Below are 125850 nucleotides of genomic sequence, written 5' to 3' on the forward strand. Positions count from 1 at the left end.
AGAATAAGGTCTGGGATGATCCCAGGCACAAGAGCTTCCATCCCTAAGGAGTTGGGAGGTGTTTCACCACCCCAGTGTGGATGTGATAGGTCCTCCTTGTGGAAGCTCTCCAAATCCTCTACTATTGGGATTTTATGGAGGCTTTTTTATGCAGGCATGATTAATTATTAAGTCCATTTCCTGCTCCTCTTTCGCCTCTAGAGGACAGAAGGTGGGGCTGAAAATTTCAAGTGCTATTCTAATCATGGCTTGATCTTTCTGGTGACCACCCCTAACCAGGACCAATCCAGGAGCCTTCTCAGAGTGGCCTCAATAGAATTAATGACACTCGTAATGAACTTATCACTTGGGAAGTTACAAGGGTTTTAGGAGCCCTGTGCCAGGAACTAAGAGCAGAGACCAACAAACATGTTTTCCATTATCTCACAATCAAGGAGCTTGGTAAACTGATTCTAAAATTCATTTTGGAAGATCAAAAGACAAGAAGAGCCAAGACAGTTTTGAAGAAGAAGAAGAAGAAGAAGAAGAAGAAGAAGAAGAAGAAGAAGAAGAAGGGGAAGGGGAAGGGGAAGGGGAAGGGGAAGGGGAAGGGGAAGGGGAAGGGGAAGGAGAAGGAGAGGAGAAGAAGGAGAAGAAGGGGAGAGGGAGGAGCTCAGCATGAAAGTCACTATGACATATTAAATAACTAATTAAAAGCATCTATATGAGCACAGGGATAGAAAAGCATCTTGTTCTCAGTTAACCCCACCTTAAGCATCCCACTTGCACCCACCACCTCTTATCTTTCCAGCTCACTCCCTCTAGCACCTCCAAAGAGAAAAATCATTAAATCTGCTGGGCCCTAGAATTTGTCAATTTTTACCAACTTTTCACTGCCCCTCACCCATTCTTGTGTCCTTTCTTCTCTCTCTGACCCTCAAGACCCTTTATTTTTCTCACTCTCCTTTTTTAATTGTTTTTGCTCCCTTAGCAGAACCTCATCTCTTTTTAAATCAAACTCTCCACTTGCTATAGCCTACATTTGGGCCAGCCAACACAGGGACCGACAGAGGCACAGCCATGCAAACTGGTGGGCAAGTGAGCACACATCATGAAGTGAGCACTTCATGCTCTCAATCTGCCAGGTTATATTTTCTTTTCTCTTTAAACCTCCAACACGTTCTCCTCTACCCTCACTTGGCAAATAGCCACAAGTCCTGGTGTTCTGAGAATATTAAAGAATAAAAAGTCAGGGGGTTTTTTTTCAAGTTATCTATGTAGAAACAATAATTCAACTGAAAGTTGACATTTCAACAAGAGCTGCACAAATTAGAAGGCAGTAGTGTAATAATGTCCAAATATGAAGAGAAAAAACACTTTTAACCTGCCCTACACCTGACTAAAACTTATTCAAGAATGAAGTTAAAGACTCCAGAAAATCAAACCTGAGATCGTTCACTCCTTAGAAGCATCCACTCCAGGCAAAGGAATGCACTCCAGGCAAAAAGGAAAATGATCCATAAAGAGAGATCTGAGATGTAGGAAGGAATGGTGAGTAAACAAATTGGTAAACATTTAACTCCCTATTATTAGGAAAAAAATAATCATAATAACATCTAACATGGGAATTAAAATTAAAATAGAAATAAAATACTGGAAAACAATATCAGGTAGGAAGGTGGGGTGATTGGAGTTAAAGTGTTCTAAGATTCTTGAATTGTATAGAGGAGGGTAGAAATAGTAACTTTAGACTTTAAGTATGCACGTTACTATCTTAATAGTAATTATTAAAAGAAAAAGTCCTGGCTGGCATAGCTCAGTGGATTGAGCGCGGGCTGGGAACTAAAGTGTCCCAGGTTCGACTCCCAGCCAGGGTACATTCCTGGGTTGCAGGCCATAACCCCCAGCAACCGCACATTGATGTCTCTCTCTCTCTCTCTGTCTCTCTCTCTCTCTCTGTCTCTCTCTCTCTCTCTCTCTCTCCCCCCACACCCCTCCCTAAAAATGGATGAATAAAATCTTTAAAAAAAAAAGAAAAAGTAAAATTTTCAAAGAGTAAAGAAAAATATTACAAAGTTTACTGATCTAAAGAGGACAAGAGAGAAAAAAGTGGCAACTTAGAAAAATTAGTTCACATTTAAAATAACAAATTAAGATGGTAAAAATAAATCAAGTACATTAGTGATCATAATTGATGTTATTGGACTAAATTAGCCCATTAAAAGAGCAAGTTGTCAGGTTGTTGCCAGCTCTCTGCTATTTACAAAAGATATATTTCATATAAGGACACAGAAGTACTGAGAGTTAAATAATGTAAACCATTTGTTCCAAGTAAACATCAGTCAGAAGAAAGCTGGAATAGCAATATTAAGATCAGATTATATAGGCTTTAAAACAAAGCATTATCAAGAATAAAGAGATAATGATAAGTCATTTACCTAGCCAAGAAGTTATACAAGCCTAAACTTATATGCACCTAAAAATAGGGTCCTAGAATATATAAAGCAAAAAGTGTAGAAGAGCCCTGACCAGTGGCTCAGTTGGTTGGGCATTTTTCCAAAAAAGCAAAGGGTCAACAGTTCAACTCCCAGTCAGGACACGTGCCTGGGTTGCAGGTTCAGTCTCTGGTCGGGGGCATGTGGGAAGCAACTGATCGATGCTTCTTTCTCACATCAAGTTTCTCTTCCTCTCTTTCTCCCTCCTTTTCCTTCTCTCTAAAAATAAAATCTTTAATAAAAAAAAGTATGGAAGAAAAACAAGGAGAAATAAAGGTCTTTTTCTTTTTTAAAATTTTTATTGAACTTATTGAGGCAACATTGGTTAATAAAATCACACAGGTTTCAAATGCATAATATATGTCATCTCTATATTTATTGTACTGTGTGCTCATCACCTAAAGTCGTCTCCTTCCACCACCATTTATCCCCCCTTCACCCTCTTCTACCTGCTTTCCTTCTGGTAATCACCATACTACTGTCTTTGTCTATGACTCTATTTGTATTTGCTTAATCCCTTCCCCTTATTTACCCAGCCTGCACAACCAACCTCCTCTCTGACAGCTGTCAGTCTGTTCTCTGTATCTATGAGTCTGTTTCTATTTTTTTTGTTGGTTTATTTTGTTCATTGAATTCCACATATAATTGAAATTGTATTCAAACACATTTTGTTCACTAATCAGTACACCATGCAGAAAAAAACTTAAGTATATGAAACATACGAACAACCCAATTAACAAGCTTCATCTAATAGACATATATAGAACCCATTAAACACACATTTATCTCAAACACATGTGGAACATTTACAAAATTAACCACATCTTAGGCCCTAAAGCAATTTCCAATAAGTTTCAAAGCATCTGTATCATATGGATAATGTTCTCTAGCCATGATATAATTAAGTAGAAATATGTTAAAAAAATGAAATATGTAAACTAAAAAGTTTTGGAGGCCTAAAAACACAATTCTCAACAACCTATTGTCTAAAATGAATTATAGAAAATAAAGTACTTAGAATTAAACAATAATGGGAATACTACATTCCAAAGTTTGTGGAATGTATCTATTATGATGACACACAAGAACTAACTCTTTGGCTATAACTGTTTATCATAGGAAAGAAAAAAAGTTGAAAATTAAGATGCTTAGTACCCATTTTTAAAGTTATAAGAAATAAAATAAACCCAAAATAGGAGAAAGGAAATAATTAAGCAAGGGGACAAAGCAATGATACTTTTAATAAACATGTAATAGAGAGGATAGTTCATCAAGAAAAGAAGGTAAAATAACTCATTTGTGAATGAGGAAGTTGGAAAAACTGTACATAAATTCAAGATTAGAATAATCATGAAAATTATATAGAATGTTATGCTAATAAATTTGAAGGCTTAGATGAAATAGATATTCCCTAGAAAAATGTAACATCATAATAGACTCAAGAAGTAGAAATAAAAAGAGTAAAGAAATTGAATCATCAGTTTAAAGACATCTAGTTATGGAAAAACACTATGTCCAGATAGTTTTAGATACAAGTTGTACAAATAGTCAAAAAATACTTAATTCTATATTACATAAACTCTAATCAAAAATAGAAACAATGAAAATAATCCATAATTCTTCTTAAGAGATTATCATCATCTTGAAATGAAAGTCAGATATGGAGCCCTGGTTGGTGTAGCTCAGTGTACTGAGCATGGGCCTGCGAACCGAAGGGTCGCTGGTTCGATTCCCAGTCAGGGCACATGTCTGGGTTGTGGACCAGGTCCCCAGTAGGGGGCACATGAGAGGCAATCACACATTGATGTTTCTCTTTCTCTCTTTCTCCTTCCCCTTCCCTCTCTCTAAAAATAAATAAATAAAATCTTTCAAAAAATCAGACATGGACAAAAAAAAGAAAAGAAAATTACAGGAGAGTCTCCCTTATGAACATCAATATAAAAACCTAAAACACAAAGTTCAGCTTGCCCTAATAATGCATCAACAACAGATACATCACGATCAAATTGTGAATGAAAGAATAGTTTAACTCTTTAAAAACAAAACGAGCTATAATTCACTACACTGACAGTTTAAGGAGAAAACCCCATAAGATCACCACAATATGCCTTATTGAATGACTTTTTGGAATATTATATCCACTCATGAATTCTTAAATAAATAAGTAAAATCAGTTAAATAAAAAGAAATTTAATGGAACTGACAACCTAATAATGGGAATCTCCCACAAAATCCATAGCAAACATCATATTTTAAAGACAGAATGTTGGGAAACATTTTTTCAAAAATCAGGACCAACACAAGTAAACTACCATCACTATTTTTGCTCAAGCTTGTAAAGAAAAAGAAATTAAAAGTACAAGAATGGGACAAACTGCACACTGTATGCAGAGGCCCTCAGGAGCGGAAGGAAAGAAACTGTCCCTTATTAGCAACTATATGACAGTGGTACTGGTTTTCTCCTGCTATGTATTAAATTTTTCCAAAACTCAATAGCTTAAAACAGCAAGCCTTTATTACTTCAAACATTTTCTGAGGGTCAGGGATCCAGAAACAGCTTGGAGTGTGAATCTCTCAAGCCGTAGTGACTAAGATGTCTGCTGAGGAGGATCCATTTCCATGACGGCTCCCTCGAACAGCTGTCAGCAGATGGCTCCGTTCCTGTCCACATGGACCTCTCCACAGCACTGCCCATGTGTTCTCATGACATGGCAGCTGGTGCCTCCAGAATGAGTCATCACAGAGAGAAAGAGACACAGAGATACACAGAGGGCGAAAGAGAAGCTTCAGAGTCTTGTATAACCAAATCTCATAGTGACACACTCACTTCCACGTTTTTTGGATAAGTAGTAAGTCTCTAAGTCCAGCACACACTCAAGGGAGAGAGATTAGGTTCTGTTTCTTGAAGGAATAAGTACCAAAGAATTTGTGGACATTTTTAAAACCAGTACAATTATTAGGCAGAGAATCCAAAAGAATATACATGTATGTATAATTTATTATAAGTCCTAGAAAAGTTTAGCAAGATTTCCAGAAAGAGAATCAATATACAAAAATCAATTGCATTTTTATGCAATAGTAAGAGAGTTAGAAAATGTGATCTTGCTCTGACTTACTGCACTTAGCATAATGCCCTCAAGGTCCACCCATGTTGTCAAAAATGGCTGGATTTCCTTCTTATGGCTTAATAATAGTCCATTCTCTATGCCACATTTTTTATCCACTTCTATATTAACAGACACTTACGTTGTTCCCTTATCTTGGCTATTATACAAACTGCCAAGTTTCAGATGATTAAATCCTGGGGGACTAATGTGCAGAATGGTGCCTATAGTTACTAATACTATATGACGTAGTTGAAAATCACTAAGACAAGGATCTTAAAGGTTCCCACCACAAAGAAGAAACGGTAAACATGTGACATAACAGAGGTGTTAGCCATGATTGTGGTCATTTCCCAATTCAGAAGTGTACAAATCCACAGAGTGCACACCTTAAACTTATACAGTATTACATGTAAATTACATTTCAATAAATCTGAAAGAAGTAAAACCAAAGAAAATCTGATTTAATAAGATATATTATTAATTGCTAGGAAGACTCAATTTTTTAAATGTAAATAATCTCCAAATTAATCTATAAGTTCTCCCTATACTTGATACTAATTCTAAAATTTTCAAAGAAAAGTCACAAAAATATAATGAAGACATATTTGAAGACAAATAGAGAAACCTATCTTACCAAATGTAAAGACTTATTTTAAAAGCAATATAAATCTCAAAGGTGTGTTTGATACAAATATAGATAAATTGACTAATGGTTTAAAATGAAGAGCCCAGAAATGGACCCCCACACATACAAAAATTTAATATTTGACAGAAATAGACTTGCAGATCAATATGGAAAAAAAAAACTAGTTAATAATTTCTGGGGTAACTAGTTGTCCATATTTTTAAGCAGACTAGATTTATACCTTGTACAAAAATAAAAAATGAATTTCAGCTGAATAAAGAAAAAACATGAAACCCCAAACTTCTTAAATATTAGAATAAAAACTAGAAGAATGCCTTTATGACCTGGAAGTAGAAAAGCATCTTTTAAACAAAACATGCAAAAGCACAATGCAGATAATAAAAGATTGACACATTTGCTGCATTAAATTTTTTAATTCATCTGTGATGAAAGTCAGTATAAAAAAAGATAAATCAGCAGCTGCAACCTAGGAAAAGCTATTTTCTACACATAACACCACCAAAGGATTAGTACCCAGAATATACACAATGCTTCAACCAAAAAAGAGAAGCAACCTAGTTGAAAAATGAACAAAAGATATTAATAGGCAGTTCACAGAGGGAAAAAATTGAATACACAATAAACATATAGAAGTATCCTCTGAGTCACTGATAATCAGAGAAATTCAAAATAAAATAAAAATGAGTTACCATTTCACGTTCATCAAATTTGTAAAAATGTGAACCTAACATTCTAAATGTTGGAGAGGATGCAGAAAACAAAGTCTTATACACTGGGGCTCAGAATATAGGTTGACACACCTATTTTTGGAAAACCATTTGGCAAAACCTAGTATAACAGACACTATTTCTACCCTTCTCTGTGGTGGTGTAATCATGGAGGTTTAGGGAGACAAAGCCATGCAGAGGATCCCCACATTTCTGGATCTTAGGGAAAGCATGGAGGAAGGACAGTGATTTCAGTGTGAGACAGGCTGAGTTTCAGAGCACCGTAAACATCCAGGAGAAGATGCCAGTGGTTGGATAGACATGTGTCTATAACTAAGGGAAGATGTCTGTACCATGGATATGGATGTGCAAGTCTTTCTAGTGCACAGACTGAAGGGAGAGCACAGTGGAGGCCCATGAGCCATGAATGTCCCAGGATGTTTGCTTCTTATGTGCAGCACTTTTAGCTAGGCAGGTGCTGAACTAAGTCACTCTTCAAGCAGTAGCCCCCTCCTACCTGTCTCTCTCATGCCTGCTTTAAATGATCTGACTTCATCTATTTGGGATTGACTTGGAAGCTCTGATGTGGGTGATACAGGGAGCCTTGGGCCAGCTTGGACCACCAGGGGGCCCCAAGTGCTCAGATTTGAAAATTTAATTTTATAATGTCTCCATGACCCGTGAAAATAGATTATAATGTATATTCATTATTTTTCTATGTTTATTCAAAACCTCAGGCATTGGACTCAATAATATATAACATTTTCTTTTAAGTGAATATTCTGAGCTTTTGCAAATAATCTCTTATGAGATCTGTATTTCATAGGACCAATACAGATTAAATCAGTAATTGACAAAGAAGAGAAAACTAAATCTTGTTCTTACTTGATGTCACTCTTGCTGAAGCTTTGGCCTGTGCTTGGTACATAATCAAGAAAGGGGCAGAAAAGAGAACTTGATTTGCAGTCAGGGTTAAAATTGTAGTGAATGGGACTACACTCTCAGGGTATATATCCAAGAAGTTCACACAAAAATTAATAAAAACACGAAGATTCTGGACATAATTATTAAATTTTAAAGGCCACTGTGAACTTTTTGGCAAAGTCTAGAATTGTAGGAACAGCGCATGAAGAACAAAAGGTAATAAGATGATACTTTAGGACTAACAAAAATAGTAACACCAAAATTGATCTTTTTCATGTGGGCAGTAGGCATAGAGGGTATTCTATTCAAAACCATTGCACATTTATCATTTTCCTGGTTTCAAAACCTTGGAAATGAACTTCCCCTTTGGATTACCTATGTCAGCTTTCCCCTTTTAGGATCTACTGAAAACAAAAGTAAAACCCCAACCACCTGCTTTCAAAACAAGAGAAGATTCAGGATTTTATTCAAAAGGAAACTTCTTTAATAGGAACACGTCAGTCTTGGGTAAGGTCCTAGTTTCTTGACTGTCTGTTCAGGCCTCCCCAGTTCCCCAGTTGCTGCTCCTGGTGCATCTCTAGTGTGGGTTTTCCTACATGTGGGATCAGCAAAAAAAAAAAGGGGGGCAATCAGACTACCATTCATCTGGTGAGTGACAGATGCAGCTGGAAAATTCCAATCTGTTTCTAGAGTAAGTCAATTATGTGGATTTCATGAAGTTCTGAAAACAAAAGTTTTGTTATAACTCATTTGATGGCAAAATCTGAGCTCAGCTGATGTAGAACTATTAATAGTCCTCATTTGGTTCACTTAGAGTGAATAGTCATGTTTCTCTAAAAAATAGTTATGTAATGGCTTACAGATTGCTGCTTCAGTATTAGAAACTATGCAGCATATATACCACAATAGCTTCCTACAATGCAATGGTTTTGGATGAGAGGCATTATGAGGCATTATCCAGGTGCAAACAACAGAAAAATAAATCATGATGTTGCCCCAAGCCTCAAATAATTGATATAAACACAGACCATACTGCATATATGGAAAACTTGTTGGACAGGCACTTAAGGTCCCTGGGACTACAAAAGAAGGAACAATTACTTCTTGAGTGAGGTGAAGGGGAAAGTCACAGAAAAGGTGGTATTGAAACAGGAGTTGTTTGCTGGGTTGAGACCCTCCAGCTCATGCGGACGCCTTATTTTAGGAGACACCAGTTGGGTGGGATGTATTATAAAGGGTGGTAGAGATAGACTTGGAAAGGGAGCCCCAGGCTCTTGAGGGCTCAAGTGTGGCCTCACTTGTAATGAATACAATGTGGCAAATTCTGATGTGATGACTTCTGAGACTCAGTCATAAAACACCATTGTGCGCTATCTCTCTCTCTCTCTCTCTCTCTCTCATTCACCCTTAGAGAAGCCAGCTTCCATGTTGCAAGGATATTTATGGAGCCCTATGGAGATGCCCATGTGGTGAGAAACTGAGGGTCCCCCCAATGGCCACATGATTGAGTTATTCGGGGAGTTGATGATCTTCCAGTCCCTGTCAAGATCACTGCATCTCCAGCCGACACCTTGACTACAACCCCATGAGAGAACCAGAGCCAAAACTACCCAGCCAAGGCATTCCCAAATTCCTGGCCCATAGGTGCTATGAGATAATAAATACTTGCTGTTTTAAGCCACTAAGTTTGGGGATAATTAGTTCATAGTAATAGATAATATTTAGCAAAGCACTTTGCATATTCTAACTCATAATCATCCTTTAATAGAGTATGCCATTTTATCCTCACTTTACAGATTGGAAAACTAAGGCACAGAGAAGCTAATTAAATTGTCTATGGTCACATAGCTAATTTTCAGGAGAATGAGGATTCCAGGAAATCAATATCAAGTGTCTTGCTCTCTGCCATTACACTGTTCTATCTCGAATCAGTTAGAACACATCTTTGGGAGCATAATGAGGTACAGTTCCAGGAAGCCCCTGAGGAAATGCCTTTTTTTATTCTGGCTGCCTACAAAGGTCACCTATGGAACTTTTACCAATGCCCGTGCCCCACCCAAGTTCAACTGAGGCACAACCAACGAAGTGCAACCCAAGAATTGGCAGTTTTTAAAACGCTCCAAGTGATTCCAACACACAGCCAGGCTCATGAACCGCTGACAGAACACTGTCACTCCAAGTGTGGGCCCAGGATCTTGTGAGAAGCCAAATTTGTTTTTCAACAAGATTTCCCAGGTGCCTTGTAGAACATTAAAGTTTGAGGAGCACTGCTCTAATCCTTTTCCCAGGCCACACCTGGTGACAGGCAGCAGCTGAACATCAAACAGGTTGGCACATATGGTTTGCTACAGGAACTGAAATTGGGTGCACCGAGAAAAACTAAGCTTAGCGTTTCATAAAGTGGTTCTTCAAAATACCAAAAAGACAAGAGGAATGAAAACTTGAAGAGACAGGTGGGAAAAGCAGGAGAGAATAAATAGCTTCTCTCGATGTCAAAGAGAAATAAAGAACTCTAGGGGGTGATCAGTAAAAATTAGGGTGTCAGAGAAGGACCTGCCTTGAAAGACAAAAATCAAACGAGACAGCAAAATTGCCTCTCATTGGTTTGAGGCCAGGGGTAACACTATCCTCACAGTATGGCTTTGGAGGTTTTGTGAAAGGAATATGAAAAGTACTTTATTCTAGCCTTATCCACTTACAGTAAATAACATACAGCAAAAGTTAACAATTTAAAAAGAAAGGAACACAATGTCTTACTTTTTCCCTATTCAGTTATCAGCAGTATAATTACAGCTAATCCTCAGTTATGGGTGATCAGTTTATGATGTCCCCACAGACTCTAAATTTTATCAGTGCTGGCTGTTATTTAAAAAGCAATCACATAAAGCATTTCCTTCATCTTCCACAAAGTTTCCAGGGAGGTGGGCAGATGAGAAAATGAAGGGCTAGGAAGACTATTGGTAGCATCCTCCTGCCTCAAAACAGGACACAAAGAGGCACTCCCCTGTGGATGTTTAGATAATAGAAGTTTCTGCTATATACCCAAAGGAGGCAGAACTCAAGGGCAAATCAAAAATTACCTGCTGCATGGGTGGCAGTCTAACAGGGGCTGTCAAATGATGGCGTTCATTGAATCACCTGGAGGGCATGTTTCAACACAGATTGCTAGGGCCCCTCCTCAGAATTTCCAGTTTAGTAGGTTGGGCCAGGGCCAGAGAATTCACCTTTCTGCCCTGTCCCCAGGCAATGTTGATGCTGTGGGCCACAGGGGCTCAGGGCCACACTTTGAGAACCCCTGCAGTATAATCACATTGTAACACTGTGGCTTGGTATAAAGGAGCTGGAACTCTGAACCAGTGTCACGGTTTAAATCCCTATTCTGCTTTTTCCAAAATGAGTCACCTCAGGCAAGTTACTTAACTTCCCTCTGCATCTATTTCTTTATTTGAAAACTGAAGATAATAACAGGAAAATCTCCTTGTGTTGTCATAATGATTAAAAATGTTAATTCATATAAAGAGCACAGAATAGTACTTAGCAAATTGGAAAAGTTAATAGTGTCAATGCACATTCCAGACATTATTTTTGTACTAGCTTTACTCAGCATAATGCTTGCTTTACTATCAGATCTAAAAAATAATAACTTGTTTCGTTTACTCATTTATTCATTTATTTTACTGCAAAAACAATTATCAGCCTTGTTCTCAAATAGTACATGTGAAACAGTATCCATCAAGTGAAAGAATAATATGATTTTCTGTGACTTAGAACAAATTCCAGAAAATATTAGTGGATTTTGTCATGAGTCTATAGCTACAACAGATTCAGAAGGACATGCAGTTCTTTAAAAAAAAAAAAAAAACTACAATTATTGAAGAAAAGTTTAGCAGCCCACACTATGGCATAAGAGGAAGAATTATCTGATGGAAAAAGGAAGTGGGACAGTCAAGATGGATCATTCAGGAGCCAGAAGTAAATGGAACCCAGGCAGAAGGTGGAGACTGTCAACCACAAGGTACACAGGCCCCAAGATGGCTGCCACCGCCTTGAGCCCTGGAAAAGGATACCAGCAAAAGCTTCCTGTTAAGAACACTGGACCAAGAATGAGCTAGGGAGGAATCAGCTAATAGAATTTGGAAAGAAACCATTAGAAAGATGAACCAGAAAAAGCAAACCCAGAGCTCAAGGAGGAGGGAGAGGAGGCAGGTAAACATGGGGGATCACAAATTACCTAAAGGTTCATGTCCAGACACAAGACTTTAAGTCCATCTGCAAGTTTTAAAAATGCAGTACTTTCTCCTTAACCTAACACGAAAATATCACATATTGAACTCTTGGTCCTCTATAATCCAGCCCAGAGCTCTTACAACTTGATCTACTACTTCCTCTCAACCATTTTTTTTTTGTTCCAGTCAAACCCACTGCTAACAATTTTCCCAAAACATAATCTGACACTGCAGCAGCCAAGCCTGTGCTAACACTATTCCCTGGACTTGAAACAAGCTCCTCTTAATTTAATCCTTCCCACCCTCTACACCAAATCAAAATCCAACTTCCCTGCTTTCCGAGGTAAAATTATTTTCTCCTTTCTCCATGCTCCTGTTGATTCTTTTAAGCCATTCTACAAATAAAACATCTTGCCTCACAGTTTAGTGAGTGGATGCCTGTCGGCCTCCTTTCCTTTATCCTGGGACTCAGGGTACCCAACCAGCACTCTGAACATAGGACATGATCATAGTAGTTACTGCAGGGTTCTTCCCTGCTCTCACCACTCTCCTGCAGGTCTAGCCTTCCTACTATAAGCACCTGTGAATTTGCCCCACAGGCTATTTCTGGTGTTGGATTATGCTAGCCCCTGCAGGGGAAAAACTATGACTATAGCACAAATGCCCCCTGGGAGCAGTCCTGAACCAATTATGCCCATGAATTGGTAGACTAATACCCTTAGCATCCATGGCACTTAGGTAAAACAACTCTGTAGACCTCTGAAAACCTCTCTCCCAGAGGTCCCCAGCAGGTTTGAGCACAGGTGTCTTGAACAATAACCTGCACATTAATATGTTTGATATTGGCTTCCTACCCATCTCATTCTCACTTCCCTACTCCCCTGTTGGTGTTCCCTGGGACCATCTTTAAACAAATACCTGCTCTTAGAGCCTATGTATGGGGGAATCCAATCTAAAACAATGCTCAATAAATATCAGTATTTGATCAGATGACTTAAATACATGGGATAGAAGAGATCAAAAGGAAAAGGAAGATACTCCAGGAAAGGTAGCTATATGTTAAGATGTTAGGATACATTTTCAGAGGTAAAAATGAGCAAGTGAGTTTAGAGCTGTTGCTTGCATGGAGGTGACAGGCTGGAGAGAGGGGGTATTCAAGACTGAATAGACCAGATGAGACCAGATTTTTATGATGATGATCTTCCACCAAAAAACCCTCAAAGGTTTTCTCAAAAGAATTCTTTAAAATAGCGACAAAGAAATTCATTTATTAAAGTTATCCTAGTATTATGGGATTAAGACATAGGTACTCCCAAGAAATATATTAAAAATACCCCAAAATGAAACCTCAGTTTAAGGATGACAGCACAGTGAATGGGACTTTACCTCTTGTCTTAGAAGTTCAGTGGAAGGCCCAAAGCTGAGAAGGGTATCAGTCAGGATGGGCAAGGTATAGCTGCAGTAACAAACAACCTCAAAATCTCAATGCTTGAAAACAAAGGTTTGGTTTTTTGTCTACACTACACATGTAAGGCAGATTTGTGGGAAACTCTGTCTGTTCCATGTTGTCACTCAGGGATCCAAGCCGACAGAGGCACCATCTTCTTACAACTCCAACATCTCAAAAACAAGTTTTTGTGGCTTGTCATTCAGGAAAAAAGAAGGCTGGGAGCCAAGCACAGGCAATTAAATGCTTCCATGCAGAACTGAAAAGCATGTTTACTACTCATGTTTCATTGGCCAGAACTAGTCAGATCATTGCATCTAACTTTTAATAATCCATGTGCCTCACAGTGGAGATGAACCATATATTAGAGAACATTGCTTATATTACCACTATCATTGTGACTGAATAATGACCCCCCCCAAGATGCCTGTGTCCTAAATCCCAGAACCTATGAATATGTTACTTTATACAGCAGAAGGGAATTTGCAGATGTGACTAAGAATCTTGAGGTAGAGAGATTATTCTAGATTATCTGACTGGGCCCAATATCATGACAAGGGTTTTTATAACCTAAAGCAGGAGAGTCAGAGTCAGAGAAGGAGATGGGGTGATGGAAGCAGAGAGAGAGATCTGAAGATGATACACTGCTGACTTTGAAGATGGAGGAAGAGACCTCAAGCCAAGGGATATAGGTGCCACAAGAAGCTAGGGAAAGGAAGGAAACAAATTCTCCCCTGGGGCTTCTAGAATGAATTCCCCACATATTGATTTTAGCCCACTGAGACTGATTTTGGACATCTGACCTCAGCATTTTAAGATAATAAATTGTGTTGTTTTAAGCCACCAAGTTTGTGATAATCTGTTACAGCAGTCATAGAAAATTAATAGGACAACCATCCCTTGGAACTTTCTAAGAGGTGGCCAAACTGCTGCCTTAACTATCAACCTCTATCACCTACCTTGAGCCTAAATTCTAAAAAAAAGAAAAATGAATGACAGAAGGAAGGAAGAGAGATGGAAGAGAGAGAAAGGAAGAAACAAAGGGATGTAGGAAGAAAGGGGAGGAGGAAAGGAGGGAAGGAAGGAAGGAAATCTGAAAAATAGCATTATCAGGAATTCACTGGAGTGGAAAACACTTTGGCTGTGCTCCCTCCATCCTGCCCCAGACCAAGGAAGGATGGACCCCAAGTATAACTCCTCAGAGAGAATGTAGTGTCAGTGAGATTAGGGGGACTGGAATCTCACTCCCTCACAGAGCCAAACCTAGAAGGCCGATTTGGTGTGGCCTCTAGGTTAAGACATGTGAGAGAGTCCTTAGAAGAACTTGATATGTGTCACCAAGAGTTTGGGGTATACACAAATGGTGTATGCGTGCTGCCAAGAGAAATCCTAATTGGGTTGGTGGGGTGAGTAGGCACTGGAGCTGTTTGCAATGCACAAGGCAAAGAGAAAGAGATAAGCACTAGGCAGCTTTCAGGTCTTCCTCCACTGGGGTGATAATGTATGAATAGATTAAGAAGATATTTCATGCAGCAACATTTTTACTGCTATGTCCCCTAGAGCAAGGGACATAAAGGCAAGAATAAAGAAATGAGATCTCAACAAAATAAAAAGCTTCTGCATGGCTAAAGAAAACAGTATTAAAATAAAAAGAGAACCAACTGTATGGGAAAACATATTTGCCAATGATACCTCAGACAAGGATTTGATTTCCAAAATACATGAAGAACTCACACAACTCCACTCTAAGAAGACAAGCAACCCAATTAAAAAATGGGTAAGGGACTTGAACAGATACTTCTCCAAGGTTACAGATACAGAGGATCCAGAGACACATGAAAAGATGCTCAATATCGCTAGCTATCAGAGAGATGCAAATTAAAACCACAATGAGATACCACTTTACACCAGTCAGAATGGCCATCATAAACAAAGCGACAAACAACAGGTGTTGGAGAGGTTGTGGAGAAAAGGGGACCCTAGTGCACTGGTGATGGGATTGCAGACTGGTACAACCACTATGGAAAACAGTATGGAATTTTCTCAGAAAATTAAAAATGGATCTGCCTTTTGACCCAGCAATTCCACTGCTGGCACTATATCCTAAGAACCCTGAAACACCAGTCCAAAAGAACCTATGCACCCCAATGTTCATAGCAGTACAATTTACAATAGCCAAGGGTTGGAAGCAACCTAGGTGCCCATCAGTAAATGAATGGATCAAAAAACTATAGTACATTTACACAATGGAATTCTATGCAGCAGAAAGAAAGAAGGAGCTCCTACCCTTTGCAACAGCATGGATGGGGCTGGAAAGCATTATGCTAAACGAAATAAGCCAGGCAGTGAAAGACAAATACCATACAATCTCACCTTTAACAGGAACTTAATCAACAAAACAAAGAAACAAGTAAAATGTAACCAAAGACACTGAAATAGAGAACAGGCTGATAGTGTTAAGAGGGGAGAGGGGAGGGAATTTCAGGGGAATTTCAGGGGAAAAGGGGAAGGGTTTACAGGAACAAGTATAAAGGACACGTGGACAAACACTAGTGGGGGTGGAAATGGGAGGGAGGTGGGGAGGGCTGGGTGGGTGGGATGGGATGGGAGTAAAAGATAAAAAATTGTACTTGAACAATAATTAAAATAAAATTTTTAAAAAAGAAGAAGATAATGTGGAAGATAACCAGACTCAAGACATCTTATGGTACCCCAACAAGAGGACAGCCTTTTTGGAAGAAGGAGAGGTGGTGTGGGTTATATAGGTGGGAGAGGGAGGACAGGAGCTAAGGAGGGGGGCCCAGAAGGTAAAACAAAGAGTGAATCAGCTGCTCCAGGAGTGCAAACTATGAGTTCCCTCAAGAAGGTTTCAAGGAACCCATAAAAGTGTCCCATGAATGAGCCAGCATTTGGACACCAGCCATACAGAGGAAATGGTGGCCAGCAGGTATCAGCCAAGGGAACTGCACTGAGCACCAAGTAAAAAAAAAAAAAAAAACCTGAAAAATAGGATGCAAGAATGAAACCCAAGCTTCAGTCTTCAGTTCTGAGCTGTTGGAAACGAATATATTTGTAATTGAATGCAAGACTGAAAGTATTGATTTAACTCGCACTATATTTTGTAACACACAAATGAGACTGTTCTTACAGCTGAAAGTGAACAAAAGCTGTCATCAGGGAAGAGGAGGCAAAGGAAATGCAACCAAGAATGTTTGAAAAGTCATTGATGGAAGAAAAATAAACCCATTTCCTGTTTTTGCTTCCATTAAGTTAGGCCGATTCAATAAATTGGCTACATAAGCCAAAATAAAATATTGTACAAATTATTACCAGCCTGTTCTTCTCTTTATAATAGAAAATAGAATAGGGAGTATCAATTACTTTTTTGTTCTATGTTCTCAATATCACTTGTCTATTAGAAAGTAACTTTTATCAAGCCCATCATTCTAGTTATCTAGAATATTATGTATAGTCATATAGAACCTGCTATTTACAGATAGCAACAGATTCAACTAAAGATTATTTAAACAAATATGAACTTTTGTTATTTTACAAACTAAAAGCAGGATAGTTGATTGGTTGTGGGGGAGTGGGCTCTAGGATTGGGTAGTTCAATGGTCCACTGACTTCATAAGCTTCAGAGTCTGAGATTATTTTAGCATCTTCTCATGATCACAGAATGACTACTGAAGCTCCACTATCACATTCTCACTTGACAGTGTCCAGAGATAGGAATACAAATATGTATTTTCCTTTGCTCTTCTTTTAAGATCAAAGAAAACACGTCCAGGGAAGGGAAGGGAAGGTGGGAGCAGGATGGGACAGGAAAACTGCTCAGCAAGGAAGAGGTAGTCCTAGCTGGACTTCCCCTTCGGCCTGATTCCATGAGGTGCCCTGGAGTGTGAGTCATACCACAAAGTTGAGGAAAGGAAGCCAACGTTTTGTACACCATTTTCGACCAGTCATTGTTTGTGAATTGCCAAAAGGAACACAGACTCCATGGCCAAGTGACTCTCATCAACTCGGCACAATGATCTAGAGAAGGAGCAGCTCTAGTAAAGGGGTCTGGAAGCACTAACAATAAAGAAGCACTAACAATACCTACCACGGAAACTTCCATTAGAAGTAGACCTGAGAAACTTAGCCAGCCTCCAGAGTGGCACACTGGGTCATTCTGGTGTCTCTCACAGCAGGACAGTTATAGAAAGTGTGATCACCCTGTACACTGTGCATACACCTGTGTTTCCTCTGGAGGAGCCCACACCTACGAGTATGTTCCATTTGTTACAGGATGTAGAACCAAAAATTAAAAAAATTTCCATGTTCATTTCTGCCTGGCTGCAGCCCTCTGCCTACCCCCAGAAGCTACAACAAGCCAGACTATCAGAAGAGCAAGCCTCCAAAGCTGCTGGTTCTGGTTCTCTGTGTGGGTCTGAGTGGTCCCATCCTGGGTGTGGAGAAAGTATCTGAACTTGGAGAGTCTCTTGTTTCTCATCTGGTGTTACTGGCCTGCAATGACCAAATGAATCACCCAGAGCCTGTGGCCTGGTCTCAAGCCTATAGTATATCATTCAACCCACACACTTTCAACAAACCTTCTATTGTCAACAACACTCTGATAGGAAAAGGTTAAACAACTCTGCCACTTCCGAATTTCACTCCAGATTTCCTGCGAGCTGAGGACAGCCGAGTTACAACAATCCCTCCTTTTCACTACAAATGGAAAGACTTTAGAGGAAACCAAGACAATGAACAAGTCTTTCCAAATAATATATTTTTAAAATTTGGGGTGGAATTGCAATATACAGATTAATTTCCTCTTAAAATATAGCTGCAGTTCAAAAGTAGGAAGAAAGGAGGCCTGAACAAATCAATTCTGGCACAAGCTAAAAGGTTTGAAAACAACTTGAATACTCTGGCTGCCATCTACAGCAGGGAATGGAAAGATTTCTAAAGCCCACCAGCAATTAAGATTAGAGAAATTAGTGCACTTAATAAGCAAGCATCTGAAACAAGAATATATATTGTGTCTTGTATTTTAAGCCCCTGCATGTATGTAGTATCCCCTCTTTGTATCATAAATTCTTTTCCAGGAAGCTTGAACTTGGACTTGCTCTTGTAGACCCAGCACCACACGCATGCCTTGCACAAGGAAAGCACTCAATCAATATTTGTTGAATTTATGAGTAAATAAAATCAGCAGAACTTTAGTTAAACTATTTTATGATCTGCTACCACCATCCTTAATAGTACAACTTATCACTTGCCCAACTAAGAAAAATATTGGAACAAATCTTCTTAACACTTTAACACCTTATGTATAAATGACTTGCCAAAAACAAGCTGAACTGGAAGCCTTTAGAAGCAAACTCTGCTCCCTAACACACAGCGGTTAACTGCAAATAATTCTGAGGGTAAAGAGAAATTCATTACGTAAGGATGCCCTCTACTGGGAAACACAAAGGACAAACTCTCTATACTGACCTACTGACTAGATCTCTCACCAAAGAAGAAAAAGTCCCTAGGCTGGAGTCTAAGATCCAAATATGTGAAAAGGCTTGAAAACTCTGGGGAGCATTCTTAAAATGCCTTGTTCTCATTTTAGATAGAATCATAACCAACTAAAGCAGAGGAGTAAGGAAATCTTAGAAGATGAACTGGAGAGAAAGATGTGCAGGGTCCAATACTCCAAGAATATTTTGTGTGTACCCACTTTTATCCCATCCATGCCATCTTCTTAGACCACCTGAGTTTTACAGGTTTGTTACAGGATCAGAAGACATAAGACCAGTGCCTTGGCTGAATTCTATCTACAGAAATTACATTCTGATATTTTTTAATCATATTTAAACTGAAAGGATTGCTCCCTTCATGACCTCACTTGATCTCAGTAATACTAAAAACTGTCTGGGTTTTAAAGTCTAGACAGTCCCTTATTCAGTGTTCCATTTTATTCACAACTTTCTTCTCTATCTCGTTCTTCTAGTTGAATATTTTATTGCCTCATGAAAGAATGTTTCTAGAAGGCTTCCTTTAGCAAAGTTTTTCACATTCTCTCTGCTCTGCAAGGCTCCCTAGAAATTCTCTCTTCCAATTGAAATTTGAGGCCAAGAGCATATCAAGGGTTAAAACCAGCAGCCCAGCAGCCCTAGCAGAAACCAGCACTTAGTGCAGAGCCATTGGGTGCTGGGTGGCCAAGGCTGAGGGCCACTGTCCCGGAGATAGACTCACTAACCAAGCTCAAGGACATCTCAGTTAACAAGGAGAAATCACTGTCATAGGAATGGAAAGTCATGAGTCCATAGAATCACTGCATTCTTTACCTGTCAGCAGATATATCCAGAAACATGATTCATAATCAGAAGTTTGTTTGATTCAGAACAAGGGAAGTTAGAGGGACCAACTGTATGTAGGACCTGCTGGCCCCCCGTAGGCGGTAGTGTGGCCAAGTGACCTAAGGTGCTGGATTAAGGCTCCAGTCTCTCTGGGGCCATGGATTCAAATCCAACTGCTGCTGAAGACCTTTTTCTCCGTATTCAGGGCCTGCTGGGTCCACTTGACCTGAGAGAGGGTCTGACAAACAGAAGCGGAATGCTTGACACAGTTGAACTCACAGTTCACAAGGTTCACAGTTGAGCCATGATTCTCACACTCTGATGTGCATCAGAATCACCTGGGGAGCTGACAAAGCCAGGCCGGCTGGAGTAGAAGAGGACTGGCCCTTGTAAGTTTCACAAGTTCCCCAGGTGATTCGGATACAACCAAAATTTGAGAACCACTGGGCTAGTGTCATTCACATCCATTCCATTTTACCAACAGCTTTGCTGGTAAGATTGAAACGTTGAAAATCTATTCACTGAAGCTCCCTACCTGTAAGACAGTTTTCTGGCGAGCACTGCCAATAGTTGTCTCTGTTCTACTCTTTAAAACTGACTGATGCCCCTTTAGGCATTAGCTGGTCAATAATATATTTCAGTTGTCCAGGCTTGCCTATTGGAAGCACCCCCATTTCTCTCTAATACCTTTGCACACTTCTGCTCTGGTTGTAGACTTTAACTCTCAGAAGGAAGTCTAAATTTCCCTATTTCCAAGTTCCTAAGAGAACCATTCACAACAACGGATAGTACTTAGCTGTTACACCTTTTGCCAAGCTGGAGTAAACCAGAAAGCAAAGCTGGAAGATACCAGCAGTATAGTCACAGCAGGGGAGAAGCAACATAGGAGGTCAGTGGCCAGGCCAGGGGTGGGTGAAGCCTGAGGCTTGCCTGCAAATCTGCCCGCCCTCCAATCAACAGAGAATCAATCCATATACATTCCTGACTCAATGAAAAACACAAATGAATGGAACCAGCAAGAATAAAACAACAGAGGCATTCTTACTCCCTATGAAATATAGAACTTTATGAAGAAATGAAGAGTTGAGGAATTTTATTGTGCTTTACTTACCACATCCTGAATATTTCTTCACTTCTTGGCCTCATCTGACAGAAGGGTGCTCTGTGTCAAAATGTCACAGGGAAAAATGAAACCAGGTTGGGGATTTACCATCTTTGCATAGCCCAATTCTCCCTTTCTCTTATCCTTTCTTCCTGGTTCAATGAGAGGGAAAAAACACTGCCATTCCATACGGGTTCTGTAGCCCTCCTGCCTTCTAGGGTCCTCACTCCATCTATTATCCCTCTCTTTTTTGTTTGCAACTTCAGTCTCTCTCTTCCTACAGCCTTTTCTTTAACAATAAAACATACTCTAGTAAAATATGTTGCCCTGGCCAGTGTGACTCAATTGGCTGAGTGGTGTCCCTTAAACTGAAGGGTCACAGGTTCAATTCCCAGTCAGGGCACATACCTAGATTGCACGTATTACAAGTTCAGTCCCAGCAGGGGTGCAGACAAAAGGCAACCAATCAATGTTTCTTTCTCACAAAGATGTTTCTCTCTCTCTCTCACCCCTTCTCCTCCCTCTCCCTCTCTCTCTCTTTTCCTCCCTCCCTCCTTCCCTTCCCCTCTCTCTTTTAAAAAAAAGTTGTAGTTCACTCTTAAAAAAACAAAAAATTCTCTTCTGTCTCTTTCCAGTATTGCATAGTATATCTCATCTCTTCTCTTCTCTCCTCTCTCTCCTGTCAAATTTTTCGAGTGTTATCTACACTTGCTGTCACAACTTCCTCACCTCTCATTCTTTACACTATTTTAATCAGACTCTGCCCCCACTACACTTGCCCACTAGAATAGCTCTTGCTAAGCTAAGTCACCAAGGGCCTCCATGTTGCCCCATCTGATGGTCAATTCTTAACCTTCATTTGACTTGACCAACAGCATTACTTGACACGGTTGCACCATGCCCTTCTGGAAATACTCTTCTCTCTGTGATATTTGGTCTGCCTCATACTTCTCTGGCTATCTATCACTTCTCAGACTCATCTGCTGGCTTCTCCTCCTCTAACTGAACTTTAAGGGTTCAGAGTCCTCAGGGGTCTTTCCTTGACCCTATTCTCTTGGAATTCTACATTCTCAATATAGATGATCTCATCCCTTCCCACGTCCTTAAAGATCCTCTACATACTGAGTACTCATGCACCACACTTCCAGACCTCTCCATGGACTCCAAATTCATGTGTCCAACTGCCCATTTGACATCTCCACTTAGATATCAAATAAAATCTGTCCAAAACTGAATTATTGATCTCTCCCCAACCAATATGCTCCATCTCTATCAATGACAGGTCCATTGACCCAGTGGGTCACGCTAGGTACCTGGGAGCCACGCTGATCAAGTCTATTCCTTGTAAAGTCTGGCCCCACTTACTGTTCCAGCCTCCCTCACCATATCACACACTATGCACCAGCTACCTGGTCGTCCTTCAGATCCTTAAACATAGTAAGTCATTCCATGTGAGACTTTTACACTGCTGTTCCTTCAGCCTGGAATGCTCCTAAATTTACCCACTTCCAAGGTAATGATTACTAATTCTTCAGTTTCAAATTAAATGTCACTTCCTTAAAGAAACCTTCTCTGAACTTCCAAATGAAGTAAAGCCCATTTCTGCTTTCTCAAAACCCTGTACTGGTTCCTTCATGTTTGTAGTTGTATTTTTATTTGGGTAATTGTATACTTTGTGTATGTCTCCTCACTACATTTTAAGTTCCGGGAGTACAAAGAGGATGTCTGTGGCTAGAATAGAGTAAGTCTTCAATAAATACTTGTTGAAAGAATAAATAAACAAAATTCTTTTTTAATGTTTGTGAGCAAGAAATACTGAACATTTTATGTGTGAGTAATTCTGCATTAAACTCACCCCAAAATGTACAACTAAAGTGATTATTATGACTGGGAGACAATGGGGACATTCCATGTGGTTTCAGATGTCAAAACACACATGTTAAAATCATTACTAATGCCCTGGCCAACATGGTTCAATCTGATGGGCGTCATCCCACAAAGTGAAAGGTCAATAGTTCGATTTCCAGTCGGGGCACATGCCCAGGTCACAGGTGTAGTCCCCGATTGGGCTGCATACAAGAGGCAGCCAATTGAAGTTTCTCTCTCACTTAGATGTTTCCTCCCCTCTCTTTCTCCCTCTCTTCCTCTTCTCTAAAAATAAATAAATAAAATCTTTTTAAAGAATCATTGCTAACTATTGGGCAATGAAACACACATAAGGGAAGGGGGCAAAATATAATAGTTTGGGGGCCCTCCTGTTAGCCTCAGTGGCCCCAACCCCCCCCCTTTTATTTTACTTCTCTGATACCAACACATGCCCATTTTCACCTCTCCCCTTCCTATCCTCTAATGTGTTTATCTCGCTCCTCTAAACCTTCAACTCCAGTCAACAAAATGTATTGTCCTTGACTGTGCTCCTCACCCTTAGGAAACTTAGATTCTTTCATAATAAGCAACACATGCCAAAGACATAGAGCAAGCCATCACTAAAATGTTCATAGTGATCATCTCCAGGGAGGTAGATGAGACTCTAGGAAACTTCAATTTATATATTGTTTTAATGTTTGCAAGGAGCAAGCATTACTCATAAAATCAATATATAGCAATTTATATAGCAATTTTAATGTAGAAAATATAACATATACACAAGAAATCACTAAATTATAAGAAAGGTGGTATTTGATTAGCCACCATAATGGTCTGGCAAACATTTTGAAAGATATGCATAAGAAGGGCATATGTATAGAGCACATGAGAGGCAACCACACATCGATGTTTCTCTCCCTCTCTTTCTCTCTTCCCCCGTCTAAAAAAAAAATATTTTTTAATAAAGATCAAAATACTGATACCCAAAAAAACATGAATTTCAAAAGCATTACGCTAAGTGAAAGAAGTAAAGCAGAAAACACTACATACTATATGATTATATGATTCCATTTACGTGAAGTTCTAGAAAACGCAAAATTATAGAGACAGACAGTAAATCAGTGGTTGCCTTGGGCTGTGGGCTAGAATAGGGAATGATACAAAAAGACACAGGAAAACTTTTACAGAGATGGAAATGTTTTAGTCTTGATTTGATAATGGTTATATATTTGTATACAATTCCTCAAACTCATGGAAGTATACACTTAAAATGAATGGTAATGTGTATACATTATACCCCAATAAAGCTGATTTTTAAAATGATGAAGGAAAAGGTAGAAAAATAATAGGTAGGAAGAACATTCAAAGAAGAGGGAACTACAAAAAGATTTCTGGCTCATTTTCAATGCAGGAGAGGATCACCAGAACCTGAGGGATACTGTGTCCCTAGACAGAGAACATGGGCTCTTGGTGAAAAAGTTGTCTTAGATTAACACCTAAATTGAAACTATCATCTGCCCTGGCCCATTTCCCCACACCTCCAGAACATAATTTTTAAGAAAAATGCAGGCCTACACTTCCCCCATTTAAAGGTAGGTAATAAACAGAAAGGAATCATCAAGAATCCTGTTACAACAGAAACAGGAGAAAAGATATATAGTGAATAAACAGCTGGCAAATGCATTTCAGAAAAAGAATTACTTCAGGAAACAGAAGAACATTTCAGAAAAATAATCTGCCCATGAGCTCAAAGAAAGTGATGAGAACATGAACTCTTGATGAGGAAGCAGAAGAACTCAAGGAAGAAACAAAGGAGTTGAAGAAGCAACATTAAGACAAAAATGTAAGACAATAAATGTGTGAGAAGGATAAAAAGCTTATGGGCAATCACAAAAATGAAGGAGATTTTTGAAAGAGCACGATGAAGAGTACATAAGTATGAGAAAAAATCTCATAAAATGAAATGAAGAACAAATAGAAAAATAGGTAAATATTCAATAGTTCAAAGAACTCTAGGACATATGCAATTGTTGTTCCTGTAGAAGTAGACAGAATAAATGAAGTAGAAAAACTAAAAAGAAAACTGTCCAATTAAGGGAGACCTGACTGTACAGTTTCAAAAGGCACATTATATCCTAGAAAAATGCATCCTTAGGGAAATAACTAAGTATTAAAACTAAAGAAAAATCATATGGGCATCCAGGCATAAAAAGCAAGTCAATCACAAAGCAGAGAACAATATCGACCAGCCCGAGGCTTATCCCCAGTAACATTCAGTAGTGAAAGGTAGTGGAGCATTTCCTACAAGAGTTCTGACAGCAGTGCGAGCCAACACGTTTTCACTCAGCCAAACTCTGACACAGGTCTGAAGGCAAAAGTCATTCACAAACATGAAAATATGCAGGGACTGTTGCACCCCTAAGTACTTCTTGAAAAACTACCTGGTGATAGAATCCAGTTAGTCAAGAGATGAATCTAAATTTTAAAAATGAAGAAACCATTATATTACAGGGCTGGTGATGAATCTTGAATAAATTTACATATAGAACCATTATGTTTATATAATTAATATAATAGTTTATTTCAATATTAATATTGAAACTAAAATGTCTTGTTGCAAAGCAGTGAGATTTTTGGGATTGCTAGTTACTGCCGGCTGAACTAGCACAAGCTAATTGATACACCATCACTTTCCTAAGTGAAAATCTATTCGAGATGGACGGAGGGCCCTTCTGGGAAAGACTATTCTTAGATTAGATCAATCCTAATTGGCTTTACAGATGCTACCAGAGTTTAACATAAAGTGATGCCTATTACTTAAATGTCCTTGTTGTGTCCCATGAACTCACATCTTGTCCTTGGGAGAGAGAGAGCTGCAATGCCAGTAAAATCAAAATATCCACTTCACTAAAACTCGGAACAATATTGTGACCACAGCAATGAGCTTTGAGATCCTCTCCCAGAGTGAAACATGAAGGGGAGAGAGAGATTCTATTTTACTTTGTCCAGGATGCTCTGATGGCTTTGCATCATAAAAGTTCCAAAATATTGGTGGCAGTGCCCTTTGAGAAGTGCTGCATAATAAAACCATGCTTGTGTTGGACACCAGAACCAAGTGGGAAATGGCCATAGTAACCAGTGATTGTGCAGGGTCTTGTGTTAGACCATGGATCTGGACTGAGCAGATATTGGAGCAGTGATGATTTTGGTTGCAAGTAACAGGATTATACACCATATAAATAATAAAAAGAATTTATAGGCTTAGTATATGGAAATATCCAGCAATGCAGTGAGCTTCAGGCAGTTTGATCTAGATGTCCAAGGATGTTACTCGGGATTTGATTTCTTTTCATCTCTCTCTTTTTTATTTCCATGCAGTCAGCTTCATCTTACAGCAGGCTCCCCTGTGTTGGTAAGAGGGCTGCCCTCAATTCCTGCTTGAGTTGGGGAGGATGAAATAGAGTTGGATGAACTTGAGTTGGATGAGATCTGGTGGGTGCAGGGCAGGAGCAGCAGAGGTGGGTAGCTTTGGAACATGGGGGCTGCAGGTCTTCTAGGGATGGCCTTCTCCTCCCAAAGGTGATGAGCACCCCTTGAGAGATGTCAACAAGGAGAACAACATCATCAGACTTGCATTTTATAAAAGTCACTCCTCCTGTGGAGGGTTAATTGGAGTAGAAGGGTGAAGAGTGGGTGGGCAGGGGCTGGGACAATCAGTAAGAAAAACAGGAGACTGTATATAGCCGTGTCCTGGGTGAGGTAAAATGACACCCAGAACTAAGGAGGAGGTGGGGAGGATTAAGTAGGTTTCCTAAGTCTCACTTTTAATATAGCCAGGACCACAAGGCTTTTGAGGGAAACAAATTTGAGGGAAACTTCCAATGTGAAAATAAGAAATTAAATTAAACAAACAGACTAAAAGAACATGGAATGAGTATAAAGGATCCATGAACAAAGCCAAAGGGGTGTAGGATTTAGGGTGGTAGTGGTGGGGTGGGGGAGAGTGGTGGTGGGAAAGTGGAAACAAATGTATTAAATAGTGATTAAAAATAAAATTATAAATGAGAACTAATAACACTAAAAAAAGAATATGGAACAAAGGGGCTGGGGACAAAGAAAAAATTATTTTTCGTGAATTATATTTAAAACCCTCATGAACAAAGAAGATATGGCATCCATGATATAAGAATAAGAGTTTACAAAAAGAAATGTTTGGGGTCAAAATAAAAGACATCTAGAAAGTTGAAATTAACATGGCATAAAGATTTAAAAATCAATAAAATATTCAGAAAATAAAAACAAGGAAATCTTCAGAAAATAAAACAGATTTCTTGAAAAATAGGAGACTAAAGATAATAGAATCAGTTTATTAGTTCAGAGGAGAAGTGAAAATCAAAACATGTAGGGTTCCCTACATGCTATAGGGAACCCTAAAGGTTCCACCAAACATTTAGAGAGACTTCTGGTCAATACAGAGGCATAGGTAAACATGCCTGGTCTCCTCACACAACCACAGAAAAAATTACAACTAGACTACAAAACAAATATCACCCAGAAATGTCAGAAAATTGAGCTGTATGAAAGTCTGACAACCAAGGATTTAAAGAAGCCACATTAATGCAGATAAGTAGCAGTGGCAGAGACACAGAAAAGGTGGTCCCACATCCATGTGTGGTGGATAAAAATTGGGCAGATACCTCAGGAGTGACGGATCCCAGCCCTAGACTGGACCACCCAACCCAGGGTTCCAGCACCAGGAACTTAAGTCCCTATAACTTCTGGCTGTAAAAACCAGTGGAGGTTGAGGCAGTGGAAGAAACTGTGGCACTCGCAGGAGGCTCCTTTTAAAGAGCCAGCAATAAACTTAAGACTTACTCAGACCCACTCCCTGGGGTATTCAGCACCAGGGCAATACCCAGAAGGGTACCAGTGGCATACAGGGAGAAAGTGAAATGACTGAGATCAGGGCAAGTGCCAGGAAACAGCTTTCTCCCAGGCAAAACTCCAGAGGCCAGGCAGCAGCATTGTCCCCTCTCTGAGTCCTCCTCTGCACAGAGCCACAAAGCACTAACACTGTATTGAAGACTCCATCAACCTGATTCACACAGGTTGCCCCACACTGGCAATTACCTAAGGCTCTTCCCCATACAGCTTACCAGTGCTCTACCTAATACATAGAAACCAACATGGGGAGGCAGCCAAAATTAAAGAGACAAAGAAATATGGCCCAGTTGGAAGAGCAGAACAAAATAAGAGCAGAACAAAAGAAGAGCAGAACAAAACTCCAGAAAAAGGACTAAACAAAATGGAGATACACAATCTACCAGATGAAGAGTTCAAAACACTGGTTATCAGGATGTTCAAGAAACTCATTGAGTACTTCAAACGCATAAAAAAGACTCAGACAGAAATGAAGTTTACACTAAGTGAAATAAAGAAAAATCTACAGGGAAATAACAGTGGAGGAGAGAGAATCAAATCAACAATTTGGAACTTAAGGAAGAAAAAAGTATTCAATCAGAACAGCAAGAAGAAAAAAGAATTCAGAAAAATGAGGATAGGCTAAGGAGCCTTTGGGACATCTTCAAATGTATCAATATCCAAATCACAGAGGTGCCAGAAGGAGAAGAAGAGAAAGAAATTGAAAACTTATTTGAAAAAATAATGAAAAAAACTTCCCTAATTTGGGGAAGGAAATAGGCATATAAGTCCAGGAAGCACAAAGAGTCCCAAACAAAATGGACCATAAAGAGGACCACACCAAGACACATCATACTTAAAATCCCAAAGGTTAAAGATAAAGAGAGAATCTTAAAAATAGCAAGAGAGCCCTGACTGGTGTAGCTCAGTGGATTGAGCGCGGACCTGCAAATCAAAGGGTTTCTGGTTCAATTCCCAGTTGGGGCACATGCCTGGGTTGTGGGCCAGATCCCCAGTTGGGAGCATGTGAGAGCAACCACACAGTGATGTTTCTTTCCCTCTCTTTCTCCTTCCTTTCCCCTCTCTCTAAAAATAAATAAATAAAGCCTTTCAAAAAAAAATAGCAAGAGAAAAGCAGAGAGTTACCTACAAAGGAATTCCCATAAGAATATCAGCTGATTTCTCAAAAAGAAACTTTGCAGGCTATAAGAGACTGGCAAGAAGTACTCAAAGTGATAAGAAGCAAGGACCTACAACCTTGCTTCTTATCACTTTGAGAAGTGAAAAGTATGGGTAAAGTAAGATAGACCTATATTACTCTATCTAGCAAAGCTATCATTTAGAATTGAAGGGCAGATAAAGAGCTTCCCAGATAAAACCAAAAGAGTTCATCATCACCAAACCATTATTAAGTAAAACATTAAAGGGAACTATATAAGAAAAAGATCAAAACTATGAACATTAAAATGGCAAATAACTTACAATTATCAACAATTGAATCTAAAAACAAACTAGGCAAACAAGTAGAACAGAAGCAGAATCACACATATGGAGATCATTTAGAGGGCTATCAGTTGGGAGGAGGAAGGGGGAGAATGGGAGAGAAGGTACAGGGATTAAGTACAAACTGGTAGGTACAGAATAGACAGGGGACTGTTAAGAACAGTATAGGAAATGGAGTAGCCAAAGAACTTGTGTGCATGACCCACGGATATGAACTAAAGAGGGGATTGTTGAGGGGAATGGGGGTACCAGAGGGAGGGGACCCAAGGGAGAAGAATTGGGACAACTGTAATAGCATAATAAATAAAGTACACTTTTAAAAAGATTCCACCAAAAAAACTATTAAAAGTGATAAATGAATTAAGTCAACTATCAGGATACAAAATAAATATCCAGAATAGAAAGAAATATTCATGAAACTTTTCAAAACATAGCTACATGAATTTCTAGATGGGAAGAGGCTGCTGAGTGACCAGCACAATAGAAAAAAATGGACTCAGATCAAAGTACATCATGAAAAATTTTCAGAATTTTGAAGGCAAAGAGAAGTTTTCAGAGAAAGAAAAAAATGGCTATATATAAAAGATTAGAATAAGAATGGCATTAGATTTTTGAAAAGTAACAAAGACACCTAAAAAAGTCTATTTTTCCATCTAAAATTCTTTACTCAACAGTTGGTAAGCACCCTCTAAAATGGCTTCAATAATCCCCACCTCCTGGATTCGTGCCCTTATGTAACCTTCTGCCCTTGAATCTAGGCAGGACTAGTGACTAGCTTCCAATAAATTAAACACAACATAAGTGTTGGAATACCACTTCTGAGGTTAGGTTACTAAAGGACTGTGGCTGCTTCCTGCTTTCTCGCTGCTCACCTGGATGGAAGCCAGCATTTTCTGAACTGCACCATGGAGAGGCCCATGTGGCAACAAACTGAGAGGGACCTCCTGCTAACAGCCAGTGAGAAATTGAGGTCCTCGGTCCACAACCCATGAGGACTGAATCCTGCAAACTACCACATGCGTGAGCTTGGAAGCAGATCAAGTTGAATTGACCACAACCCCAACTGACTCCTTGATTGTAGCCTGTCAGACACCCTAAGCCAGAGTACCCAGCCAGATCCCTGACCTGCAGAAGCTTTGAGATGATAAATGTTTGTTATTTTAAGCCTCTAAATTTTAGGGTAATTTGTTATGTACCAACAGATAACTAACACAAAAACCAAACTATCAATCCAATGTAAGGCCAAACTAAGGACAATTTTAAAATATTCAAGTCCTTAAAGAATTTACCTCATGTACTCCACTTTTTCTTAGAAACCAGGAAACAAAGACATGGAATCAGGAAAACTAAGGGGATCCACAGGATGGTAAAAAGGGAGCTACCAGGACATCAGCTGAGTGACATTTCTAGAAAGCAACCAGCTCAGGGCAAAGCACAAAAATAAAGAGCTCCAGGAAGGATATCTTCAAGATAAAAAAAAATGACACTAAGATATTATCTCATCTTTCTTTTAATAAACTAAAAAGGAGATGTACATTTCCCTTGGAGTGCTTGGGGTACATTGGTCATAGGTATATAGAAAAGTAAGGGGGCCGAAAGAGAAAAAATGATTAATGCCAAAAAAGAGTAGTTCAAGAAAGGAAATATAAATAATATACTGTAATATAATATACATACATATGTATTATATGGTTTATTGTATTAATTTGCTAGAGTTGCCATAACAAAGTACCACAAACTGAGTGACTTAAACAACTGAAATTTATTGTCTCATTGTTCTGGAGGCTGGAAGTCTGAGATCAAGGTGTCAGCCAAGGTAATTCCTTTCAAGGACTGTGAGAAAAAAAAAATTGTTACATTCCTCTTCCCTAGCTTCTGGTGGTTTGCTGGAAAATGCTGGCATTCCTTGGCTTGTAGAAGCATCGCTCTGATCTCTGTCTTGATCTTCAGAAGATGTTCTCTCCGTATGTCTGTCCCTAAAGTTCCTCTTTTTGTAAGGACACTGCTCATATTGAATTAGAGCTTACCATAATATTTCAGGCCCATGACATAGGTGATTTGCCAAGAAATTCGAAGTTTGAAAAGTAAATGTGCAAAGAGGGGCTTTGAGAACAAATATCCATTTGTCCAATATCTGAAATCCCACACTAGGACCACATACAATAATGTTCATGCTTCCAGAAGAGCAGGAGGCTATTTCTTAAAACATGCTATAGTACCCATTAATTGCAGATAATAGTATGCCAATTATCGATTTGGGCGCCCTTAGCTCCAAATTCATTGCCTTCATTGCAAAAATGGAGCTGAACCCTGTAAACATTTCTCCTTTGCCAGATGGCATGATGTCAAGCTTTGCCGTAGCCCCAGAGGACCACTGCAAGAGGAAGAGATTTCCTTTCTGTCTGCTGTGTTCCTCTCACCTAGATCCTGCAGCATGTGGTTGCTCCAGGGTCTGGCTTCTGAAGTGAACGATTTCTCTATGCTACAGCAACAAGTAGTGCCCAGGGGCCACCAGCTCCCCTGACACTGCCAACTCCCCCAGCACCCAACAGAGCAGATCTCCAGCAAGTTCTACTGTATAGAACCTCAGCCAACTTACCCACCATCCAGGGAGCCACATCCTTGTCCTCCCAACAGGGTCTGGACCCACCCTGAGAGGGGAAGGGCTCCTTCTTGGTTATATTATCTCAGCCCTCATGGTGATAGCTACTCCTTACATCTGCTCTTCTTGCATTCTTTTAAGAGCCTTCTTACTTCTTATCCACCAACCCCTCATTACTTCAATCCCATCATATTTAATATTTTTCCATATTAAACTTTCCATATTCAAATATTACATGCTTTATGTCTCCTGGTTGCGCCCTGACTGATACAAACAGTTTAGTTTGGTTTTCAGTATTTAACAGTAAAGATCGGGCAGGGAAGTCTTCGTGTGAAAGCACATCTCTGTAAGGAAGCAACCCTACCCTGGTGCACTTCCAAGCCTTCCATCTCGAGCCATTCCCCGCTTCAGAAACATCTTCCAGAGAAGAATAACATCAAAACTGCAAGCTCAATTTATTTTGCTCCAGTCACCTTCTAGATTATTATTGATGACACATGTTTTGTTGCCTTAAAAGTAGTATTAAAATATAAATGAGCAAACATTAAAAAAAAGAAGGCTCCTAAGTTTATGACATTGGCTCACTGAGCAAAATAACTCAGAGTATAAATCACCCTAGCTTTGCTCCAGCTGAAACCCAGATATTCCTCCTTAGATGTCGCAAGGGGTGGTTATCTCCCGCTGTATGGGTAGGCTGCTTGGATTATTAAGTTCTGATCCCCAGAGAGAACAATTTAGCAAAAATTCCCTTTATCCTAAGCTCATAATATAGAAGGAAGAAGAATAAGGATTGGCTTCATTAAGAGAAGAAAGAAACTGGTGGGGTAAGAGGGATTTCCTTGAAAATCTGCATTAATTATTATTACTTAAATTAATGTTATTTGGTACATGGCCTTCAGAAGAACACACAAAAAAATAGTCCTTTTGGCATTTAAGTTTCTTCAGCCATGCTGAAAGGTATTTTAGCTACATTTATTAAAATTAAAATATATATACCCTCATCTCTGGGGGTATATATATTTTATATATAGAAATATAGAAAGAACTCCTGAAAATCAATGCAAAAAAGTATAGACATCATAATGGAAAGATGAGCAAAAGACTTAAGCAAACATTATACATAAAAGGACATTCAAATGGCCGATAAATATATTAAAAAGTGCTCAACATTATTAGTCATCAAATAAAAGTATAGTAAACCACAACAGAAGACATACCCACTAGAATGGCTAAAATAAAAAAGAACAATAATACTAAGTGTGAGAGAAATCAGAACTCTCAACTATTGCTGGAGGGAGTTTAAATTGATACTCCAATGACTTTCTAGATTCTTATTGATTTATATTTGTTTAAAAAGCATACATATATATTTATTATATCTTTAATATGTACTTATTAACATTATTATATATTGATTATTATTTGGAAAACCATTAGGCAGCATCTACTAAAGCTGAACACATACCCACCCTGGGTTCCGCCAGTTCCACTTCTAGGTTTACACCCAGCAGAAATGCATGCATATGTTCACCAAAAGACTTGTACAAAAGTGTTCATTTTGGCACTGTTTCTGGGAGCCCAAAACTGGAAGTTATGGTTATAGTAGCTAATAAAATGGATGAATGTATTGTGGTTTAGTCACACATTAGAATATTATATAGCCATGATAAATGGTTTACTCTCACAAACATAACAGTGAAAGAAAGAAGTCAGACTTGCAAAACAGATATCATATGATTTCATTTACATTAAGCAAAACAAATCTATTTAGAAATCAGATACCAGTTAGCCTTGAGTAGACAGGCAGGGACATGAGAGGGCTTCTGAGGGACTGATGATTTTCTGATTCCTAATCCAGTTGCTGGCTTCATAGGTGTGCTCAGTTTGTTAAATTGCTTGAGCTGCTTAGTTATAGTGTGTAAACATTTTAAATTTACATAATACCAATAAAAAATAAATTCTTAGGCAGATGTACAAATACATAAATATCTCATGGCTCAATTTTTTGTTTCTCAGGAAACATTTACTAATGTGTTCAGTGGGTGGATCAGTTCAGATCTCCTGAGAGGCAGAAGCCAAGAGAAGATTACAATGCAAGGGACTTGTCGGGGGAAACACTGGCAGAGACAAAAGGGGAAAGAGGACAAGAGAAGACAAGCAGACCCTTCAGACTATGACACAGATGTGACATCTAAAAAAGAAAAAAAGGAAGGAAGGATTGAGTAGGAAGATCCTCAGACCGCAGCTTAGTTTTGAGAAAATTTAAACCAAATATTTGGGGAGAGTCTTAGTCCTGGTTACCTGGAGTCACACGCCAGACAAGTATAGTTCCCCTGCTGTACTCAGTCATTGGCAGCATGGTCTGGCTGTGATGGATGCACAGGGGTGGCACTTAGAAGCATCAACCAGCTGTGCTCCCTGCAGCAGGCTCTCCTGAAGGGTGGTAGCCATCACAGGAGGCATGCACAAAGAACATTCTTTACAACATGGTTTGTACCAGCAAAAAAATGTAATCCCCATCAATCAATAGTCCAATGCTGGGGAGGTAATAAAATAAGTAAATATATACACTGTAAAATATAAAAAGGAACCAGAGAGATCTCTATGTACTAATGTTACAGAACAGACAGTTGGGGGGGGGGCGGTGGTGAACAATATACTATTACTGAATGGAGCCCCCTTTCTGCTCCCGGGGTCCACCCCCCACTAGGTTTGCCTTGACCGTCACCAAGGAAAGACCTCTCAATGCCACAGACTGGTGAAAAGGAAAGTAATTATTTATTCAAAGAGTTATATGGCCTTAGAGTGATGACTTAATATCTTCATTAAAATACTACAGTCCTTTAGAATACCTACAAACACACACAGTCCTTCCTTCTCCCCTCTTCCCAGTCCAGGGTACTGTATCTCAGGAAAAGAAGTAGAAGTTCGTGGCTCAGGTAGTCGCTTCGTTCCTGGCACCATCAGCTGTGTTGCCACCACAATTTCCAGTTAATCCAAAACCATGCAACACCTTCTCATGGCCCACCAGCAAGAGTCCTTTCACTCCTTTTCTTCCCAACAAGGTCCCTCCTGCTTCCTAAGCCACATGGCAAAAGGGAGCCCCAAAGCCGAGTGGTCCTGACTCTTGCCAAAGTCGTGTGGGCCCCAATCTTCCTTCTTTTCTCTCTCATGCAGGTGCTGTAACCAGGGGGAGTTGCCTCCCAGTTACATCCTAGATGGAAGTCACTTCCATCTCTCTGGCTCAAAGCATGGCCACAGTTATTTAACATATCCATGAAACCAGTTAAAAGTTACAGGTATGTTAAATTAGCATTCCTGAGGTTATCTGCAAAACTGTGGTTATCTGTAAAACAGGGCCATTGAGAGTTGTTGTTTTGCTAAACAACTCTCAATGGCCCTTCTCCATATGTCCCATCCCCCCGGTCAGACGTGTGGGAGTGAGGACATCCTGTATACATTTTTTCTCTAATATTTCCTGGACACCCTGAGTGCTAGACCCCAATTACAAATCCCTATTTGGGGGGCCCCAGCTGCACCCTGTATCACTAATATGAACAGATGTTTGAGACATATCACAAGAGTAAAAAAAAAATAAGTTGCAGAGCCCTTTTGTTTCTACCGTGACCACAAAAGACCCTGATTTGTATTCCTTACAAAATTCTGATAAACTTTCAATCATCATTTCCCTTTTCTTTGGATGTATTTTTAAGTATGATGCATTTTGAAGTATGGCATTATTCCTTTAGCTGCCTTTTGTAACCCAACAATCGATGGGCTAATTTATTTTTCATCAGTACTTTTCCATTGTTCCTTTCTCAACCACTGTTTGCCTTAGGCATTTGCAAATACATTTCAATAGAAGTGCATATCTTCCATGAAAAGAACAGCCATTGATATCAATGGTCTCTCACAGCTTTCATCTTTGTCCATATCCTGGCTTCCACCTTTGAAATTTCATCCTCTCCCTTTGTCCATTTTTTTCTGGGAATAAGATATTCATATCATTTTAGGGTCTTTGTACCCCAAAGCATTGTATTTTGTTTGAAAAAAATGATGCTATATATTAGTGAGCTCTTCTCCCTGATTTTTTTCGTTGGTTGGTTTGCCAATAAATGGGAAGAATTTGCCCTGGGTAACTCCCTTCTTTCATCTGATTGGTCCCTGCCACACCTTCCCCTCTCCTCCCACCCTGACCAGTTTCACACAGCTCCCAGGTGGCTTGCTGATGTAAGTGGCCAAGAACTGGAGTCATTTTAACTGTCAATGAATCATGGAGGCCCTGGCGTCAGACCTCCCTAGGTTCACATCTTGGCTCTGCCACTTACTAGCTGAATGCCTTCAGCCAAATTAGCTAACCACTCCTCACCTGAAAACAGAAACTGAAATAGTAATTACCTCTGAAGGGTATTGTGAGGATCAAATCAGAAAAAGTCACATAAAGTGCTTAAAGCCCTGCTGTTTGTTCAACTGATCAGCTAGCCACAGAACCAATTAAACAACTAAGTCATCAGAGGTGGGATCTTGATGGGAAAAAAGAAAGCGCTTTGCATTTCTTTAAAGCAACAAGTTTATAGTCATTCTTTTTATTTAGCAATAGGCACTGGGAACAGTTCCAGACACCTGCAAAGTGACCAAATTCTAGTTCTTAGGTTTGTGGAGACCTGGACAAAGTTAAGAGAACCGTGACTCAGCACAGTGACGCTCACTCTGCCAAGTCAGAATGTCACCATTACCGAATCTCAGCAGGAAACAGAATCCAGGGTGCCTCAAGTTCAATGAATTCCAAGTCATTAAAATCAAGAGCAGAGGACTGGGATTTTAACACAACATGTTTATAACATTTGTCACTGAAATGGGCCAGCTGCTTACGGGGACCATAAATAGTTCTGTCATTTCCCAATTTCCAGCTCTCACATTTAAAAAAGATTTTTTTAAGATCAAAACAATAAAAACAGAGGGATCATAAGATGATATATGACAGGATGTTAAGCAACGATAAATGACCTTTTAATACACACACTCACTTAGTCATTGCTCTCAGATGGTCAGGCTTTCAAGTTGGAATTACAAATAATTCCTTCCGTCAGAGAGTCACAAACAACCCACTTATCAAAAATTGTCAAATAAATCTGTCACTCAATAAGGGTTATAAGGCATTCATTCGTAAATGTGGCAGGCTTCCCAAAGTAACAAGCTCCCCAACACCCTTAACTGTCTCTTAGGAGGAGAAAAAGCAAACGATTGAACAGTTGCCGGAGACTTGAAGATTCCAGAGACTGACGTGGCAGCCAAGGGGTCGACAGGAGCCAAGGAGGCCAGCTGCAGGCTGCAGGCTCAGCACTTGGCCAACGCACATAGAGACTGTTTATTCTCAGGGCCCACCTGTCAGACAGGCTGTACAGGTGTTGGATGAACAGTGGCTTTGCCTCTCTGGCCCTTCCATTATTCCTAAAGAGAGAGAACTATAAAACTGGGACCAGAACACCCACCTGGAGTCATGGACTCACTGAACTTTTGACCCTGAAGAATCCTTAACAACCATCTAATCTATCCCCCTTCATTTAACTCAGGAGAAAATGGTACTCTAGAAAAATCCTGGGGATTCCTAAAGGCCGAACCCAGAAGAGACTCTGGACCTCCCAACCCCAGGCATTTCTTAGGCACTGTAGGAGATAGTAGAGCAAGGGAAGAGATACAGCCTGTCTTCAAAGACACTGTCATTGGTTCAGTGTGAAGGACCTAGCATATATTGCATGCTCAAAAAATTATAGTACCTACCCTTCCCCCAGGTAAAATATTAAATTCTAGCTGGTGAATTAATATTTTGACAATGGCAATATTGACTAAATTTGAAATAAAGTAACTCTCATTTTTACCCAGAGAGGTTATTTAGTTGAAATAAATGAACAAATCTTTAGATGCATTTATAGAATTTTTTTAAAATTCCAATGACTGCTGAAAGAGAAAGTTTCTAACTCTGATTTGCCAAAATAAATATTAATGTGACTGGTCCAACCAAATGTGCTTGCCATTTAGAAACTGCCTTCCAGAGAGATCTTGCCAGAAACATATTTTTAGTCCCCCTTCTTACAGGTCCTGCAAGCATGTTTCTTCTTTTCTTCTTGTGAAGTTCTCATAAGATTGTGAGGTATGTTCATTTTCTTTCTCGCTCCCTCATTTAGCAAAAGGACTTATACTGTGTCAAATGAATACAAGGTCTTAAAAATCAATCATTTAGATCTGGATTTCTAGTTGGGGGACATGAGTGAGTTGTTTAAAGTCTCAGTTTCTTCACTGGTAAAATGGGTATAATAAATAGAGCTTACACAGAGGGCTATTGTGAGGCAAATATTCAAGAGTTTATTTCACCAAATATTCAAGAGTTTACTGTGTGCCAGGCACTGTGCTAAGCCTAAAGAATTCAGTAAAGATGAATGATCAAGGCCCTAGAAAAACAGGGAAATAAGCTGTAAACAAACAATCACATAAAGAAATATATAAGGATAACTCATTTCCATGAGAGGCAAAGTGACTGCAAAGGAGGAAGCTGCCAATGAGAATTTTCATTCTTATTGACAGAATTTGTAGGTAAAGCAAAGGGGACAAGAGACCCATGTCTCCTCACATGCCGTGCTTTCCCTGGGAGAGGCAGGAAGCTGGGGGGACCCATAATTGGGATGAATCATATCAGTCGTCACAGGATCTGTTCTTATCCTAACTCCTCTCAGGAAGCTGGTCTAGAGTTTCCCAAAAGTGAAAAGTCTTGAAGAGGCTACACCTGTTCCCAAACCACATGAAGACACTATCTCATGTCCTCACCTGGACCTGAAGGGACTCTGCTGTTCACCAAAAGTCATCAGCTGAGACATCCTACAGACTTTTTCTGCCTCAAGGGGTCCGAGGCAGAAAAACAACACAAATCCAAGGAATAAAGGAGATGAGGGTGACTGGTCACCTGACAGCCTAAAAGGTCATTGCTTTTGGAAAAGTGACCCAAGCAGAGTGGTAAGAAACTCTCTGTAAGAGGTTCAAGGAGCAGCCTCACCAGGGAGGGCATGTAGCAAAAAAGAAAATTCCAGTGGGGCTTTTTGTTTGTTTGTTTTTGTTTTTTATAAATTTCTGACCTATTCTACTTTGTTTTTAAAAACTGTTAAATGAAACTTTTCAAAACAAAATATGCCCAAATGAAAGAGAACAGTTGTCTGACTGCTGGGGGAGAGGGAGGGAACTTATTTTGAGCAGAATATCTTTCAATGTCTCTTTCTGTTTCTAATTTTTCTACTTCAGGCCTTCTCCCTTAGAAGGCCCCATCCGAGAGAATTCCCTGGCAGCCGGCCCTCAGGAGCTGACTTTGGAGGTCACCCAGTCTTCTGCAGCTGCTCTCCAAGGCCCTCAGGCATGGAGTAGGAAAGGTCAGCAAAGAGGGGAGGCTGGTGGCATTGCATTATGTTGGCATTGTTCCGGGTCCAGGGAACATCCAGCAGGAACAAATTCCATGAGCCCTGATCCCAGAATGAGCGATTTTTCCCAATGATTCCTGTCAACTCCCCTTTAAACTGACAGAATGCATGTTTCAGATGACTGGAGGCCAGCCAGTGCTGGGGCAGGGTGTGTGTGTTTATGTGCATGTTGGGTGTGTGTGTGTGCATATGTGTGTGTGTGTGTGTGTGTAAGTGAGTGAGAGAGAGAGAGAGAGATTAAGAGAGAGAGGAACCTGAGAAAAACCAGGTCCAAGGCTGATGCTTTATAAATGTGAGGCTGATTACTTGACAAGGGGCAAGTTGGGGGAGACATAGAAGGAATCAAAGAAAGCAAATTCCACAGAAAGCTGAGTCTCCTTTCTGCCACACGAGAACCAGAGGTTCCAGGGAAGTAGAGTGTGGCTGTCTTAACACTGACAGAAAGACCTCATAACACTTCTCATCTGTCACGTTTGTTTTCTCACCACACTCTGAGGCAGGTGGAACTGCTCCTATTTAATAAATAAGGAAATGATGTCCCTTGAGGCAGCAAGAGCTTGCTCCTTCAAGCCAGGCCCAAGTCTTCTGACACTGTGCCAGCGCAGTCCTCTAGACACCCTCATCCTAGGACCCAAGGGCCTAGGGTAACCGATGCCCATCTCAAACCTTCACGTGACTCTGATTTCAGCCCTGACATGTGAAGAGTTTGGAAGACATCATCCTATTCTTATAACAAACTAAAACTGGACAAACTGAAAATCAATACTTTTCTTAAACTCATTAGAAAACTGAGGTCACAGAGCAAACCACCACTTCAAAATCCGAAGAAACAGATGCATCAAGAGAAATGCAACAACTGACATCTGCTTACCTGACGCAGAAGACACTACAAGGGGAAACTGGTGGGAATATTTAAATGGCAATTGTCATGAATTGCTGGAGGCTGAATGTAAACTAGGATAAAAGTAAGAAGCTCCTGCAGCTGCAGTCATGGGGCCCCCACAACTTCATGAGGTTTCTCTCCAGGAACCCCACCAGGTCACCATATTGAGAATCTGAGAAGGGTCTTCTCATGGCTTTGATAAGGGTAGGGGAAAAGTAATGACAGGGAGATGTACTCAGAGCCTTCTCCATAACAAGAGGAAAAGATTGCTAGAACCCTATTCCAGCTGAGAGAAGAGCCTTCCTCCTACTCCATCCCCTCCAGCTCCTATCTTACCTGCAGGGGAAAAACACATAGTCAACAGGGGACAGGCACAAGGACATAGGTTGGGAATGGTGCAGTCGCAGAAGAGAGTAGGCAACAGGATAGGTGGGGAGCTGTACCACTGCAGAACAACCTCAAGGCACAGGCCCACTAAAAAGATGGATACTTTATCACAAGACTCTAGAAAACTCCCCTCACCATAGCCTACTACTATAAGGCTCCAGTATAAAAACAATGGATTAGAGCTGAAAGAGTTACAAGACACAGACTTTCTGAATGAACACAGAGATGCTCCAAGGTTAGGAGAAAAGACACTAGAAGAAGTTGAAGTATCTGATACATATAGCTGCAACAAACACTAAACACAGTCCAAAACCTAGCCTGATTAACACAAAACCTCATGTTGTAGACCTATTTATTTCAGTTCCTATGTCCAGCTTTGAACAAAAAAAAAATTACAATGCATGCAAAAGACAAGAAACAAAACACAATCTAAAGAAACAAAGCAACCATGAGAACCAGACTCAGGTAAAACAGATGTTGGAATTATCAGAGAGGGAATTTTAAGTAACTATGATTAACATGTTAAGGGCTATAACAGAAAATGCAGACAGCATAAAAAATGAGTAATATAAGCAAAGAGATGAAAATTCTCAAGAAAAAGTCAAAAGGAAAAGCTAAACATCAAAATCACAGTAACAGAAATGAAGACTGTATTTGAGAGTATCATCAGTTGACTCAACAGGGCCAAGGAATGAATCAGTAAACTTGAAGGCAGGTCATCAGAAACTTCTCAAGCTGAAATGCAAAGAGAAAAAAAAGTGAAAAACATTTCACAAAACATCCAATGACTATGGGCAATGTTAAAAGGTATAACATACACAAAATTGAAATATTAGAAAGGGGAAAAAAGAGAATGGAGCAGAAGAAATATTCAAAGTAGTGGCCAAGTACTTTCCCAAATTAATGATAGACACCAAATCACAGATCTTGGAAGTTCAGAGAACACCACATAGAATAAATACAAAATAAAAAATACATTCTATTCTATTCTAACTGCAGAAAAATCAAAGACAAAGAGAAAAATCTTGAAGGAAGACAAAAGAGGAAAAAGAAAAACCTAACCTTTAGAGGACTATGGGTAAGAATTACAGTGGACATCTCACCAGAAATTATATAATCAAAAAAGGAATAAAATCTTTAAATAGGTGGTGGGGGAAAGGATTAGCAACCATAATTTTATATTCAGTGAAATTGTCCTTCCAAAGTAAGGAGAAAGAAAGACTTTTTTAGGGGGGAAAAAAAACCCTGAAGAAATTTACTGTCAGCAGACCTTCCCTGCAAGAAATGTTAGAAGTAATTTTTCCAGCGAAGGAAAAATTATATGTCATATACTTAGATCTACATCAAGAAAGAAAGACTGTGTAAAAAGAAATAAATGAAGTAAAATACTTTATTTTTCTCATTCTTAATTGATCTAAAATACAACTATTTGTTTAAAGCAGTAACAGTAACAGCAGATTTGGTGACTATAGCATATGGGTAAATAAAATGAATACTAGCACTGTTACAAAGCATGGGGAATGAAATTGAGGATACTCTGTTATAAGGTGCCTACAATACATGAAAAGCAGTATAGTGTTGTTTGAAAATGTACTTAAATTATTTAAAACTGTATATTGTAAGCTCTAGGACACCTACTAAAAAATGATAGGTTTAAATGGCACATGGGTTAAGAAAAGAGACAAAACGTAATCACAGAAAATGCTCAGCTGAAACCAGAGAAGGCAGGAGAGGAGGAAATCAAAAAATATATATGTATATAATTAATTTTTAAAAAACAGTTACATAGATTACAGATTTTAATCCAACGATATCAATAACCTATTTAAATCTGAATAGTTTAAATACACTAAATAAATGACAGAGACTGTCAAAGCAGGCACAGTAAGTAAGTAAGACAAGATAACTATATGCTTTCTAAAAGAAAACCACTTTAAACAAAGTCAGATAGTTTAAAAGTAAAGGGATGGAGAAAGATATACCATGCTATCACTAATCAAAAAAAAAAAAAACAAAGAAGAAGGAAAGCCGAAGTCACTTTACTAATTTCAGACAATGCAGACTTTGGAACGAGGGAGATTATCGAGGATAGAGAGGCTATTACACAATGATAGAGATATCAGTTCTCCAAGAAGACAGAGCAATTCTAAATGTGTGTACACATGGCAACAAAGCATCACAATACAAAATGTATGATAGAACTGCAAGGAGAAACAGACAAATCCAATATTATAGTTGGAAATGTCAACAATCTCTGTTAATAATTGACATATCAAGCAGACCGAAAAGCAGTAAGAATATAGCTAACCTAAATAGCACTATCAATTGATTTGAACTACATCCAACAACAGCAAAATACACATTCTTTCCAAGCTCACATACAATGATCTAGGCCACAAAAAACAAACCTTAACAAATGCAAAATAATAGAATTCACATAAAATATGTTCTCATACCACAGTGAAATTAAACTAGAAATCAATTACTGAAAGGTAGCCAGAAGATCCCCAAATACTTGAAAATTTAAACAATACACTTATAAATGACTCATGGATCAAAGAAGTCATCTCAAGAGAAAATTTTAAAATATTATTAACTAAGTGAAAATTCAACTACAACTTATCAAAATTTGTTGAATGCAGCTTAAAGCAGAGCTTAGAGGGGCATTTATAGCACTGAAGTACATATGTTAGATAGTTCAAGAGATCTAACATTAGTAACCTAAGCTTCCAACCTTAGGAAATTAGAGAAAAAAGAACAAATCAAAACTAAAGCAAGGAAAAATTTTAAAATTAAGGAAAAAAATCTGAAGGAATTATAACAAAGGAGAAAATCAACAAAACCAAAGCTGGTTACCAATACCAGAAATGAAATAGGGGTCCTATTTACAAATTCCATGGGTCTTAAAAGGATAATTAGGCATACTACAAGTAATTCTATGCTCACAAATCCAATAACTTAGGTTAAATGGACCAATTCCTGAAAAATTTCACGTGCCTACAAGTCCTTCAAGGATCTTCTTTAAATACAAAATATGACTTAGGGGCCTAGGATGGAGCCTCAAATTCTGCATCTGTAACACATTCCCAAGCGATGCTGGTAGGGCTGGTCCCAAAGTCACGCCTTGAATGGCACGGATTTAGAAGACTAAAGAGAACAGATTGCTTCCTTTCGCAATGCAAAAGTGATGTGAATAGTATCACTTCCAGGTGTTCAGGAGATTTCTGAATTGATTGCATATTCAGGGCCAGATCTTTCAGGGGTTTTTCATTTGCTTTTCTTGGTCTTTTTTTTTTTGGCATTTTAGAACCTCACCCACAATAATGCGTGACAGACACAGAAGATGGAAGGTAACCGTATTGTTCATTAAAGTCATAAAACCCCCAACAACTAGAGGAGGATGGAAAGTTAAAACATAAAAGCCATCAGTGACTATATCAATCTTTGGCTTGCTTTCCCTCCCAACACCTCAGTGACCAAAATAAAATTATAATGCCATGGCTGTGTCTAAATTATCTAGTTGAGCTCAGTGCTATTATATAATAAATAGGCTGTTGACTTTTTTCTAAAGATTTTATTTATTTTTAGAGAGAGAGGGAGGGAGGGAGAGAAACACCAATGTGTGGTTGCCTCTTCCATGCCCCCAACTGGAGACCAGGCCTGCAACCCAGGCACGTGCCCTGACTGGGAATTGAATCAGTGACCCTTTGGTTCGCAGGCTGGCACTCAATCCACTGAGCCACCCCAGCCAGGGTGGTTGTTGCCTTTTAAGGGAAAGAAATTGGATGTTGAAGAATACAAATGCAACATACTTAGAAGTTTTTGGAGAACAAATTAGATACCTCTAGCATGATAGTCTTAGCCATGTAATTTAAATATATCATGATCTTCCTGTAATGATTGTGAACGTATCTTGAGATTAGAATCTAAAAAAAATAAAAATAAAAATAAGCAAACAAACAGAACAGCAACAGACTCACATATACAAAGAATAAACTGATGCTTGCCAGATGCGGGGGAGGCCAGGGGACTGGGTCAGAAAGGTAAAAGAATTAAGAAGTACAAATTGGCAGTTAAAAATTAGCCAAGTGATATGAAGTGCAGCATAAGGAAAACAGTCGATAACATTGTAACAACTAAGTATGGTGCCAGGTGGGTACTAGACTTTCAGGGTGGTCATTCTCTAAGTTATATAAATGTCTAACCACTATGTTGTACACCTGGAACTAAGGTGATATTGAATGTTAACTGTAATTGGAAAAAAATGTTAAGTGAAGACAAGATCTGCATCCTATCCAAACCCAGTGTTAGTTCTCAACCTCGCAAGTTTCCGGGGTGAAATCTGAAACAGACCCCTATCCATGGAGGGCAAGGAGAGACCACCGAAAGAGATAGATCATTCCAGACTGTTAGTCGGCTGGTTTAACCAGCAAGAGAACTTAATTTACCAGGCCTGTCTTTGCGGCCACAAGACAAGTAGATCTCTACACTCATCTCCAAAATCTTAAAAGTTTATATAGTGGCTTTAACAGAGATCAGTCACATATACTATTCAGAGGGTCTCGACAACACACTGCTCTCTCAGGGCTGTGTCCTCGACCAGGGCTCCCACTGGGGAAAAGGTAGGAAGAATGCACCTTCCAAGGACAGGGAAAGGTTTAAGGAGCTTCAGATTACCTGGGTCCAGCTTGAGTGTCAACCAGTGGTCACATCCTCTTAATGACCTCCTCCAGCACTTCACCCCTCACGGCTGGCTGTTATATTCTCATGTGGCCCCTCCTCCATAATCTGCCCTGAGTGGGGAGCAAGGGGTTTCACTAGCATGGAGGCAGAGTGTTTAGTGGACCTCTGGCTGCATTAGAGGCAGAAACCATAGCAACAGGATACCCAGGTTAACATAATAATTCCCAAAATAAGTAACAATTTTTTGTGCCAAGAGCCCCATGATCTGAACCACTGATTTATTAAGTCCCCTAGGCTAGGGGTCAGATCATTCAGGGCATGTACTTATGTCTTCATGTGATTTAATAAAGATGCTATATTAACAGGCTCATCAGGTCTGAACACACCTCATTCTATTTGAACAATGGCACAGGTGCCTCCATGCAAAGTGTAATAATGCTCAAAGTCATCCTATTTTGGAGGACAGCTTTTCTCCACAGGTACATTTAAGTGTTTGGAAGGAGAGGCTTTGCCAGTTGTCATGTAAGACTTGCTGGGTGAGTTTAGTAAGGACTTCTATATGTGCTATAATATCCTCCAAGCCAATGGAGGGGACAGAGATGACCAAATGACCATACCAGTGCAAAACAGAATGTGTCCACGTGGCCTTGAGGAGAGGGAGGCAATTTTTGTTACCATGGGGCAGATTCTCCCCTGTGCTGGGGAAAACCCAGGCTGCAGCTGCCCAATGACACAGGTGGACCCCACAGCCAATGATTACGACTACTGGATACCCTTCATGGCTGCCCAGCAGATACCTGGCGGCAGGACCAGTCAGTGCCAAACCAGAAGCTGCCCTTTTCTGTAACCAAAGAAATGCACAATGGCCCATGCCGTATTCCTGTATGACTGAGTTAGTTCTGTTTGGAGTGATTTCTCTTTTCCCATCATAGGGGTGCTAGGTGCTCAAGTGTCCCCAACCCAGGGTGAGTCACATGAACCCATCCCAAACCTGGCTCTGACGGTGGTGTTTTAGGACCCTTTTGGCCAGCAGTTGGATGGGCTGCCTGCATGGTTTGATTGACAGAAGAAGAAAACTCACACACAGTGTTACAGACAGTGTGTGCCAGGCCAGGTTTCTGATGACTCCAGGGACAGCAAATCCATCAGAAGGTGGTAACATCAGGTCTTGGTGATTTCAAATATCGGTAATATATCAGATATTGGTAATATCAGATTAAATAGGAATACTAGACCTAGTATGTTCTTCCTTAAGGTACTGCCTCAGTGCCTTCAGTCCCTTCCCTGGAGTGGTGGTGCCTGCCCTGGTCAGCCCAATTTATGTGCAAGGCCCTGAGAGTCAGATCAATTCCTCTGCCAGCGCACACGTGGGACCACTATAGAGAGGTGGTTCTATCAGATCTCCGTCCCGTGACCACATACTACAGGGACAGCAAGTCAATGGTCAGAAAGACATTTAATAAGACCTTATATGAGGTCTTTCCCATCAGTAAGAGTTACACCTGTGCCCCACTCTTTAATGTTAATGCGGCTGCAGCTTTAGGAACCTGACCTGCAGGTGGGTGCCATCCATGTTGGCCAAGGAAGGCAGCACTGCCAGGGGTGAAGAGCTGAGCTGGGGGCGGGATAACCCAGACCAGGATGCCCCCCCTTCTCCCCCACTTTCCATGGTGCAGGCTGCATTCCAGGCATCTGCATTTAGACAGACTCTGTCCACTGATAGCAGGACACCAGGATCCCAGTGGAGACTGAGTACCATATTTTTTGGACTATAAGATGCACTCCCCCCCCAAATTTGGGAGGAATAATGGTTGTTAATGCTGCTGTTGAGTTCTGCTTACATTTACATCAGTGAATATTATGTTATTTATGTTATTTATGTTATTAAATATTTTACATTTTTGCTTCAAAATTTTTTTCCTGTTTTCCCCTTCTAAAACCTAGGTGTATCTTATGATCTGAAAAATACAGTATTTCCTCCTCACCCACCATGGTGGAACCTCCAATTGCAAATTCCCATAGAGTAGGTGATGCCTTTTCCAAGTGCGATGGGGCTTGGCGTTCCCAGCAGCATAGCATGTTATCCATGCTGAGAGTTGGCAACAGCTGTCTCCCTAGACCCCTCATTTGTTCAGGGTGCGGGGTATCTCGACCGCAGTCCCCAGTCTGGCACGTGGAGCAGGTTGACCGTCCAAGTGTATTGAGCCTGCAACAGCACTTCAGTCCACATGGCCATGGTGATTTTACCTGTTAGTAATTTAATCTGATGCTTTCAAATTCCATTTTCCCTTTCTGCCAACCTTGCTGCTTGCCAGTAACAGAGAAAATGAAATCTGCACTCAATACAATGTTCTCTTGCCCAGCATTGCACATCGCGGCCTTTGAAATGTGATCCCAACCACTGTCCTTTCAAAGAAGTGTCAGAACATTGCACTCAGCTGCTCTAATCCCTGGTGGGGGCAGCCTGGCCGGGGTGGCAATGGGGGCAAGTTTGGGTTAGGCCAAATATCAAATTAATCTGATACATTTCTAAATACAAACAAAACGCTCCCTTACTCTTAAAAAAGATTCAGACTTGAAAATAAGTAATCAAGTCAGCTTTCTTGAACACTTTCTCAAGACAGCTTGATAAATCATGTCTCTCTCCACTTGTGAAACAAAATTAAGCATTAAAGTGACACTTTTGGTCTGATAAAGAAAAAATCTTGTTTGTCTCTGTATATGGTCTTTCTTAAGCTTTGTCTGTTATTGCGAGAAAGTTGATTCTTCCTATAACTTAATTTCTTTTCCAGGAAGACAGCACAGTTAAAGCCCCACCTTGTTTGACAAGGTGTATTAGGCTTGAACATAAAGCCTCTGCATTTTATTTTTCTCTCGATTCCTAAGCTCTTGTAAATGGTTTATAATTACACATTATAGACCTTCCCAATAGACCAGGCAAAGTTGTCTCCCAGGGTTTTGCAATTTTGTCAGAAATTTTAAACTAAAAAACCCGTTTGCATTTGAGACTCTTCCCTGCCATACCATCAATCCAAAGTGGCTGTAAGTGTCTCTCCTCTAAACAATGATTCAGGGGCAGAGGATAGGAGGTCAGCCACCTCCATCGCTGCCATCTTCAGCTTCTAGCTTCTAAAATTCCTTCAGGGGTTGTCTCCTCCAGCCAGCCTTCGGGGGGGGGGGGGGGGGGGGGGGGGCCGGGGAGAACCTAGTGGTCCATGGTGGGTGGTACAGGCCCCAGAGCAGCACACGTCACTTCACCTTCCACTGGCTGAAAAACATCAGTCACATGGCCACACCCAACCGCACGGCATGCTGGGGGCTGTAGTCTGCCCACAGGAGGGAAGAAAAGTCCACATAGAAAACTGCTGGACTGTCACTGCCACCGGAGCCTCTGTCTCGACATCATTCACTCTTCACTCATCGGTGAATGACTCTGTTGTAATCTTCCTTTTTGGCTTCTTATAAATTATCATCCTAAACGGGCTGAACAATGTCCCCCAAGAACTTGTGTTCACCCAGAACCTCAAATAGAATCTTATTTGCAAGAGTCTCTGCAGATGTAATTAGCTAAGGGTCTGAGGTGAATCATCAGAGTTAGGGTGAGCCCTAAATCCAGTTCTAGTGTCCTCATAAAAAGAGGACAGGACAGAGACATAGGAAAGAAGGCGTGTGAAGAAGGGGACAGAGAGTGAAGTCATGTTGCCACTAAGGAACGCCAGCAAACCCCTGGAGCTGGAAAAGGCGAGGAAGAATTCTTTTTTAAGAGCTTTTAGAGGGAATGTGGCCCTGCTGACACCTTGATTCCAGACCTCTAGCCTCCAGGACTGTGACCAAAGACACTTATGTTGTTTTAAACCATCGAGTTTCTGGTAGCTGTTGTGGCTTCCTTAAGAAACTAACACTGCCTCCCTCTCCATCGCCATCTATATTCACCAGGTGTGGCTACTTTTACCCGCTAACTATGTCTTTGTTGTGTCTCTACTCACTACCAGTGACCAGTCCCTCACCACCTTTCACCTGTTATATTGCAAAAGCCTCCAGATTAAATGGCCTATCTCTGATTTGCTTCCCCATCAGATCCATTCCTAGAACATCCTATTTCCCTGTTAAACACCCCTCAATGGCTCCTGCTGCCACAGAAAGGAAATCCCAGTTCCCCAGCACAGCCTGTAAGCCTCCCTGGATCCCTGGACACCTTCTTCCTTTTCTTGGGCCCTCCTCCTCCCCTCACCCACCCCGCTCCACTCATCAAGATTCAATATATGTCACTTTAGCAGAAGACCTCAGAATCACCCCCAGGCATGAGAAGGACCCTGCCTTTAGTATGTTGGGTAGGAAATATCTTTTTCTGGGTCAGATCACCTCCAAAAACCTGGAATTCAATAACAATAGTACTGGCAATGGGCTGATGTGTCAAATATCCAAACTGCTGTGCATATATAAATTTGTTTAACCTTCACAACATTCCTGTGATGTATTACATTCCCATTTTACAGGTGAGGAAACTGAGGCGAGGTAGTAATTGATTGCGGACCATCAGCTGACAAATGGTACAGGCAAGATTCAAATCCACATCCATCTGCAGAGTTTTTGCCCACTCCTCCATGCCTACTTGTTTTTATTGCCCGAGACACACAGAAGAAACCTACTCTGAAAATGTACTGCTCAGAGAAATAAGGCATTAGCTAAACACTAAGAAAATCCCCCCAAAATTGTACACTTCAGTTAAAAATAGTGTACCAATGTTGGATCCTGGGTGCCACGCATGTCCCCCGGCCACGTGAGACCCGAACAATAGAGAACGCCGGCTGCAGGGCAGATGAGATCTGTGACCTACCTTGGCAACTGTTCTGTAATTCTAAAATTATTGAAGAATACAAGCATATTATTCCAGGCCAAGTCGGTAATGAGAGAGTTTCTACAAGGAAAGATTTCATTTCTTTGGCTTAAGACTTCAACTACTAATTTGATTAAATCAAGGCTGTAATAAATTATATAAATTAAATTACAATGAAATTTTCTATGTATAGTCTTGCCAGTCATTTACACTCTTTATCCAAATTTTTTTGGCTTCAGGTCTTGGTATGGATTGGCTTGTGGAAATTTCAAAAAGGAACAAAGAGACAGAGAAATAGTATGGTAGTGTTTTGTTTGTTTGTTTGTTTGTTTTTAATTGTTCGAATACAGTTTTCTATCTTTTACTCCCATCCCAGCCCAACCCCAGCCCTCCCCACCTCCCTCCCATTTCCACCCACCCCTCAGTTTTTGTCCATGTGTCCTTTATACTTGTTTCTGCAAACCCTTCCCCTTGTCCCCTGAAATTCCCTCCCCTCTCCCCTCTGGTCACTGTCAGAATGTGCCCACAGATTCTTTGATACTGGAGGTGGAGTCTAATCCCTCTCTCTTCACTTCTAAGGAACAGAATGTGACAGATGGGATGGTGTGACTTCGACACTAGATTACAAAAGGCATTGTGGCTTCTGCTTTGCCCTTTCTCTTAGCTCACCCACTCTCCAGGAAGCCGGCCGCCATGCTGCAAGGACACTCGAGCAGCCCTGCAAAGAGGCCCACGTGGCGGGACACTGAGGGCCTGCTGACAGCAATGTGAGTGCACCACTGAGAAGCAGGTCCCCAAGTCCAGCCTCCAGCTGGCCACAGACTCACAAGGGACCCAAAGTCAAAACCACATAACGAGGTCACTCCCAAATTCCCGGCCCACAGAAACTGCGAGATAATGAATGGTTATTGTTTAAGCTGCTACCGTGCGGGTACTTTGTTATGCAGCAATAAACAACTCCTTAATTCTCCCCATGCCACCTGCCCCACAGACAGACCTGTCCTTAATGAATAATAGTCTACATACAGGGGTTCCTACTTTTTTTTCTGTCATAGACCTCTTTGCTGCTTTTTTAAAAAATTACTGTAAGTTTAGTGGTTTAAAACAACACAGATTTATTCTCTTCCAGTTCTGGAGATCAGAAGTTTGAATGGGGCTAAGACCAAGGCAGCAGCAGGGCTGCTTCCCTCCGGAGGCTGCAGCAGAGAGTCTGTTTCCTTGGCTCTTCCAGCTGCTGGAGGCTGCCCATTCCACACTCGGGGACCCGTCCACCATCAACACAGCGGGCACTTCCGTCCACCTCTGCCATTTATCACATCTCCCTCTCTCGTCCTGACCCCAACTCTTCTGCCTCCCTCTTTCACTTATGAAAAGCCCTTGTGATTATACCAGGCCCACGTGGATTCTCCAGAAGATTCTCCCCATTTTAAGGGCAGCTGATTGGCCACCTTAACTCTGTCTGCTTCCTTAACTCCCCCTTTGCCGTGTAACCTAACGTTTCACAGGTTCTGGGGATCAGGACGTGGACGGCTCTGGGGAGCCATTATTCTGTCTGCCGTAGCCATTTTGGAGAAATCTATGGACCCCTCTCAGGGTAACGCTTTTAAATGCATTAAATAACATCCATAAGACTACATGAATTCCACTGAATACAATTATCAAAATGTTTTTCTAAAATAATTTGTGATATGGTAATATATGTGCTTCTTTTTTAACACATTATAAGACCTAACAGTGGATCTAGTAACTACCTTATTACTTTCAAAGTGGAAATGATATGACATTTTAAAACTATCTGCCTGACTGGCATAGCTCAGTGGATTGAGCATGGGCTGCGAACCAAAGCATCGTAGGTTCGATTCCCAGTCAGGGCACATGCCTGGGTTGCAGGCCATGGCCCCCAGCAACTGCACATTGATGTTTCTCTCTCTCTCTCTTTCTCCTTCCCTTCCCTCTCTAAAAATAAATAAATAAAATCTTTTAAAAAACTATCTGCAATAATGTGGAATAAAAAGTTGTGATTACTGTGGGTGGCATAGACCCAGGCACTTCTGCTGCTGTGGTTTATTGTCTACACTTAGAGCCAAAGGAAATGCTACTTCTCTGTCAGAGGTTGGTGGGTTCATTTCCTTTTCAAATTCACACTGAATTTGGTTAAGAACCCTGGTAATAACAAGGCATTTACTTAACATTTTAAAAAATAAATAGTACTGCAATAAGTTAAAGTAAAGGGCACTATCCTTTTCCAATCCCTAGAAAGTCCCGCTTTTCAATTCATTTCCAATTTTATTAAGCACCTATTATGTACAGGGACCTTCATATGCCCAATACAAGGAGGGAAAACAACAAAAGTAATTGAAACTCAGTGATAACATGGAAATAAAGCAAGGATTTTGACAATTTATAAAGGAAAACCTGCCCTTTAACTTTAAAAATGGGCATATTTGTGCTCTGAATCTAACGAAGTCAAACCAAGGTGGGGGTCGAGCAGGAGGAAATGAGGGATACAAGATTTGCAAACATGACAATGGTGACATCTAGTGGCAATTCTGTAGTAAAGCAGCTCAAGTCTCTACCAGGAAACGTGGCAGGTAGAAAACCATAGAGAGCCATATTAATTAAACATTTACTGAGCACCTATTAAAGATTAACACCTTCATATTCCCAGCGGGCAGCCCACTCATGTTCCTTTTTCTCCACTGGCTCCATCTCACACCATAATGGTCTCATAGGTACACACCCCAGCCAAATATCCCAGATACTAAGTAAGTAAAGAAAATTATTCTGGCTACTCTTATCTTCCTAAAACAGACTGACTGGAGATGCAGCGCCAAAGTAAAAGCCCATGCAGGTAGATGACCAAATCTAGACAAGGAGTATTTGTCCATTTTACCATGTCTCAATAATGTAGACAAAGTAAAAACATGTGTTCTGCTGTAGGTTGTGATATTGGAGACCTGGAGGTGGGATCCTCCAATTCCCCACAAACCACTTCCACTCTCTCTCTGGCTTGGATCACTCCCTTTCCTTCCTCTAACATACCCAAGTGCCTTAAAGGCAGCAGAAGGACCATGAGAGAACAAGGGGAGGGGAAGAGGTGAGATCCCTGGCCACCCCTCGGACCTTAGGTGCCCAAACCTGGGGTGGGTCCACCCCTTGGAGGAAGGGTGGTCCCAGACACTGTTCTCCTCTGTCCTGAGGTCCTACCATTGGAAATCCACTGGAACCTGGGTGGTCAGAACCCAGTGACTGGAGAAAACACCCATGCGTTCCAGAAACAGGCTTGGGGACACTTGGCAGGGAATTCTGACTCTCTGGTACTCAACATAAGGTCTAGTTGGGCTCCAGGTGAACACTCCTCTTAGCCCCATGGACTTCTCAGCCAGTGGGATGGACATGGACAGGCAAGGACCATTGTCGTGACTGCAGCAACTGCTTAAACATTTCTGGACCACACTTTGAGTAGCAAGGCTGCAACAGACCCAGTTTTTGTCTGCTCTACATCCTCTGCTTCTGCTTTTGAAGAACCCCTCCCACTTCCACTCCATGAGAATCCTCCTCAGTCCATGTGATTCGCCTGAGGGTGGTTCCGCCCTCCGAAGACCAGCCCCTGCCCCAGGCCAGGCTGGTGGGAAGCCCTCCCAGCACATTGTCAGAACCATTCCGCATTTCCAGTGAGCATGGTGAAAATCATCCTTTTCCCCATGTTGAATCAGCCTGAAAATGATGCCATCATGGAGCAAAACAGCCAAGAGACAGTGAGAAAAAGGGCAGCCATGCCTCTAGACATCTCAGTTGTGACCAACAAACACCCTTCTCCCTGAGCTAGTTTGAAATGGGTCTCTTCACTGCCATGAACATTCTTCGTGTTGTTGCTCTTCGTGCAAATGGAAGATACAGACAGCAGCTGATTTCCAAACAGAGACATGGGAGCCTTTCCTACCCCCGTGATCAGCAGGAAGCCTCCTGCATTGAAACCCTCAGCTTCCACACCCAGGACCTCCCATGTGTAACTATTCACTTACAGCAACACTTATAATACCATGTACAAAGCATTTTCCAATGGCAAAGCCTCAATAGTGACAGATTAGATCCCCCACCAGCCCAGTTGGAGAAAGGAGGCGTGGGAGAGGGGATAGTTTAAAATACTTTTGAAAAATTAATCATTTTAAATTTGTTGACAAAACTTGTACTTACTTGATGAAAAGCAACAGTTCCATGCCCTGATCCTTGCTATCCAGCATCCTGTTCCCCAGAGGCAACCATTTCTAATTCTTTCAGCTCTTTCTTCTGGTTGTTAAATGTACGAGGTCTGTCTGGAGAAAGTCCAGCCATTGTTAATAGAATGAGAATGGTTTGTGCGACATCTATGCAAACCTGGCAGCCAAGGAGAGTGGACTGGAATGAGTATGTCCGAACAATGATGACTTTGCTACACTAGTCAGAGGGGGCAGTGGATGCCATTGAGTGAGCATGTGTACTGTGTGGCCATCACATTCAAAATGACTGAGCAAGGAGAGCAATGAATCTGCATCAAATTTTGCATTAAGCTTCAACATTCCTCCATGGAAACTACTCAGATGATTCAGAGGCCCACAGCTATGAACAACTGGTGATTGGCAGCTTCATCACAACAACACGCCTGCTTATACATCACGTCTCCTGCAGAGTGTTTTGGTGAAACATCAATTCACCCAGGTGACTCAGCCCCACTATAGCCCAGATTTGGTGCCTTGCAACTTCTGGCTTTTCCCAAAACTAAAATCACCTTTGAAAGGAAAGAAATTTCAGACTATCAATGAGATTCAGGAAAATATGACAGGGTTACTGATAGCAATTGGGAGAACTGTGCGAGGTCCCAAGGTACCTACTTTGAAGGGGCCTGAGGCATCATTGTCCTGCGTAAAATGTTTCTTGTATCTCGTATCTTCTCTAATAAATGTCTCTGTTTTTCACAGTGCATGGCTGGGTACCTTCTGGACTAACTGCTATGTATATCTCTATAGAGTCAAGCCTTGGTAATCATAGATTCCCTATTTGTGAATTCCCCTACTAGCTAAAATTTATTTGGAACTACAAAATCAATACTCATGGCACCTTTGTGGTGGGCAGCAAAAAACCTGGGTCACATCGACATGCTTGTGTCCAGCTCCTGAGGTGGGACACCAGCCTGCCTTCTTGCTCTGACTCTCAGAGATGACCAGAGGAAGGAGGCCAACGGGCAGTGCCACGTGGCCGGCAGTCTGAATCCCAGCTCTGGCACCATTAATCACGGGCTGGCCTCAGCTGAGCCCATGGCTCTTCTGAAGCCAGAAACACTTCTGAACCCCAGAAAAATGTGAAATATAGAATCTACCAAATGAGTTGTTTCAGACTTCAGATTGTAACGGATGTGAGGTGCATGTGTGGGTGTACACGTTTCCCCAAGGGCAGTGTCCACGGCAGCTTCGTGGGACATACTCCCATGAATAATGTGAACTGATTGCATATAATATGTGTCTACTGCTAATTCTCAATTTACCGTTTTAGATGTCATATGTGGACTTCCAGCTATAACTGATAACTTACACAATTCCCACCTCCTAATACAGTTATATCTACATTAGCTTGTATTTTACTTCTTCTCCTGGTTATTTTTATAACCAGGTTCAACTAGTATACTAACACTATGATTGCTTGTTTATTGACTCGACCTCTTGGCATGTCATATTGTGATGTGAGGCCCTGAACACCCGCTAACGTTTGCCATCATCTTTTCTCCCTGTCTTCCACCCTGAATTCTGTCACTGTACCTTTGTTTGTACACTGTGGAGGTTGACTAAAGGGGTTCTTTTCTATAACCAATTGTCTGATTCTATGGCATCAGCTGGGTGTCCTTCAATGCAATTCACTGCAGTTCTGACACTAGCTACCTGGAGTCAGCAACAGACCCCACAGGTTTAAGAACTCGGTCCCACTGACCATCTTCACTTCAGATGCCAGCTGCAAGAAGTAGGTCCCCTGGTTACCCAAACTCCTGCCCTACTTGGCTACAAAGTCAGGAATTCCCACAACCCCACTCCCTCAAGGCTCAATAATTTGCTCAAACAACTGACAGAACTCAGGAAAGTGCTATGCTTACTACATCACTTCATTATAAAGGATACGAATGAATAGGCAGGTGATGCATAGGCAGGTGTTCCTAGGGTGAGGTGCAGAAGGGTCCCAAGTGCAGGATCCACTATTCCCCTGGAGATGGGGTGCACCATCTTCCTGGCATAGAGATATGTTCACCAATTCAGAAGCTCTCCAAAACCCATTGTTCAAGGGGTTTTATGGGAGTATCATTCCGAGGGCATGACTGTGGAAGTTAGTGATTAACTCAGTTTCTGGCCTCTCACCGCCCTGGAGAAGAGGGTGTGGTGCCGAAAGCTCCAGGGTTTTACTCAAGGCCCAGTCTTTCTGGAGACCAGCCCCCAGCCTGACCACAGTCACCACACTGGAACAAAAGACACTGCTGTCACCCTCACCACTCAGGAAATGAAAGGGTTTCAGGAGCTCTGTGTCGGGACCCAGAAGAAGACAAATACCTTTCCTATTATTCCACATCCACAGTGCTTGCATTCTGTTTCATGACCATAAGTAGTCTTATTTGCTTTGGTTACCGATTAATTTTTTAGCTTAAGTTATATTTCCTTTTTTACGCCTGCTTGCTTTACAGAATTTTCTAACTGACTTTACTTTTCCTCGCACTATTTCCCTTTACCATATCCCACATCGTTTCCCAAACTTCTCATAACATTAGGTATTCTGAGGTCCCTTTGGCCCCAGGGGCGTCCTCCGAGGGCTCTCAATTCTCTGACTCCACTTTTCTGCATTCGACCCACTGCTTCCTGCATCCTAGGTTTCCCTCTGTCTTGACTCACTCTCTTCTTTTCTGGAGCTCATCACTGCGAGTGTTTCTAAGACGGGATACACAAGAATCAAATTTCTGAGTCCTTGCACATCTGCAAATGTCTTCACTGATAGTCTTGCTGGGTATAGAATATTAATTTGGGATCCTTTGTAGAAACCTTTTTTTTTCTTGCTAAAGATGTTGGGTTTGTTTGTTTGTTTTTTAATCTTAAAATCCTTTTTTTAAGATTTTATTTATTTATTTTTAGAGAGGGAAGGGAGGGAGGGGGAGAGAGAGAGAGGGAGAAACACTCAATGTGCGGTTGCTGGGGGTTCTGACCTGCAACCCAGGAATGTACCCTGGCTGGGAATCGAACCTGGGACACTTTGGTTCCCAGCCCGCGCTCAATCCACTGAGCTATGCCAGCCAGGGCGGGTTTGTTATTTTTCTATGGTAATCTGACATTTGACAATGCTATGTTTTTGTGTGGCTATTTCTTATTAATTTGATGAATATAAATAACTCTTTAGACTGGAGATTCATGTTTCTCGTCTATAGGTGGTTTCTCATACTATTTCTGTGATAATTTATTCCACTCTATTTTTGCTTTTCTCTTATATTGATCCTCTAGGTTTCTTATCTTTTTAACTCATTTTTTCTGTGTTAAATTTTGTCATGTCAATTATATCTCAATAAAACTGGAAAAAAATATCCCTGGCTAGTGTGGCTCAGTGGACTGAGCACCAGCCTGCAAACCTAAAGGTTGTTGGTTCAATTTTCAGTCAGGGCACATGCCCAGATTGTGTGGGCCAGGCCCCCAGTTGGGGGCACGTGAGAGGCAACTGATTGATGTTTCTCTCACATATCAATGTTTCTCTCCTTTCTTTTTCCCTCACTTTCCCTCTCTCTAAAAGTAAATAAATAAAATCTTTCTTAAAAACTGGAAAAAATCAATTGAATAACTTTTTCTCTCTCATGTAAAGGAGGACTTCTTCAAGCATTTGACAATGAAGAGTTATTGTTCTTTTTATTTAATTTGTTTGGGAGCTCAGTGTCGAAGCTTCCACTGATAAGCTTTGCTTTACAGAAATTGGGTGAGAAGTTGGCCTTTATGTAAAAGTTGCCTTTTCAAAGGAGACATTTAACTCCCACAGAGTAGAGCCCTCTGGATTGTAGCCAGCTGGGTAGAAATCTGGCAGCCAGGCACTCACCTTAAATGTGATGGTGGGGGCGTTGCGTTCTGTGTCGAGATTCTCTGTTCGTTCCCTTCTTTCTGACAACACACCTCACTTCCGCTGCCTGTTGTACCTGGCATTTTCAAGTACCGAGTTTCTTGGAGAACACTCTGGAGAGCCTCAGGTACATCCCCATCTACACATACTCCTGGACTGTGAGTTTCACTGCCCTGCTTTATCACTAACCACTCCTTGTTCAATATCCTATCTTCGAGAAAATTCTTGAAATCTCGTACTGGCTGACGGCCTTTTTCCTGTTACCTTTGTCATTGTAGGTTCATACCCTTTTATTCCTACACTATTTTGTAGGGACTCGATTACAGAGAAGAGATAAATATGAGGAGCAGATCAATCATCTTTAACCAAAAATCAATAGACTAAGTTAGATTTAGAAAAATAGAGGAATATAAGCATTCTCACTCTCAGCATCCTGGATTTGTCAAAATCACACCTGCTACTATCATAATAGTCTTTCCTGAATAGGTGGTGTTTATTGAGCACCTACTAGAAATCATTCCAGTGTCTCTCAGGGCACCCTGAACCCGTATGGGGTTTGGGAGGAACTCACTGTGACATGTTCTTTTTCCCTCCTAACCTGGGTTCACCGAGGTGACAGTTCCTCTCCTTCTTTTATCCCTTACCTGGGAGCAAGAGAGGAGGGTGGGTGAGCATAGTTCTACCTCCCAGGGATGAGAGGCAACATTCTAGAAGTCTCGAATCCCTCCTGTTTCACAGAGGACACCCCCACTGTTTCCTATGTATTTATTACTCTAGTGTTTACTGAACATTTGCCATGCCTCAGGCTCTGTCCTCAATGCTTCACAAACATTGTCTCATTTCACAGGACCTTACGGGGTGGGTATTGCTACTCCCACTTTACAGAAGCAGAAACCGAGGCGCACAGAACACAGAAACGACAGCACACCCAAGCACATTCCTCTGACCTATTGTCAGCAGTGCTAGCAAGTCAACAGATTCCTCAGTCTCCAAAACTTGAAACACATTATGAAGTCACTGTCAAGGGGTGAGAATACTGGACAGGGTTCCCAAACCCTCACCCAGTTTGAAAACTCTGAGGTACAAGAACCATCAGCTGTATGTGGTCTTCCTTCCCTCTGCTCACTGCGAGGTCATGGCTGGCTCCAGGGCCGCGACCCTCCTTACCCTCTGGTGACTTGCTTCAGGGTTAGAACTTGCTCCTGTCCTCCTCTTCCCTCACCCCCCTCCTTCTCATCCTCCTGTTTCAAGTAATTTTAGACGTATAGACAAATTGCAAAAATAGTACACAAAGAACCTACACCCAGCTTCCTCTTGTTAACATCATGCATAACCAAAGTACAATTACAGAAACCAAGAAATTAGTGCTAATATAATACTATTAATTAATCTATTGCCCTATTCAAATTTCACAGGCTTTTCCACTGAAGTCCTTTCTTCATTATAGTATCCAACCCAGGACGTCACATGGCATTTGTCATCTCTGTAGTCTCTTCTGATCTGAGATAGTTCCTCAATTTGTCTGTCTCATGACCTTGACAGGTCTGAAGAGTATTAACAATTTATTTTGTAGACTCCTCCGATTTGGGTTTGCCTGACATCTTCTTATGATTAAACTGAGGTTATGCATTTTGGGCGGGAGCATCATGGAAGCGATGTTATTGCCCTTCTCAGTGCAGCGTATCAGGAGCTGTGTAAGGTCAAAGTACATTATTACAGACGATGTTCATTTTGATCACTTGGTTAAGGCGTCACCTGCATTTTTCTCCACCCTAATGCTACTAACTTGAATCGACAAATATTTTGCAGGAGATACTTTGAGACTACAAATATCCCATTTCTCATCATATTTTTACTGACTATTTTCAAAATTTGTTACCCATCAGTGACTCTTGCCTACAATTATTAGACGGAAACTTCAAGCACATCCTGCCTCCACATCTCACTCACTTTCAGATTCAAGTCATGCCTAGTGTCTCTGAGAGACCAAGTCTAGGAGGAAGGTCTGTGTCCTAGCTACAGGAAATCTTAAGAATTTGTGTTCCTGAGACTTTGGGACTTTGATTTATAGACTTGAATAATAACACATGGATTTCTACAAAGACAAAGAGGACTTTCCAAGGATGGTAGGCAGCTGTGAATAGGACTGATAACCCCTATAATCACCAAGATAAAGTGAGAAAAGCAAAACGTGGAACAATAGGTGTAGACTATTATCAACTGCATAAAAATCAAAATTGTTAGCCTGTATGCATTAACTATCTCTGGAAGTTTCTAGAGGAAACTAGTAACAGTTTTCCCCAGAGAAGGAAACTTGATTGTCAGGAGAGGTAGAAGAACTTAATTATCAGTGTATATCCTGTATAAAGCATTATTCTGGGTACCCTTTGATTGAGACGGACGCAAAGGAAGGGAAAGGAGAGAGGAAAAGCGGGAGGGAGGGGCCATCCTTCTAGTTCCTCTCATTCTCTGTGGTGACTCCAGCACCGCGGCCTCCAGCAAGGCCTTCCTCCTTTGCTTTGCTCTTGCTCGCTCTTCTGCATCTGCTGTGGATAGGTCAGGACACACCCTCCCCACCCTCACAAGCAGAAAATTATAGAACTTGCCTGGGCATAGAAAGTGCTCGTTATCCACCCAGCTAGAAAGGAGGGTGTAGCTGTAATAGGCACATTCTGCTGCTTTGCACTAAACAGACCATGTTCTCCATAAACACAAATGTTGCCACCTCTTAGTTGCCAGACTTTTAGTGTATTTATAAGAGGAATGCTCAATTTAAAAACTTACATTGGATAACACTGTTTTGTCAAATAACATTAATTAAAAAAAAACAAACAAACAACGCCACCCCATGTCTTCTCCCAGCAGCTTTTTCATTCTTTCTAATACAGAATTTTTTTTAATTCGGAGGTCTTATCCAGTGAAAGTGGGAAGGTGCTGGAGGGAGAAAGACACTTGTGCTCAACAAGCTAAAGACACTAGGACTTTCCAAGGCCCTCCGCTCGTCCGTTCCCTTTCTGTCCAGTGAACAAAGAACACGGCCACAGCTGCCGCCCAGCCGATCTACTCGTATTGCACATGATTGTGCAGACAAGGGAGGCTTCTCTTTTCAGGATACTAATTATCACGTCAGTTTTTCAGTAGATGGGTCTCTGGTATTAATTATCATTTTAATATTAGCCCGTTGAACATGAAAACTTGCAAGTCAAGAGACACAGCTCCTCTTTATCCTCCACCTCTGCTAAACTGAAGCACGAGAACTATCTGCTAACTAAAAAATATCTTAAAACGGTTTTCCAGAGACTACAGGTTATATTGCAGGCAACTATCAAGCTCTTAGCCAATGCTTCAAATCCCATCTCAAAACCACCTCCTTCCTGAAGACTTCGGTCACACTGCCACCGCCCTGCACTCCCAGCACAGAGAGGCGGACACCCCTCTTCTGAATTCCTTAGCATCAGAGTTACGATCTGAAGACAAAGTCTGTGCCCAGCTGGCCTGAAAGTTTTTGGCGCATACTGTGGTGTCTACTTCAGTGACGCAATGGCTGGGTGAATAAAGAAGCTGATTCACTGCTTGATTTATATATGTAGGTGAATTAAATAACTGACTCAAAGTGTTGATTCTACTTGCTTTTTAAGAGAAAGGGTGATTACTGCTTGTTTGTATATATATAAAATGTTGAAGTCCAGACCACACTTTTTTTTTTTCTTTCTTTCTTTATTTTTAGAGAGGGAAGAGAGGGAGAGAGAGAAACATCAATGTCCGGTTGCTGGGGGCCATGGCCTGCAACCCAGGCATGTACCCTGACTGGGAATCGAACCTACGACACTTTGGTTCGCAGCCCGAGCTCAATCCACTGAGCTATGCCAGCCAGGGCTTCAGAATACACTTTTTAGTCCACTTCTAGCCCAGGACCTTAGGAGATGGATGGTCTGGACCTGTTTCTCAGGTAGTCATTAAAAATACGAAACATAACACATCCAAGGACACATAACATGGGTGAAATTCAAAAACATAACTTTCAGCAAAAGAACCCAGACACAAAATAATACATATCCTCTGATTGCAGTTATATATGGCACAAAGATCAGCAAAACCCTTTTAGGGAGTCAGAGGTCAAGACGGTGATTACTCTCGGTGGGGAATGGCAGTAACCGGAAGGGGAGCTAGAGGACTTCTGGGGCCTGCTAATGCCCTGCTTCTTGATCGGGACACTCAGCACACAGTTGGTGAAAATTTATCAGCTTTATATTCATGGTCTGTGCTCTTTCATAAATAAATATATATAATAAAGGTATAATACTATGTGTGTGTATGTATGTGTGTGTGTGTTTATATATACACATATATATTTATATACATACACACACTATTTCAATTAAATCTTTTTTAAAAATCTAGGACAAGCAAAAGCTTAAAACAGTTAAATTCTTTGGCACAATCCAGGTATTTTCAACTAAAATAAGAAACCAAGTCGGTGTAAATACAGCCGTTACTACTTCAAGATCACACACAAGATTTTGAAGACAGCCTGTGCTCTATTCGGCGTGAGCAGGCTCCAGAAAGCAAACCTTTAGGCTCTTTATGCTCCAGATAAGGCATATTTGTTCCGTGGGTGTTGGCCTGCACGGAAGTGGGGTCAGATGACGTGGACCCCGTTCCCAGAGTTGACAAACTACTAAATTAGGAAATTCAGTTTCAAGTTTTTAATTACGGTTTAACTATAACATCCCATATTTGCTTACAATTATGAAATTTCCTTGTAAAATTAAATTTACAATACTTTCAAAACTACACTAATGGCTAAATATGGTGATATTCAAGAAAAAACAAGGATTCCAATTCTAAATTTCATAAAATTTTAAATTTTTTTTAAGTTGTTGTAAGCTTTATGTACTTGATGGAAATCGCTAAGGCCTGTATTATACTGCATGAAATTCCGTCATGGGATGGAGCCCATCCCTCCGCCCATTCTACAGGTGAGGGAACTGTAACTTTCATGTCTGTTTTATAACTAGCGTATCCTCTGAGCTCGGCTAAAGGCCTGGCATAAAATAAACACTCAACAGATGTGTGTAACAGGAACAAGCGGCGTAAATTCCCCGAGGTCACCCGCCCTCCACGCTGTCTTCGGAAAGAATCCGACGGGAAGGTGCGGGAGGGCCGGGTGGTGAATCTGCAGTGAGCCACTCCAGACTTCCGCGCGGCGGCGGTCCTCGGGCTGTCCCGGGGTCTTCCTTTCTGCGTATTCTGGGCGCCTCACCCTCCTCGAGGGTTTACCGCACCCTCTTACTCAGAGATGAACCGCTTTTGTTTCTCCCACTTGGCGATTCCAGGTCCTCCAAGGCTCTTTAAGGGGCGCGGTCGTCCTAGCCTGGGGCCCGGAGTCTCCCCGCCTGGCTTTCAGCGGAAGGTGGCCATACCTGGAGGGCAGGGAGGAGAAAGCACGACTTGAGTCACCTGGGCTCGTCTGGAGTGGGCCACCCGGGACCAGGAACTCTGTAGGCGACTTAAGGGGGCGGGATGAGAGGTCACAAGAGGGGAGCAGGGAGCGTGTCCCAGGTTCCCACAGCCCTCCTGCTGCCTAGCAGCCCTTGGACCACCCTTTGACCTTACAACGGCTGCGGAGCGCGCCTCCTCCGCCCCGAGCGAGACCCAGCAGGCCCGGCGCTGGGCGTGCCTTCGCCTGCCCTGCCGCGCGCCGGCCTCCGCCGAGCCTCTGCGGCCCGCGCAGGAGTGCACCCCTCTCATCTCGTCTGGCCTGGGAGCCGGCGCCGCGCCTGGGCGGGAGGTCCCAGGGGATCCTCGCCCGGGGTCCGCGCACTATCCTTGCCTGCAACTGCCAGCAGAGCAGCCGCAGCCACCGTGCGCCCTCAGCGTCCGCCCCCAACTCGACCTGGGTGGCCTCTAGGGGCGCAGCCCTACACGTGCGGGTCTGCGAGGCTGCACACCACAGGATCCGTGAAAGGAGGTAGGTGCCAAGGGACTAGAGCTAGAGGGGACGGAAGATCGGCTGGGAAGAGAAGCCGTGGTGGGTACGGCCGATTCCTGAAACCGCTGCCCCCTTCCTTTCCGCAGCCACTTGCATTTAAATAGCTGTTGAGTGAAAAATAAGGTCCTTGGCTTGCGACAACCTTCTCCAGCCCTGCGTATCCCGCCGCGCAAAATACACTGTCCAGCCGCGATTGCTGCCTTCACGGGCGCAAGGGGCAGGTTTACACCCATCCACCATGCTCCCGGGGGACCCTGAACCCTGCAGAGCTGGCAAAAGGCAGGCCTTAAGAAACGCGCTCTTCTCTGATCTCCAGGAGAAGCAAAGGAGGCTATTTCCCTTATCTACCAGTCAGCTATCATCTATCTAATCAGTCTATCACCTACCTATCATCCATCATCATTTCTGCCTAGTTTTCTGTCTGCCTTCCTTTTTCTTTCCGCGTCCTCCCCCCCCCCGCCCCCCGCACTCCCGTATCCCACCCCCACCCCCAGTGTCTGGCTGTCTGGCTGACTTTCCTTCTTGCATCTTCTATAAAGGGAAGGAAAAGGGGGGCTTCACCCAAGGAAGGCATGTCTGCTGGTGCCTTTGCTTCTCGTTCTGGTCTCTAAGGTGCCTTTTCGCGGTTGAAGTTTGCTGCTCTACTCAACAAGCAAGAGCTTGTTGCAGATGAGAAATTCAATCAAAAATGAAGGCGCAGAAAGATAGGGAAGGAATGTGGAGAAACCAGATTGTCTAATTTTAGCTTGGATTTCCTTCTAAGGGAGCCACTATCTGTTGCCTAACCGAGAAGTGTGTCGGTTGCTCAGGTTAGGAAAAGAGAGAAGACCTTAGTCTGATGCTCCTGAAACAGGCAGTAAGGACTCACCTTAAAGCACACCTTATTTTCTTTATGTGCAAAACATTTTAAATAACTAAGCCTCAAATCACAGCAGTTTACAAACTGTAAAGATCTTCAAGTCAAACAGCTCAGTGCCTTGTTAGGAGTTTGACTGTGAAGGTGGTATCTTCGTAGTTTCCTCACTGGGTAAGATTACGAGTCGAAATGCTTAGTAAAGGCTACTGAGAGTTTAGCTTATGTGGTCTTAAGGGTTTTACTTCATTTTGGTGTGGCAACAATATCAGGGATGTGTCCCAGTGTGGTGCTTAAGAATTTAAAGTCAGAAAGACCTGGATTCTGTCTGAGCTGTACCATCTAACTTGCTGTGTGATTTCCGGCACAAGTTGCCCGTCCTCTCTAAGCCTGAGTTTCCTCCTTGTTTAAGTGGGATTGCTGAGAGGATGGAGACAACACAGGAACAGTGGTTAACACCCAATAAGAGTACATCACCCAATAATACTTGATTCAAACAATACTTGAGGCTGCTGATGACGATTTGAATAGTTAAGCCCAATATACTCATTTCACGGCACTGCCCGAGTGAGGGGTCTCCGTGTGCACGTGTGTTCATGGGAAGAACAAGCGTTATATCACTGGTATCCTTCTGGTTATAAAAATGTTACAAGCTACTTCTGAACCTTTGAATTGATTCAAACAAATAAAATCTGTCCTGTGCCTCTTCAGATTTGCATGTTTGTCTATTTTGTGTATTTCAAGATACTCTGAGGCTTACCATTATGAACAGTTTCAAATGCACACAAAGCTGGTGTGATCCTGGTGGATTAATTATTGCTTATTATTAAAAATAGTGTTCCTCAGATGTCACTACAGTCCCTGGCTTAATCTTGATTTGGGTAGGTTGTAGGGAGGAACTGAGCCCTGGAGCTAAGGTTTCACTGAGCTGTTTCAACACAAAAGTGTGAGCCACAGACCAGCATCGCCTGGAGCTTGTGATGAATGCACAGGGTCTCAACCTCATGAAGACCTGCTGAATAGAATCTGAATGTTAATAAGATCCACAGGGGACTTGGGGGCACTTTCCGTTTGATCAGCCCTTTCTTAGGTTTGAGGGCACTGATGTTTCTTTAAAATGTGCCTTACAAAAACATGGATTTCTTGTAAGCTGTCTTAGTGGAGATTTGTTATCAACTTAAATGACTGATTTTTATTTTAAGTCTTTAAATAGCCAGGAGAGAGGCATTATCATTTGCTTTCTGTTTAAAAGTAACAGAGAGCTGGTATTTTATTGGGTTGGCAAAAAAATCATATGGTTTTTTCCATAAAATAAAAGACACATGTCTCATCTTCACCAATAACTTTATTGATTTGGATATTTTGAGTGTATCTCCCGCATGGTATAACATTGATTGTTCTCAATGTCTGGATTTGATTGCTGTCAACTTCAGCTGGTCTGCCTGACCGGAGCATCATCCAGCAAGAAATCTCCAGCACAGAACTTTGCAAACCACTTTTGACACATTAGATCAGTCACAGCACCTTCTCCACACACTGCACAAATCTTTGTTGGTGTTTCAGTTGCGTTTTCACCTTTATTAAAATAATAAATGTTGGCATAATATGCCAAAAATGTTGCAGATTTTCTCCCATCTCTAATATTAAAATGGCTACACAAAAATTCACCAATTTTGATGTTTTTTTAAATGACACTGATATGACAGTTGTCACAATAAAATCGAACAAAATTGTTTCAAACGAAGTTAAAGACAATGAAGCACTACTAGCGCCATCGTACGGTAAAAAACCAAATGAACTTTTTGGCCAACCCTTCAGTTCTGCTAGGTTTGGGTTCCAGTATTCCTACTACCCTCTAAGACATTTCCATTTTGATACTACTTAGCTGAAACAGACACTATTTTGCTATATTTTTAGTTCTTGAATTTTTATACCAGAATATGTCACTAACATTTATAGGAAGAATATATGAATACATATGTATTAGAGATAAAGAATTTAATAACATCCTTTTTTAGGATCAACTTTATTGAGATATGATTTTCATACATCAAAATGCATCCAATGTTACACTTAAAATCTATTTTATTGTATATGAATTATATACTTCAGTAAAGTTGATTTTTAAAAAAGGTATCATTAAGGATTGCTATGATTTGTTGCCTGTTGCTAGAATAGCTCAGAGAAGGTCGAGAAAAGCCAATAGAGAGGGAAGATTGAAGATCGACACTTTGGGCAGGCACGGAAAATAAATAGCCCAGTGGTCCTGGGAGAAAGAAAGAATAAATTTAGAAGGCTTGAGACCATTTGTATAAGACTTTTTGTCTTTAAAAAGACAAAAAGAAGCTGCATTTAAGAAGCTGAATTTAATATGTAGGGATCTGAGAACCCTGCAGGTTTTTTAAGAGGAAACTAAAAAACAGGGAAAAAACACTTTGCTCTGCAGGGTCTCCTTCTCATGTCTGATCTATGTCTGCCTTTTCCTGCAGCAGACACCAGCATTGGCCACGATGCTGTCAGCCAATGACTTTGCATCTGGTTCTTGGGAGCTCGTGGTCCAAGTGGATCATCCAAGTAAAGAGAAGGACAAAGACGTGCCACTGAGAGTGTCCGGAGACCTGCATATTGGGGGAGTGATGCTCAAGTTAGTAGAAAAGATGAGTAAGTTTCCGTTCTGTTACGGTGTCTCTGTATTTGAAACCCTCTCTGTTGCATCACCACTGATCTAGGTTGTCTGACCACCTAAGTTTTTCTGACCACTTATTTGTGATGGCCCAGAGAGTAGGCACCCTCCCTGCCAAGAAGAAGAGAAACAAGGGGCCCTGCAAGACCCTTAGACTGATCCTCCCAAAATGACCCTTATAAAATCTTGAGTTGTCAGTGACCAGCTAAAGCTTTGTAGTAGTTATAATGCCGTATTTCCACAAGAAGGGGCTCATTCCACTGCTGACATCTAGGGTGACCTTGGACTATTTCTAAGGCTTTGAACTACTGTGTCAATTCTCTGCTAATGCTTGTTTGCTCAGTGAATAAATCAGCTTGGGGCCAATGTGCCCTCTAACACTTCTCCACTCACTGTGCTCCCTGTTTAAGCAAAGGAAGAGACCTCTTCAGGATCAGAGTTTCACATTAGGAGTCAACACAATCAACCTAGAGTTTAGTAACGTTCTATTTGCTTGTATTTATTTTTATCTTCTAAGGTCATAGATGTTGGCTTTCCATTGATACTAGAGAAATGAAGCACCTTTTCCCTCTTTTAAAAATTGTTGTTCAAGTATGAAATAAAGCTTTTCTGAAGCAAGTCTTCATTAAAGTATAATATACATATAGAAACTTATCGTAAGCGTACAATTCAGTGAATTTTCAAGGTCACATAACCATCACCCAGATCAGGAAACAGAACATTACGTCTTCCTCCACCAAAGCCCCACACTGGACCCCTCCCAGTCACTGCCCCACTGAGGTTACCCACTGTCCTGAATCCCAGTACCACAGGAATAATTGAACTTGTTTGGGACTGTATGTAAATGGAATTATACAGAATATAATCTTATACATCTGCTTTCTTTCACTCAATATTGTGTCTGTGAGATTTATCCTTACTAAGATTTGTAAATCTGTGAGACTTATAGTACTTCCGTGTGAACTGTGATTGGGAGCTATGGATAGTCCTTCATGATCCAGCAGTTCAAGGATACATTTCTATTAGAGAAATTGTCTTGATTAAACAAAGCCACAAGCTCCTGGCCTTCCCAGAAAGAACCATGGCACTAAGAGATTCAAGGAAGAGAACTTTAGCATTTCAATATGAACAAAATATGTATGTTTCTGTTCCTTCCACAGTATGTAAGTATCAGTGATGGTAAGGTTCAGTCTGAGCCCTACCTGTCCTGCCTTAGAGACTTGAAGAGAAGCCTAAAATTGTTGAGCCCTGGGTTGTTGTAGGAGGAGAGGGCGCTCTGAAGACGTCATTTGTTTCAGTTTTTGCACACAGTGAAATTCAGTGGAATGCTGTCCCTCTCCTTGTACTTCCCTGTGTTTTCTGTTTTTGCAGAAATAGCTCAAGACTGGTCGGACTTTGCCCTTTGGTGGGAACAGAAGCGATGCTGGCTCCTGAAAACGCACTGGACCCTGGACAAATGTGGGGTGCAGGCAGACGCAAAGCTCCTCTTCACCCCTCAGCATAAAATGCTTCGCCTCCGCCTGCCAAACATGAAGACCGTGAGGTTGCGAGTCAGCTTCTCGGACATGGTTTTTAAAGCCGTCAGTGATGTCTGCAAAACCCTGAGTGAGTACCCTGGAGGGGCCCCCGTGCCCTTTGGACTTTTAGCAAAGGAGGGCAGGAAAATGCTGTGTGCTTTCTGCCTACCTCAAGCAGTTGGCTTTACAGAGTACTGCCTGGATTAGGAAGCACACTTTTCAAGCCCAGTTCTGAGGAATTGAGCCATTTAAGTGCAGTTAAACCAAATGGGACATTATTAAGATAACACAGATTTATTTCCACAAAGCTTAAAACTATTTCAGCCCTGACTGGTGTGGTTCTGAGTGTACCCCCACAAAGCGAAAAGTCACCAGTTCGATTCCTGGTCAGGGCACATGCCTGGGTTGCAGGTTCAGTCCCCGGTTGGGGCATGTAGGAGAGGCAATAGATCGATGTTTCTCTTCACATCAGTGTTTCTCTCCCTCTCTTTCTCCCTCCCTTCCCCCTCTCTAAAAATAAATAAGTGAAATCTTTTAAAAAATATTTCGAAAGAGAGTTATAAACAGAAAAAACAAACCCATTATGATCTCCCCCAAATTCACTTCTCTAAGCCATAGTAAGTCATCATTATATTTGAGACAAACAGAAAAAGAGTTCCATTGAATTGTTATTGCCGTGGAGCCGGTGTGTCTTTATGTCTTTGAGAGACTGGTGCAGTGGTGCCTTCATTGCTCCACTAACACTTGGCTCCAATAAATACATAGCCTTATCCACAAAAATTCTTTGTGGAGTTTACTTTAAGCAGAAAAGTACAGTTAATAATGGATCAAAACTAATTCCTATGGGCTGGTGTCCATGAGTTTAACACCCATTAAAGACAGTATCATCACCCAAACCCTTTCTTTCTTTGGGGACTTCTATAGTGGGAGCAAACCCTGCATTGTGAAGGTACTTTTATTTTATATTTTTAGAAAGTGTGTAGGTATATTCTTTGGATCCAAGGCTAAGATTCGGCATTTGAACACAGTATATACTATAGATAAGCGAGTGAGCTGTCTCCCCCATTAAACTATAAACTGCTTGTTCACTCCTTCAGCAAATATGTATTGATTAGACAAGCACTGTGGTGAATGCTAGGCATTTGTTAGTAATAAAAAATAACCCAAAGTCTTATCCTTCCTTGAGCTTACATTCTAGCATACAGAGACAGAAAATAAATAATAAATATAAACAATAATATGTTAAAAGGAGTGCCAGTATTGGACATTGGAGGCTGGTACAGTATTAAATAGGGCAAAGACAGAAACCATTTCTTGAGCACGCCCAGCATGATGCCTGGCACATATTAGCTGCTTAATAACTGCTGAGTGACAAATGAATGGGACCTTCCATTATGGAATATAAACTCTATAGTGTCCCTGATACATGGTGAGCAAATGGAGAACACCAGTCCCTTGTTTTCAAATAATAGTCTAATGAGAATTTGAAAAGCATTTCTTTTTTGAGGGGCTTAATAAATAATTAAATTACATCATGTACTGTACACACCACAGAGGACTGGGAGCACACATCATAGCTGGGAGCAAAAACCTGAGGCATAGAAATAAATAGAAATAGCCCTGGCTGGTGTGACTCAATGGATTGAGCACCGGCCTGCAAACCGAAGGGTCGCCAGTTTGATTCCAGTCAGGGCACATGCCTGGGTTGTGGGCCAAGTCTCCAGTAGGGGGTGCATGAGAGGCAACCATACACTGATGATTCTCCCCCTTTTTTCTCCCTCTATCCACCTCTCTCTAAAAACAAATAAATAAAATATTTTTTAAAAAAGAAAATAAATGAAAGCAGTCAGATGTTCTTGTCTTTTCCACATTTTATCTTCATGGGAGTTCTAAAAGGCTCAGCCTGGCATTTCTACTAATTGCTCTTTATATCTGATTACTTGGAGCTAGATCAAATTTAGCAGTATGATGGGTTTTTTCCTTCAGGAAAAAACAAAAAACAAATCTTAGGCTTGGAGGTAGAGTATTTTTTGTTGTTGTTTTGGTGTTTTGTTTTGTTTCTAATGCTTCCAAGAGGACATTTTGATTCATCTCTAGGTTTTGTGTGTAAATTAGGCATTTGAAATGGTCATGGGTACATGCTGCATCCTGACAGTCAGACATCCTCGATTACTGGGGAGAGAATCCAGCTGAACTACCAACCTCAGTCTCAGCACAAAGCAGCGTTTGAACTGAGAAAGGGTGGGCCTATGGGATCAGTGCACTGACCTCCGGGACAGCTGCCCAGAGACTCTCACGTCACATTCCTTGGCTTTTACCTGGAATCAGAGCAGCTCAGTGCAGTTAATGGTTTGGCAATGATAGATACATTTGATTCATGGAGGAAAATGGAGATTCTCTTCCGAGAGTTCTCCAGAAGCAGACCCTGAGATAAGGAATCAAGTACAAATATCCATTTACTTGAGAGGCGATACCTGAAACACTGGCTAAGAATGGGGACGTGAGACTGGGCAGACGAGGCCACCAGTAAGAGATTGCCGCCCATCAGGTCACACTTCGGGCACCTGGGGACCGCTGGGAGATAGTGTAGACATACCTCTGAGCCACCCCACCCAAAGGGCAAGGGAGCTGGGGTGTTAATATGATGTGGACCCTGGCTCGTGGGGTCTGCCACATTGCAGATGAGACATGAGACAAATTCACATGGACTACTGGGTCCGGTGGAGGAAAACGGACGGCATGGATTTTCTCTCAAGGGGAGCAAAAGCCATGTCCTCTGCCATAACAGGCCTTTATTTCTTTTCTGGGCATATTACGTGATGGTCATCATTTACTACGCACAGGTTCACTTTAGGTGGTTACCTTTTACAGAAAACAAAGGAGACGATGCCACTAATCATATCACAGAAGAAGAATATTTGCAAATGCAAAGGGAAAAGTGGTTGAACCAGTTACACTCATCCTCGGAAGGTTTGGCATGGATTTTAGGAAGTTACTTTGCAGTAAATGTTTGCTGCCTCAATTCAGGGTGAGGGAGTTTTAGCAAAAGCAAGTCTCATAGCGACCTAGGTATATTGCAGGCCTGATTCCCCACGGGAGAACCTATCCGTGGGCGTGGGTCCTGTGCATCTCCAAGTGGGAGCTGGGCCCATGCCATGCAGAATGGTCTCCTACATTAATACACCACTCACCAGTCACTGAGGGCCACTCTTGGGCAGTATTAACACTCTGAACTTGTGTGGCCTGTTGCTTAGGCATCTGGGCAATGTAGACCCTGTCATTCAGAGCAAGCCCTCAGACCAAGAGGTAAATGTCCTAGCTGCCATTGGTTGTCAAGCCAGTGCACTGAAATGGCAAGGGCCAAGAAGGGAGGGGCAGGGTGCCAGTGATGGCTGCCACAGGGAGGAAAGTAGCTACTGGGCATCATTTAAGAAACCACTCTAAGGATCCCTGGTCCATAAAGAAAATAGGTGAGGTCCTTGACTGTTCTTTAAAAAAGTTAAATTAAAAAAAAAGAGGGGGTGAGGAGAGATAGGGAAGGCAGGAGGGAGAAAGAAAGGGAGGAAGGAGGGAGGGGAAATTCGTAGCAAGTAGGTGACAAAAGAAGAGTCAAGTTCTGGTAGTGATTTGAGGCTGGGTGATGAGCCCAGGGAGGGGCCATTGTACTGTTCTCTTTGCTTTGGATATGTTTGAAACATTTCCACAATAAATTAAAAAATACTAGATTTTTACCAGACTGAATCTCCTTCCACTATTTGACCCCCACACCCCTCCACTGGGGGCGTCTCTGTTCCCTTCCTATTTCTTCAAAAAGGAATGCAATTTAGTTCCATTTACTTCTCAGGAATTTTATGAGAAATGGTTTCAAATGCCCAACATGACTCTGAGTCTTAGAAGGAGTTTTCTTCTTGCTTTTTAATGTTCTTCTTTCTTTTTTATATTTATTTATTAGATATTAGAAGATCGGAAGAACTTTCCTTGTTAAAGCCTTCTGGTGACTATTTTAAAAAGAAGAAAAAAAAAGACAAGAATAATAAGGAGCCCATAGTTGAAGACATTTTAAACCTGGAGAGTTCTCCAACAATTTCAGGATCACCAGGTGAGATTTATGACAGGTGCCCTGTTGTTTTAATTCATTCTTAAAGCCAAGAGTTCCTTAAATTTTTAAATCCAAGGAACTCTCCTCCGCTCTCTTTCCTCTCCTTCCCTCCCCTCTCTAACACAAAGCAGGAGGACTAAAACTGCACGACTCCTATCTATGATGAAGAAAGGATACCCAAATAATTTCAGAACAGAATTTTTTTCGACAAGATGTGTTTTATAGCTCATTATTTTAATTGCATGCATTGTGTTCCCGATGAGTTAAACACCTGAGTAGAACTTGCCGTGAATTTGAAGGGGAAAATAGATTACTTGGATCACTCAAATATACTTCTGTTCTCCTGGTTCTATCTTCATGTGGCTCTTATGAATTCAGTTTAAATTTTGCACTGGGCGTGTAACAGGAGAACTGGTAAAAACTCTAGAAAGGCATCATCCTTTTCTTTTTATGTAAAAATATAAAAAGCTAGTTTGCTTGCAACATTTGATATACTTTCAATATACTTGCACAGTATATTCCAGTGCAAAGGTAAAAGGAATTATTTATATCTTTCTAATGCAAATTAAAGCTACATAATATATAAACCACAGGTGGCAAACACAAGGCCCACAGGCCAAATCCGGCCCTCCACCTTGTTTTATCAGACTCAGCACCTTGTTTCTATCTAGCGGCAGCACTGAGCTCCTTGCCTCTAGTTAAGGAGTAGTTACATTTATATAGTCCTAAAGTTATATTCAGCCCTTTGAAGGCAACTGTGAGACTGATGTGGCCCCCAGTGAAAATGAGTTTGACACCCCTGATATAAACCATCAATGAGATGGTTTCTTAAAATTGGCAAATACTCTTTCTTTAAAGAATTTGCCCAAAATATAGTCTGTCCATACATTCTGTGAGATTTCCAGTTCTCTAACAGTGTAAAAACTCATTGCTAACATAAAAGAATTTTGAACTGTTGGGAAGGAGACAGTCCACAGCATTTGTCTGGATTGATTCTGGAAGCTTTTACAGCCTACCAGGTTCCAGGTCTTCAGTAGCTAAACGTTCAGGGAAGAGTTTAACCTGCGCATAACTTCCCTACCCATCAGTCATGACTCGTCTGATTATTTCAAATGGTACAAACATCTAAATTCAAAATCTATTTGAGTGTCCACAATGTTAGGACTTATTTTCCAAAGAAAGCAGTACCTGCCCCCTGAACATCATACCCTCACGTGCTCCCCTTTGCTTTCCAGTAAGTCCTGGCTTGTACAGCAAAATGATGACTCCCACCTACAACCCCATCAACGGATCGCCAGTTTCATCCACCCTGACTTGGTTCAGTGACAGCTCTGTGACGGAACAAAACTGCGGCATCCTTGCACTCAGTCAACCATCCCAGTCACCAGAGGTGCTGGCTGATATGTACCAATCTCTGTCTCTGGTCGATAAAGCCAAGCTTAATGCAGGGTAAGGATGTGGCTTGTTTTGCTTCTCTGTGAACTGATACTGAAGTAATAAAAGAGATGCTGCAGAAAAGGGGGAGGGGCTAATTTTTAAGTCAGGATGCCTGGGGATTGTACACTGTTAGCAAAAGTCAGTACTGATTTTAGCAACAAAGAGGAAAAATGCGGCCTTTGGGCATTTCAAAACATATAAAAGCATAACAACATTTATGTGCTTGGGTATCCCAATGGTTCACTATATATGAATACTAATTCTTGCCCCTACAGGTGTGCAGAGTGTATTTGATGGGATGTGAGCAGTAAGTGGGCTGGTCCCCGTGGGTCTGGGGGAGACCCACATGGCCCACCTGCCCACACTGTCCTGTAGAGCACCACTTCTCTCTGTAGGCCTTCGAACAGGCAAGCCCTTCAGCTTTGCTTCGATGGCCTCAGAACATACACTCAAACTCTTTATCAAACCACCAGTTCTTTTCAGTCCCCGTTGTTCACCAGATAAATTCAGTTTGTGATATCTGGCCCCAGTGGCTCTCTCTGTCCTGCACCCTGTCCCCCAGTGGGGCACACAGACTCTTTCGGTCACTGCCTGGCCTCCACATTTTCCTCTGCCCAGGACTCTTCTTTCCTCCTGCTCTACTGGTCAGTCCCTGCTTGTCCTTTAATGCCCAGCCACGTACTCTCTCCTTTATAGGGGTCACCGTTCAATATCAGTCACTCTCTGTAGTTCTGTTCCCACAGTTGGCTGGCTCCAGTGTTGCCTTCTTCCTTTATTATAAGGCTTGGTCTCTGCCACTGGACTGTGAAATCCTTTAGGGTGGAGGTTGCACCTTGGGGCTAATATACTAGAAGTTCAAGCCTCTTTCATTCAGCAGTCCTGGATGACACTGGTTTTGTCAACTTTTAGTCTCCACCCCTCCGCTTCTCACCACTATCCAATGTTTTATTTTTCAATTCTAGGACTGTATGCTCCTATATAGGAGCCACTGGCCGTGTGTCGATACTTATCTCCAGATCTGAATTTAATTTAATTAATTAAAATTAAACATTTGGCTAATGGCTACTCTAATGGATAAGGCCATATAGACTATCATGGTAATTACAGAAAATTCTAGACAATAAGATAGACCCAGCTTTGGGTTGGACCCCCTGGTGTGGAGGAGAGGCTGTGGGAGTCATCAGCAAGTACAGATTCTTATTCTGGCCCCACCATGAGGCACATGACCTTGAACATGTGACTTAATGTCACTGAGACTCTGTTTTATCACCTATAATGCAGAGAAAATAAAAACCACTCTGGCTCCTTCACTGGGTTAGTTTAAAGTGTCAATGAGGAAAACATACACACACACACACACACACACACACACGGAACTGGGAAAGCCGTAATATAAAATATAGGTATAAGCTATTCTCAAGCCCTCTACTGGTTTTTGGTCATACTACTTACTCAGACTTTGTTCAAAGAGGTATGTATGCCTGTATGTATGTCAATAGTATAAACATATATAACATTCATGTGGTGTAATACATTTTATTATATAACATACTGTGTAACATATAACATGTAAACATATTGTGCAGTACTGCAATACACATGTATGAAACTGATCGACTGTTGTAACTCATCCTGTTGTTTTCTAGCTGGCTAGACTCCTCGCGTTCCCTCATGGAACAAGGCATCCAGGAGGATGAGCAGCTGCTGTTACGATTTAAATACTACACTTTCTTTGACTTAAATCCCAAAGTAAGATACTCTTTCTCTATTCTCTTTTTTAAAATGTGAATCCATGGAAGTGTGCAATTGAGTCATTTAGTCATCAAAGTTAGGGTTAATATGGGTGGGTGGGCTGGAATGGGAGTTAAGGACAGAAAAATGTACTTGAACAATGATTAAAATTTAAAAAATAATTTAGGGTTAATTTGTGGAATCCTCTGTTTAGCTCTTCAGAGTTAGATGGGTAAATGGATTCTGGTCTCTGATTTTCATCTTTTGGGTTCCAGCGAGCATGGTCAGCTGCCCCTAAGTGAGTGAGAGTTTCTAGGGTCTTTGTGTCCAGCAAGGTCATGGGCACCATTCACAGGAATGAAGGAACAAGAAGGGAGCGGCTCATGGAGCCAGAGTCCTTAGTGCTTAGGAAGGGAGGCATGGTCAGGACCCAGGTTAAGAGCAGGGTCCTTATGAATAAACCAGGACCCCATGATGGCTCACAGCAGACTCCCCGTGGCAGCACTGAAAAGTCTCTGGAAATGGGAAAGAGGGATCATCTACGTAAACAAAGACCCAGCCAGTTGCTAGGTCCCATTGGAAGTTCATGTCCCCCACTTGAAGTTTACTAGGACAACTGGGTGGTGAAATAAGTCCTCTGAACTCCAGGCTCTCCCTGCCCCTGATTTGCCCTTTTCTATGGTTGTGAGTCAGCAGATAAATGGCCAAATGTAGAAAATGTACATGGGTCACTGCTTCTCCCATGCACACAGTGCTTTCATTGTATTGTTCCACTCCAGTTTCGTGCTCGGCGTTCCATGACTTACTGCTGGGTGTGGGTTTGACGCGCCTGCTTCAGGCCACCTGTTCTGCACAGACCCTTCTCCACCCACAGCAGGGTTACTGCCTCTTGTGGCACTGTCTTCTCCTCTGCTCTGGCTTTAGGTCTGGTCTTCAAAGGCCATCGTGGCTCCGACTGCTTCCCTTACACATCTTCTTCAAAATAAGCTTTATTCCTCGTCATTCCTGTGCAGCTCCTACTCAGTCTTTGATTTCGATCCAGCTTCATGCCCATGGGCCTAGCTTGTGTCTGGGGCGCATACCTTTCAGTGAATCCCAGCAAAAGAGCAATTTGGTGCTCTCCTTTGGGAAAACCCTCAGGAGAAATTACTGTTAAATAATACCCTTCTCTTAAATAATAGTCTTTATGTTTTTAAAGGCACTGTGAATTATGTAACTGCCCAGGTTTCCTTTTTGTTTTTTGCATTGTCTGCTAGAACCAAATGTGTACATTTTCTGTGATTTTATTTATGAAGACTCACTACTAACTCAACTTCACTCTTTCTTTGCTTAATTCCTAGTAAATCCAAGCTAGCTTGTTATATGCTATATATTCTTTTTTCACATATAGTTAACAGTCAATATTATTTTACATTAGTTTCAGTTGTACCACGTAGTGGTTAGACATTTATATAATTTATGGAGTGTTTCCCCTGATAAGTCTAGAACCCACCTGGGACCATACATAGTTATTACAGCATGACTATGTATTCTGATAAATGCCTGACATCTTTTTTCTGAAACTAGATAATCCATAAGTAAAACATACTCAAGAACTGGCTAATTGCTAAGTAATTTGGCTTTATAGTATCTATTTTAACCAGTACTCCTGTTTGTTTGTTTATTGAGCAACTGCTGTGTGTCAGAAACTAATCTAGCATCTGAGAACCCAAACCTGCTAGATGTTAGAATAAGGTTTTCAATTTAATGAACTAAAGTGCATAGGGTTACAAAATGAAACAGTTATATTGAACTATGGTAACCAAAATACTTTTCAAAACGAATTTATGCCTGGCAAAAAATTATAAACAAAGAAAACAATCTTTGCAACACAGACTATAAACAGAAAGCTAATTTCTGCTAATATATAAAGAATTCCTACATATCAATAATAAAAAGACCAACAATCCAGTAGGCTAATGAGCAAAAGATGTGAACACATCCTTTGGAAAGAGTTAATAGGAAAAAAACTATAATAGCTTCTTTCCTATTAGAAGAAGAATACAATAGCCTTATATTGGCAAATATCCAAAAGTTTCATACACCATCTTAGCAAGACTGAGAAAACAGGCTGTCTCATATACTGCTTACAGGTCAAAGTACAAATTAATCTAGCTTCTATGGAAGGCAATTTAGCGATATCTACAGTTCAGAATTACAATTCTACATAGCTTTGGCCCAGCAAATTCACCCCTTGGTATTTATAGCACTGTTACACTCATACATGGGAATTGATATCTCTGTACACAAGAACAGCTATTACTACATTGCTGGCTTTAGGAAAATATTGGAAACCACCTAAACATCCATCAATGGGGAACTAGTTACATACATTATGGTACATCCATACAGCGGTGTTGTTAAGAAGAATGAACCAGCCTTCTTTTGTGTGGAACATATTCAGGGTACATTATTGAATAAAAGAGAGCAAGGTACAAAAGAGTCCAGAAAGAAACTACTATTCATAGGGAACAAAGAAGGGAGAGAGACTAACCTTTTGTACCCGTAGAATTCATTCAAAATAAATTCCTTCGTTATATACTCTTTTGCCCCATTTAAATGCATTCAAAATGTGAATTAAAAATTTATAACTCCAGTAGTTCATAGTATTTTTCAAATGTTCACTAAGGAAAAGGCACATCAGTTTTAAGAAGAGACCTGGAGGACGCTGAAAGTGCTACCCAGCTAATGGAGAGTCTTAAGTGATTAGATCTAAGTAGTAGCCCTCGAGAGCATGAACACTTTGGGAGGCGGGCCTTGTTATTAGTTTGCATCGTTGGTTGGTGGGAGGGGTGATGGGGAGAAACAGGGGCCCAGGAGGTGGCAGGGGCCGTGCACTTCTAGCCTGGGGTTTATGTTTTCAATGAGCCAGGAGGTGGAAGGCTCAGGCCAAGGAGAGGGCTGGAGCAACCAGTCTTCGCCAAGAGAACAGTTTGCTTCTAAGTCACTGAAACCTCTGAAGAGTTCTCAGAGAGATAAAAACCTATCAGGATGCCTGTTGATGACTGACCTGTGAAAGACCCAGGACTCTGTGATGTCCCAGAGCCTCCGTGGCGATGTGGACGAGCCTCCTAAGAGGAAACCCAGGGCTCTGCCAGATGCAACAGAGAAGTGCAGTGCTCCTCAGTGAGGGCCAGGGCGTATCCTGAATGTGGCTCTGACATTTGTAGTAGGTTCTATTCTTCTCGTAATGACAGTGTGCAAATAAATGTAGGTAACTTTTGTTTAAGCAATAGTCTTCCAAAGAATTGTTTTATTTGGCTGGGGGTGGGTGGAGTTAAGCATGTTCAGGTGTGGAAGCTTTTATTTTTAAATTGTTGGTGACTGCATTTGAGATAAAAGCCTTATTTGGTGACTTAACTTATTACTCTCACTAAAACTTCTACAGCATTAGAATTGTAGCACTGTGTCTGATTGCCGGAGAGGGGGGGATGGATAAATGGGTGGGTGGGTGGATGGATGGATATACAGACAAGTAGAGAGAGAGGCAGACAGATCGACAGAACAAACAGATAGGACAGTTTGTTGGCCCAGTTCACATTTCAGCAGCTGCACATGCTATTTAGATCTTTGTCTTTGAACTGTGAATTAAAGGAGTGGCCTGATTGTGGCAGGCAGAGATTGGTTGCATGGTGGTTTTTTGGTGTGCACTGTGTGTCTGTTTTTTTCAGTTGTCATATCTTTTGTCACAGTCTAATTTACATGATAAATTCACCCACTGCAAGTGTGTAATACAATGATTTTTAGTAGACTTATGTAGTTGTGCAGCCATCATCACAATCCAGTTTTAAAACACTTGCATCAGCCAGAAACCTTTCCTCATGCCCATTTGTGGTCAGTCCCTGCCCCCAGCCACGGCCCTACCCACAACTGGTCTGCTTTCTGTACGAGTTTTGTCTTTTCTAGAAATTTCACACAGATGGAATCATGCAGTGTGAGATCTTTTGTGTCGGGATTCTTTCACTTGGCATTATGTTGTTTTAGACTTATCTGTGTTGTGTGTGTCAGCGGTGCATTCCTTTTTGCTGCTGAGTGGCGTTCCGTTGTGTGGAGGGACCACGTTTTCTTTAAGGGTGAACCAGTTGGGGGACTTTGGCTTGTTTCCAGTTTGGGGCTATTATGAAGAATGCTACTGTGATTGTTCTCACATGTGTTGCGTTTTGATTTATTTGGAGAGGATTCTGGGGCTAGCTCCGAAGGTGTTCCCTGACACCTGGCAAACTTCACAAAACCAGGACAGACATTCTTAAGATTCTTCTTATCCCAGCCTGCTGAGTCCCACCCCCTGGATCTGCATAGTCTCCCTGTCCGGGAAGAAGCATGCCTGTGCAGCGGGTCCCATTTCCCGATTACCCGATAGCCACGCTCTGCTGATTCGGACTGACTGTGAACTTTCACGTTCCCTATCACCTTTTTCCTTAGCGTGAGTGAGGTTCATGCAAAAGGAAAAATGAATGCTAATCAACCTGTGATAAATCTGTTTAGGTACTCGTATCTTTCCATTCCTTTTCCATGTTTTCTTTAACATTTTAATTTTTTAAAGGATATCATAAAATGTGTACTCAGGGTCAAAAAAAAAAAAAAGGAAAGAAAACCAGACACGGGAGTCACTGTTCAACAGGTACAGAGTTTCATTTTTGCCAGATGAAAAATTCTGTGGAATGCCACTGAACTGTATATGTAAAAGCAGTTATGGGAAATTTTATCAAAATAGTTTTGAAAAGTTTTAAATCAAACATAAAAAGGAATTCTTTAGAGTAAAAATGGAAAACAGTCCCTTACCATGACCTTTCTCCCAAGAGGCAGCCATAGTTAACAGCTTGATGGCTAACAATACTTGCAGACTTTTTCAAATATAGTCTTAAAACTTTTTAAACAGATTTTCAGGATCTTTTTCCCCTCCATAAATGGGATTAAGTCTTTGCTCTGTAGCTGGCTTCTTTTTACTTCAGAATATGTCATGGCCACCTTTCCATGTCAGTGTATATGTGTCTGACTCACTTTTTTAAACCACTACAAAATAATGAAAAGAAAGGTTAAACCAGGACCCTGGGTTCCTTGCAACTTTTGCTCTCTCAAAAACTGTGGTGAACCTTCGTATGCCAGTGTCTTTGATGAGTGCATGCCTTTCTTTAGAATAGGAACCATAGATGTGCTCATCAAAGGGCAAAAGACATTAGAAGATACCCCTAAACTGCCTTCCTACTGGCCTCATAGGTGAAGGGGCCAATTGCACCCCATCCTCACCAATGCCGGACCTGATGGATCCTGACAATTTCGGGTGAACCTGATAGGAAAATAGAAACTCGTGTCATCTTTTTGTTTTTAATTTGAATTCTCTAGTATTGGTGAGGTTGAGCATGTTTTCCAATGTTTATATGGCCATTTGGTTTCTTCTATGAATTGTTTATTTATATATTGACTCCATTTTTTATTGAATTACTTGTATTTCTCATATTGACTCATAGGAGTACTTTGTATGTCCTGGATATTATCTTTTCTATTTTTTGTAAATATTTTCTTCCAGACTGTGTCTGACCTTATAAAAGCATTATCTCCTTTAGGGTATTTTCACCATTAAAAATGTTTAATTTTTTATTGTCAAGTCAGTCTTATGCATCATAACTTCTGTACTCCCTGGCTTGCTTAGAAAAGCTTCCTCATTCAAAGATTACAAAAGTGTGTTCCCTTTATGTTTCCTTCTAATAGTTTTTGTTGTTAAGTTTAGACTTCTTATAAATTTTTTGAGATATAATTCATATTCCATACATTTCACCCATTTACTACATGCAAGTGAATGGTTTTTAGTATATTTGCAGAGCTGAGAAACTGTCACCACTATCTAGTTACAAAACATTTTCATCATCCTAACAAAAAATTCATTATCCATTAGGAGTCACTCCCCATTCCCTCTAACCCTCCCAGCTCTAGGCAACCATCAGTCTTCATAGATTTGCCAATCCTGGGCATTTCGTGTGAATGGAGTTATTCAATTTGTGGTACTTTGTGACTAGTTTCTTTCACTTAACATAATATTTTCAAGATCCATCCATGTATTACCATGTGTCAGTATTTCATTTCTTTTTATCATAAAATAATAATCCCATTGTATGTATATACCACATTTTGTTTATTCATCAGTTCATGGACGCTTGGATTGTTTTGATGGACATTGGGGCTATTGTGAATAATGCTGCTATGAACATTCATGTACAAGTTTGGGGGAATGGTTCTTCGACTTTTTTAAGTGGTGGTAAAAATATACATAACATTGGCCATTTTAACCAGTTTTAGGTTCACAATTCAGTGGCATTAAGTACATTCACAATGTTATGCAACCATCACACCACTGTCCACTTACAGAACATTTTCATCGTCTTACACAGGAACTCTGTACCCATTAAACAGGAACTGCATTAACCCCCTTCTCCAGCCCCTTACAACTCTGTTCTACTTCCTGTCTCTGTGACTTAGCCTATTCTAGGTACTTTGTATAAGTGGAGCCTATTCTAGGTACTTCATATAAGTGGAATGATACAATATTTGCCCCTTTGTGTCTGGCTTACTTCACTTAGCATAATGTCTTATGTGTTGTAACATGTATGAGAATTTCATTCCTTCTTAAGGCTGGATAACATCCTATTGTATGTGTATACTGCATTTTGTTTATTCATTCACCCATTTATGGGCATTGGGTTGTTTCTACCTTTTGGTTATTGTGAATAATGCTGCAGTGAACATTGGTGTACAATTATCTGTCTGAGTCCCTCTTTTTACTTTTCTTCAGTATATTCTTACAAATGGAATTGTCGGATCATATTCTATGTTTAACTTTTTGAGGAACTGCCACAGAGGCTGCAGCATTTTATATGTCCACCAACAATGAATAAGGGTTCCAATTTTTCTACAGCCTCAGTAACATTTGTTACTATCTGTCTTTTAGATTAGAGCCATCCTAGTGGGTATGCAGTGGTATCTCATTGTGGTTGTGTGTCTTTAGATTCTTTACTCTATCTGTGATTAATATTTCTGGATGGTGAGAGATTGTTTTTTGATTTTGGGTTTTTGTTTTCCAAGTGGCCAGGCACTTTTAACACTAGAGTGTTAAATTCTTTCTTTCCCTACTGATATAAAATTCCTTTTTTATATTATATTAAATTTATATGTATATATATATATAGGTCTGTTTCTAGATATTGTGTTTGACATTTTGTCTATTGCTATACCAGTACTACACCATTTTAATTACTACAGTTTTATAATATATTTTAAAGTCTGGGAGGACAGGTGTCTTCCAAATATTGGTTTTTTTTAATGTTTTTAATGATATCTGAACATTGTTTCTTCCAGCTTAACTTAAAAATTAGATTGTATAAAGTTTTTTTTAAATCCCTATCAGCTTCTGATTAGAATTGCAGTGAGTTTGCAGCTCATCCTGGGGAATCCCTTCTCCTTTATGTTACTTAACACATAAACAATTCTTACTATCTGTTTTCATACCAACAGGAATGTGATAACAGAGAGGGAAAATAATGGGATCTAAGATCTGGCCCCTGAAAGAAAGCCTGGGAAATATTTTGGAAAAGTTCTAAATACAGAAATAAAAAGCTGGGGCAATGGAAAGCTAGAGGGGTGTTCCTTTTAGTTACCTGAAGTTCACTGCATCTGGTTAAGGAATGGCCTCAGTCATTCCAGAGTTTTGTATTGTGGAATATAAATATGCCCCTTATACTCCGACACATATACGTATTTTTTCTCTCTAGTACGATGCTGTCCGAATAAACCAGCTCTATGAACAGGCCAGGTGGGCCATTGTCTTGGAAGAAATTGACTGCACAGAGGAAGAAATGTTGATCTTTGCAGCACTACAGGTGTGGGAACTTCAGTGCCTTTTCTCTAGAAGGAGACAAAGCAAGTTTGTTCTGCTTAAGTTTTATTATACCATTTTTTTTCTTTTGAAGAAAGCACTGAAAATAAGGGGAATAAATTAAGTTTTAAAATGCTCCTCATACATACATGTATGTAAAGCATTAGTCTTGCAATTCCTATCTCTTACCCAGTACAAACTCAAAGAGTGATGGAGAAGAACCAAATTAGAACACGACTAATTGTAAACCTCAGAATGATTCAGATTCAAATGTCAGTTTCTCTGCATAGGAGGGAGATCCCCACGGAAGAGGTGTTTGGTTTCACAGGGGAGTTGCCCCCCAAAAAGAACTGGCTAATGGGTTCATTTGTGCTTATAACATTTCTAAAACCTGTTTTCTTTGTAGTATCACATTAGCAAGCTGTCATCGTCGGCTGACATACAGGATCTTGCAAATGAGTCTGAGGTCGATGAAGTAGAAGCAGCACTTTCTAATTTGGAAGTGACCCTTGAAGGTGGAAAAGCGGACAACACTTTGGTATGTACTTTTTTGATCACTCTGAATTGTGGCTTTGTTCTGACTGGCAAATGTAGGTGAAACTTTTTTATTAGAAATATGAGAATATTTTGTCTGAATTTGAAAAAAAACAGGCTCATCTTCTGACAAGCTTAAACATAGCCAGAACTGACTAGCTTTTCTCAGGTCAGATCTGCAAGGGACTATAAGATATTTTCATTAGTACTTACAACAATGCTTTTGATTCCTGTGTCTTCTTTGGGATGAGCTGGCATAGGAGAAAGACTGCTGTGAGCTCCATTTCACCACGTGGAACATGGAACCGGTGACTTAAGTCTAGAAAGAACCCCCAGTCTATTGTATGGGGTAGCTGTGGGAATAGAAAAAAACACTTTACAGGTAAAAAAAAACCTTACTACGTATTTACCTAGTCACACCTTTCCCCTGCAAAGGTTGACAGAAGTGAGGGCCTTTCTCTAGAATACTATACAAATTTCCTGAACCCTTTCCACTTCAGGAAATAAACACCTCCTCCCCAATCCCAGTAAAACATAAAGAAATAATATGGTTTTGTCATCTTTTGCTCCTTATCCATGAAAGGTGGCTGAATGTCCACTTTATAATTGGAAGGTCCCTCCTATTTGATTCATTTGTTGGGTGCCACTCTTTTGTTTAATTTCTTTAATCATGGGAGTAGTTTAATCACATTGATTCAGAGAGGTGGATCCATTGTAATTAGACTTTTTAAAAAGTAAGAGATAAGAATGAGTGACTGTATTCTTGTGTATTTAATATGTGGTTGCTTATGATCAAATTCCTTAAAATATGAAATTGGTATCATGCAAAAACAAGCACCTGAAGCAAACTAAATGCCAAGGTTCTGTGGCTACTCAGAGTCCTTTCTCACGTTTGTAGGCAACACCTGCCCCATGGAATTAGCGTTCTTTATTCCACCAGTAAACACACACAGCAGGAACAGATGAAAATCTCCCTCCTCCTGCCCTTAATATTTTTATGCCAAGCGTTTGTGATGTCAAACAATAGGCTTTTCAGTTTGAAAATAAGCACTGGCCTACACTGTAGAATGAACTTTGTACCAGATACCTTGTGAGAGTTTAATCAGTAAACTAGGTGCACCTAGAGTTACTCACTCTGGTATACAAGTTGTAAAGTAATTTTGTTTGTACATAAAAGTAGCTGTTTCTAACTCAAATGTTTAACTTGAATGGTAGTATAGTGAGTGGTCAAAAGTTTAACCTTTTTCTTGTTTGTATGATATATGACATGTACAGAAAAGTAAAAAAAAAAACAAAAATTATTTTACTCATATGTGGAATTTAATGAACAAGCTGAACACAAAACACAGACTCGGAAAGAGCAGGCTGACAGCTGGGGGTGGCAGGGGGTTTAAGGGGCAGAGGAATGAGCCGAACAAAAACAAAAGGATAAAGGACTCATGGACATGGGCAGCAGTGTAGTGATTATGGGGGTTGGGGGTGGGTGGAGGTAGAAGAGCATATAAAAGGGATAAATGGTCATGGAAAAAATACAACAAAAATGTTTTAATGTACAACCTAACAAATTAGTATTAAATTATCACCCAACTCACCACCCAAATCAAGAAACAGAACTTTGCCGGCCGCCACAGAAGCCCCTGCTTGTGCCCTTGTCCCCCGTCCCCCTCCCAGTTCTTCCCCACCCCATTTCCCACCTAAGGCAACTACTGGATATGTGGCCACTGAAACTGAGTTTTTCACTGTAATTTAACTGTAGTTCATTCAAATTTAAATAGCTACATGTGGTAGCTATGTAATAGTAGCTACAGTGCTAGTTCAGGTATAGACCACTAGTTCAGCACCACAGCTTATGAAATGTTATCTGTTTTTCCTTAGGAGGACATTACTGATATCCCTAAACTTGCAGATAATCTCAAATTATTTAGGTAAGTCACCCTTAAAAGGGGAAGGTATTACTGCTAATAAAGCCTTAGAGGTAAAAGAGTCCAGGAGTTTGGGGTTTGTTTTTTTTTTCTTTTAGACCATCCATTAAGCAGATTCATGGCTCACACGTAAGAGCGTGAGCTTTGGCACCAGACAGACAATGGACCAAATCCTAGCTCCACAGCTCATCTCAGTGACCGCGGGCATTGCCCTCACGTCTCCAAGCCGTAGTTTCCTGGTCTATAAAATAGGGATATACCTCCACCTGGGTTTGCTGAGAAAATTAAGTAAAATAACATGTATGAAGCATTGAGCATGGTGCCTGGCTCACAGAACACACCCATCATGTGGTGGCGTAATGAAGGCCAATGTCAGCAAGGAGGAACCGGTGCACCAGACAGCGTTTTGGGGTTCTTTCACACTCTGCAAATCAGTTGTCACTAGCACTTGGATCCTGGGCTTGTAGAGAGATAGCCTTCGTTATCTACCTTTGCCTGTTAAAGTATTTCTGATCAACTCCCCAGTCACCTCAGGTCAACCTGAAACTGTTGAAAAAAAAGCAGAGAATTTTTTATTTCATAGGAAAAAGGACTGCCACATTTGTGATGGTGCCAAGGCATGCTAGGATGAAAGCAATAAGGACCCTTTGAAGTTCTATCAGTTACTTACATTACTTTATGGTTTGTTGACTTTTCCTAACAAACTGACAAGTCACTGTGTCAGTTGGCTTGAAAAGAAACAAGTTGCTTTTGATAATGCATGATACAAAGAAAGACTTAGAAAGAATGGACAATGAATCAGGTATAAATGAGAAACAGGAGTCCACAGGTAACAATGTTTGTCAATGAGTTTGTACAGGTTTGTTCTCCTTTTCAAATGTGATCTTAGGATGTGGTCTCAAACAAGAGGGTCATTAATTCAACCTCTGTGGCATTAAGAGTTGCAACCATACATACGGTTAAAGTCAGAACTACAGAAAAACAGTAATAATTTGAATGGACAAATACATCTACATAAATTTTCAGTAATTACACTACAAAGAAATTAGGTTGCCCTGTTCTCTGCCTAGAGCAATTCCAGCTCTTTATAAACCAAATAGCGAGTGTCCTTCCCATAGATGTTTTAGATGAAGAAGAAGATATTCTGGAGTAAAGCCCCACATCCACATCACTTTAGTGGGACTGATATGTTCAGACTCACAAAATCATTCTCACTTGACCAGTGGGCACTTTGTCTATCAAAGTCTCAAAATGCTGAATTTAATATAATATAGTTCACGGAAGAAAGAAGTGAAGGAGGAAAGGAAAGAGGGAGGAAGCAAAGAAGAAGCAAAGAAGAAAGGGGAAGGGAGGAAGCAGAGTGGAGAATGGGGCTCTGTTCCTAGTGAGTGTGGGACCTTGAATAGGCCTTTCATTACCCTGGGCCTCCTCCTTTCCTTATCAGTAGAAAAGCGCTGTACTAACCCTTTGATGTTCAATGTTGTTGGTTTCTTTAAACACGGAACCTCCTTCTTTCCTAAACTAAATCAGTTGAATCCACCACATACATAGTGGACTTCAAATTTCAGCAACATGCCCTCTGATCTAATACAAATCCCAATGGTACCATAAATACATATGAATGCTAGATAAAATAAAAATAAAAGAGTTGTAAATAAAGTTGATCTTGAAGTGAGATTGAAAAACCCCAACGTGCGGGAAAATAAGAAGGGAACCTAGTTCTACAAATGAAGCCTCAGCTGCACGGAGGGAGTTGGGCCACGGACATAGGTTCTCGTGGCTTGGGGTTGCGATTTTTATCCCTGTTCAGAGATCAAAGATGAAGGTTTAAGGTGGGGTGTGCTTAGTGTAAGGCAGTGAGCTGGGGCTGAAGGCCCTGCCTGAAGGTGGAAACTCACAAAAGTTGCCTTCTCTGTTTAAAGGGAGTAGAAAAACTACCCATCAACCAGAGGAATCAGTAAGGAAGTTCACATTAGCCTGGGGTTCTGTGTGGGGAAACAAAAAGTCTCTCTGGAGAACTCAGAGCTAAAGTCTTTGCCTCACACAGATGTAGATCTAAATTTAAATATTATATGATTTTTAAAAATCCTGAAAAAATAAAACAGAAACTGGATTAGGACCACAGAATCTATGAAGCCCTAGCAAATGTAACTTTAAAAATCCGTGGAGGGGAGTATCCACAATCTGGCATGCACAAGCCTTCTACAGAAAACAACAACTCCCTTTAAAAAAAAAAAAAGCTGTGTCCAATAAAAATTACTAACCATCTGAATTAATGAACCACCGTAAAGGAAAAACAGACCCAACGAAAGGATTAGTGGTTCTAAAAATTTAGGTAATGTCACCATTTAAAGAAACTATAAAATGAGTATGTTTAAAATCATTAAGTAGATTAAATGTTAAGTATTATAATGAAAGAGAACAGGCAATATTGAAAAGGAACCAAATAAAAGTTCTGGAAATAAAAAAACATAGTCACAGAGATTTAAAATTGAATAGCTACATTAACATCAAGTTTAAAAACAGCTGAAGAGAGAACTCAGGCAGTAGAAATGGGAAGTGTGATGTAAACAGAATGAGAAGGTTCAACTGCAAGTCCCAGGAGAAAATGTCAGAGAGAAGCAGGCATTTAAAAGAGAACACTTGAGAATTTTATATAATTATTATAGACAAAAATCCTTACATTCAAAAATTACAGTTCCTCTTTTTGTCTTTTTTTATGTACACCTTGATACAGCCAACCACTGATAAGAGAAATTCTTTAAAATCAGAAACAAAAGACAAATTTTCTACAAAGAAAAACAGTTGGGTGGACAGCAGACTTGGTGGTGGGGGGGAGTATCTTGAAAGTGCTATGAGAAGATAACAGTCAATCTAGAAGTTTCTGCCCAACCAGTTCTTCAAGATTCTACTTTTTGCAAACACCCTAAATATAAAACGGACAAGATACAATCCCACTAGTAAGTTACATATTTAATTTAAAAAAAAAAACAATGATTTATGCCCAACTGGAAGGTGTGACCACCATTGGAGAGACTGCTTTGGAATACATGAAATGGCCCCACAGCAGGATTATAGAGAAGGCCACACATAAAATTCACTCATTGTGTCATTGGTCAAGCTCCTGTAGACAAGTGGGAAAGTGACCATAGCTAAGAAATTCCATTCAGACCTACACATTGGGCTGCAGGAGATTATCCGTGAGATTCCTATTTTAAGTACAAGACTCTTATAATCTTTATAATCAATTCATGGCTACCTGGAGCGTGACCATAAAAATCTTTAATTCCCACATCAGGTCTCAGTGGTTATCAGATGGGAAAGTAACTGAGGTCAAGTTACACACTTTTTGTTTTTTTGAAAAATGTTTTCCAAATCTGTGACCTTTGTGATGACCACTGGCCATGAGCAGTAAGCGTCCAGATGCTTTCAAGATAATGAACACGCTCAATCTTAAAGAGCACATTTTGAAAACAGTTATTTGGAAATGTTTTCACTGTCACCCTGTCACCAATAATGACATTGACTATGAAAACAATATTACCTGGACACCTTTAAAATTTGCAGACAGAATTCTTCTGTGTTAAATGTCATCCAAATTAAGAGTTATAGTATGTATTAAATACACTTATTGAAAACATTCTGACTACTATGCATAAGTGATTAACATTAGAGAAGATGGAAATCAGTGGCTTTGTTTCAACAGAAACCTTCAGGGGTAGGTAGGTGTCATTAAAATATGAATGATGGGCCCTGGGTGGTATGGCTCAGTGGACTGAGCATGAGCCTGTAAACAAAAGGGTCGCTGGTTCGATTCCTAGTCAGGGCACATGCCTGGGTTGGAGACCAGGTCCCCAGTAGGGGGTGCACGAGAGACAAGCACACATTGATGTTTCCCTGTTTTTCTCCCTTCCCCTCTCTCTAAAAATAAATAAATAAAATCTTTTTTAAAAAAATATGAATGATGGGATTTAGCACAGTCGCAGTGTACTTCCCCAACTGAGATTTATGTACCTAAATAATAACCTTCCTTCTTAAAACTAACTGAACTTCTTATATCTATTCATTTTTAATTTATATGTTTGTGTAGGTTTTATAATGTATGTAATTTATTATGGTATGTTATAGATACAGGGGCGGGCAAAAGTAGGTTTACAGTTGTGAGAACATGAAACAGTTTATTGTATTATGATTTATTAATATAGACATTTATTTGTATTACAACTGTAAGCCTACATTTGCCCACCTCTGTATACAAAATATCACAAGTAAACAATTGTAAATACATTAAGGCAGCGATTTTCAACCAGTGTTCCAGAAGAATTTTTAAAACATGCAATACCTGACTATTTAGTCAAGGGCACTGATTTCTATTCCCTTAGGTTGCCAAATAAAAAAATAATATCAGCCAACACAGCAATAGCCATCCAATGTGAATGAGCCAAAACTATACCTATTCTTTTGTCAGATCAGAAAACACACACACACATATATGTAAATGTATATGTATGTGTGTGTGTATGTATATATATATGTTTTTTTTAGTGTGCTGCAGAATTTTGGTAATTAGTTTATTCGTGCCATGAGATGAAAAGGTTGAATGAAAATCACTATGTTAAGGGATAGGTACTTGACATATTTTAATGATGAGTGCACCCAGTTTTTGGTTTGTTCTTTTTTAAGATTTTATTTATTTATTTTTAGAGAATAGAAGGGAAGGAGAAAGAGATGGAGAGAAACATCAACATGTGGTTGCTTCTCGCATGCCCACCAATGGAGGAACTGGCCTGCAACCCAGGCATGTGCCCTGACTTGGAGTCAAACCAGTGACCTTTTGGTTCACAGGCCAGCACTCGATCCACTGAGCCACACCAGCCAGGGCGGAGTGTGCCCAGTTTTAGTTTGGAGATTACCAATCCCAAATTAGTGTTTCTCAAACTCTGGGGAATCACCTTAGGAAAGCTTATTCAAAATGCAGAGTCAGGGCCCTAACCTGGACCTACAAATCTGCATCTTGGGGATTGGAGCCTCTGACAAGCTTCCTTCTAATTCTGACGAGCAACAGGGTTTAAGAACCATTCTACAAAATAAAGTCCAGCTCCTTAGCAGGACATTCAAAGTCCCAGCCTGGCCTCAGCCTACCTTGCTGTTCTTGTCTGCATTATCCCCCACACATGGAAAGGCTGTAGCCACAGAGACTACCGTCTCTCATTTCCATTGCTCAGTGCAATGCCCAGCGTGAGGTTGGTGTTTAAGAAATGTTCAACCCAACTCACCAACAAGGTGCCTGGCTCTCACTCACCCCCGCATTTTGAATGTGCAGCTGCCAGCTTCTGAAATTTCTTTTCCCTCTTCCTCCAATCAAATTCTTATTCATCCTTCATTCTATGGTTAAATGCTGGGTCCCTCTATAACTCTCCATACCCTCATTACATGACTTATCATATTTTATTGTATTTATTTGTTTTGTGCATTACCCTCATGAAACCAAGAGACTGTCTCATTCTTATGTACATCATTCCACACCCAACCACCTTCTCTACTCCTCCTTCCCCTACCCAGCCTGCCCCAGCCTCTGGAATTTGCAATGGAGCAGCAACTGTTAGCTTTGGGGATATGTGGAAACAGCCTAGAAGATGAACCAAACTGCAGGAGGTAGTAGAGAAAATTTGAGATCTACTGATATTTTCACAGTCCAATTAAAATAGAGAAGCACACCCTGGCTGGTGTGACTCAGTGGATTGAGCCCTGGCCTTCAAACCAAAGGTCGCCGGTTCGATTCCCAGTCAGAACACATGTCTGGGTTGCTGGCCAGGTCCCCAGTAGGGGGCATGTGAAAGGCAACCACAGAGTGATGTTTGTCTCTATCCCTTCCCCTCTCCATCCTGGAGAAGCAGGATGTCATTCTTCATTCTGCATAGAAATATTTAGATGCCTGGAACTAAACTGAGACCTTACTACTTTTGCTTATAGGCTGAGTCTTTAGATTTTATTCTGAAAAGACTGTTAATGTTGGGGAATCTGATTCTTAGACAATAATCTTTTAAATATATTCTTTAGAATTACATTAGCTACAACTCTCAACATTTTAATGCAGTGATTTCCTAAATCCTAGAAATGTTCATTTATATGATATCTTTCAATTTTGTTTTATAATTTTTAGGTAACATGCTCCTGTTACACAATGTCTTTTAGTGAACATCTTCTCCCTTATCTTTGTGTTAAGGATACATTTTTTTAACAAAGGAAAGATAAGTACTAATGTGTTAAAAGACTTGCCCAAACTTATACATGAGTGGTATTAACACCAAGCTTCCTCTCTATCTCCCGTTCTTGAATGTAGAAATCTAGTCCTCTGCCATGAGATCCCCTGATTCACCCCCAAGGCCAGAGTTGTTCCACTGAATCACATACAATTCATAGTATCTTTTCTATGCCCATCTGTTCCCCCTTTTCACACCCTACGTCTCACACTTTCTATTTCAGTGACTCAGCTGAGTCCTGCCGTGGGCACTATCACCCTTGTATGGCCCAGAGAACAAGGTTTTTTGGTCCCAAATGATATCGCTGTTAGAGATCTTCCCCAAAAATATTTTTAATAATAATAGAGCCTATATATATTAGCTTTAGGTTTTTGTGCTTTCCATGGCTCACTGGGAATTCTCTGCTGGTCTCTCACAAGGGTCAAGAGAAACCACAGAAAAGGTTGCTCACTTTTATGTCTGATAACTTGGAGGTTGTGCTGTCCACATGGACAGCTTTTTCAGATCTAAAGAGCAGGTGGAAATTTCAGATGTCATGGATTTGTGGATGTTTCTTACATGTAATAATAATTATTATTGCTATTACTAATATTAATAATTATTAATTGACTATTTAGCACTTCCATTGTCCCAGGTGCTGTGATAAGCACCTTTCAGAGATTACCTCTCTCCCTCCTCACAAAAGCCCAGTGAGTGAGAGGCTATTACTCTTCCCTTCGCACAGAGACAGTGCACGTGGCCCCGGCAGATGAAGGGCCTTTTCCAGGGTCACACGTGTAGACGGTAGCAGAGCCTGAGTGTAGCCCCAGGTGGTCTTCCTCTTGAGCTTTTGCATTAACTTCTACATCTCATGGCAAAACCCCACTTCTAGTTTCTGGAAGTGAGTTGGCAATTTGAAAATTGTTTTTAAAAATAAAGCATGTGCTGTTTGAAAGAGTGTTTTGATCTGCTTGAAGTTTGTGATGTTTCTTCCCTACATTTCTGGATGGTTGTTTAAATGCTTCCCATATTTCATTTGCAGGCCCAAGAAGCTATTATTAAAAACTATAAAACAATACTGGTTCGTCTTTAAAGACACGTCCATAGCCTACTTTAAAAACAAGGAACTTGAACAAGGAGAACCAATAGAAAAATTAAATCTTAGAGGTAAGAGGGTTCTACATCTTGCTGTGGCTTGTCACGAGCCAGCAAGCAAATGAAAGCCAAGATCGCTGTCACTGAAGCAAGCTTGCCGTCCAGTGTGGCCCCGTGCTCACAATGGCGGCCGGCCTGCAGCTCCCGTTCCCCTGGCACACGGGCCTGGGGCATAGTTTAGTAAACATGGTTATTTGTATTGTGCTGTTTCTTCTTTCCCAGGGTGTCCAAGTCTATGAAGTGGGGGTGAATTGGCATCATAAGTATAATACATTGTAGGATCCTGAAAGGCTTTCTGAATTCCAGGACAGTTATGTTTCATTTAGTGTCGCTTTAATGCCTATTCTAATTTCTGAAAGTGACTGTGAGTGTACTGCTTATTCTATTAGTTGAAATATTTTATAACCAGTTATACTCAATTCCCTTATCATTGTGGCAGAGAATTTTCTCTGCTGTAATTTATTTTTTAAAGTTCATATTCATAAGCATTCCTATAGGTTAGGGTAGCCAAATCAAACTTTAAAATGAATTCAATTGATGATATATTTAAGAAAATCATAAAAGAAAATATTTTCCTCTATCCATGTTAATTGTTTGTAAGTCTTAGTTATCCTTTAATTAATGTTATCACTTGCTCCTCCATTTTTCAGAAGAGAACTAAATCTGAGGGGCTTATGTTCAAAGTCTTTATTTTGGATGCACACCTGGTAATTATATAACACCTTCTTCAGAACTCAATTGTGACCCTGCCTTTTATTATTCAGGCTGTGAAGTTGTGCCAGATGTGAATGTAGCAGGAAGAAAATTTGGAATCAAGCTACTAATCCCTGTTGCTGATGGTATGAATGAAGTGTATCTGAGATGTGACCACGTGAGTAAACCATACAAATGTTCACTCACCTCACCTTTACTAAACCTAAGGACAAACCACCTGAGGTGTTTTCTCAAATGAGAACAGTGTTGTATCAGTCAGCTGTTGCATTGTAACAACCACAAAATCACAATGATATGTAAACACGTATAACAATGACCCATGAACACTCATTTCTGGAATATCTGCAAGTAGGCTGGGTGGGTGATTCAAGCTGGCATCAACTTGGCAGATCTGCTTCGAGCCATAGGTCTGGCTAAGCCTAGCTCTTCACAGCAGGTCGGGCTCATTGTATTCACTCTGGGTGCCTGGGGAGGCCCTTCTCACAGCGACAGCAGGAATGCAAGAAGACAACTGAAAACATGTGACACCTCCTAACACTTAGGCTTGCAATTGGTACACTGTCATTTCCACTCATATTCCATTGGCCAAAGCAAGCCTCATGGCTGGGCCAAAAAATCAAGAGGTGGGAATTATACTCTGGCTCTGGTGGGAGGAGCTATAAAGTTACATGGCAGGGGGTGTGGAGACTTAGGCCAGTAATTCAGTGTACCACACCTACCATCGCTGTGAAGAATTATACTCCTCAGCTGCATCCCTTCGGCTCTGAGACCATTCCTGTTTGCTCCCTAAAGTTAAAAAAAACAACAACAACAACAAAAAAACACGGACATTAAAGGTAGAAGGCACCACTCTCTGGTTCAGATCTTATCAATGGCTCTGATTCCTACTCTGGGATTAGTCTTGATAGGCCAGAGCACAAATAACATGGGAACTGACAGAGATCAGATATGATCTGAAAATGGAAATATGTATCAAGGAAGGCTGCCTGGTATTTGAGGTTTTCAGCTGTCTATGATCCATGGCACATGTCTTTAAATTCATGGAATTTATCAAGACTGACATTGCTATTCTCTAGCCCTCTATCATCTAGAAACTCAACACAGGAATCAAAAGTCATTGTTGAGGGTTAAATTAGATGATGAATAGGAACTCAGAACATACGCCACTTTAATCTTACCGTGCTTGGAAGGTGACAACTTTGTATTATGAAGATGAAAGCCCAAATCCTACTGTTCCCAAAAGGATGGCTTTGCACTTGAACTTGCTTCTCAGTCCTCCTGTGTTTGCTGCAGGAGAATCAATATGCCCAGTGGATGGCTGCCTGCATCTTGGCATCGAAGGGTAAAACCATGGCAGATAGCTCCTACCAGCCAGAGGTCCTCAACATCCTTTCTTTCCTGAGGATGAAAAACCGGAACTCGACATCTCCAGTGGCTTCCAGTCTTGAAAACATGGACATGAACCCGGAATGTTTTGTGTCACCTCGGTGTGCAAAGAAACACAAGTCTAAGCAGGTACTGCTAATCTTGTTGGGGTGATTGCAGCGGATTCTGTGTTTTCTTTTTTTTTTTAAGTCACTGGTTTTTTTTAAGATTTTATTTATTTATTTCTTAGAGAGGGAAGAGAGAAAGAAACAGAGAGAGAGAAACATCAATGTGCGATTGCTGGGAGCTGTGGCCTGCAACCCAGGCATGTGCCCTGACTGGGAATCAAACCTGCGACACTTGGTTCGCAGCCCGCGCTCAATCCACTGAGCTACGCCAGCCAGGGCTCTGATTCTGTGTTTTCTGAAATAAAACGAAGCATTAAAATAAATGAAGAATGAAAATCAGTTGATGGGCAAACTTGACTATAGACTGAAAATTAGAGGATATTAGGAAATTATTGTTAATTATATTAGAGGTAACAGTACTGCTAACTGAACATAGCAGTATGTCCTGTTGTAATTTAATTAAAAATAAAGTGATTTAATCCCTACTGCCGGGGTCCAGTCTCGGCGGGTCTCAGGGTCCCCGAAGGAGGAACGGCTCAGGCAAAACGAGGCAGACACCAGATATGATGCCGGAGGACAGCCAGGCTCTCTAGACCTGACTGACTCACCGAGAAAAATCAATCTTTGTTTTTATAGGGGAGGTTATACAACATTCAATGCATAGTGTGATTATTAAAACAAAAACGGCTACCACAGAAATAATTTTTAAAAACACAGAAGGTTTTACAAATCAATCATGTTAAACAAAGAAATAACCGAAAAGTACAGGAAGTCCCATAGATTAACCATATTAAACAAAGGTTATTTTGACCAAGAGGGTCATTAATCAGATAGCCAATGAAGCTATACAAGCACAAACTTTCAAATGCTGATTATAATTAAATATCTAGTAAGTTTCTATAGATTGGTCTAAATCAGAGGGGTACAAGGGGGTGATTTAAAAATTAGTTATTGTTTATAGAAATTAGATTATCTGAATTAGATAAATGATTTTTTGCCTAGGTCTATTAACTACATATCTAGGGGGACTATGTTATGTTTCCATGTACTGAGATTATTATATTTTAATTAAAACTCCTTTGTTTTCTATCTACCTGGTCCCATCAATAACTGCTCCTGTCCAGGGCATGGGAAAGGCAGTGGTTCTAATAAATCTTCAGCTTTTGAATGGTGACTCCCTAGACATTCCTAGCAATGGCCTCCTCCAGCGTTCTGGCAGCTAGTCTGTCCATAGTTTAAATCTATCCTCAACTTTCCAGGTGGTGGGAGTGGACAGCATTAGAGTTATTAGGGGCTTCTAGTTAGTGGTCAGCAAGTCATTTCACGCAGAATCAGAGGCATCGTGCAAGGTTTTTTGTTATAAAGCACAGGTGTCCAAAAATCTCACCACCTGATGCTAATAGGGACAGGCATACGGGAAGAGATAGACAGGAGACCCGGCCACAGCTGCTTCTGCTGTGCAGACGCGTCTCACCCGACCCGACTGTGTCAAAGGTCAGCTGTTGGACGGCTCCCAACACCCTACAAATTAAAATTTCAGATTATGCTTCCATAAGCGTGGGTTAAACATTAAACAGATAAACTGATTCAGGTAGACCCATTGCCCATGGACACACCACTGCCCCAGAAAGAGGGACCCAAAACTCCATCTGCATGACCTCAGAAGCTTTCATGTTGGTCGATCTTGTTTCTGGTTCTCCCTGGTGATGAGAGAGGGGGGGGGGGAGTGTGTGTGTGTGTGTGTGTGTGTGTGTGTGTGTGTGTTGGGGTGAGGGAGGGGCGAGGGGAGGGACATGAATGAGAATGAGCTGTCCAGGTAGAGCTGCCATTGGGCCTTGCATTCATTTTCCTCTGCAGCTCCAATGGGATGATTATGGAGCTGTCAGTGCATGCCAGGAGGGTTTGATGTCTCTTGTTTCTGTTCAGCTGGCAGCCCGAATTATGGAGGCCCACCAGAACGTAGCCCAGATGTCCCTGGTTGAAGCCAAGCTGCGATTCATTCAGGCGTGGCAGTCTCTACCTGAATTCGGCCTTACCTATTACCTTGTCAGGTAATTACAATGTTCACTTGCCTCTCTCACTTTCCCTTCACTTTTAAGTGGCTTTCTCAGAACCCAGTTTATTCTCACTTGGTCTAGAAGATAGAACTCTTTTTATTTTTGAATACTGCCCTTTCACAAATGGCCCAAAACTTTTGTCTGCTCATAAAGATTTTCCATACCACGGTCCAAAGTGACGATACCCATGAATCCTAGCTGAAGGTGGGAAAGGAGGTGTGGTCCTTTTGGGATTGCAACATTTGCAAAACCAGGGAGAGAAATAGCCTGATGATTTGATGAAATCTGACCTCCTTTCATGTCAAATTGCCCCCTCCCCTCAACTAGAATATAAGCTCCGTGAAGTCAAGAATTTTCTGTCCATAGTAATCAGTGTCCAGAAGGGTGCCTGGCATACACAGTTGGTGCTTATTTTGAATTAATTAATTTGACCCTCCCCTCTTATTTTGCTGTCCCTTAATGTCAATTTCACTTAAAGAATATCTTCAAAACAGCCTTAATTCTCACCACTCTTCATGTCCTCTGTATCACAATAAAAGTGCCCTTCTATAGAAAGTTAATACCTCATTGTCCACTCTTTGTAAATGACTTAGAAATGTTGGTATGATTTATCTTTAAGAAGTTGTATGTGAGTAAACACATTACAGGAAGCAGATGCTTCTTTTAATTAATTTTTTTGTTTCAGATTTAAAGGAAGCAAGAAAGATGACATTCTGGGAGTTTCGTATAATAGGTTGATTAGAATCGATGCAACCACTGGGATTCCAATCACCACGTGGAGATTCACCAATATGAAACAGTGGAATGTGAACTGGGAAATCCGCCAGGTAAAGTGAAAGTTCAGCCTATATTTGGTGGTGAGCCTGTGCATGCCCTCAAAATTGCAGATTATTCTGATTTAAAAAGCCATTTTTATATTTAGAATTCAGAAGCCACAAGCTTGTGGCACTTGTTTGCTAAAATCATCACAGACGATTCTGGGCGGTTTCCTAACAGGTACAGACCAAAAGTGGTGTCAGTTAACCCCACTGATTGGCCTCGTCTCCATACAGATGCCAAAATTGCTGAGCAGTTTGATTAATTTCCTTCAACTCAGCATAGGATTATATAAGATTTAGGCTGATAATTACTTGGCAGAAATTGCATGAGATGCAGCTGTCACCTGGAATAAATCCAAAGAAAGGCCTCTTCTGACTGGCTGCCAAAAGGTCTGCCTGGTTGGGACCCAGATGTTCCTCTGCCCACCCGGAAAGCACTCCGGGGCCCCAAAAGGGAAAAAGTTCTGGAGAAGCAAGCGAGGCGCACAGGGGTGGCAAAGGAAAGCTTTGCCTCTTGAACCTGGGAATCCTTGAACTCTCAGTGCCCGGGCATCAGCACCCAGGGAGCTTAGTTCAGGCCCAGGCTACGTCATGGGAAATTCTAGGTGAAGTCAGAGCACCTTAGTATCCTGCTAAGGTATAGAATCTCTCTTCCCCCCTTGCCTCAGTTTTCCAGCAGAAAACCACCAACAGCGAGGCACAGTTAAGAGACTCACATTCTTTTAAAGGACTCTGTCAGTAGATTTCTGTCAACAGAGCTGATGACCATCTGGGTGCTCATTTGTGGAATGAAGGTCTGAGACTAGATGACTTCCAAGGGAGTGGTTCTAAAGTCGTTATGCATAAGGATCGCTGGGGGAGTTTTAAATTACTGCTACTCAGGCCACTCCCGAGACCAATTAAAGTGGAATGTCTGGGGACAGTGGCTGGTTCCTCAGGTGATCTGAGTGCAGTGGGCAGCCAGGGTTGAGAGCGCTTAATGTCTCTGTTTCTGCTTAGAGTTTATGACTTCCAGCTGGGAGGGCCTGAGAGCCAGCGGCTAGAGGAAATTTCAGGCAGGTCTCTTATACTCCATTAAAAAGTCTGTAAAGTACCTACTCTTTGACAACAGGGAGTGCTTAGAAAGTTCTACTTCTTCACAACAGACGGGCAGAAAGTCTGTGTGTGTTGGGAGCTTTCCCAGGTTCGCAGCCAAGTTGATGCCACATGAGGGCACGGAGAGCAAAGACATGTTTTCTATAAGCAGTTAGTGGATATAGCGGTTTTTTGTGGGTTTTGGAGGGAAATCCATCTGTCAGCCACCTCAGCAGTCCTCAGCTGTGGGGCCACCTCCAGCAAAGCAACTTCCTTCTCATCTTTCCTGGTCAGAGGTTCACCTGTGTCTTCCCTTCCAGGTGGCGATCGAGTTTGACCAGAACGTCTCCATTGCATTCACCTGCCTGAGTGCAGATTGCAAGGTTGTGCACGAATACATCGGTGGCTACATTTTCTTGTCCACCCGCTCCAAGGACCAGAATGAAACACTCGATGAGGACCTGTTCCACAAGCTGACAGGCGGTCAGGAATGAAGCGAAGTAGGCCTCCTGGGCCTGCACACAGGGGGCGAGCCAAGGGTGGCCCTCCCGGGACAGTGGGACCCATGGCTCACACAGGGTGTAGATTCCAGACTGACAGACAACATATATTCACCACCAGTCACCCAGAGCCTTGTGTTGTGTCAAACACATTGCCTGGCTCACCCCTTCGGTTACTTTGCCTTGTGCTACCTGCAGTGGAAGGAGCCTCAGTTGCCTTTTCCGTAAACTGGGAGGGCAGGAGAAAGGATAGTACTCTGAGGTTACTCTAAGGCCCAGCATGTGCCTTCAGTTCTGTGACTTACAGAATCTGCAAGCATATGGCTAGAAGTTGCTCCTGTGCTTATCTGCTCCATTGCCCAGTCATCATAGAAAACAGAAACTTTAAAAGCACATGTGGCAAGCACAAATCTTATTCCTCGAACTCAGGTATGAAAAGAAATAGGTCATTCCTTAACAGAACTGCTTTTGGCTCCCATGTTGTGAACATGGCAGAGGGAATCCACACATTTCCCCTGAAGGTCAAGGTCTGGCATTGGGGTGAGGAGAGGTGGGATTTCCTGATGCCAGTTCGTGACAAGGGATCAGAGCAATGGCCCTCAATGTCATCAGTCCATAGTGACTTCTACCAAGGGAACCACTGGCTCAGTCTGGTTTGGACACTGGTCCTCTCAGGTTACTGCTGCCCCCCACAAGTCCCTCTGCATTCTGGGGATCTCTTAACCACCTTCATGTCCTTCTTGATGGCATGGGTGACACAGGCACAGGGAACCTGTCCCTCATCTCAGCCCCATGTCTCCACTGCTTCTACCCAGAGCCAGGGCTCAAGAAGAAAGGCCCAGTTCTCTCTGTTCATAAAACCACCTATCCTCATCCATGCTTCCATGCCTCTGATGAAGTCCCATCCCACTGGTCAGGAGGAGCAGGGTGGGACACAGGCCGGGCCCACTCCCAAAGCCCACCTTGTTAAAGGGCTGATGGCTTTCTGTCTACATGGCCTTTGGCTGGTGTGGGGCAGGCAGCCTTGCTCTTATCACTGCTCAGTGTTTTCCTGGATTTGGTGTCTGTTTAGGTGACTTCTGGCCTTCCCCATTACAGGCCTTGGCTTCCATAAGTTGAAAGCTGACCATACACTTCTTTTCTCTCTGCCTCTTCTCTAAGACATGAGCATGGGCCAATGAACAGCTGCCTCAGATGTCATATTCTGTTTTGGTTTGTCAGCACTGGGAGGAGTAGGGCTTTGAGGAAGTAAAAAGCAATACCAACAGTAGTGGGAAATATCAGACAGTATTTTATTACTTTGTTATAATGTTCTTTTATTACACAAAGGACTTGGGTTGCCAGGGTAATGCAGAGGTTGCATTTCCATTTTGAAGTTCTCCAAGATGCAAACTTCAAGGGGCCTGTCCAGAGCTCAGATACCAGGAAATATCAGCTAGCTGTTGCTTTATTTCCCAAAAAGAGCCCTTTGAGAAGAGAGATCTCCAGAATCCCTGGAGCCACAATGAGGCAGCCTTGCATAGGGACCCCGGAACCCTGAGTCAGAAACTGTCCCTGGAAATCTCTCTTTCGGCCTCTCCTTAGAGGTCAGTGTTAACGAACACTCCCCTGGCTGCAGCTGAACTTCTGAGGTCTACCTTCAAAGCTCAGAGGTGGCTTAGGCACTTGGAAAATCTGATCCATGTCAAAGAATTTCTTTCAAAATGTTTTATATAGAAACTAGTGATGGGCATAGTGTGTTAAACTTGGTGTTGGTCATTTCTCTAGAGTCCTGGGCTCTATTATCTTAGAACCTACTCAGGTCTGTAAGGTTATGTTGGGCCCTACATTAAAATAATGCTCCCTGTTGTGACATTTCACCTGTCTGCTGTCAAGTACAGCTCTGTGTAACTTACCAGAGCCGACCTTCAGTGCAACCCTCTTCCTTGGCATTTCAGGGTTGTCTGACATTTCTATGAAAACGCTCAAAGGAGCCGACCGGGTTTAACCAAACTTTCGGGAACATTTCTCCTGTGTCCACACGATCACATCCCAGAGGAATAAACAAGTGTGAAACAGAAATCTTAAATGCTGCTGCTATTCCAAAGGGCAACACAAGGACATTTTTTTACTTAGAGTGCAAAAGGTCATCGGACTAATGATGAAGTTTTAAATTCAAGTGCCTTTTAGTCCCATTTGCTTTCTTATCTACACTAGGTAGGGAAATCTGCCTTTTTTGTTATTTTTATATGACTTCTAAATTAAATGGTTTATATGGACTTAAATACGTCCAGTGTGTTCTCTCCAGGCTGCTGTCTCTCACAAGGTGAGCATTTTTCTCTGTCATGGAAAAGGATGCAACTTGCAGGTTTAATGTGTGATTTTCCTCACAATTCTGAGATTTGCGCTTGTTCTCCCCACTGAGACTGACTTCGAACCTGTTGGTTTCAGCTCCTTTCTCATTGACCTCCACTAGATTTCCTGACGTGTCGTGAGCTCTTCTGTTCCAGGTCTCCCTTTTGGAAAAAGTACCAGAGAGCAAGGAAACGTCAGGAGGCAGAGGAGCATCAGAGGGTCTCTGATTTAATGGCCAAACATCAAGGGCATTTCTCCAATTTGTTAATAGATGGTCCGTATGGACAGTGATGTACCCCTTAATGCAATTCTCACACCAACCCATAGAGGGCAGGACGAGTTTGCCTTTTCATTTAACAAAGGAGAAAACAGGTGGCTCAGCCAGGTGTGGGGGCGGGGGGATGTTGGTGGACTGGGGGAAATAGGCGATGGGATTGAGAAGCACAAATTGGCAGTTACAAAATAGTCACAAAGGTAAAGTGCAAGATAAGGAATATAGTCAATACTGTTGTAATAACTGTATGATGTTTGGGAGGTACTAGACTGGGTGGTGGGGGTACGTCATAAGTTATGTAAATGTCCAACCACTGTGCTGTACACCTGAAACTAATATAAAATTGAATGTCAACTGTAATTGAAAAACAAAATTAGAAAAGAAGAAAAGGGTAACTTTGCCCCAGGTAACACCACCAGTAAGCAGTGGAACCAGGTTCAAAACCAGGTTTGTCTTAATGCCAAAGACCACAAAGCTTAAACCTGCAAATCCCACCCTTCCATTTCCATCGCTGCTCAGTGTTGAAATTCCTGTGCCCATCCCCAGCCCTAGCGCAGGCTTCCCCTGAGTTCCCTGTGTCCCTCACACTGGTAGGAGAGGGTGAGGGGTGCTGGGGAGTGCCTGCCACAACGTTAGCTGTGGGCGGTGCAAGTGGATCAGAAAGTTCTGAGAGCCAGAGAAATGAGTTGCCTGGAGAGTGTTTTATTTATGAGTCTGGGAAAGTTGTTTTTAGTTCCAGGCCAAAAAATAAGCAAATGAGCCCTGGCCAGTGCAGCTCAGTTGATTGGAGCGTCATTCCATAAACCAAACCGAAAGGTCACAGGTTCAATTCCCAGTCAGGCACATACCTAGGTTGCAGGTTCAAGTGCAACTGAGGCATGTACCAGAGACATCCAATTGATGGTTCTCTCTCTCTCTCACTCTCTGTAAGATCAATAAACATATCCTCAGGTGAGGATTTTTTTAAAGTAAGCAAATGAATCATTTGAAAAGTCATTTTTGATTTGTAGGTACTTAGAAGCCAAAACATCTTACAATATTTACTTTCTAAAATCACTAAAAACTTCTTTTAATTATCACTTATTTTTCACTTCAGTACATTTAACATCTCACTTATTTTCACTATTTTCCCACACAAATGTTATTTTCCTGCCTCCTACCCTCCCTCCTCTTCTACCCCAGAATCTCTGGGGAAGGGTGATGGCTGGGAGGGAGCATTTTTATTCCGATATTTTGCCCCTTTTTTCCCCTTATTCTCCCTACCTCCAGGGACCTTTGGGTCCTGGAAACCATGGATGGAAAGATTAAAGGTGACTCAGCACCTGGCCCTTTCTGATGTTAACGTTTCCCCAGCCCCTCAGCACCTGGTACCTCCAGAGCTGTGCAGAAACACTGAGCAAGAACATCACTGGAGAACAAAACATCAGCCTGCTCCGTGCTCTGCCCTCACAAGTGCCTGTGCTGGCCTGGACTCCCGCTGTCGCAGGTTCTCTGACTTCTTTAGAGCAGAGCCCTTCTTGCCAAATAAAAGATAGGACTCTAGTAAGCCACCCTTGAGCCCGGAGACCCATGGAAGCCACTTTGGGTAACACCAGATCACGTGGTTCAGAAAAAGCCTGCCCACATTTGCCCACACATCCCAGGGTACATCAAGACTCAGTGACCTCCGAAGAGCCCCTATGAATTAAAACACATAAACAGGATGGCAATTAGGTTTCTCTCTAGATGCACCAGTGCTCCCACTTAAAAGCTGTGGAAAAGATTCTTTTGACTAAATAGATTTACTTTCTTCCTCTGACTCACTGTGTGATCTTGAAGTCCCGTAATTCCCCTAAGTGCCTCAGTTTCTTCAGCTGTTACAGAGGAAAACTCCCATAGCTACTTCCCCTCAGGGGACCTCCAAATAATGAATGTTGTCTGCAAACTTAGCAGGATATTATTTCTGTTCTTCTGTGTAGCACAGGAGCTCCAAGTCAGGGGGCTGCGTAAGTGCTCCTGATATTCTGAAAACCACCAGAGGACCAGCAGGTGTGGACAGGCCATGTATCGCACATTACAGGGGAGCGCACTAATAGCGGCAGATCGGTGCGGATTGGTGGGAAAGCAACCGTGCCTCCTCCAGCCTTGGTGCTGCTCATGGTGTTAGGGAGGCAACAGTGGCAGCAGGGAGGGAGCCACCATGGTGTGTGAAAGTGCTATAGGTTTGTGATAAACACAGGGGCTTTGAGACACAGGGGCTTTGAGAGACTGTTTTTCTGATTCCTTATGGCTGATGGCCAGGCGGCCATCTGTTCTCCGAGGTGGAGGGGCTGTGTCTTGAGCTACCCCACAGTCTGCCAGTGGAAGTTGAGAGGTGAGGCCATTGGCTGCTCCTTGAGATCCCTGGGACACAAAAGTGAGCCCTGAGGGGGAGGCAGAACCATCTGAGAAGTGCCCAGAGCCCCAGGCCTGTGTTGTCTGATTCAGAGGTCTTAGTGGCTCCAAAGAGGGCCCATGACAGAAAGGCAAGTGAGGTTACAAAAAATATTTTTTTTTAGAAATTAGATATATTTAAGAAAAGAGTAGGAGGTTGCACAGGACCTAGGCCCAGGGCTCAACACATAGGCACAAGTGTTGGTGATGGGGTGGCAGGTTTAGGCCTAGTACCTGGTTTGGGCTGGTAAAGAAAAGCCCACTTGTGCCCGCTATGGTGGTCAGGAGAGAGCAAGGTCACTCCTGCTGGCAACACTACAGAAGGCCAGGGAGCCAGTGCTGTAATGGTGGGTTCTCCAGGAACTGGACAGGGCTGCAGATGGAGGTGCTTACAAAGGAGCCCTGGATCTCTGTGCTACCACCTAAAATGTTCCCAAAGAGCCGGGCCAGCCCAAATGACCCAGAGTCATCTTAATAAATGTAGTGGGACCAGTGTTTCTTTTTGGGTGTTACGAAGCCCACATACCCAACTTCAAAATGGAAGGTACCCTTGTTGCTATGGAGAGTTGGATACTGAAATTAAACCCACAGAGAGGGCAGCTTGAGGCCTTGCTCTTCAGAGTGTGGTCCTTGGACCAGCAGCACTTGTCAGCAAGGCAAAACCTCACAGGACCAGGACCAGGACCAGGGTGAATCAAGCAAGGCACCAGGGCACAACATTTAAGGACCCTTCAGGAACATAAGGACCATGCAGTGCCAGGCTAGGCTCCTCTTTGCCCCACCCTGGTACACACTGAAGTTTGAGAAGCCCTGGTCTAAGACACGTAGCACGCAGCTGGCAGGAAGGAATTGTCAAGTAAGAGTGTCAATGCCAGAAACTCTGCAAGCCGGTGTGCTGAGTTAACCAATGTCCCCCACAACCTCATGTCTACCCAGAACCTGTGAATAATAACTTGTTTGGAAATAAGGCCTTCAGAGAGGTAATCAAGTTAAGATGAGACCATACTAAATTGGGGTGAGTCCTCAATCCAGTATGACTGGTGTCCTTATAAGAAGAGGGGAAGAGACACAGAGAGACAGGGAGAGAGAAGGCCATGTGACATTGGAGGCAGAGATTACAGTGATGCAGCTGCAAGCCAAGGAATGCTGGCAGCCACCAGAAACTAGAAAGGGGCCAGGAGGGCTTCTTCCCGAGTGCCTTCAGAGAGAGCATGGTCCTGCCTACACTTGACTTCTAGATTCCAGAACTGTGAAAAATTCATTTCTGTTTGAAGCCACCAGGCTTGTGGTAATTTGTTAGGGCAGTTCTAGGAAAATAATGCAGCCAGAGTTTTTACGTCTTTAAAAATGGAGACCCTGCCTTCCCCACCATGTCACTGGGCTATTGAAAGAATATGTGAGAGAATAATAAAAGATATTTTAAAAACTATAAAGTGCAATACAAATGTAAAGTATTTTTATTTTTAATGAGAACATTTTTTCAACTATAAAAGTATTTTTGTAGATGTTTTCAAAAAAGTATGATAGTTTGTGTGACAGTTGGATTATTACTCAGCAAATACTTGCTCCACTCCCACTGTGAGTAATGTACATTCCTGCCCCACTGATGTGGGCTTGGCCATATGACTTCCTTTGGCCAATGGCTTTTTTAATGGTTATGATGTGAGCAGAGGCCTCCAATGTGCTTGTACAATTTGGCTGGCCCCTTGAAGTCCTGCCGTCTACTGTGAGACCAGGTCCCCCAGTTAATCACCTGGGCTCAGAATGAGACACATGCAAAAGATCTGAACTCAGTCCACAGCCTGAACCTAGCTAGCACAAGTCCACAAGCCTAGCTAGATCAGCTGACCCACAGACTATTAGTAAGGGAATCAATTCTTGCTACTGTAAGCCAGTGAGGTTGGGGGTAGTTTGTTAAGCAGCACTATTGTGGAATAGCTGACTGATACATGATGAAATATCACAAAAAGTATGAAAAGAAATATATCCACACTAGCACTATTCAAAGACATACACTGTTGGCATTTTGAAGTAAGTCTTTCTAGTCTTTATACCATCCTGTATTCTGATTTTTGTTTTTGTATTTTTATATGACATCTATTAAGTCATCCCAGATCCACAACAAAAAAGAATCTATATTAGTCCTGGATGAATGCAAAGCACGGAGCTGTGATCCTGCCCTAAAGAATTCAAAAACTTCTCATGTAGAATATGGTGCTACATCTTTTAAGATATTTTTTTTTTCTTTTCTTGTTTTTTCCACTTTCAACCATTTCCCCTGTCTACCACCCTCATGTCTGGCAAACAGTGTTTGTTCTCTGTCTCTCTTAATTCAGTTTGTTTAGATTCCACATATAAGTGAAAAGTATATAGTATTTGTCTTTTTCTGTCTGACTTATTTCACTTAGCACAATAACCTCAGGGTCCATCCATGTTCTCTCAAATGGCAAGATTTTCTTTTTTATTCCTAAATAATGTTGCATGGTATACGTATACCATGTTTTCTTTCCCCATGCATCCACTGGTGAACACTGAGGTTGGCTGCATGTCTTGATCATAGTGAATAATGATGCCATGTACACAGGGGTGCAGACATCTCCTCAAGACAGTTGTTCCATCTCCTGCAGGTAAATGCTCAGAAGTGGAATTGCTGGATCACATAGTAGCTCCATCTTTTTTTTTTTTTTTTGAGGAACTACTATATGTTTTTCATAGTGCTGTACCAGTTTACGTCCCCATTTTAAGATATCTTCTTGCTTGCTTCTCTAATCCTATCTAGTAAATTCTCTTACTGATTCTAAACTTAATCAAGTTTTCACCATAGCCCAATGCTAAGCACATTAGTCTGATCAAAAAGGACATTGGAACAACAACAGTAGAGGAAAATCCAAGCCCCAGTTTAAAAGTGTCTCCTCGCCCTGGCTGGCGTAGCTCAGTGGATTGAGCTTGGGCTGGGAACCAAAGTGTCCCAGGTTCGATTCCCAGCCAGGGTACATTCCTGGGTTGCAGGCCATAACCCCCAGCAACCACACATTAATGTCTCTCTGTTTCTCTCTCCCTCTCTCTCTCTCTCTCTCTCTCTCTCCCCCTCTCCCTCCCTTCCCTCCCTAAAAGTAAATAAATAAAATCTTTAAAAAAAAAAAAAAAAGTGTCTCCTCATCTGTAAAACAAGGGTTAAGACTATGTGCTTTGTTGTAGCCCTCTGGACCCCAGCATTCTTTCATTATGGCCCATTCCCCCCCACAGTCAGGTCGAGGCACATTCCCCACTCTGATGTAATAATTCAGGGTCTTTGCACCACGTATGTGCTTTTCTTCCAAATCTGGCATCTCTCTGCCAACACAGCCCCATTATCTGAATCAGGCCACAGAGTTCTAAAGCGCTGATTTCGTGGCAGGTTGGCAGGCTGCCCAAGCACTCCACTATGCCCCAGGGGTAAAAGGGATACCAGGAGGTTAAATGGGTATGTCAATCAATGTTAGAGCAAGTGAAATCAGGCATCTCCCTCCCCAAAGAGCAGTTTTAATGATAATGAGCTAATGTTGCACGGCTAAAAGAATTAGAATGCTACCTGGCTGGCATTGCTCAGTGGATTGAGCATGGGCTGCGAACCAAAGCATCGCAGGTTCGATTCCCAGTCAGGGCACATGCCTGGGTTGTAGGCCACGCACCCCAGCAACTGCACATTGATGTTTCTCTCTCTCTCTCTCTCTCTCTCTCTCTCTCCCTCCCTCCCTTCCCTCTCTAAAAATAAATAAATAAAATCTTTAAAAAAAAGAATTAGAATGCTAACATGTATTAAGATCTATTTGTTGTACTTCCCATGAGTTCTCTCAACCCAACCTGTGGGTGAGGTAGGTATCATCAGCACCATTGTACAAATTAGAAAATGTGCAGTGTTGTGCTGGTTAATGTGTCATAACTCTATGGGTGGAAGGCAACCCCAATGTGAGAATTTCCCTGATGTAAGTACTCCCACCACAGCCACCATGACATCAGTGAACACAGAATTGGAGAGAGATTAAAACACTCAGCTCTTTGAGAGGGGCGAGCCAGCTTTAGCACACACTGGAACCGTGTACAGAAAAGTCAACAAATTGTCAAGGTCACCCCACTAGAATGTGGGAAGTAAGCAGCTGAACTTCAGACTTCTGACCTGAGCTATGCTCTAGCACTACTCCTAATATTCCCATGTGAATGGCAAGGCCTCTTGAGCTAAGAGCCCTAGGTTGTCTTTATTTGTGATAATACCCCTGGGGTGATTTTTCCAAGAACATAGTTGGGTAAGGACGTCCAAACCTCCATGGACATTTTTTCTTCCAATTATATTACACCAGATTTCGAACGCTGAAAGAGTGAAAATTTCTACTACAAAAATCTTCAGATCCCAATTGCTGGCCCACTTGTCCAATATGACATTTGATTTCAATTCTGGGTCAGAGGTGTAGTTCAGGAGGGGAAGGAGGAGAGAGCTCTGCCTTCTCCCCAACAGAGCAAACACCAGACCATGGCCAAAGACAACCCCATTTACCCCCATCCCCTTGACTGCTTCTGAACTTAATCACATTTTGGCCCTAGTCTTACCATTCCATATAAATGATTAATGTCAATTCGACCAGAGAGATTAATGTTGATTCCTGAGAGACTAAGCTCTCTTTATAGACACTGAGTGAAATGTTCTTGTTCTGACCTTTTTCTCCCTTTATAAATGGCCCTTTAAATCAGGTAAACATCAGGAGAGCAAATAAATGGGCAGCCAAACACTTGACAAGAAGCTGTTGAATAATTCATTGCTTATAAACTAAGTAAAGTTTACTGTAGGATACAGGGCTGCAGACACAAATACCTTCTGGGATAGGTGACGTATGTGGGCACCGTTGGTCAGACATGAGAGCACAGGGATTTGTGAGGCATGCCCTGCCTAGTATTCACATGTTTTAAACATATATGTAAACATAGCTCTACTATATCTGAGACCTTAATGTAGCCAATTGGGCCTACAGTTGTTAAGCCATTCTAGAGTTCAGACAATTGTAATTCAACCACACTCACATATAAATTATATGTAATATAGTTTTCTGTTATATAGTCTATGCAATTTGTGTAATATAAATATGTGTAATTTTATTGCATAAATATATGTGATTTGTATCTTTAAATTTTACATAACTTATATATAATTTGTATTACATATAATTTATATTTAAAATATATTTAAATCATAATATTAAATATATAATATAATTTAAATAATGTATTTAATATATAATTTATATAATATATTTATATATACATATATAGATTTCTATCCAGTAGAATTACTTAGCTACAAGAGAAAGAAAATCACAAACAATGGAGGCTTAAACAAGAGAGGTTTTTCTCTCCTTCACCTAAAACTCCCAAGATGAGCCTACAGCAATAAGGCATATGAACCTGTAATGTCAGGGCCCCACATCCTTTCACCTTTCCACTCCACCAGGCACGGCTTCTGCTCACAAAGTCCACTCATGGTGCAACATGGCTGCTTTAGCTCCAGGCATTATGTCACATGGTTTCAGTTAACTACAAGGGAGGTTGAAACATTTGGTCTTTATTCAAAGAAGGCATGGGCTGACCTAAAAATAAGGGTTCTTTTAGGATAGAGAAGGTGAGAATAGGCATTGGGAGACAAGTAACTCCCTCAGTCACAAGCACTTGCTATGTGCCAGGCATTCTGTGAGCTACTAAGGATAATATATTGAACAGAGCTTATAATCTAGCAAGAGGCAGATGTCTAAGCAAATAACAATATAATGCTATATAATTTGTATTATTCTTGATATATGGAAAAAACATGAGAATTTTAAAAAGAGGTAATAATTGATTTTGTTAGAATCGGGAGCAAGTTAGGTAGGATTTCCCAAAGGAAGGGACCTTTAGGCTTGGCCTTGAAGAATGAGTAAGAGTTTGCCTCATGGGGAGAAAAGTAGGATAAGGTCAAGCTTGGCAGAGGGGCCATTAGTAGAGACAGAGCCAGCGACCGTTCTTATCCATGAGGTGCCGTGATCAGACTTGCATTTCAGAAATACAAGTCTGTCAACTGATGGAAGATGGAGGGCGGGCGGCCACACTGGAATTGGGAGAGTCAGTTTAGAGGCTACTGTGACAGCTGACTTAAAACACTTGAGGACTGGAGCTAAGTCAGTGGAAAGAGAGGTAGGGCAATTGGAGAGCTGTGCCTAAACTAAAATCAGCAGACTTTGTGATTGAGACCAACACCATTATTTATTTGCCTGCTGAAACCATTTCCCTTCTTCCTTGCTAACAGAACTTGATTTTGGCCCCAGTGATGGATTGTTATTGTTCTGCACCATCATGACAATCCTATCCCCCAACATCCCACTTTCTTTGCAGGTGGCCGTAGGACCCAGTTTTGACCAATGAGGCCTAACAGGAAGTGTGCTATGAAGGATTCTGGGGGATTTTTTTCTGTCCTGATAAAAAGAAAGATATGCTTTATCTTCCCCCTTCTGCATTCTTTCTGACTTGAATGCGGATGTGATACCTGGAGGTACAGCAGCCATCTTGCAACCAGAAAGCAACATGCATGAAGATAAAGGGAATGCATTAAAGATGTGGAGCCTAAAAACAAGCAAAAAAAAGTTTGTCATCATGGAGCAGTTGAAGAGATACCAGTAGCTGCCTAATTTTGGTCTTTTTTATGTAAGAAAATAGCAAATATGTTTAAGCCACAATTAAGTAGATTTTCTGTAACTTGCAGCTGAATATATTCCTGATTGATTGTGGTGAACAGTAAACAAGTGAATTTGGAAAGTAATTAAGCAGAGGATCAAACTTGACCTACAGTCTCTTGTTTGCTAGTTAGATAGATAGCAACCCCACTAGTAAGAAGGATACTGGAGGGAGAGGAACTAAGTACAGTAATAAGCATAGTAATAAGTTTGGTTTGGGTAACTCTAAGGCCTCAGTCACTCCTGACATGATGTGATTTTGTGAAGCATGAGTGGACCTTCACAATGGTGCTGCTCAAAACATCCTGAGACCACTCCTCAGGAAATTCTTAGCATGGCCTTATTCACCTTATTTGGGATATCCTTACTGTTCATGAATTTTACTCCCTTTCAGGAGGATCAAGGGTGTTTTTGGAAATATCTAAGGCAGGGAATTAAGAGACTGTGATAAATAAAATCTTTTTGTAAATGATTTAATAAATAAAAATAACCCTGGAGATTGTTTTGTGTGTGTGTGTGTGTGTGTGTGTGTGAATCATAAACTCCTTCTGAAAGCAATTCCAGAACAAGAATTACATATTTTCAACACTGAAAGCTTCATTTGCAAAAGGAGATCACTTACCAAGTAACTTTGCTCAACACCAAATCTTGTCAGAAAACTTTTTTTAAAATCACTTTCAGGAGTTGGTGATCCAAATGTCCTCTCAATTAAAATATATAGGCATTTTTCATGTTCTCAATACTCCTAAAAAAAGAGATGGTCTCAGAGTTCTCATCTTGGATTCTTCCTCAGATTTCCTTCATGAAACAAATCCTACTTCTTCCAGAAATACAAGGGAAAAAGAACATCGTGCCTCCCTTCTAAAAAATGCATGGTGAACAATAATTGATCAGCAACTTCCTTGAATTTGGAGTACCTCCCATAGGTTCCATACTTAGTATTACTAATCACCAATAAAGTAATTTTGTTATTAACATGTTATTAAGGATTAATAACCATATACTCATATTACTCATTTTTAATAATGACAGGAAGCCATACTGTTAAAATCCACTTTTCAAAAAACTGTTTAACATTCCAAGTCTCTCAAATCACTATGTTGTACCTTCTTTTCTTCTCAGCCCTCCTCAACACCTGTCCTCAGTTGATGAGCTCACCTGTACATTATTGAGCAGAGTGAAGTTATCACAGCTGGGAACAGCCACATCTTTACACTCTGCATCTTTCCATTCCACGTCAATCCTCATAATGTGGTTCTACCCTCCTGCCCCAGTGAGGCGGGAGCCCAATCTCCAGCCTTCCGAGTACTGTCTGCTCATGACCTCCAAAGGACTTTATTCCTGCAGTTTCTTCTTCTCTCTTCTGCATCATTCACCCCCTCCCATCTCCTAGTACGCTCTCATCCAGCTGCAAACATGTTCTCTCTGTGCGAGGGTTTTAAAACATGGTTGCAAATTCTTTGACTGTCTTCACATCAAGAGGTGGGGGTCTATGCCCCCTCCCTTTAAGTCTAGGTGGCCTGTGTCTGGATTGACCAATAGAGTACAGCAGATGTGATGCTATGTGACTTCTACATATAGGAAGAAAAGGCCATGTAGCTTCTGTCTGGTTCACAGGATATACTCCCTTTTGGAGACCTGAGCCTATTGAAATTACACGAGTTTCAATTACCCTGAAGCCACCATGCCAAAGAGAGCACAAATAAGGTACTCCAACTTAGAATGTCTGGTGAGTGCAGGCTTTTAGCCATCCCCATCAAGGTATTAGTCCTATGGGTGAAGCCACCTTGAACCGTCAAAACCAGCCCTTTCAACAGGAGAACACTACCATTGCCTCCAGTCAATGCTATGTGAAACAAGAGAATCATTCAGCCGACCCCTGACCAAATTCCTGGCCCACGAACTCAGGGAATAGAATCTAATGACTGTTACTTCAAGCTACTCAGCTTTAGGGTACTGTTAGGCAGCCACAGATAACTACAACAAAACATCCTGCCTTAAAAAGGGTTTAAACTCCTTACCCCATTTTTCTGCTCCTTTTCACACTGAAACTTCTTCAAAGACTTAAGAAGGCTGTAAGACACAATTTCTCATCATGTCCTTAACTCACTCCTCTCTGGCTTCTGTCTCTGTCCCCCACTAGACCCTGCTCTCGTCTGGGTAATAAATACCCTCCATAATTCAGTCTCTCAAAACCTGCTTGCCTGTGTCTTCCTTAATGAAACACCACTCTCTCAACTTCTCAACTTTCATGATTCTAAACTTTACTGAGTTTTCTTCCACCTCCTTGGCTGTCTCCTCTCCTCCTGCTAGGCAGATTCCTCCTCTTACCTTCAAACGTCCCCTTCTCCTCTCTCTCTACACACTTTCCCCAAGTGTCCTCAACCAGTCTATTAGCTTTAAGCACCCTCTCTCTGACAATGCTTCCAACAGTAGCTCTCCAGCTCGGGCCTCTCCCCAGAATTCTGAAGTTAGATGTCCAGTTATCTCCTCAACATCTCGTTTGGAGGTTTAACAGACACCTCATGCTTAATACAGCCAAAGAGGGCTTGTGATTTTCCTAGACTTCTCTACACCAGTCAATGGTATCTCAATCCATCCAGTCCTCAGGCCCAAGGGGCTAGGGATAGCCTCGATATCTTCTTTTCTCTCTTTCCTTGTGTACTACTTTCCTATGGCTGCTGTAACGAGTTACCTCTAACTTGGTGGCTTAAAACAATGTACAGTATTATTCAACAATAAAAAAGAATGAAATTTTGATATACGCTACGACAATAAGCCAGACACAGATGGACAAATCTCATGATTCCACTCTTAAAAAGTATTTCGAATAGATAAATCCAGACAGAAAGTATAATAGAGGCTAGCAGGAGTTGGGGGTGAGAGGTGGGTAGGGAGTTCTTTAATGGGTACAGAGTTTTTGTCACAGGTGATGGAAATATTTTAAACAGAGATAGTGGTGATGGTTACACAATGTTGTGAATGTATTTAATGCCATTGATTTGTCAACTTAATAAATGGTAAAAATGACAAATATTATGTTACGTATATTTTACCACAAAACAATAATAACATACACATTTATCCTCTTAGAGTTCTCAAGGTGAGAAATTTGAAATCAGTGTCACTGAGCCAAACTCAACGGGTCAGGAGGGCCAAATCCCAACAGAGTTTAGGGGACAGTCCATTTCCTCGCCTTTTCCATTTTCTAAAGCTGCATGCCTTGTCCTGGTTCTCTGTCTTCAAAGCCAGCAGTGTAGCGTCTTCCTCCTATCTCCCCAAGGCCTTCTCTGCAGTAAAATCTCCCTCTGCCTCTGTCTTATAAAGACTCTCGTGATTGCATTCAGGGTTCATCTGGATAATCCAGGATAATCTCTCCATCTTAGAATCTTTACCTTAATCACATATATGAAGTTCCTTTTGCTAGATAGAGTAGCATTTACAGGTGTCCAGGATGAAGACATGGTTATCTTGGGTCCCATTATTCAGTCCGCCGTACCTCACTTCCAATCCATTACCAAGTCCCATGGGTTCCACTTTAAAACATATTTCAAATGTATATACTGACCTCCACTTGTACTGTCATTACTCTCAAGCCAGCATCATCACTTCCCCCTTGGATACTTGCAACACCCTCTCCATGTAACTCTCTAGCTTAGCTCTTGCCTACAATGAACAGAGCAACAAGACTGGCTTTTACCACATAAAGCAGGCCATGTACAATGTACTCACATGATAGTGTCCTTGTCTGCCTCTCCTCTCACCCACTGCCCTCCAGCCACAAAGATCTGCTTTCTGTGACTCACACATAGCAGGCTCTTTCCTGCCTTCAAATCTTTGCACATCCCCTTCCCTGGAACATTGTCTCATGCTTCTTAACAGGACAGCTTTATCTCATCCTCAGGTCTCAGTTCTAGTGAAGCAACCCTCTTGATGACTAATTTCTTTGTCATCTCAGCCTGTTTATTTCCTTCGTTATTCTTCCTGAAAACTATAATTGCCTTATTCATCTACTTGACTATTTCCTGTATTCCCCAAAAGAATGAAGCTCCTTGAGAGGGGGGCCTGTATCAGCATCTAGAGCAATGGCTAGTGCATAGCAGACACTCAGTGTGTTGAATGAATGAATGAATGAATGAATGAACTTGGCACCATAACCAAGGCCTGTATTCAAATAGCTGAGGCTATGCTGCAGTAACAAACAACCTAAGATCATAAAATTTATTTCTCACACTGTATATCCACATGGTTAGCCTCTGGGGAGATCTGGTCTTTAAATTACATTAAAGTAACTAATAAATCACGACTCACTGGCCAGAACAAAACGTGAAAACATGGCCCCACTCCACCACAAAGGGCCAAGAAGTACAATCCTAAAGTGGCCAGAAGAGAGGAAACTGCACTATATGGCAAATAGCACTGATGACGTCCACACAGCCTTTTACAAAATGACCCAAATAACCTTCCTGACCTCTTCTCCTACACGCCTCCTCCATGGCCTTGCAGTCCTCCTGCCGCAGGAACTGCCCCTCCCCTCAACACCCATGCCTGTCACACCTCCACTCCTTTGCACATTCTGGGCCCTTGGTCTGGGATGCTCTTCAGATGTAACCACTACTCTGACCATTGGTTCATTTTGCCTGTTCTTGAACTTCATATAAATGGAAATGTATGGTGTGTACTTGTGTGTTTGGCTTTGTTGTTTGACACAATGTCTATGAAATCTATCTGTGTTTTTGAGCATGTCATAGTTTCTTCTTTTTCATGGATTTGCAGTAGTCCATTGTGTGAAGAGACCATAATTTATGTATCTATTTTCCTATTTAGGGCCTTTTTGGTTATTTCTAGTTAGGCACCTTTATGACTAAAGTTCCTATAAACATTCATTTGGCAGACATATGCACTTGCTTTTCTTGAGTATAAATTTGGAGTGCAATTGCTGAGTCATTAGGTAGGTATGTGCTTAGCATTCGTAGACACTTCCAAATAGTTTTCCAAAGTTGTTGCACCATTTGACATTCCCACTAGCAATGTGTAAGAGTTCTAGGTGCTCCACATCCTCCCCAAACTTGATACTGTCAATCTTTTTAATTTGGGGTATTCTGGTGGGTACAGGGTAGTATCTCATTGTGCTTTGAATTCACATTTCCATGGTGACTAATGATGTTAAGCATATGCTCACAGGCTCACTGGATAGTCCGTAATTCTTCATCCAACGAAATGCTATTAAACATCCACAGTAGGCACAGTATTGAACATTGCACACAGTGTGTACTCAAGTTGCTGTAGCCATGGGGAATAAATAACATTCAAGCTCCATGAGATTACAAATAATTGCCTTGTGTATGCAACTCAAACACTTTGCTTTTGGAAGAGTTTCCTTGAACACTAATAAAAATCTAAATAAATATACAGGAAAACCCTGACTGTTCTTCTGTGGAAAATCCCTAATAAGGAAATGTAACTGATCAGAAACAGAAGCAGAGGTCACAGTTAATAGACGTGCATTCATTCTGCAAATATTTCTTAAGCATGTATCATGTGTGGGTGCTGCCAGGCTCTGGGTTGCAGTAGGGAACAATCTGGACACATTCCCTGGGCTAACAGGGCTCTAAGTTCAGCCCTTTGTGACATTACAGCACGCACACTGTCTGTGGTGGTCCTGTCATCTGCCCCTCCTAGACTGGGGGCTGCTTGAGTGCAGGGTCTAGTCCTGTTCATGCCTGTGTCCCCATTTTATATATTGAGCATTGGGGCATGTCCTGGCGTGTTTTCAGCATATGTGTGCTGAATTACTAAGCCTGAATCAATTCATTTATTTACTTTACAGATGAAAAATATAAGATAGACAGAAGCTTAAGAATATAGATATTGTATCCAATAAAACAATAGCAGTGTTGGGATGCAAACCCAGTATCCTGTCCCAATTTAAAAACCTTTAACATATGTGCCGCCACCATGATTTTTTAAAAATGTGCTTTATAAAAGCAATCTATGTACCGTCTTGTCCCACTTTCTACAGCTACATACAAAGTAAAGTGGCAGGTTAGAGTCTGACCTCTCATTTCAGTTTGAATCTTTTCCACTACAGATTTTAAAACGATCTCAACATTTTTTTTTTAATTTGAAGCATTCTGCAAATTCTGGTGCTGACATCTTACTGCTATTAAGTGATGTCTCAATGGGAAAATAACATGAGCCTCAACTCATCAGTATTTTCTTCCCTGAAGATCACTTCCTCATAGCAGGTCTGCCACATCAGCGGAACCCACTCAGATATCGTGGTTCTGGCTGCCTGGAAGCCTCTTTTCTGCATACCATTCCGTGAGAGCTGGCTGCCTGGAGACTCGAAAACCTGGTACTGCCTCCTCCCACAGTCACCTCCCCTTTCCCCGGCTTATCTCTGGTGTCAGAGAAGAATGCAGTCTTCAACTTTGTGCATTCCAGCCCCAGCACTTGCGGGGAAGAGCCCTCAGAGGAGCCATCTGGGGTCTAGAGGGCAGTGCAACTTCCTGACCTGACACCTGCCATCTAGGCCAGCCCCCCTCACCCCTCCCCTGACTGCCAGAACTGTAAACAGAGCCAGACAGGACTCCCCAGGAAAGCACCAGTTCTAGATCTCTGGGGCAACCTGTATAGGGGGGGGGATTTATTTCTGGCATTCTGGGAATGGGATGGGGTCACAGTCCCTGGAAACTCTGCCCAGGAACTTGACACACACCAGATGTGTTTATTCAGGCGTACCTGTGGGAAAGCACCCACAAGTGTTAATTAGTAATGCCAGGGCAGGTGAGACCTGGTCGGCTGTGCAAATAAGCCTAGAGCCGAGAATAGAATTGTGAGTATTAGGCTGCCTCTTCTACTCACTGGATAATTGGGACTCACCTATGTGACCTCAGTGAGCCAATTTCCCTCCCTGGGGCTCAGTTTCCCCTCTCTAAAATGGACAGGGAGGAGTGGAACCAGACAAGTTCTGAAGTCACTTCTAAGGCCAAGAATCCCTGACTGACTTTTTAAAATCTAAGTCCAAAATGAAATGTGGCTGTGTGTGTAATCATTGGCTCTCTTTCCCCCCCAAGAGGCTATGGGTTTTACTAACACTCTAACCTTGTAAAAAATTTTCCATGGCACCTTTCCCCCAAAGATCCATGAGAGTGTCGGGAGTCTGGATTGGAAGCATCACTCCTTCCACCTCTGCCTCTACCCCCAGGAACCATGCCTCCCCAGTTCGTCTCTCACCTGAGCCCTTCTCAAGGCTGCGATGCTCACAGACCTGGGCTGCGAATCTCAGGCATTTGAACTGAATGCTTGCTGTTTTGAGCTCTGCCTCATTCACTCCATGGCACCATGGAAAATGTTCTGTCTCACCATGTACTCTTCCCATTCATTCCTGAGTATTTGTCCTGAGCACCAGACTCTACCACGGGCACCTGGGATACCAAGAATAATGATGTGGCCCATTTCTCAGAAAGTTTAGTCCTAAATTAGGGGGGCCGTGTCAATTTTCCTGATGGCAGTTAGCCTGAGTCACCTGGGAGAGAAAGGTGATTCATCTGCTTAGGCAAAATCTTGAAGGGTGCAACAACAGATGCTCTTGGGTACCCAGCCCCTTAGTCCTCCCTGGAGTGGCTTGATCCATGCTCAGAGCAAGTCAGGTATGCCAGGGAGTTAAAGCCACAAGAACTCTCAAGCCAATAAGAAGCAGAAGCTGATGGGTAAATACCCCCACATTCTTGCCACTTGATGAAACAATCCTCAGGTATGTTCTCCAGTTTCTCAGAGGGACCCTGTGGGGCTGAGTGACCTGCTCATTAACACACCTGTAGTGCCTTCCCTTCCCCGTTTCCCTCCCTCCCTCCTTCTCCATGCTTTTTGGGATCATCTCCCAAGTAAACTACCTGTATCCAAGTCCTTATCTCAGGGTGAACTTTTGAGGGGACCCATAGTAGTTACGACAGAGGTGACATGGAGAGTAAGGTGGGCAAGGGGAAGAGCTCTCAGGCAGAGGTTGCCGCTCGGGGAAAGCAATGGTGGGCAGAAGGCGGCATGACATTTGGTGTGGTGTGGCATTAGGGGGACACACACTTTTTGGTGCCAGGACTTTGTTATGGGACCTTAGCATTCTTGTCCAGAGGGGACAAACACTTCAGTCACCTTTTCTTGACCTCCCAGAGGTGCTGGAAGAAGAGAAGAGGCTGGAGAAGACAGTGGGGCCTTCCCAAGAGGTGCCCAGCGGCCCTGCCCAGGTGTCTACCTCAGTCCTGGGCCCTCAGGGACCCAGGAAGTTGGCTTTGTTTCTTCGGAGAATGAGCTGCTCAACTATGAAAGAAACTTTCCCAACTTTCCAGACTTCTCACGTGATTTTGGTCTGTCTTCTCACATGATTTTGGTCTGTCTAGACATTTGGGAAAGGTTCTCTTAGGCTTACAGGGAATTTACAGTGTGAAATGCTGGAGCCTATGGAATGCAATGTGAAAGCAGTAACAAACTACATACTGACTAGTTGTGTGCTCCAGATCCTAGTCAGCCTCTGTAAACCTCAGTTTCTTTATCTGAAGCATGGGAATAATAGTCAGAACCTGGTGACAATTCACTATGATATAATAATGCATATGGTGTTAGGCTGTGACTCTAGTAAGTGCTCAATTTAAAAATGGGGATGGTCATCAGCCCCGCCCACCTGACTCCTGGTGGCTCCACCCTGTGGAGGGCTGGGCAAGATCTGGACAGACTGAGCAGTGTGACTCCAGGGCAGGGCCATACCCACCCACCTTCCCCAAAGCCTGACCAGCACTCCCCCTCACAAGAGATCCACCAGCCCCATCCTCCCAACTCCTGAAAGCCCCGCCCTGCTGAGCTTGGGTTCGTCCCAGAAGAAGTTTGGACAGACTGAGCTTTGTGACCCTAGGACAGGGACCATTTTTCCCTCACATGCCTGAGCAGAAAAGAGCCCAACCTTGGTCTGTTTGGGACTGATAAACTCTGTTAGCCTTACCCTGATGACTCCCTGAGACCCTATCCCACCATAAAGGTATATGAGCACCCAGCAGGTGGCAACTAGGCTTGGTATACCCAGGGACTTTGCATAATGGCCTCAAACCCAGCATTGGCACTGAGTTTGAATCTGTACCAACCTGGTGAACACCACTTGCCCCCACCCAGTGACTTACCGAGAACCTACCTCATGCAACTCAAGTACTGCCAGAGGTTCTTTCAGTGACTCTGCCTAATAGACAGCTGGCAGGCTGAGGCAGCCAGAGGCAGATCTCGGGGTGCCTTGGGACTTTTGCTGACCCAGCCCCAGGCCTGATGCGGGTAAAAGCCATCCTGGGTATGAAGCTTGGTCCTTCCTGCACACACCCAGGGCCAGCAGAGACAGCTACAAACTGTGGATAGCTTTGTAGTTCCAAGCAGGTTGTCCAGGGCCATCCATAGGCAGCATCTGACATTGGATTGCACCAGAGTCCCTCCAAGAGGCCCAGAACCAACACACCCAGGGGTTAGCTCAAATAACATTGGATCAGAATCCAATCACTTCACTAGTGGCATATCCAAAGGGAGATCTCAGCAGGTGACAGACCCTACCGAGGCAAATTCTGCACTGTGTGGTCAGTACCCATGAAGGCCCTCACATGCTGTGTTCAGGGTTGAGCCTCACAGTCACTCAGACTGAGGGTCTATCCCACACATGAATGGACCAATGACAGTGAAGACTTGGTTACAACAGGAGGACCCACATAACCCACAAAAGGGAAATTCCTGGAGCATCCAACTCAGGTGATTGAGGAGACTGTGCCACTGGACCCCACAGGACATCCTACCAAGGCTGGGAGTCAGAGCAGATCTACCTAATACATAGAAACAAACACAAACAGGCAGGCAAAATGGAGAAACTAAGAAATATGCCCCAAATTAAGGAACATGAGAAATCTCCAGAAAAAAAGCTAAATGAAATGTGGCAAGCAAATGATCAGATATAGAATTCAGAAAATTGGTTGTAAGGATGCTCGAGGAACTTAGTGAGAACTACAAAATACTCAGTAAGAACTGCAACAGCATGAAAAATGACAGAGAAACTATAAAAAAAGGACTAGTCAGAAATAAAAAATATAATATCTGAAATGAAGAATACACAGGCAGGAGTAAATAGTGGGTTGGATGAAGCAGAGGATTGAATCAGTGATTTGGAAGACAAGGTAGAAAAAACCACCCAATCACCCAATCATAGCAACCAAAAGAAAAAACAATTTAAAAAATGAGGATAGTTTAAGGGACCTTTGGGACAACATGAAACATAACAACCTTCACATCATAGGGGTACCAGAAGGAGAAGAGAAAGAGCAAGGGATTCAGAACCTACTTCAAGATAATGACTGAAAACTTCTCTACTCTGGTAAAGTAAAAACACATACAAGTCCAGAAAGCACAGAGAGTACCAAACAAGAACCCAAAGAGGCTCACCCCAAGACACATCATAATTAAAGTAGCAAAGGTTAAGGACAAAGAGAGAATCTTAAAAGCCACAAGAGAAAGACAGTTATTTGCCTACAAGGGAACTCCCATAAGACAGTCAGCTAATTTCTCAACAGAAACATTTCATGCCAGAAATGGCATGAAATATTCAAAATGATGAAAAGCAAGGGCCTTCAAACAAAGGTTACTTTACCCAGCAAGGCTATCATTTAAAATTTAAGAAAAAATAAAGAGCTTCCCAGACAAGAAAAAGCTGAAGTAGCCTGGTTGGTGTAGCTCAGTGGACTGAGCACAGACCTGTGAACCAAAGGGTCACAGGTTCCATTCCCAGTCAGGGCACATGCCTGGGTTGCAGGCCAGGTCCCTGGTAGGGGGTACATGAGAGGCAATCACACATTGATGTTTCTCTCCCTCTCTTTCTCCTTCCCTTACCCTCTCTCTAGAAATAAATAACTAAAACCTTTTTTTAAAAAAAGCTAAACCTGTTTGTTACCACCAAATCAATATTACAAGAAATGTTGAAGGTCCTGGAAGGAGGAGAAGATCATAGTTAAAAGAAAAAATGGCAATAATATGTACCTACCAATAATCACTTTAAATATGAGTGGCTTAAATGCTCTAATCAAAAGACATAGGGTAGCTGAATGGATAAGAATACGAGACCCATATATATGCCGTCTACAAGAAACCCACCCCAGAACAAAAGATATACACAGACTAAAAGTCTGTGGAAAAAAAATATTTCATGCAAATGGAAAGAGAAAAAAAGCTGGGGTAGCAATACTTATATCCTACAAAAATAGACTTTAAAACAAAGGCTATACAGTGAGAGACAAAGAAGGGAGTACATAATGATAAAGGGAGCAATCCAACAAGAGGATATAACCCAAGTAAACATTTACACACCCAACATAGGAGCACCTCAATATGTAAAGCAAATCTTGATGATCATAAAGAGCGAGACTGACAGTAATATAGTCATAGTAGAGGATTTTAACACCCCACTGACATTAATGGATAGATCTTCCAGATGGAAAATCAACCAGGAAACAGCAGCCTTAAATGACACACTGCATCAGATGGACTTAATTGAAATCTTCAGAGCATTTCACCCCAAAGCAAGAGAACAGAATACACATACTTTTCATTTCTTTTTTTAAAGATTTTATTTATTTAAAGAGAAGGGAAGGGAGGGAGAAAGAGAGGGAGAGAAACATCAATGTGCCGTTGCCTCTTGCATGCCCCCTGCTGGGGACCTGGCCTGCAAACCAGGTGAATACCCTGACTAGGAATTGAACCAGCAACTCTTTGGTTCATAGGCTGGCACTCAATCCACTGAGCCACACCAGCCAGGGCTTGAATATACATACTTTTCAAGTGTACATGGAACGTTTTCTAGGATAGACCACCTTTTATGATACAAAACAAATCTTAATAAATTTAAGAAGATTGCAATCATATCCAGCATCTTCTCTGACCACAATGGTATGAAACTAGAAATCAACAAGAAAACTGAAAAACACTCAAAGACATGGGGGCTAAATAACACATTACTAAACAATGAATGGGTTAACAATGAGACCGAGAAGAAATAATAATAATAATAATAACAACAACAACAACAATAAAGACAACAAAAATTAAAAAGGGGATGGTGGTGGCAAGCAGAGTGTACCTGGGTGAGACTGCTGAGCAGTGTGCCATGCAGTGTCTGCCCCCAGGCTCCCCAGCTCAGGGCAGCCTACCCAGGGTGGTCTGCTTGGGTTTGGTATGAGCAGAGCCAGAACACCAGAGCAGTCCAGAGGGCTGAGCTCAGATGTCAGGTTGGCCTGTCCAGTCCATGCCCTGGACACCAGTGATGAGCTAAGCAGCAAGCAGCAGAGATAAGATGTTGGGTCAGAGGGCCTGGGGCTCTGAGCAAGTGCTGGCAATGACCTCAGGGGAGTTCTGCAACCAGGGCCTCTCCAGCCCTCTTTCCCCCCCAGTGTACAGAGCCGCACCCCAACATTGTTCCCTGGGGTTCTCTTTTTTTAAATCCTCACTCAGGAACATTTTTTTCATTTCTTTTAAGAAAGGAGGAGGGTAAAGAGGGAGAGAGAAATAAATCAATGGATTGGTTGCCTTCACATATGCACCTTGACTGGGGATTGAACCCACAACCCGGGTGTGTGCCCTGACCAAGAATCGAACCTGTGGTCTTTTGGTCTATAGGACCATGCTCCAACCAACTGAGCCATGCCAGCCAGGGCTAGCTTCCTCTTTTATAGCCCTCCATGGGGGGCCAATTTATTTCTTCCTCAGGGTCTCTGTTTGAAGAGGTGGATTCAGCTCCCTCTCACCTAGGCAGCCCTGCCTGAACTCCCCAAAGCCCTGCTGGCATCAGGTGGCCCACTACCTCTAGGGTAGACCTGGTTGAGAGAAGCTGATGTTTTAATTGACCTGTTGGGTGCTCTCTGTGCTTAGTGAACCAAACAAAGGCAGAGGTAAGGACCTCACCTGAGGCCACCCACTTGGCCTCCACTTCTCCCTCTCACTTGGCGTCCCGTGTTTTCCATGGTGGAGTTTCTACCTCAGGGCCTGGGCTCCTTGGGTGATGACTGTGTTCCCCAGACATGGTTGCACAGAACAGGCCTCTCCCTGCCCCCACCTGGTCTGAGAAAGGAATGCTTCTGAGCAGCAAG

At 41.6% G+C, this 125850-nt stretch overlaps 1 protein-coding gene and 1 long non-coding RNA gene across 4 annotated transcripts; one reads left to right on the forward strand and one right to left on the reverse strand.

Moving 5' to 3' along the window:
- Positions 1-55599: 55599 nt before the first annotated feature.
- LOC118496793 lies at positions 55600-64912 on the reverse strand. Its single transcript, XR_004899345.1, has 3 exons — positions 64772-64912; positions 62583-63641; positions 55600-55611 (listed from the first exon to the last, which is right to left on the reverse strand). It is a non-coding gene; the product is annotated as an uncharacterized LOC118496793 (long non-coding RNA).
- FERMT1 (fermitin family member 1) lies at positions 63820-103209 on the forward strand. 3 transcript variants are annotated; one of them, XM_028524124.2, is made up of 15 exons: positions 63820-64189; positions 67553-67724; positions 69118-69351; positions 73216-73362; positions 74598-74811; positions 76446-76548; positions 84333-84440; positions 84843-84974; positions 86846-86895; positions 94177-94301; positions 95054-95160; positions 96297-96518; positions 98423-98547; positions 99239-99380; positions 100766-103209. In XM_028524124.2, the coding sequence occupies exons 2-15, from the start codon at positions 67574-67576 to the stop codon at positions 100937-100939; spliced, it is 2034 nt and encodes a 677-aa protein (XP_028379925.1). In that variant the 5' UTR covers positions 63820-64189; positions 67553-67573; the 3' UTR covers positions 100940-103209. The 3 variants fall into 3 exon arrangements, with proteins under 3 accessions (XP_028379925.1, XP_035865466.1, XP_035865467.1); XM_036009573.1 differs by lacking the exon at positions 63820-64189 and adding an exon at positions 64978-65066; XM_036009574.1 differs by lacking the exon at positions 63820-64189 and having other exon boundaries at positions 67572-67707.
- The last annotated feature ends 22641 nt before the right edge of the window (positions 103210-125850 follow it).

This window comes from Phyllostomus discolor, chromosome 9 (assembly GCF_004126475.2).
Source record: "Phyllostomus discolor isolate MPI-MPIP mPhyDis1 chromosome 9, mPhyDis1.pri.v3, whole genome shotgun sequence".
Taxonomy (NCBI): Eukaryota; Metazoa; Chordata; class Mammalia; order Chiroptera; family Phyllostomidae; genus Phyllostomus; species Phyllostomus discolor.

Bases quoted from the DNA above. Each gene is read 5' to 3' on its own strand.
- FERMT1 (XM_036009573.1), top strand. The intron at 67,725-69,117 runs GTAAGTTTCCGT...CTGTTTTTGCAG, and splicing joins CAAGTTAGTAGAAAAGATGA to AAATAGCTCAAGACTGGTCG. The intron at 76,549-84,332 runs GTAAGATACTCT...TTTTCTCTCTAG, and splicing joins TCTTTGACTTAAATCCCAAA to TACGATGCTGTCCGAATAAA.